The 144,179-nt window shown below is 41.5% G+C and overlaps 4 protein-coding genes across 6 annotated transcripts in view; all 4 read left to right on the forward strand.

Annotated features, from left to right (window-relative positions):
• Positions 1-19,701: 19,701 nt before the first annotated feature.
• gabrr2a (gamma-aminobutyric acid type A receptor subunit rho2a) lies at positions 19,702-53,677 on the forward strand. Of its 2 annotated transcripts, none has more exons than XM_041060285.1 (9): positions 19,702-19,843; positions 22,454-22,560; positions 35,891-35,958; positions 38,901-39,124; positions 42,878-42,960; positions 46,808-46,948; positions 48,315-48,467; positions 49,888-50,096; positions 53,342-53,677. In XM_041060285.1, the coding sequence occupies exons 1-9, from the start codon at positions 19,722-19,724 to the stop codon at positions 53,675-53,677; spliced, it is 1,443 nt and encodes a 480-aa protein (XP_040916219.1). In that variant the 5' UTR covers positions 19,702-19,721. The 2 variants fall into 2 exon arrangements, with proteins under 2 accessions (XP_040916219.1, XP_040916218.1); XM_041060284.1 differs by having other exon boundaries at positions 19,722-19,836; positions 22,450-22,560.
• Positions 53,678-63,164: 9,487 nt separating this feature from the next.
• On the forward strand, positions 63,165-91,513 carry syne3 (spectrin repeat containing, nuclear envelope family member 3). 2 transcript variants are annotated; one of them, XM_041060281.1, is made up of 18 exons: positions 63,165-63,283; positions 64,885-65,042; positions 66,239-66,411; positions 66,669-66,978; positions 68,405-68,560; positions 68,748-69,128; positions 71,900-72,036; positions 73,707-73,881; positions 75,369-75,551; positions 76,271-76,414; positions 76,916-77,050; positions 77,226-77,387; positions 79,504-79,676; positions 80,215-80,878; positions 82,057-82,200; positions 85,770-85,955; positions 86,465-86,515; positions 89,983-91,513. In XM_041060281.1, exons 2-18 carry the CDS (start codon positions 64,899-64,901, stop codon positions 90,163-90,165), a joined length of 3,501 nt encoding a protein of 1,166 aa, XP_040916215.1. In that variant the 5' UTR covers positions 63,165-63,283; positions 64,885-64,898; the 3' UTR covers positions 90,166-91,513. The 2 variants fall into 2 exon arrangements, with proteins under 2 accessions (XP_040916215.1, XP_040916216.1); XM_041060282.1 differs by having other exon boundaries at positions 86,465-86,506.
• A 12,389-nt stretch (positions 91,514-103,902) lies between these two features.
• clmna (calmin a) lies at positions 103,903-139,862 on the forward strand. Its single transcript, XM_041060280.1, has 13 exons — positions 103,903-104,301; positions 125,826-125,887; positions 128,231-128,326; positions 128,493-128,576; positions 128,659-128,751; positions 130,072-130,268; positions 130,593-130,786; positions 131,559-131,641; positions 131,763-133,934; positions 135,502-135,680; positions 137,241-137,331; positions 137,445-137,500; positions 138,366-139,862. The coding sequence occupies exons 1-13, from the start codon at positions 104,217-104,219 to the stop codon at positions 138,487-138,489; spliced, it is 3,516 nt and encodes a 1,171-aa protein (XP_040916214.1). The 5' UTR covers positions 103,903-104,216; the 3' UTR covers positions 138,490-139,862.
• A 3,788-nt stretch (positions 139,863-143,650) lies between these two features.
• The window catches only part of dicer1 (dicer 1, ribonuclease type III), a 20,552-nt gene continuing 20,023 nt past the window's right edge, over positions 143,651-144,179 (forward strand). The window contains exon 1 of the mRNA XM_041060279.1: positions 143,651-143,775. The gene's annotated coding sequence lies outside the window, so the exon portion shown is untranslated. The remainder of the gene's footprint in view (positions 143,776-144,179) is intronic.

Consider the following 144,179-nt stretch of genomic DNA (forward strand, 5'->3'; position numbering starts at 1 on the left):
ATATATGTATACACACACACATATATGTGTGTATGTGTGTGTGTGTGTGTGTGTGTGTGTGTGTGTGTGTGTGTGTGTGTGTGTGTGTAACCAAAAGATGACTTTAACCAGGGGCCTTCAAAGTGAATCTGCTAGTCAACCAGAGCCCAAAATATTTGCCTCATTTGTCATCATTTTAATTTAATAATATAGTCAGAGTTATAAAATATTATCAAATCATAAAAGAAATTATAGTCACAGATGTCGTGTCGTAGCGAAGCCTGGAGAAACTTTCTGATTTCACGTGCAGATGATGCTGATGGACGCATGCTGCTGCTGCTGCAATGATTCAGCCACTCTGTCCCTCTCTCATTGTGCTGGTGTGAGGGTTACCATCTGAGTCTGCACGGCGTCCATTACTGCAGCTCTGCTAAAGGTAAAAAGGGAATGAGGAAGCAGGGGCAGAGGAGGCTTTGATAGCTGGTACAAAAAAAAAAAAAAAAAAAAAAATAAGGCTGATGAATAACAAGAGTATGAAAGAAATCTAAAAGTCTGCGGTCAAACTGATCAAATCAGGCTTTTTTCAAGTGTATATATATTTGTAGGGGTGTGAGGCTTGTGTCAGTGTCAATGACACTTTTGCTTTATAGGTTTTTGAAAGGGAGAAAATGCAAAGGCCATCAGGTTTTACATTGGAAAAATGGGATTCGGTGTTTGAATATTTAAACACAGCAGCCAGTGGCTCAGTGGTTTAGTAGCTTTGTAGACTGCAGGGTGCAGGCTCTTCCTGTGTGCTTTCAGTTTACCTAATGGGACTCCTCACCCCCCCCCCCCCCCCCCTCACTCACAACTTCACATCCTCGCATCTTCACTCATCCCAGTGGGGGACGTGAGAGAGATGCAAGGAAGAGACACGAGGACGAAGGAACGGTAGCAAAACGACACTGTCGAAGGGGACATCCTCCAGTTGGTTCATCAGTAGACACATTATTTCAATCATTTGTGTTTTGCAGCACCTGTTAAGTGGGATAGTCTGAAACCACGGACAGGACTGTGTATCAAGTCCTTGTCCATGTACATGGTCGAGACAAAGAAAGAACTGCTCCAGCAGCCGACTAGTACTCGTAGAGATCGATAACTCCACAGGGGGCCGTCATTTAAACCTGCTTTACTGCTGAAGTCTTCACATTTACACAGCCTCCTCAGGGACTCACCTCACGTTTGTTGGCTGTCTGCCTACCTGTTGGTTACTGACCCACCTGCCTGCCAGCCGTCATACGTTTCCATGCATCTTTTATCCGTCTCAACTTTGTGAATTTGCACTTGCAAAAAGATTCAGAATTGGATTAGTGGAAGAAAATTCATCTTTTCAGCTCGTCAACCTCATGTCTCTGATATCTTTTTGTCTCATTCTGCCCATTTACAGTTTCATTTCTGAAGTTAGCTCCAGTGGTTTCAAAGACAGAGCTGCCGTGGTATCTTTCAAAAAAAAGGTCTTCAAAAGGAATATAGTTTTCTAAAAGATGAAGCTACAAGGACAGGGCTTCCAAGGTTGTTGCTCTACTTCTTGTCCCACTTTTTGACTAGAAAAAAAAAAAACACACTGCACTGTCACAAATCCCGCTGCAGAACCAAATAGGGATCTGTATAGGTCCATCACTGATGGGATGGGGTGTATTCCTTCAAAGGCTCTGTTCAGACCTTGACCTTAACATTCGGCTCAGGTGATCATCCGATCACAGACGGACACCTATAAGTACGTCAGTTCACACCTGGTATTAGAATGTGTCTCCACATGCGTCTCCAGTGTCCACTTAGGGTCAGATCTGCCTAATCTAGCAATAAGTAGGTACATTTACTAACATAGAGAACATCAGTTCAGTAGGTGATCCTCCAGTTTGGTCCAGGACACATTTGTGTTCATACTCCTAAAAAGAAAGTTTGGCCATTCTGTGGTCTGCTCCAGAAATGATTGGATCTCAAAGACATTCACACCTGTACTTGCAGCTGTCCACTTCACCTGAGACGCATGTTAACACCAGGTCTTAACAGGGGCCAAAGAGACAGCGCAGCCTCCTCTAATCTTGAAGAATATGCACCTTGTTAGTGTATTTGCTTTGAGTGCAAGCAAATGCAATACACAGAGGACACAAGCTCGGAGACATTTTAAAAATTAATGAAGCATCATGTTTGCATCCTGTGTACAGACACATCTTCATATTTCCCTGAAATGAAGCTTGATTGTTAATGACCCAATTTTATCCACAGTGAAGGGGGTGACAAACAAAAAGGGAGGACAATGAGAAAGAAACGACAGTGCAGGAAATGTAAGCTTTAAACATACCAGTGAAAGGTGATATCCAACGGGTAACCATTTCAGTATAGCTTCCATGTGGAAGAGTGTGAAATTAGGGAAAGACTTCACATGACTGACCTTGTCCTTCTTACTGTTGTTATTGAATTACTGGGGCAGGGAGGGGGGCTGAGTCCTGTCTTTCACTTTATGAAATAGACATACCCTTCCCAGAGTTATAAATATTTCCTTTGGTCCCTCAACACCTTCCTCCCATATAATGCAAAGTGCACTGAACTAGTACAATTAGTGTCTCCATTAATTACTACTAATGTACATAAAGAAATGAGTAGCATGTAACTCCTAATAAATCTACTCTTACTAAATCACAGCTAACCAAATTCTACCGACCGGTACTGCTAACAAAACTTGCCTGTAGCAGAGCAGCAGTTATCTTCAGTCCAGTGCATTAATAATGTCTTACTATAAGCAACAACCTTATCACGCTCATGATTTATGGCTAAAGCTGTCTAACTGTGAACTTTATAACAGACAGCATTAATAATTCCGTCTGTGGAGGATCAATAAGGTATATCTCATCATCTTATCTCACCTTATCCATTAGGCTACAGGGGAGCTCCGCGCAGGTGTTCTTGATTTGAGGTATGGTGAAATGAGAGGGATTTTTTTTATTATTAGTTTTTTTTTTTATACTTTGATTTTTTTAATGTATAAATGTAAATGTGTCACTTTCCTGTACATCCATTTATTTCCTATAGTAGATTTGTGATATACAGCACGTCATCACCTGAATTTGAATGAGTGAATGAAACTAAACTTTAAAAAAATGTCATTTTTTTCTTTAAACTGTGCTTTTCTTTATGCTGCTGTTCATCTATAAAGCAATTCAATTCAATTCAATTCAATTCAATTTTATTTATATAGCGCCTTCCACAATCAAAATTGTCTGGAAGAAACCTTGAGCAGAACCTGGCTCAGATGGGGGACCCTCCTGCCGGTTTCACAGTCAGATGCACGACACCTCATGATGCTGGTGCAAAAATCATACAGAGAGAAATTCAATGCAGAAGACCTGGAAGAAGCACTGCTTTCTGCAGTAAACCATTATAAATGAGAATGTAATACAGATGCAGATTATATTTTTGGCACACGTGTCGGGGGTGGTGTGCAAATTCCCACTGCAGGCAGCAGGTCATTACCCTCACATTCTCACATTCTCGCATTGCTTTCACTGGAGAGCACAAAGAAATATTTTAACGGGGAATACAAGAAATTTCTAGCTGAAGTCAAGAAGTAAGTAAAGAAGGGTTTGAGGGACAATGGGTAAAAATAAAATGAAAAAAAAATAATAATAAAGAAATTGCAGCACTTAATCACAGCTCTTGGACCACATCAAACCTCACAGGCCAATGATGTCTACCAGAGACCTTTTAAACTTCCACAGGACTCCAAATACTTGGAAGAGCAGAGCCTGAGAGCTGACCTCCAGCTGTGATATGTGGAGAGGTTTTAGTCATAGCTCTCTGCTTTGGAAATAAATATAGCCACACGGCTGGGGTTCATGTTCGGCTGGGTAGTGTTCGGCTGCCTCATGTACTCTGCTACAGAGCTCCAGGCCTGAACAAAGCTCTCAGAGCAGGAGCACTCATCCAGACTACTGAGTAGGGTTATTGTCAATACGGGAAACACTAATATGAAATGTATAACAACACACAACCCAAGTTTAGCTGATAACATCTGAGCACAGGGAGCAGAATGTATAAACAATAAGCTAGCACCAGCACCTCCTCACACTGATTGTACATACAGTGTGTGACAAACTGAGCTCAGGATTAAAGGTTACTCTGAGCACGAGCGTCATCCCCAGCAGGAGTTAAGCAGCACTCTGAAATTTGCATATTTGCCAGCCAATCAGGACCGAAAAAAAAAAATAAGAAACTACTTTATTCAGACTTGGTAAGTAAGGCGCTTTGCAGAAATTTATTTTCAGCAGCTATGTTGGAGAAGCATCAAATCAATCACTAAGGACTTTTATAAAGGGGTCAGGTCAAGCTCAGATTTGATTTGTAGATTATTCCAGTCAACAGGTCGTTTCTGCAAGTCAGACTTTATGAATGTAAATTTTTTTATTTTCATTTTTCTGATTAATTTAGTCTATCTGCCCTGGAAATCCCCCCATGAACCCCCCAATGTGTCACCAAAGCGGACAAACTCTCATCTTTCATAGATTAAAGCAACCATTTCCTGCCAACCGCAGCCCCCAGCAGTCACAGCAGCCTGCACGCTATATGAAAGTGTGATGGTGACCGATAGCTATTTACTGCAACAGAGAAACGTCGTTCAAGCAATGGCACACCGTGGAGGGGCGGGGGGGGGGGGGGGGGGGGGTAGTTGCAGGAAGGAAGTGCTGCCATGAGGTGAACATGGGAAGACATGGTGTGGCTACCTGTGTGGTCACTTGTCCATCTTCATCTCTCACCAAAATAAAAACCCTTCCTAGTTTCATTAAACACTGTAATGTGCAATAAAGTTGCTGGTCTGAATTATTTAATAGCTCAGCATGGGGGGCCCACTGGTTATAGCAGTCATCTAAAAGAAACGAGTTCAGCATGAAAAAATAATGAATTATTCTTAATCATAAATGGAAAAGAAAGAGGCATTAATCTCTTTTAAGGTAAAATAGTTGCATAATGTTGCTATGAGACTAGACACTAGACTAAAACGTGTTTCACCATCAACCAGGGAGTCTCAACAAGTCCACAGAAGCAGAACAATAAGTCCGGAGTTCTACTGAGACTCAAGTACATTAAGGAATCTGGCAAGCCCTGAACCTGCAAAGTGGTCTCTTCAGTATTCCTCTGTGTACAGGGCTCAGCATGTATGGGATGTGTGGAGGGCACACATCCCATACATGTGTACAAGAGGTGGCATCAGCAGCAGCAGCTGAGTCGAGTCGAGCGTAAGGGTTTGTAGCACTGAATGATCTCAGCCGCCGGGCTTGGCCACAGTTAGCCCAGAGGGGCGAAACATTTATCCGTCAGTCACCATCTGCGCTGCTTAGAGCTAACACTGTTTTAGGTTGTCATGCTTCCATTCCATTTAGTTGCTAGGCAGGAGAGGGCAAGAGCTTTTGCCACGTCGGACTTTGGAGGCTGTTTCCTGGAGGCAGGACATGCATAGCGTGGAGTGCATACAGACCATGACTCATGGCTGTGAGAGCCAACCAAAAGTGGTCTGTACAGCTTTGGGGGCAGCCGTGGCGCAGCAAGTTAAGAGTGCGGCTTTGGACTTTGGACCGGCCTGAGATCGGAGGGTCATGGGTTCGATCCCTCGACCAAGTGCGGTGAAGGAGACGCGCCTCCCCTACCTCTTCGAACCATGGCTGTGGTGTCCCTAAGCAAGGCACCGATCCACCCTGGGCACCCCAGCGTCTCTAGTGCATGTGCATGCTTGTGTGTGTGTTTCGTTCACTTGGTGTGGGTAAAATGCAGAGAGTAGTTTCCCGAGGAGGGATCAATAAAGTAATAAAAAAAAAAAAAAAAAAACAATGAGCTGAAGCTCAGCTGTAGATTCAGCTGATTATTCTCTACATTCAGTACATTCCTCACTACGTTCACAGTCATTTGATTCGTTATTATATAATATGAATTAAAGCCATTAACTTTACTGTACTTTCACCTTTTTAAGAGACTAACTTTAATGATGAAACAGAGTGGGCATGTACACTACTGCCACTGTGGCTGGACATTAAAAACACAAGATCCAAGACTTTCATCACCTCTTTACCAGAGAATTTCACTGAAAAATGGAAGTCATTTATTCCAACAGAGTTACAAAATGGTCATAAACTCTCATACACTCATATTATACAAATAAAGAGCAGACTGCACAGTAACTTAAAGCCTGCTATTATAGTGTTGAAATAAAACTGATCTATGAAGTCATGAATCCAAAGATAATGAACCAGGTCTTATTTTATCAAATCTCTGGAGATAAACTTTTGCAACAAATGTATTTTACAGGCAGAACTGAAAATAAAACAGGAGTGTACTAAGTGAAAGACTAACACCTCTCTAAGGATGATGCTGAGCAGGAAGTTACTGACAACTCAGACTCTGAACTACATTTAATGCTGGTTTTCAGTGTACTTTATAGATCAAAAACATTTGGTGTTTCCTTTATGCTTTGCTTGTTAATATTTGGTTGTAATTCCTTAATTCAATATCAATTCTAAAACACACAAATAGAAGGAACATATGAGCTCGAAAAGTATCACTCTCTAAGGCTTGAAGGGTTTCTCCCCTTTTTCATAATTAATAATATGAGTTCTTTTACGCGACAGGAGATAAGTAGCTCCATTACGGCAAAGATAAACTTAAACTAATTAACTCTCTCAAGAAACTCCATCCAAGTGAAGCTGCGGTCGACTGCAGTTTCAGAACATGGGGGAGATTATGCGCATACTAAATCAGCTTTGTTTTTCAGCTTAGTGACTTTTTTTTTTTTTTACTGAAAATGGAGCATAATGAAAAGAATTTAGCTCTCAACGGAGGCAGCCTGCGGACAGTAATTTCCTGCTCATTGCTACTCGTGAAATACAGTTGCTACAGTAAATCGCTATGGCAACTAAAGGCTGCCAATCCAGAGGTGATATAGTGTTTTTATTTACTTGATCCCCTGTTTTCTTTCTTCTTTCCCCTATTCTGTACAACGCAGACAAAAACCCAAATCAGTTAATGTGCATATTATTAGCTGGGTAATGGAAAACTTTAACAGCATTTATATGTTTAAGCTTCAGTGCCTGTGTGTAGGATGATTTGCATTTTGTATGGAGGAGTTTAACCCTCTTAACCTTCTTATGGCTGAACTTTGCCTGCACTCTGCTATCTGCATGTTTTGCTGCAAAAGTGACACTCATCCATGCATCCATTATCCATACTGCTTATCCTATTAAGGGTCGCAGTGGGGGGGCTGGAGCCAATCCCTGCTGCCATTGGGCAAGAGGCAGGGTACACCCTGAACAGGTCTCCATCATCATATAGAGACAAACAACCACTCACACTCAATGTGGACAATTTAGAGTTGCCAGTCAACCTAATCTGCATGACTTTGGACTGTGGGAGGAAGCTGGAGAACCCAGAGGGAACCCACACAAGCACAGAGAGAACATGCAAACTCCAAATCCAGCAGATTCAAACCCAGAACCTTCTTGCTGTGAGGAAACAGTGCTAACCACTGCACCATCGTGCTACTGGGGCTTCACAACCAGTTATTGTTATTGCTTGACAGTGATCAAGGACACTCCATCTCACAGCGGAAGCTTACCTGGAGTGCCTCGAAAAAGGCATGGTCTGAATGATAATAACTGTATCCTTTGTTTAGGGTTTGGTTTGTCCTGTAAGGGTGAATCCACCTGTGTGTCCAGCAGTAATCCACCAAATGTCCAGTATGTGTTGATAAATCATGGTGCAGACAGCTGCAACCGCTTTGAAATTTGGGTCAAAGCGTTGGGATTTCCTGAAGGAGGCAGTTTCAGCCCGAGACAAAGAGATGCATTGAAAAAAGCAATTTGGAAAAGAAGGAAAGAGAGGATAGTAAAAAGTAAAAGACTATGACACAGAAAGGAGAAAAAGAAATTTAGCACATTTAAAGTGGATTGGAAAAAGCCTTTATGTTCTGGCAGAAGAATTTGGACAAAAAAAAAAAAGACAGCAGGGAGACGAGGCGGGGTCTGTTGATACTGTTCATTGTGTTGAGCCTCTTTCAGAACTCGATGTGGATTTGGCCCCCGCCCTATCCATCACAACCACCAGCCTGTGAAGCAGTTGCTGAATCACCAAGACCACACCGTCAGGGCAACAGTGGGACGACCAGACCCACTGACAGAACGCAGAACAGTGCATGGGAGGCCCATCTGAAAGAGCACATCCTCAAAGGCCTGCTCCCAGACATCCAGAAAAACACCAAAACAAACACTGGACTGACTGGGAAACAGGTGGACTGGAGCCAACGGACAGACGTGCAAACTCACCATGAGAGACAGAGGCAAGAAGCAGAGAAAAAGGAAGAAAGAAAGGAAAAAGGGCTGATCCTGCTGAGAAACTCCACATGGCTCAACTCCAAGCATACAGTGTCCAAAAAAGCGAGGAGGAGGAGGAGGACAGAGAGACAACACAGGGCACCCATGAGGACTGATGGTGCGTGGGGTCGGAGACAAATCAGGGGACGTAAGAGAACAGTAAGAACACCTACACACACACAGTGACACACATCAATTAGTTCAGGATGTAATTCAGGCACTGGAGCATAAAGGAGAGAAATTAGACTTGAAATTAGACTCACAGAAAATGGTGTACACTTTGGGTACTCACAAATGTGTGCACGTAGAACGCCTGGTAAACACTGACCAGGTTATGCTTACATCTGGAGTTTTGACACCCTCTTTATTTCATCTTTGTTTGGATTTGAATGATAGAAATGTGTCTCAAACAGCACATAAATGTAACACTATAATTATGTTAGGTTTATGTTGTTGTTAAATTCAGCCTATAGGTTCCACTGTAATTACCAAAGAACATATCTCAGTGGTAATTACTGTCATTGTTTGAATGTGTTCAGCTCAGTCAGTTTATGTTTATGAACATCACAGAACAGCACAGGAACAATACAGTACTGCTGATCCTATCCCGGGCACAGTGGGCAGAACCTGCTCTTCCTCTTGTCCCGTGTCTCTTGACTTCCCAAAGCTGAGATCTAATTGATGCAGTCACGTGGGAACAAAGTAAACACAGGATCAATTAATATTTCTATGCAAATGTTACCGGTCTCTGCGAGGATAATCCTGCAAAGCCATTCACGCAGACTGAAGATGCAAAGAATGGTCACATGACCAATCTGTCTCAGAGCTGTAGCAGCCACTGAGAAAGCAGTGCTGGCCCTCATGTGACCTTACAGGCTTCCCCATGCTGTCTCAGTGTGCTTCTGCACATTTGTCAGAAGCACAGTGATCAAGATCCATTGCAGTCCTGCTTGAAATGCCTAACATCACAGTTCTTAATCCTGAAACCCTTTTTCCTATGCCCGATGTTGGAGAACCTCATGACTGTATAGCAGCCATTAACCATGTTTCCAGTCCCAGACCAGATCTCAGGGAAACACTGTTTCCTAGTCCTGAGGATTCTGCCACAGGTTTGCATAAATTAGGTGATGCTGTTGGTACATATTATGGACCTCTCCCATCACATTTCTTTCCTCAAGCTGCAGAACTAACAGCCTTAACTGAGGCCTGAAACTTGGCAGAGGGCAAAAAAAAAAAGTGACTATTTACACTGACAGTCTCTATGCCTTTCGGGACGGTCCATGATTTTGGCACACTGTAGAAACAGAAATTCTTTCTGACATCTACAAGGGAACCTGTTGTCCATCACAAATTAGTGGCGATACTCCTTGAGGCAGAGCTGCTTCCCAAACAGCTAGCTGTCTGTAAGTGTCAGGCCCACACTAGCAACAAAGACTTTGTCTCACTAGGGAATGCCAGGGCAGATGCAGCTGCCAAGAGCGCAGCAAAACCAACCCCTCCTCTCCCCACAGAGCTGTTTTTAGACTCCACACAGCACACTGCACCTACAGCTGATATCAGAGAGCTGCAGCAGCACGCCACCCCTGATGAGAAACAGCTGAGGAGCAACTGCAGAGCTGTGCTCCCTGATGTGTGTGTTTGGTATGGTCCTAATAACAATCCATGTATCCCTTAATACCTGTTTCCCTTGTATGCAAAGTAATAGAAATCAACAGGTGCATTCACATGAACTAACACCAAGTGAGAGTAGGAAATACTGTTCGGTGATGGTTGACATGTTTTCCAAATGTAGTTAAGCTTTCCTCACAGCAAACGCAGGTGCCAGCACAGTGGTAAGAGAGTCCCAAACCCCTTTTTTTTTTTCATTAAAAACTTTACATTTCTTGTTTGATGTGTTTGGATTTGCTTAGGACATGTATGTACAGGACTACTTTGACTGGTTTCATTTTGACAGATACTTTTAATATATAAACAGCTGTACATTAAAAACTTCCCTTCTTATTTTAGTTAGCATGGAAGCCTAAAAAAGTGGGAGTATAATGGGAAAAACTTTAAAACAAAGCATTTGTGTTTAAGATTCAGTGCTCATGTGTAGAACAATTTGCATTTTGTATGAAATTAACCCCGTTAACCTTGTTCAGTTTGAGAGTGAGGAACAACAAGTGCACTTGTTCACTTGGTGTTCCTCATTCTCAATGAGCTCTGCACTGCCTATTCCAGCCCTTTGTCCACAGGCTTTGTCAGATCATCTGTTTTTGTTCCTGGTTGTGTTCCTTAGTCTTGCTCATGCAAAGTATCCTTTTGCCTGATCCTGTTTGTTTGTTTGCCTGCCTGTTCTTCAATTCATTCACCTTCTTTAATGTTTAGGCTTTCACTCATGTCAAAGTGCTTTCCATACATGCTAATGCTATAAATATAAAAACCATAATGAGTGCAGCAGTGCTTTTAACTTCCAGGCAAACAGCATGGCAGCATTACTTTTTTTCCATGATAACTCTATGCTTTTAATCTCAACCCACAAAGTTAGTTGATGTTTTTGGACACGCACAGGTCATTTGGAGTTAACTTTAGTGTATAGCTTTGTTTAGCATCATTACTGTGACAAGCTGCCAGATCTAATGTGTCTATCAAAGGTAGTATATGATTTAAAAAAAAAAGATAGTCAATGCAAGGATGTGTGTCACACACAGAGTCACCTCTAAACAGTAGTTTCAGGTTTTTCCAGCAAACATCTAAATACTAAACATGTCCATATATAAACTGTTGCAGTCTGAACCTGCTTAGGGTAGTTACTTGGGTCTCTGATCTCTCCAAAGCTCATGTCGTAGGACTGTAAATCAACAGTTTCTCCTTTGAGATGGTCCTCATTCTTTCTCCGGCATTGTGTGACAACACCTGCCTGACTCCAGATACAATTCCAGTTTACCTGTTGAAACTACGCACCAACCTACTCTCATGATCCCTGAAATACTTAAACTGTCTTTGTTGGAATAGTAACTTGCTTCCTACTGGAGGCCTCATTAGGCCAGTTTCTCAATGAGCACCATGGCCTCACACTTGGAAGGGCTTCCTTTCATACCAGTAACTTCAAACACTGCAAACTGCTCCAGTGCATGTTGGCAGAAAGCAGACATGTAACTCCAAGATCATTGCATTCCTCACTTTCGTAGAAGTTGTGTTCATGGAAATCACAAACAGAATTCATAAAAAGGCATAACCTTCACATTCCCAGTCCACATCCAGAATGTTCTGGGTTAGTTCCTGAAAATACGAACACAGCTTTGATTGTGGATGTACATGAACTCTATCAACAGACAAACTTGGCCACCTTTTGGGGATCTGGGAATCGGGTAGAATCTGAGCAAACGCTGGTGGACCTGGACCTCCATAATGTTTTCTTTTCTTTAACGGTCTTGTGTTGCGCTCCACAGTGGACTGACAGCGGGGTGATGCAAGAGAACAATGTCTCTACCAAGGCTCCTACCAAGAGAACATGGATAGAATCAGGATGTGATGTTGCGTGGTGTCGTTTGTTGTCATTTGTCAGGCATCTATTGTTTCTGTGCAGTTTGGACACAGTGCCAGACTTTCACCTCGATCAAGTAAGGATACTTTATGGCTCCAGCTCATGCCTGTCATGTGCTTTCATGCTTTTGATGTATTTAGCTCTTAACGTTTAATGTGCTTAATCTGTCTCCCTGTTTTGCAATACTACTCCATAATGCAGAACACTTAGACGCTGGCTTTGCGTTCCTTATAGAGCACCATACCATCTGACTGATGTGTTACATTACAGAGATAAATGGAACAGATGAGCCATTCGGCTTGATCACGCTTAATGTGTAGTGTAAGACATGTACCGCAGCAGCTGAATCCGTGCAAGTGTTTCAGGGTGGGATGGAAGCATGAGGAACAGCTGCTTATGCAGCCTCTCTGTTCCATTATATGTTATATAATTCTAATGCAGCACTGTTTGTAACACCTATTTACAGTAACATCTGTTGTGATAAGGGAACTTTATACATTTGGCTTTGAACAGAACTGCAGCTGAAAAACGCGGGTTGCATAAGTGGATGTGAATACAGAGATTACTTCTGCAAACTGCAGGTGGTGGAGGAGAACTTTATTCTGGGTGTCTTATCTGGTCATTCGAGGTCAGAGCTACCTTTGTAGATTCTACTTGTTAGTGGCAAACTAATCAAGTAGTAAAGTTGAGATGAAGTGGAGCTTATTTAGTTTCTTTAGCTCATCATTTTTGTTTTCACAGCCCAGAAATTTAAGCTCTGTCTCGCTGCTCTGATCAACTTCGTGTCCAGCAGCAATTAATATGGAGCCTTGTGATAGTCTACAGGGGATGGGTGCAGATGAAGAGGGCGACACATGATCGGAAATTAGCAGGGACCACTCAGACAAGCTGTTGTTGTGCTTTTGGTGCAGTTGTGCTAATTTTCTACTAGAGATTTTCTGTGTGCTGTCCACCATCTTTGTTCAAACTGAAATATTAAACTGCTGAATGGGCGGCCACAGAATCTCATACAATCTCCAGAGGATGAAGCTTACTGACTGTTGTTATCCCATGTCTTCTTCTGCAACACCACCGTACAGTTGACATTTTTGTGTTTTAGTGAAACGTCTCTACAACAATGGATTGTCGTAACATTTGCACAAACATTCATGGCTCCCAGAGGATGGATTGTATTGACTTTGTTGAGCTTCTGACTTTTTTTTTTTTTTAAACATAGCTCATACATGAAAGTGTATATAGCAAGCTATCTATAACACAAATGAACCCCAATAGATTGAATGAAGAACCCAGCAATCAGGCGACTGTATATCCAGTATTTCACCTTCTTATATATAAGCTATTTTCCATCATTACACACACAATAATAATGTAAATGATGGTTTGCAAGCTGAGGTGCTTCGTGAGCTTCTCTCAGAGATGAATCCCACAGAACTGTTTATAGTATGAGTATAAGATTCTGTTATTCAAATCTAACACCTCACTGATCTTTCAATATGCAATTAGCATTGATACAGACACAACATTCTGAATGGAGCGTCATTCAGCAGACACACTGTGGCCTGCCACGCAGATAATTGTGAGTCGAGTTTGTCATCACGAAGGCTTTCAGGTTTTGGGTAAGTGCAGACTTCTGTGGATAGTACTGAAAGCACTTGACAGAGGTAAATAAAAGTGAGCTGGCAGCCTTCTCTGAGAGAGAACACAGCTCTGCTGGTAAGCAAAGAGTTTGAAAAGGCTCCAAGTGCTCATTAATGCAACTTAAAGATAATAGAGCTTAAGTGTTGAGAATACTGAACGAACTAAATCTTTCATCTGGAAGTTCTGCGTGTCAAAAATGTTTATAAACCTAAATGCAAAATCAGACTGCGTTGGTTTTTAGTAGCTGCTCGTGGCTCATCGGTAACCCAAATTAATAAAAGGGTTGAATTTTAGTGAAAGTGAAGGTGACAGGAAATGATATCATTTCCATCTCAGTGATCCTTTCAAGCTTCTTTCGTACCACAAGTTGCAACCAGTGACTTTTACTTTACTAAGCTAATGGTGTAGCAGATGCAGTTATACAGGTCTGCCAGTTACAGTTGCGAATATTACTAACTCACACTTCTGTGTACTCAGTTTGCTTTTTCAAAACTCTTCACACAGTCAGCAACAGCAGTCAGTGGGTTCTAAACTGTGGATGACTTTTCGTTGCTTTGATAGGAAATACATCAAATCCCCCATCTTTCAAAATTCATGAACTGTTTTCTGACTCTGATTCATCCACCACCAAAAAACTCTGATATTTACAGGCCATTTCTGCAAAAAAAAAAAAAAAAAAAAAGAAATGAAATGAAGTTGCATAAACCCCTAATTGGAACTGACGACCTCTACGAAAGACTTCTGCCCAGTGAGGAAAAAGGGGGTCAAGTGAGACTGAATCCAGAGGGGAAATTTAAATTTGTGCGGGATGATTTGGCATTTTCACCATTCTCTCCCAATCTCACAGAGAGATTTCCACTTTTCCTTCCAACTTACTCTTCATTCCTCAGCCCCGCTGAGGAATTCTTCTTCTCCTGGAGGTAAAAAATAAATAAATAAATAAATTGTGATCAGGTCCCCCTCTCTGACACAATGGCAAGAATCAACATGATGTGATGAGGCATGAATTTGAGGACAAATGCAGAAGACAGGGTTGACTAGCAGTGATGTGTTTCTATATCTGGAGCTATTTTATACATGAATGTATAGTGAATATGTGAATATGTATTTGTATAGGTTCGGATTGCATTTCTGGAATGACTTTAGTTTCATTGTGTGCACTCCTGAAGCATATTTCTCTGACGCGTAATGTAAGGCAGCACAATAAATAATAAACAAATGGCTTTTTTCAAACAGAATTTTGGTTTATACCAAATAACCACAGTAAATAAGTAAATAAAAGCTACCTCAAAGTCAACAGTGGTACATGCTGTAACTTTACCTGTTGCGAGTATGATTTTTTTTTAGGTCAGTGTGTTCGGGAAGTTTTCTCGTTGGAGGACAGCTGTTAGTGTCAGTGTTCTGCTACAGGATGTGATTTTGAAATATGGATGAAGTGTTTTGGTTGTATTAGTGTACATTTTGGATGAGAGATTAAGTGTTGTGTTGTGAGCTGTGTGGCAATAAAGAGAACTCTGTGAGGAGTTTTACAAAAGTGACTCACATAGAGAAATGTGAGTCAGCAATTGTTAGTAATAAGAAAAAAAAAGTGTGACAGTCTATATTTAAACTCTCTTCAGCGGGTCTGAAACAATGAATTTATGTATAAGGGGTGAGTGATAAGTTTATGTGCTAAGGAGCAATGACGTCATCGTCACTGTGACAATGCCCAACCACTGAGCTCCTTCTTCATCTTGTGGAAGAGGTCGTAGTCTGAGGGGTCAAATCAGCAGGTTCCGATCACCCGAAACAAAAATACCACAAAAGTTATTCACTTCAAACTTTCTACAGAATCACTCAAAGAGCTGTAGAACTTGCACATGATTGTACCAGGAGCTGTATAACTCATCTCCTTCTACCTCAGGCCACGACTCACAACTGACTCAGTGCTGCTGTGAACCCTGAAACCTGAATGGAATTTCTCTGAAATTTGTATTGATCTAAAAAGGGGACAAGAAGCTATGCTACAAGACAACTTCTATCAAGGCCTTAGATAGAAAAAAATCATTTTTGATAAACTGTATTGTGCATGCTCAGATCATTTTTTTTTTAGCTATCCTTTTTTTTATTAAAGATAAAAGAGGGTATGTAATTGTATTTGTATGTCAAAGGCTTTTGCATATCCTATCTGAATTATACTATTATTCATATTTGAATGTGAATCTTACATTGCCAAGCAACATGTGCAGTGCTCCTTGTACAGAGCCTTTGTTCAGCCCAGCAGTTAGCCATGACAAACCCTATTAAACAGCAATAGAGCGGCTGCAGTAGGCACTGGGAGTTTTGCAGCTAAATTAACCTAAATGGTTCATCCCATTTTAATATGGAGATGCCAGTCCAAAATTATTATTAATTTTTTTTTTTTTTTTTTTTTTTTTTTACATAATTGACTCCATCCCATGGCAGCCTTGGCAACAAGCCCGATCATGCAGTGGCTGATTGAGAGGGAGCTGCCTGGCATTTGGCAGGGGAAAGCCAGGATAAGCTGCGTTTCCCGGAAGCTTCACAGTGGGTGCTGGGCGAGTGGGTGATGAAGGGAATCGGATGTTGAGTCAGTGATTGTTAGGTGAGTCATTAACACTGGGAAGCATGTGCATCCCTGGCTGCGTGTGGAGCTTCTGCTGCACTGCCATCTGGGCGGTGTGAGCGTGTGTTGTGTACATGGGAAATTAAACGATTAAATATGTGCTGAGTGTTCAAATGAAAGGTGAATATAAAATAAATTAATATTTGCTAAAATATATTAAAAAAAATAACAGAAAGCTTTAATACTAGAAATTTTTCACTGGCTGAATCTTTTATGAATTAAATAAAGTTTTCAACATTAATGTCCATATAGATAAAGAAACTGATTTTGAGGGAATGGTAGAGGAATTACTGCCGTTGGCTGATTGCTGAATAGTAGAATATCAATAGGATATTACAACATTTATCCTATAAATTTTGTATCTTCAGCATGAGTTAAGCAGTTAAACGATTCTTGTGTATAATTTATATAAAGTGTACGGCAACGTGTCAGTGTGTATGTAACCCAGCAGAAACAGAGTTTCCTTATTTTGTTAAATGTGTAATTCAATCATAATTTTATTTCCTTGCTACTTTCATGTTCACAAAACTGTGGTATTTGGACTTATTTGGTTGATTTAATATTTATTTATTTTTTGGTTCATGACGTAAGAACAAGCGTCTAAAAATGTATGCTTAAGATCTGTAACCGTAGTTGATGGCTAAAAAGAGCTAGTCGTCATAATTTCATGGTTAGGAGATAAAAACAAATCAGAATTCATTTAGCATGGATTAAAAATATTCCATAAAACGATGTGGGTTGAAGCTGCTGCTGTCACAGAGCTATGTCATAAATATAGTATCTACTGTGTTTTCTGAGAGTAGAGATTTAATCCAAGAAATGGCCATAAGTGATGGAATTTTCTGTCTTTAGGCAATCAGGGGTTTATGTTGTTATGTAGGTTTGGTTTTTAGATATCACTGGAAACTCCTTGGAAACTGGTTTCTAGTGTCTCTTCCTCTAACACACCGAGGTTCAGTCACAATCCTGTCCATGTAAGTCCATGCTAAACTTTTTTCAGCTGAAACCTCTCATCACACCATCCTCTCATCTATTATTCAACCATCTTTGAAACTAATGTCCAAACCCTGGTTTTGTTCCCATCTCACTGCAGTGCTTAAAAGATGCAAACCTCCATACTCTGGCCACCACACTAGCAATGGGGCAAATATCTCAGCAGCAGTGCAAGGCATGCGCTCAGCCTCCTTGCAGCAGCTGGGCCGCTGGTCCTCTGAAGCACTTTCTTCATATATTATCTCTTACATATCCTCGCTGCCCTATGACGCAACAAACTTATTTCTGGTGAGTCTGATGACGGTAATTCATGCTTACTGTCACTCACAATCACTTCTTTCACACCCAGTTATTTCCTTGCCTTTATTTTCTTTAATTGCTTTTATATATAACTATTCAGTGGCTTTTATCTCCCATTATGGGAAAGGAAAGACATTCATCTCCCATGAAAACCATGTCCCCAGTCATTGTTATTTTGGATTTTTTTTTTTCTGTTTATTTTTTAATTTGATCCTTTTATAATTTTTCATTCATAAGATAATTAAAGGTCTAGCTCAACCCAGAATAATTCCTTTGGTTCAATTTAATTATGTTAAGTAAAAACCTGAGTCAAGGGCCCTGCCTGGACGTCACAGCTTAGCTCACCTGTGTGTAACAGCTACCTCGCTGAACTGCTACGGCTTAACGGACATCAGTAACAGATAACATGTTTGATTTCTTTTTATTTATATTTAGTTTAGACAGACACAGCCTGCACTGGGTTTCTGCTACGACAGCATATTGCACAAATAGCCTCCAATTTCTTCTTTAATAACATTAAAGTTATTGTTGTAATATTGTTGTATAGTAATGTTGCTAGCATGATGTCAGTATGACTGTCAACATATGTTTTCCCTGTCTGTTTTTGCGGGGAGCTGTGTTCACACGCTTGAGTCGTACCTCAGATGCACATTTCACGTACGTTGTGTGGCTGCAGTGGTGAGCAGTGTGGCCCAGGAGGCCTCCCTCAGGGGGATCTCAGACTGGCTGCTATTCATGGAGCTCTATCTCTGTTCATCTCTTTAATCAACAGGGTCACTGCCAAATTTTTTTATTAAATAAAGTTTCTGCCTTCATATTTATTTGTGTCCTTCCTGACGAACTGAACTGTATCAAGGCTAACTGTGCATAAAGACTAAGTTAAAGAAGGTTTGAAACATTTTAAACTTTATTTAAACTTCTCCAGCACAACAAGGGGAGCCTTGCAAAGTGTGTGTGTTTTGCCGACCCATGAACAAAGTCAATCACCCACGCAAGCCAATGGTTTTTCACAGTTACTGATGTGCAAATGCTGCGCTGAAGGCTGTCATGAAGGAGAGCAGTGCTGCAACACTAGCAGGCAGAAGGTGGAGAAAATATGGGATCAGATTTTGATAGGTGATACTGATGCCTGGATCAGCATCTGTGCTCGCCAGATCCTCAGTGTTTCCTCCTGTTAGCATCACATTTGTTAGAAGCTTAAGTGGCCAGCTGTTTAAGGAAATCACTGTTTTTTCTTTTCTTTTTTTTAACTAAACCTTATATTTGTGAGGTGTTTTAAAGACTTACAGCCATCAATGTTCTGTAGGAACTGATGGGTTTGTGACTCAGAGCCACAAACAGTATAGGGGAGTTTTAAAGTATTGAGAGACAGACCCATACCTTGAATTTACCTTGAACATGAAAAATACAAACTACTGTCAGCTTTTCAATGATTCCTAAGAAATGTATTAATTTTTAAAGAAAAAAATGAATGTCCTGCAGAAACACTCGAAAATATTTCATTGCTTTTCAGATGATACATACTGACTTCATCGTGAGTGGAATCTTTGCGGAGCCATTCATCCACAGATCCTTATGCTTTTTTCACAATCGCGTTGGTGGAGCTGCCATGTAAGGCGTTATAAGTTGGACTTCAGCGTATACTGCTCAAGGACGCTTTGACATTCTGTCAAGAGGGAACTGGGACTCAAACCAAAAGCAGCCACCATAAAGCATCAGTTGCGTGTGGCGACTGAGGATTTTGCCCGTGACCCCCGAAATGCTGGCTCTGGCCCTGCATGAAGTGAAAATGGGGGGGGGTTGCATTTAAACTGCTCCTCCATGTCCCTGAGTTGAGTGAAACGTGATTCCTATGATGGGGGTTTTATTTACAAGAGGGAGGAATAATCTGCCTCTCTTGTTGTGTCATGCCAGGCTGCAAATAATCCCTGTGTGTGCGTATGTGTATATGTGTGTGTGTGTGTGTATTTTCCCTTGGAGCAGGCTACAGATGTTCAGCCTCTCTCTCTCTCTCTCTCTCTCTCTCTCACACACACACACACACACACACACACTCCCTCGTGAGGGGGATAAGTGCAGACAGTGTATAGGATCGCATACACACAAGTTCCTCTCCTGCAGCCTCGCGTGGCGGAGAGTCTGATGCCATGACCGAGGACGCGTCCATCCTCTGCTGAGAAACCATGCGCTGCCGGCTGAGCCCTGCTGGAATGAACCGACGGAAAGGGGCTTTCAAGGGACTCACCTGTGGATTTGCGCCTTCAAGATGCCTTATTTGACCAAGCCTCTGATTTTACTTCTATGTCTGGTCGTTACCGGTGAATGCCGTAAGCACGGCCACCGGGTACGGAGATGGACTGGTACCGTGGAGACCCAAAAGCATGGCACGTAAGTGGAGTGTATGTGTATGTATGTATGTATGTGTGTGCGCACACACCCAGTAGAAAACAGATGAAAATGACATTTTTAATTGAAATGTCATGGTCACAAAATTTTCCGGGCAGGTACTGTGTAAGTCCTGATAAATGACATTCTCAACAGGGGTCTGTGAAAGGATGGGTTTAAGGCGCGCGAGGGGAGTGGAGCATTTGTCATATTATTTTTAGATTATTTAGAAATTTCCCTAATAAAAATATAATAATTACCAAAAGATAGCGAAGTGAAAAAGAGTTGACTGAAATGTATGTTTATATGAAAATGGTGTAAATCCTTTGGGTCAATTTTGAAATATAACTACTTTTTTATGGACAAATTTTTCTCTAAATCAAAATCTATTTAAATTTTTTTTATGAAAAAAAAATCTAACTGTAAAATGATGCTTTTTGCAAACTGGCTCTATTCAAGTCTGAACTTTGTGCACTGCATAAATGAGGTGTGGTCGAGGGGAGATGGTTGGGTTTGTGGGGTCTTGCAACAGTTGTGTATGGTAATACATAACAACAACATTATTAACATATGTACTGAATCAGTTTGCACAGAGTTCAAATCATTAAAAAAAAATCTATGAAAGGTTAAATTGAAACAAATTAAAACAGCATGTACCCGTGTTTTAAATGGGCTGCAGCTCAATCAGTGAAAAGTGCTCTGCCAAAATGTTCACCCACAAATATTTACATGCTGATGGTGGTGAATCTGCCTGCGAGTCTCCAACCTCCTCTTCAGGTGGAGTTGTGGGGCCAGAGAGACTCTTTGACTTACTGTTGGAGAGCGCGGTCTCCAACAGCAGGATCACTCATTTGTTCAAATGCCCTAAAACAACCAGCGTTCATACTTACCAGACAAAGACCTCTAGTGGCTGTGTGAATTATGACTGGTGTCTGTCAGGAGCAAACGTGGAAGCAGCATGATGTTGATATAGAGCCTCGACACTGTTTAGGGCGGAGGCCAGGGTGGAGGACTTTTACCTATGGCCACAATCCTTTTTTTTCTTCTTTTATTTCTACACAGTCGTGTGCTTAGGAAGCACAGACCAGAAAGCAGATCAGAAAAGGCTGATGTGTTTGGAAGGCAGTGACTACTTAACCTCTTTGGTTGTTTAGTTTGGAGGATTTGAACCATTATTCCCCCCCCCCCCCCCCCGCCAAAGGGGCAAAGCCATCTAGTGGTCATGTGAATTTAGATTTTGACATGAGCAAAGGAGGACGTAGTGTTTGCTGTTTTTTTTTTCCTCCTAATGACATTGTGCTGACAAAAGAGGCCCCACCACACCAGAGTCTCAAGGGGGAGGGTACGAGTGTACGAAATGCACAACTTGACACTGGAGTCAAGGGACACGGTGTCTCCAGTCACTGTAAACTGTGCGAACAATGATGCTGGGAGTGTTTAAAATAAGACCATCGAAAAGGTTGGGATGATGCCTCCTGGAGGCATTATGGTTCCTACCATAGTATTTGCTGGTGCAGATTAGTTGCATGGACTTTTACACAAGACATCACTATGTGTGTCCTTTTTTCTGCCGATACTGATTTGTTTGTGAACCTAAGCAAACCTTAACCTCAGCTCTGTCCGATCAGACGCAGTTATCACTCGCACGTTTTGCAAGCTTTATAATAACACACACAAGAAGGGTCTCATGAGTCGAATCCCGTCATTAGCCAAGAGAAAAAAGTCTTTTGCAAACTAATCACAACAAAACAAGTCTTACAGAGAGCAGCTTGGAGACTGGTAAACATGAATCAAAATGATAATTCAGTTTCAGATGAAACACCAACTGTAATCCATAATGTATGGCAGATGAAAAGATTAAGATGCAAATCAAGACCTCCACACTTTGGTGCTCGGGCTGAGAGTGCAACAGTGACTCACTCAGACTAATTTGGGAAAAAAAAAAAAAAAAAAACCCTAATCCCAAACATATAAACGTAAGTCATTCTCACAAGATGAGTCTGATGCACAACATATAGAAAACCCCGAATCAAGAGGATAGCAGGAGGGTGGGGGCCAGGGAGGGCAACACATCTACCTCTTCATATATATATCTGTACGGTATAGTTTTGCCGGGGGCCTCACCATGTCATGTCCATCTGTCCTCAGAGGTGATTTAAACCAGCATGTGGTCTAAACAGCCTCACTGTTACACACACACAAACACACACTATACCTCTAACAGTTATCACAGCATGGCATTCTCTTCAACCAAGGACACAAGTACAGTTTTAGAAGTGGCATGTCTGCAGTGGAGGGGTGGAGGGGGGGGGGGGGGGGGGTTTGATCGCAACGTTTCTAAAATACATTTTACACTTTCTCTACGATGATCTGGTGTGGTCTTTTTGGAAATTTGGAAGGCAGATGTTATGAGAATCGCTGATGCGCTTGAACACAGAACATGAGAAAAGGGGAAGGTTGTATACAAATGATCAGCTTCTGCAGTTCTTGTTCTCAGTTGTCTCAGCGGATAGAATCAGTACTCTCCAGTGTCAGTTCATTGCTTTTTTTTTTTCTTTTATCAATTTAAATCCAAAGTCTTTCAGTCAACTCTCCTCTGTTATCTTCCTCTAGCTCTATGGCAAAGAAGCCTCCGGATGTGACCAAGTCTCGCAAAATGAAGACAGAGCACCTGCTCAAAGTAGATGATCATGACTTCACCATGAGGCCGGCGTTTGGAGGTAGGTGTGGAGCGCTCTCCGGACATTTTAAATGCATTATTTAACTTTTCTACACATGGAGGCATTTATTACGGATCACAGACATACACGGATGAAAGATGTGTAGCTCCAAAAAAAAAAGATAGCAAGCAGACTTTGAATTACTGCCTGCAGTAGGGATATACAAATAACACTGATTTGATTTTGGTGAGCTTTGTTGTTCTTGTTCTGGTGTATGTCTACTGTATGTATGCGTAACTGCAGATTCTGATAGAACTCAAAGTTGTAGCTGTGACCGTAGACAGTGCTTCCAGTGTGGATGTTTCTGCAAAGAAACTGTATTATCACCCCAGTTTTAAGGTGGGCACCCAAGGTCAGCATCACCAATTCAGTATTTCACCGAATACAAAATATGGTGTTTTTGCAGAACATTACGAATTCACAGTGAAGCTGACCTTTGACCTTTTGAATATAAAATGTCACAATTTATTATTTTAGACATTTGTGTGGAAACGGTTCTAAACGGTTCTACCAAATTTAGAGAAATACCCTCAATGGCATTCATGAGAAAGGGATAGACCGACGCACAGACAACTGGATGGGCATAATGTCTTTGGCCAAGGCTGGGGTGTGATTAATACAGCAGTCCTCTGCTCGCCGATGTAGAAATTTACCGATCTTCTGAATCTCTTCACAGTCCCTTTTTGCATTGCAGTGGATATAACCAGTGCATGTATTGGTTTTTAATGTATTAACCCATATTAACTTGTGGATATGTTGGCCAATAAATAACAGGAAGGGTCAGTACAGAAATGCCTCTGATTTATTTGAGGTGTTTCTTTACACGGTTTGTGCACCAGAGAACAGTGACCTTTTTTTTTTAACATTGTAAAATAACATAAACACAACAAAAATTAAAATGACACCATTGATATTCCGCATGACCGCCCTTTGCCTTTAAAACAGCACCAATTCACTTAGGTATGCTTGCGCATACAACCCTGCCTCCTAGATATCACTTTTATATAAACTGCAGCAGAAAATATGTTTTGTAATTTGCCAGATGTTGCCTCCAGTGATTACATTTCCTACAGAATATATTTGCTGTCGGGTTTTGTTGTAAATAAATGTAATTTCTAGGAGACAGGATTGCTGCACAGCTTTTCAAGTTACCTAGCAGGTAGGTTGTTCTGAGCCTCTTAGAGAACTTGCCACAGCTGTTCTGTGGATTTAGGTTGTCTCAGTGTCTTCTGTGTCCATGATGATGTGGAGATCAGGAGCCTGTGGGGGTCAGACCACCTGATGCAGGACTCCTTGTTCTTCTAACCCTAACTGGAGATAATCCTTTATGACTCTGGCTGGAAGGTTGGGCTTGTTGTCCTTCGGCAGAATGAATTTTGGGGTAATCAGCTAATCAGCCTCCCTGAAGGTTTAGGGATCTAATCATCCAAAGTGCCTAAGACTTTTGCACAGAACTTCATGCATAATAATATGGCATTATTATGACATTGTTATTTTCTCATACTGGACAAAGTATACTAGACATTATACTCACAGGCTACATTGTAGTCCTTGTGACCAGTAAACCGACCTTCATATTTAAAATTGGTTGCACTTTTAACCTTGTGTTGGATGATGTGGACCTAAAAGCAACCTGCATGAAGACGGGGATGATGGAGAGGAGGAAGTATTTGGTGGAGCTGACTGCATGTCACCTGTCCTCCCTCAAGCTTGAAAAACCAATTGCGTGTCAGCACTTGCTTCTGCCCTCATGTCTCATAATTGATTGGTCTTTGGTGCCCAGAACTCCTGATATGTAAGGCTCTTTGATGTTATACCAATTTAAAGTATCCATCACTCTTCCTGGAATCGTCTCAAAGCATGAAGCGTCTCTAGCCTACACCCGCCACATTAGTCCTGCTCCATCACCAAGTTGGGTCTGCATTGGAACAGACATGTTGTTGTTTTTTTTGTTGTTGTTCTACTCAATCACAAGAAAAGCTAGATCTAAAGCTTTTGTTCAAGCTGACAATGTCACTAATCTCCTATTCTGGGTTTTTAAGATGAATTTCTCAGTGCAGCAGATGCTCAAGTATTAAGAAGTTGTTCCCCAAGTTATAAAGCTTTTAAAACATCCCACTGGTGTCGTTCCGTGTGTGTGATCTAAAGACCACAGTTCACAGGATGTTTTATACACTCACATTCAAACAGCATGTCTTGATATCTTTTCAAGGCATGGATTAAATTTTAAATATGGTAGTATTTTATCACTGGAATACTTCAGAAAGTCGCTCAAGGCTAGGTCTTTGTTTATGTGCTTAGAAGTGTGTGCCTCCTATGTCTCTTTTGAGCAATCAAAAGAAACTTGTAGGATCGGCTCAAAACTCAACTGAGTTTTCACGCAGATATGTGGAAACCTAAGATACACCTACATCCTACGGTGGCCCAGAGAGCTCAATGCACTGCAGCTTAAAAAAAATGCATGCAAATAGATAAAACACAATCAAATTAAGAAAACATCTTCATCCATTGGACAACACATGCGCTGCAAAAACCCACAACGCAAACATGCCAGGCCAGGCCAGCCAATTCCAGTAATCTGACAAAATGTACACAATTGTGAAATGTTGTGGTAACGTCATGTTAGTTGGCTAGCTTACTTTCAGAACTGTCACCAAATAAAATTCAAGAACGAAAAGAAATTCCAAATTGCTTAATTAATGAGATTGATGCACGGGTCGGATGGTGTGGTTGTCCCAGAGTTAAGTTCTTTCTGCAAGACCCACCTAGAAGACACACTAGAAGGCACTTGTGCTTATGGCTGCCTTTGAAAAGGTGCCTCTCTCCCAGGTCACTGAAGATATCAATGCAGACCCTGAAGGACAGGTTTATGACTTTTTAAGCCTGTCTTAAAAAAAATACTCAGGTACCTACAAGAACATTGAAACAGGTCTGAAAATCCACAGTCCTAATTTCATTCCAAATTCATTCAGTCCAAAGTTTATCTGGTGATAATAATGCAGTTTGATTTAGAGAAATCAATTGGACATGGTCCAAAGTTTTTTAGTCTGAAATTGTCTTTTTGCGTTACTCTACGCAGCTCAGCAGTGAAACACTGTCCAGGGAGATTCAATTCAGTTCAATTTTATTTATATAGCGCCTTCCACAATCAAAATTGTCTCAAGGTGCTTTACAGAGACCTACAGCCCGACCCCAGAGCAAGAACTTAAGGCGACTCCCTTTTAACAGGAAGAAACCTCGAATGCGAAAAGAGGGAAGTTTGTTACAAAAAAGAATAACTTTGGAACATGAACATGACTTGATTCATTCAAACTGCTGAAACCTCAGATTAGCCTTAGATAAACTTTGGAATGTTTTTGTACAGAGCAAGTTGCCTGTAACTGTGTGGGACTGTGGGCGAAGGCAAAGTTCTGATCTTAATGCACAGTGAATTGCAACCTGTTCCACAGCCTGTGCAAGGGTGCGCTGGAAGTTGTCTCCAATACACATTGCATATATGAGCCCTGGCTTGTTATTAGATATGCCACTGCCAACTTTCCTCAAAAAGAGGAAACCAATGGGGTATGAGCTTATCATATTCATCAACAGGCCAAACATGGATTGGTCCCGCTGTAAAGTATCGTCCATAGACAAATCTGTGTCCATAGTGAAGCTGAACTCAGATGGATCCAGAGTCTATGAATTCTATTCATTACATCCTCTCTTTTAACTGTCAGGAAATACATTTGTCATAATGTCTGCCACATAGCTCTGTAACCTAAAAGGTGACCTGAGACTCTCAGTTCATGATAACAGCTGCATGCACAGAAGCAATGAGAGTATAGTCTGTTGTCCTGGTAAAGGCCTGCATTCTTCAGCCAAAGTGAAAAATGTTACACTTTGTTCCAAGGAAATCAAGAATGGCTTTATATGTGTGGCCTTTTGAGAAATATTCATGGATAAGGCCTGTCTCTGTGAGTTCATCTGACAGTAGTCCTGGTCCTGAGGGGAGAAGAGAAGTGCTCAAATCCAGACACTAAAAGGCATGAAGATCAAAAAGAAAAAACTGGCATTTAAGTTCACCACCCTGACAGTCAGGCAGCATCAAGAGGTCTATGTTTATGTGTCTCTAAAAAAAAAAAAAAAAGCCAAAGGGAGGAATCGACATGCCCCTAACCCCTAACCCATGTCACAACCAAGAAGTGAATACAAAACAATTGTGGGATGCTTTACATCAAGATTTACATCAAGAGACAGCCAACTTAGGTTCTTAGTTATCATGTATTTGCTCATACCTCAAATGGCATGACACCTTTTTCTTTGTGTCATTTGGAACACAGCGACCTTCATGCATGCTTTTGTTCTGGATTTGTTTCAATTTGTGTATGCGCACTAATAAGAATGACTAAGGCGTGATTAGTCTGCCCCCCAGGTAAACACAGTCTGTACACAGCTCAAAGTCCTAAGAAGAGCTTTAATCTGCCAAAGTAATTACAGTCACCTGTGTGTATTTACCATAGCGTGTAGAGCCTTTAGCAATTTAAATAGGAAAAAATAACCCACCATTCTCCCAGTGGATGCTGAGTTTGAAAGAATGCCATACCTACTGCACACGATTAGCAGGGCTTGCAGCATGAAGTGACATGCAACCAGGCATTTCACCAGATTTTTACTTGTTAGCATGTTTTGTTTTTTTTTGTTTTGTTTTGTTTTTTTGTTTTTTTGAACATCAGTAGTTATCTAGAAAAAAATGTTCCCCAAAAATTGAATGTAATGGCCACAGGAGCAACATAACAGCCAATATGTCAGTTTGATTCCATAACAGGGATAGTTTGTAACATGGGGAAGAGGAACGATGTGAATGCTATGTCTGGCTAAAAGATATCAACATGTGGACTAAGCATACGAATGTGAATGATGTGCTACTTGCGGCGTACAAATATCTGTTCTGAAATATAATATCATATCATATCATATCATATATAATTAAATATAATATGATGGTAAAAGAGAAAATCTTCTTTAGGCTCAGCGTCTTCCTCTGAAGTTATACCTTGTTGGGAGCAGAGGATGAAACCATAATTAAGTGAGGTTGCTTTCCCTCCATTAGAGTGATTGGTGTTTTGGAGAAAGGAGGTCACAGTGGATCTCCCTTGGAAATGGAACTTTAGCAGGAGCTCACAGTGGAAATGGGCCAAAAATAGCCCAGGTACTGGCACAGAGTCCCAAAAGAAAATGCATGACTCTATTTACATCAGTATAAAGAGTCTCATACTCCACCCTGCTTCCCGACACAGGACTGCTTAATTAATTATTACAGCTTATGTTTTACTGTGGCATCAGGAAATCATTGTATTCACCAAAGTTATTACTGAGACCTTTGAATCCAGCAACATCGCTAAGAAAAGTCCAGTGGGGCAAGAAAAATTAGCATTTAGATGATCAGAGAGGTTTTAAACAAACAGTTCATCCAGATTATCTGACCCACTTTATTTGAAGGTCTAACTGAAAACTGATTGCTCTCATAATGTTGCTAATAATCCCTGACTGTAACAGAACGCTATGCGGGACACAACTCTGACATTGAGGCTGCATGTTGTGATGGATGGGTGTTTACAATGTGGGTGATACTTGTAAATGCTTGCTTTAATCCAAATAGATTTAATTGGGGGGGAGGGTGGGTTATTTGTTTGATGGCTCATGTTTTTTTTTTTCTTCTGTTGGATTTATTTTTAACAAAGTCGCTGTATTCTGAGCTTTCAGCCATTACTTTCCGTCAATACAAAGTCATTGCAACCAATAAAAACAATCCCTTGACCTACAAAGTCAACACAACCAATAGAAATGATGATACTGCACAATCAGCGTGCTGTATGTTTTCTGTAGGTATAAGACACATCACCCTTGTGATAGTAGATCTTCGCTGCCTTGAATATCGAAAGGGTTTATCCTCTCGGAAACATGAATATGCTTAGAAAGTTTCATGGCAATCTTTCAAATAGATTGTTCGATTTCTTGAGCCTAAGTGGAAAATGTGAACAATGAAAGGAGCACAGTGTGCATATACTGCACAACCCCAGTGGGTACAGGTCCAAGTTGTCTGAATAGTAGATATAGCAAGTTCCCAATTTGTTGACCATCATGGTTTGCCTAACAACGACCTTGATGGTTGAAACAGTGCCTCATTAAACCCCAAGGGCGTGTACAACTTATAGTAAGCAAACTACTTGTTTTTTAAGCTGAAACTGGGGTCTAGTGGTGATGCTAAAGAATAGACAATGAAGTTATCCAAAACTAGGCCTTATCCTCCTGTGACCATGAAAAATTGAGATGTTCGTCCATGGAAATCTCAGCATTACCTTCTAAGATAGCTTGCCATAGTCCAAATTGTTGGTCATGGGTAAATTAGTGGGAATTGTGAAATCTCAGGATCTCAAAATGTTCTGATGATTTGGCGAGTGGTTGTGAAGGCATCTTGCTCAGGATTAACTGTCAACCAGGGGATGATGCATAAAGTTAAGATTCAAGGCTTTAACACCACTTGAAATTCCTTTTTTTGTTTTTCATTTGAATGCAACCTGATATCAAAGAGAATTTCAATTAGAGGAGCTTTCTGGCAATTTATTATTAGTATTCCACTGTAACTCACTGTGGAACTCACAAGATATATGCACCAGAGGCTAAGTCATCTAGATTTTAATTCCCTTGTATGGGCCAAGCCCCTACAACATTTGATCCAACCTTTAACATTAAAAAAATCAATAACTTCATTTCAGTGGCCCCTTTCCTGCCACAGTAAACACCCATGTCTTTCAAATCAAGATGGGATAACCTCTGATCAGTAGTAATGACAAGTACATACTGTATCCACTGTAAGATTACGACATATCTATTTGGTTATACAAATACAACATTTAAATGATCAGGATCAGTCAGATGCTACATGTCTTTGAGTGAATTGAGCGGGGAGGGGGGTGATTGTGGCCAGTGTGTGGGGTGTATTATTGCTCTTAATCCTCGGTAAGATAACACATTAAGCTTGTTGTTAATCCATGCAGAAGGGAAAGAGAGAGAAAGCCCGTCAGCCAAATCATTTGATGTATGGGCTCTGAGCGAGTCATGTTATGATCTGTTAACTGTATACCAAAGCCACTGTGTGCTTTTCAGAAAATGTCGTGGCTTAGTAGTGTTGTGGATTTACTAGAGGTCACAGAGAGTCAGCGATGGGGTTGTTTCATGTGGCCTATTACTTTGATATATCCTCGAGCCAGCATTTTAAAGGCACAATGACAAGTGCAAAGCAGCAGGTCTTGGGGTAGAATATAAATATACTGTCAGCCAATCATATCACTGGTCACTGGTCTCATCACTCTGAAACAGCTGAGCCAATCGCAGTGACGCTTGGTCAAAGTGATGCCGTAACTCAGCCAATGTAAAGACACTTCTTCAGAAAATCATATGATTGCATCAATCTGATGCTAGTTCCACTGTGCCTCCACTTCAGTGTCCATGTCATATTATAAATGAAGTGTCAGCAGCGTTTGCACCCTAATCATTTGAGGGAAAAAAAAAAAAAAAAACATGAAATGTTTTTTAGAATGAGTACCTGTCCAATGTATGTAGAGGTGCCTGGGATTATTCTGTAGGAGCCTGGTGTCAAATAAGTGTGATTTAATGTGAGGGTTTAGGCTTCAGAATGTGTTTACAGCTTGTTCTGCTGCCTCCAAGTGTCCCAAAAAAATCTGTTAATGCTGTTTTAACTGTTAGTGTATGAATGAAGGCCAAAGGACAGTGGAGCTTATCATGATAATAACTGGCAGATTTGACTGTGAGGAATACCTGCTACAAGAGAAGGCCACTGAAAAGTACTATTTTTAGGTCTTTATTTAGCCAGGGGTGTAAATGACTCTTAAGAAGGTCTGTTTTTAATTTCAGCCACTTTCTGTATGTTTTTATTCTTTTAAATGCCATTTTGTTACAAGGCTTTTATTTTGAAGGTACTTCCGGTTTGACCGCTTTACCGACCTAAGGAAGTTTAACGGTGTAAAACCCGCTTTCGTTAAAAATTTAAGCACCTGGCTGGAATGGGAACAAGGTATTTTTCTTTTTGTAACGTTGTGTTCATTTCTATGTGTTTTGTGAATGTAACGGTCAGAGAACATTTAAATAAAATTATTTCTGTTGTAAAAGTTACGCCGAAAGTTAGCTGCTTCTCTCTCTCGCTAGCTTTAGCATTTTCAACGCGTCTCTGCTGTTTAGATTGGCGGTTCTGTCATTAATGCTGATTTATATAATGAATGCAGTGTACGGATTCTTTTTGTGTTTGTGTATTTGTAAGAGCTTATTTTTTTTTGTTATTTTTCTGTCCTTCGGCTCTTACAGTGTTTACAGAAGGAAGGAGTTTAAGAAAGGAGAGATATATTTGTGTTTAAAGAAAGGCTAAAGGCTGAACATAAATAAAAACTTGTGGAAACATCAGTATGCTTCACCATTGTCTGGCCAGGGTTTGCCACTGAGCAGTTTCTAAACTTTTAGCCTTGGTGAAGATGTTAAAGGGCCATCGATGCATCACTGAAATGTACTGAAAGCTATCACAACAATATTCAGAAGCTCTTAAATGAAGCAGTCGAATATCACCCCCCCATGAGTCCTAAAATAACATGGCATGATATCCATCAAACATCAGAGCTGTGACTGCTGCTGCCATAGCTTGATATCAGAACTGCGGAGATTCAATTAGAAGATTGTATCAGTCTTGCTACATCAAAGGACATTATGTAATAATCCATTGATTTTAGGCTCACTGCTGTGTTATTATTTCGAACCAAAGTGATTGCCATCCCTTCTCAATGTGTGCATAGTTAAGTGATTTTTGTATTGGCACGAGATAAAGTTCAGATCATGAAATGACATGAACAGCAGAAACTTTGTCATTTGCTTTATCCTCGAGCACCAAAATGACATGCTATCCCTGTGTGTCATCCGTGAGGGGGACATGAGCTCAGGGGAACATCACAGTAATCACCACAGTTTTGGTTTTCTTTCTTTTTTTTCCCCTTTTTTTTTTGTGGCTTTAGAGCTTTAAGCAGTGCTCACTGATGGATGGATGGGTCAGTAGCACCCAGATACCATCTGGAGATGTCAGCTTAATTTGAGGTGACTGGAGTATAGTTTTAGCCACTAGCTTTGCTCAGTGTAATTCAGCCTTGCCCGCGGTGTTAGCTTAGCCTAGCCCCGCCTGGGAGCACGGGGCAGGCCCCGCTCCAGCAGTGAAGAGCAGATTAAGCTGGCAGCAGTTCCTCCCGCTTACAGCATAGATTAGCACAGGCACCAATCTGTTACGCCATCAGACAGCTGTTACGCCGCAAATGACACTTTGTTCCAGCTGATACAGAAAAGAGAAGAAGTACATCGGCACTGGCTGTAAAAGTACATCCATTGTTTGTGAAGGAATTAAAGAGAGATTTGGATTCTGTCGTATTTTTATCTGTTATGACAGTTGGCTATGATAACATTTTACTCTTATTATTCACCGTGTCTCCCCTTGGATTTTATTGAGCATACGGCACACAAGGATTTCCCTGGGACTACTTCCTGTGTTTCCATGTCTGTTCTATTAATAACATCTTTCACTCTTCATTGTTTGCTACCATTTGCTGTAGGTCTTTGTCTTCATTCTAATGCTTTCCCCTGGCAGTATATATGTGTTCATTCCAGGACCCCCCCCCCCCCCACCCTGATCTTTGGATCTATGCCAGATTAGCACATCCTGATGTTGGTGATTCACAAGCCCCAGACAGATGTGCAGGTTGTTGGCTATCGATATGGGACAATAAAACACACTGATGTCAAGAAACTTCCAGAGTGTTCAGGTCCTGTGGCTGAAATACACTCACAGACACTAATACTGGGTAGTCCCTCCCTTTGCACGCATAACCGCCTCACCTTCCATGAGATGTTGGAAACATTCCTTTGAGATTCTGCTCCACGTTGACGTGATTGTATCACATCATTTAAGCTGCCAATCGATTTTTAAAACGTTGCACTGCTGATTGGATGACAGGTGGATCTTTTACTACACCCGTTGTCAAAAGGTCTGTTTATGGGCCTTTGAGTAAAGATTATTTTGTCACGGTTTATGAGGCACAGTGTTGAAATGCAATTACCAGGCACCATCTGTGCTGCTGATGTCAACAAGAACTGCAAGTCCCAACTGCAAATAGTCCTCAACAGACATTCGTTTTATATGGCCTGGTAATAATTACACTTTCTCTGCTGTGCTGTCAGGGTAGTTTATGGAGGCACGCGCACACAATAAACCTCACAATCACTCAACACCTTTTTTGTGTGTTGAGTTTTAGTATGTCTTAGTGAGGTGTTGAGCCACCAAATGCCTCCAGAACAGCTTCAGTGGCACTGATTCTCCGGGCCTCTGAACTCTACTGGAGGGATGAACCATCCACATCATATGGATGGGGGCATTGGCTTCCCTCTGAAGCGGACCCAAACCCCCACCAGCATATCAGAGCTCTACTATAACATCCTGCTATGTGTGATTGTCGACAGACTGTTCTTGTTGCCACAGTTTACGTCCTGCATTGACATTCTCAGTCACCTGAGGAAGAGCTGCTCTTCTGTCGATTACAATGTCCAACTGACATCTTTCCCATTGATCTAAATGCAGATGTCACTTTAGTCCCTGTTCCTATTAAAACACCAGACAGGATCAGTCTTTGTGGCTGAAGCTCCTGCCATCAGTGCCCCAACAATGAACCCTCCATCATAGTCATGTAGATCTTTGCCTCTTGATACAAAATCAGAATCAGCTGGACCTACTCAGCAGTATTATACATGTGCCACGGAGCAGGACTGGATGTTAAATGCTCAGTTGTACCATGTCGTGCAGCTGTGTGGAAGCATCTGCATACATTTTGTTTCTCCACTCATTTCTTCAGGTGTTTCCTTTGTCAACCATCTGTGTATTACAAATTGAAATGTCCATAAAATTACACTTTTCACACAAATTACAACTTTTAATTGGATGAAGTGAATTGAGGCTGGCTTGTGCCAAGGAATGTAAGTAGCAAGGAATGTAAATGCCAAGATTTGCCAAAAAAAAAATGAACAGAAGATCAAGCTTTGTTTGTTGCTTACAGCTGTCTGTAGTCATCCTTCCCCTGAGTTTATTAAACACCTGTCACTGTCAAACAGCAGAAAGATCCATATGTGTCTTCTAAAGTTAGAGAGTTACTGTTCACATTTACACAAGTGGCACAATGGCTGTAACTGCTCGGTCCACAGTGTAATGGCAAATGTCACTCTGTACGTTTGTAATCTTCAGATAATAAGCTGTTGTACACAGATTCAGATTTACACAGATTTGACAGTTAAAATTTCAGGATTTTTAGTGTTAAGAAAATTAGAAACTGAAATTTAAAAAAAGGCTTCCTCAACAACATAGACACCAATTTTGGGATGATGTGTATAATCTGAGGTATTATTGCATCATTGTTGGTCTACATACTTCAAACTATAGGTTTGTAGATGTATGACATTTCATTTACTTGAAAATTCAAGATCTTTTTTTCTGGAGTCAGTGTGCAATAGAGTGGAGTGAAATAGACAATCCACTGTCTACCTGGCTGACTGAATAACTTTATATTGAATTAGCTGAAAATTGGTTGATGTTAGAACCGAAGTCCATTTAAGCCTCATGTAACAAGAAATGCAAAACACTTGATGCCATTGTTCCAGTAAGTGAAGAATAATCCCTAACACAGAGATCCCTCCACAGCCCCTCATCTGGAGGGCTTTGGTGACTCTAATCTAGAATTTAGCGTCTCTATTAATCTCTTTGGATTACAGACCGTATAGACGGAAAAGTGGTTCAAATTGCCTGTAAATCTTCCCTCCACTTTTTCTACTCAGCATGTGTACGCTAAATAGTAATATGTGAGAGGGTCACGTGTAATGCTCTTATGCTTATGTAGAGGTCAGAGGTCAAGAAAGAAAAGGAAATGAGAAAATATTTACAAGAATCCATGTACTGTAAAGCAGGACTAGATGAAGTAAAAAGAACACTGGAACCTCCTGTAGGTACATTTCCTGTACTGATAAGGCATGAGGTGGTTAAATTAACCAATTATGAAAAATAACCATTATAACAATACAACAAAAGCACCTGCAGTATAGACATAAACATTGCTTAAAAAAAAAAAAACAAAGCTGAAAGCTCTTGGTTCTCATAAGAAATCTTTGCGAGAAATGTTGCTTTAATTTCCATTAAAATTGCCCATAAACAGAATTCAGATTTTCTTTTGTATCACTTGTGGACTTGCGTAATGTGTTGTGACGCCTCATTCACACACGCTGCTTAAGTGATACAGCTGCCAATTCCTGGATTCCACACAAGTGAAATCACGCTGAGAAAGTGGGCCAAATGTCACTGTGAGTTCACATGGAGCTAAATAAAAAAATTGGTGCCACCAATGTTTTTTTTTATTTTATTTATTTATTTTATTTTAAATCCCATTCCCTGAGTTTGGGTCCACAAAACAACTCACATTAATATATGAGAGACATTCACCTAGGACAGGCTTACTAGTTACTCACTCTTAAGAGTATTGGGAAACGAATCAGATTCTTTGCTTTATTTAATTTACTGTAGGCATCAGTGGTATAACACAAAGCTACTTTCTATATGTGTTCCTCTCTAAGTAAGTAAAATTGAAAAGGGTCTAAACTGAATGTAAGTAAAGGCTCTAGATGGAATGTAGGTGGAAATGAATAATGGACACTAGCACTGATAAGATCAGGTCATGAAATCAAAGAGCAATGCTTTCATATCTTGTGAAAACTGATGATAGCTGGAGTTTAACCATGCAAATGCCTTTCATTTGGTGTTACAAGAAAGGTCGTGGAGTTAATAATCTGGGGAGCATCAATGTGATTAATGAACTCCATGGAAATCTAGCCATCAAACTGGGCATTTCCTATGAACAAGTGGAAATATTGGCATGAAGGTATGACCAGAGGAAAGGTTGCAGGGTCACCAATGACGTGAGGGATAAGCCTAAGCAAACCATTAATATCCAGAAAAAACATTTCCATCCATAGGATCTACTGCTAGCAGGGCATCAAAACCAAAAAGCGACTCACAACCTGGAAACATTCAGGATGTTCCCCTGTGTGGACTGATAGTTTAGGGGAACTGATGGTTGTTGGATATAGGATGAATCTGTAATGTTTAAACAAATCAAAAATTCAGAAAACCAGCTCGGCAGCACCACTTTCTGTTGCACAACAGTGTGCTTTCACATGCTTGAGCTCATGGTATGCTTTTGATTGGCAGGTCCTGCCATTCCTGTCGGAGTGGACGTTCAGGTGGAGAGCTTGGACAGCATCTCTGAAGTTGATATGGTAAGAAAGCCGGTATTTATCCACACCTCTACACAATGTGAGAGATTGTTACAGGTGATGCACATCACAGTACCAGATAAAGATGAGGCAGAACATGATTTACCTAAAACCTATAAAATGTATTTAAAAAATTTTTTCAGAATAAATGTATGTAGTTTATCCCACAGCCGAGGTGCCTTAACAGCAAAAACTGGTCCCCCTTGTGCCATGTCTACACAGAAAGCAGTTGAGGCACATATCTGTAGTCGTTCATCTCGGGTATGTCTGGCCAAACAGATACGTTCCTGTTTTGATCAGTCAGTATTTTCACGCCTGTAACTACAGTGATTGCATATTTGGCTCTGAGCAGTTACAAAATGCAGGGGACTCACGACTTAATACCATGCCTGAACTCCTCCTGTGTAAACAGATATGGAGCACTGAAGCTACTGCTGCTGCTGCTCTGCTAACATGCTGCTAACGCCATGCCTGCCTTCTGTGAACACATGGGTTTACTCTTAAGATGTGTCTACACAGGAGGCATTTCAGCAGAACTCTTCAGTTATCCACATCATATGTGTCTAAAAGAATAGATCTACCTCTACTGTAACCAATACAGCTGCCTGCATAGACCGCATAATACCTTGCATTTAAGTAACAGTAAAATGTGAGCCGTTACTGCACTGTATTTTCACGCTTCGCACTTCATTTTATACAGTTCTGGGTTCTGAGCTCTGCTAGAACGCGGGTGACATACACTCAGTATTGTACCCGAATGCATCTTGTGTGACAGAGGACTGAAACTGCTTCTGCTCTGCTAACGTGCTGTGTAGACTTTGTATTAAACCAGGCCATGGGGAAAACCAACAGGTTCCTGCTTGAGGATCTCTGGGCAGATTGGGGCTTTTGGAATTTGTGATTTTTTTTTTTTTTTTTTGATTCATGCCTTTACAGTTGTTCAGACATGAGCAAATGGAAGCATGTATGATTTAACCATGGATTTAGTATCTCTGAAGTTCAAAATTAAAGGGATTCTGGCAATATCCCTTAGATGTCAGAGCAAGATTGGATAACCCTTGCTAAAATCTAATTTGAGTTGAGCTTGCAGTCAAATTTCATGCCTAGGTTTCTGACAGGATGAGAAATACGTTGGACAGTAGTAGTGTTTGCAAATAAGAATTTGTGGTTAATCCTTTGGAATGGGTGAAAATTGAAAAGTCAGTGTAACACCATCATATGTAAACAGTCATCTATACAATCCCATACAATTTCTTCCAGTGCAGTGAAGGGTGAGATGATCTGGGGATACAAAGGCCGAAAAATATCAGTAAATTCCATTTTCTAGCTTGAAGGAAGTTCAGCTCCATGAGAACAACAGGTTTTTTTCTTAAAAAGATTTTTTTTTCCCCTTAAATTTTGAATGCTTTGCTGTAGTCTTTCAGTTTAAAGATGTACAGAGCTGAGAAGCTTTGAATGGCTGAAATCAATTTTCGTCTGTTTGGCGGCTGCCAGGCAGAGTAACTGCTCATGACACAAAGTCAGTAGAAAGGGAAATAGGAAAACGAGGAAATCTGGTTAAACGCTGACAACTGAGCAACAAAACCAGTTCAACAGTGGCCAGTTTTCCTAACTGATGGGCTGTTTTTTGGGTTTTTTTTTTTTTGGTGGTTTGCACAGTACTCAGATTTCCCTCAGAACTTTCTCAGCTGTCAGTCACGTCTCTCACTGAATGCAGGGTTACTTTTTGTTTTAAAACAACTTAACTGTAAGTTCAGTTTCCACTCACATACTCTTTCTTGTCCTATTGTGTCTTTGTGAAGACATTTCTTGGCAAAATTCTTACCCGAACCTTAACCATGAGTATATCCCGAACCCCAACCTTACTAATCCTGAACCTAACCCTTCGACACCGAACCTAGACCAACATAACAAAAGACACCCCTAACCTCAACCCAAAGAAAAGGAACAGGGACTAAGATAACTACGGCAACTCTTATCTTGTCCCCTAACCCCACTTTGAACCAAATCTTTAATAACTCTAACCCTAACCCATGCTGCTAAAGCAATCATAAAGAACCAAACCTGATTCTGACTGTAACCCTAATTTTAAATAAAAACAAAGTCAAACAGTGTACCTTAAACTAAATCTGATCGTGACCCTGACCCTAAGTGACCCAAGGGTATGGGTAATATGGGAAAGGATAACATGTGTTAGCCAGTGCATTACCTTTGGCTCCCCATTTCAACTGCCCAGTCATCGGATGAGGCAGAGGGGACTCATCGAGATAACTCTCACTTCCTAACCCTAAAACCGGGTCTTAGCCCACAAAGAGCACTTTAAAGTTGTGTGGACAAGCTGAAATGTCTTCACAACCTCAAAGTGTCCTCAGAATGTCAAAATGTCCTCAAAATGATGCTTTCGAAACAAAATTTGTGCACACAACCATAGAAAGACAGGTAAAAATGGTGACAGTTTCCTGCTTTTTGTCCTTTTCCATTCCCTCTTTGTCAGGTTGCCTAATGATGACATATTTTAAGCAACTGACTCTCAAAATTGTAAGAAAATGATGGCAAATTCAGTGCACCATTATCCTCTAACAGTAGCCAAAGTGGCCGCTGCTGAGTAAAGGTTAAAACGCAGAGTGAAAAGGTAGTTAGAGCCTTCCCTTAAACTCCCATCCCTTAAACTCGGATGGGAAGAATTTCTAAAACTGAAAACTGAATAGGTGGATGGTTTTATCTGCAGACAATAAAGGAACCTACACAGGCAATGCAGTATTAGAAGTTTGAAATTTTTGATTTCTCTGGTTCTTTAAGGTCTTTGTTTTTGACAAAATGATTTGTTACAGACCAAAAACTCAGTGTTTTAAAAGTGTGGATTAGTGGGCATCATGATCATTTCACTATCAAACATGGATCTGTATCATTTGATACATAAATCAGTCTTATACATTCCCCACCAGGACTTCACCATGACCCTGTACCTGAGGCACTACTGGAAAGACGAGCGTCTGTCGTTCACCAGCAGCACCAACAAGAGCATGACGTTCGATGGTCGTCTGGTGAAGAAGATCTGGGTCCCTGATGTCTTCTTTGTCCATTCCAAGAGGTCCTTCATCCATGACACCACTACTGACAACATCATGCTGCGTGTCTTCCCCGACGGACACGTCCTCTACAGTCTGAGGTCTGTAGCATTTCAGTACCTGAGTTTCTGATATATTTATAGTTCTCAAATTTATTCAAAATTTGCAAATTCACCATCAAATTTCATTCCTTTACTCGCCAAGCGTTGTGTCCAGTGGTGGAAAGCAAGTTAACTCTTGTTTTATTTCTATTTCTATCACTTTTCTGTTTCTTTGCCACCAAACATGGTTTCTTGCTGGTAGCAGGTGGTGCTGGTGAGGGTGGTGATGATGGCTGCTTGTTAAGAGCTTGAGCCATCATTGTGTTCACTGTTCCCTTCAGTGACTTAGCGGTTAGAATACGCCCTCTGGGCAGCACGTCTCCTTCATTCTCCCATGCTGGACTGAGGGTAGACTGGACGCTGCAGTGGCTCACTGTTGCCTCTTGAGGTACAAAGTGGGACGAGATGTGGCTAGCTGTTTAGCATGCTAACTTCAGCATATACCTACAGCATAATACCTAGACACCTTTAACATGTCAGAACTGTCATTTCTTCACACTCTGTTGATGATCTTGGTTAATTTTTTGAGTGTTTTAAACTAAAATACATACATATAGCACCATTAAGCTGTTTTTACATTGCGCTTGTTTCACTGTCCTCCAAATGACTTGTTGATGTCACCATGTTCCACAACATGGAGCTGACCTGGTACTTAGTGGGTGGTCACAGATTCAGTTCCATTTATAGCTTTGTGGTCACTGTTATTGGTAAAAGTGCCCTGTCCTGGTTTCACAGTGTCACTACTGAATTTGGACTGAGCTCAAAAGCCAATACTGAGGCCTCGCAGAATTCATCAGATGGGCTAACGATCAATTAGGTGCCCAACTCGCTAGATTTATTTCTGTATAGACCTTTTATCTGGGGCTCTGAATAATTCTGTTATTTTATTAACTGACAAAAAAAATATTTCCTTCATGAATATTCTCAAATATCTGATCAACATGATCACCAGTCGGTTCTGCAACAGCACCTACAGAGGATATTAAGGTACCCGATTGCCTCAATAACTCCCTCTTGGCTTCATGACTCAAATCTGAACACAGACACGAGACACATAGTTTTATATTCAGTGTGATATTTTTAGTTCTGATATCCATTGTGAGGAAAAAAAAAACATAGTTTATAACCCCAGAAATTGCTAAGCTCACAGTGTGAGCCCCTGTTAAAGAGGTTAAAGCAATGTTTGCCTCTCTGAAGTAAAATTGGTTTTAAGTTTAGTATTTTTTTTTTATCCAGGTTTTACTGAATCTGCTTTGAAGAATAATTGAGGGCCTTTTCACCCTGGACCTCGTTTTGACTTAAAGTTAAAGCCATCATAAAAGTTGAAAATATGAGCAATAGTTCTCTGTGGACATGGAGTTCACAGGGGTCAGTCTAACACTTTTAGTTTGTCATGTACTGTACAGTTAAGTTAAGACGTGGTGGGGGCCTGAAACACTGAATCAGTTATATCATCGCATTATCTCGTCCCAAGGCTACAGTGCCTTTCTTGAAGAACCTTTATCTGCACCCTCTTCACTCTTTATCCTGCTGTTCTTCTTGTTCTTTTTATGCTGATATTCTCAGGGTAATCAATGGATTCACTGTAAAACGCTGCAGCAATGTCAGGTGGCAGCAGAAACTGCAGAGATAATAACACATGAAAAGAACTCTTGTGTCTTCAGGGACAAGTGCGCCCGAGAAGACAAGACAGACAAGATGCTGCGCGCACTCCCTAAAACCTTTCATCCAGTAACACATCTTAATCTAGCCTTGGTTTCTTGTCATCTTAAAGTCTGCTCACAGCTTTATATTTATGGATTCAACTGTCAAATCACTATGAAAATACATAAAATACAAGATACAATGCAACAAATGAAGCTTGCTAATGTTTTTTTATGCATATAAAGCCATTACTAATGCCCTGCAGAATTCATTACACCAGTTAACAAATCAGTGCACATCTGATTCTGTGTGTTTGGCTGCTGTTCAGTCTGCAGCCAGAGGACACAGCATGCGTCTAGACTTTTCTGCGCAAAGTCATCTACTTATTTACTCACGTACTTGTTTTGCTCCGATTTTTAGTTTAATTACTTTCGTATTCATCATCTTGTCAAACAATTTACTTTTTGTGCGATGCAGCTGGGGATACGAGGAGAGCAGAGAAGTCTTCTGGCAATGTTTGAAGTTCTGTTTGTAGTTTGGCTCAAACTCCACATCCCCCCAAATCTTTGACATGGAAACTCATGAATTATTTTTAGACGTTTCTCCTGAGTCACATTTCAGTCTGACAGCTCACTTTAATGAACATTTCCACGCAGCACATACCGACCTGCAAGCTCATTTAGATGAGGAATGTTTGCCGTTTAGAGCTTAACTGATCTTATTATAATCCAGAAAAAAAAAATGTTTTTAAAAAACTGCGTACGGTTCCATTAATTCACCGTCAACATCACAAGCAGCCGGTTGAGTTTATGGGCTCAAATTGTGGCCCTAATTTTATCCTATGAAAGATCCTGAGGGGGGGGGAGAAAAAAAAATGAGGTAGATGGATTAAAATGTAACTAGTTTATCGTCCACGGATAAAAGTCTTTCTCACATTCTGTGTCAAGACTTTTATGAGGACTGCAGATTGAAGAACAGCGAAGGAGAACGTGGGAGAAAAAAAGAACGATGAGAAAGAAGAGGATTTTTAAGGGGAGATGATGACACTGTCGGAAAGCCGGCAGAAGAAGATTCATTTCGACATTGTGAATTAAAAACTTGGTTTTTGGATGTATCTCAGATACAGTCACCAACGCTGCATCTTAAAGAGCATCATCACTTGCATGAAGTCATATATCCAGAATAAGACCTGTACAAACAGGTCAGCAATGAGTCAACCTTAAGGCTATGTTTGTCATGGGGAGAAGGGTGGTGCAGTTTTATACGTTATGCATAAAGGTGGGATGATGTGATGGTGATGTAGAGAGCTAGGCTTTTGACTCCAAGGGACACAACAAACTGAAGCTTCTACTTCAACAGGGTGTTTTAAAACATGTTTCAGACGAGAGCACCAGAGCAACAACACACTGTTTTGATGCTCACATCTGAAGGGTTGTGAAGAACATTTTCCTCCTCTAGGTCTTTACTTATTTTCAGGCTTATAAGTCTTATAGGTAGTCCCCTAAAAACAACAGCTCACCGCCTCTAGGACAGCTGTCTGATAGCATTCAGTGGGCTCAGTCCCATCAGCAGCAGTGGCCATAGCAACCAAGGTTGTAGTGGAGGCCCTCGGAAGATAAGACGGACAGGATGACCGATGAGGGAGTAAATAGCCATAACAAACAGCCTGTGTCTCATGGTCAGTAAGCTATACAAGGTCTCTCTTAGTGGAACGGAGGTAATTGGAAAATACAATGTGAGTTAGGTAAAACATGAGGTAGTGTTTAGGATTAGATGGATGACTCCTCAATCACCCCCCGTACGGAAATAATACTGAAGTTGTAATAAAGTAGCATCATCCTTTAAGGCGTCACTTTCAGGCTTCATCCATGGTGCCAACTGATTGGTTTGGCTGATTGTATCATTCGCCATGGGAAGCCACCAAAAACCCCCACAGTCCTGATTAGTTTGTAATCCTGAGTCTAAATAAACGAAATACAAAATGGCACAAAGTAAATCTTTGTATTTAGATTCAAGCCTCAGGAAAAAAAAAAAAAGATTTCAGTGAATGTGTGCAGCACCGTGTCTGTTCTCACCATGTGTCTGCCTTGTTTGTCTGTTCTTGAACAGAGTGACAGTGACGGCAGCCTGTAACATGGACTTCAGCCGATTTCCTCTGGATTCTCAGACCTGCTCACTGGAGCTGGAGAGCTGTGAGTACATGTCTTCAATGAAGGTTCTATAAAGATCACGAAGCAGTCACACTCTAGGCCAGTCGAGAAGAAAATCAGAAGCTATGTCAAACATTGCCTTAATTCAAGGGAATACTCAGAATTAACTTTCTTTTTTAACTATATGTTGAACCCTCAGAAATCAAGATGCTATAATCTTCTTCTGTCATGAACAGAAACTAAGGTTTACAGAAATGAGCTCAAATTGTCATTGCAACCGACTGAACCCTTAGATTCTTAGTTTCAGGTGATTACTCTCTAATGAAAACAGTAGATCCCTATAAGTTCTACGCACTGCTTCTTTAAATTATCAAGCAGTATCTTGACATATAAAAATGGGGAGAGACTGCAAACCTCAAAAAGGACACGCAAAAATCAAGGAGAGGGAACACAGGCACAAACCCACTTATCTTCCAAAACCTAAATCCACTTTCTCACACAAACACACACACACACACAAGCCAAGCAAAAGACAGTTAACCAGCCCTGAATCACCACCGCGTGTGATGGAGGGAACACCACACTCACAAGCAGACACACAGTGAGGCCAGAAAGCAAATGTCCATAAATGCTTTTTTTTAGTGGGAAGAAAAAAAAAAAAAAAAAAAAAAACGCAGTAAAAGTTTAACCGTTAATCCAGATAAAATGCTCCCAAAAATAGCAACTGCATTAAAACCTGGAGGCAGCAGTACTCTCTCAATTACCACCCACACACTGAGCACAGAAGCACAGAAGGCAACAGAGAAAACAATGCAAAGAAACACTGAAACAAACAGGGAAATGCAATGAAAGTAGCCTGAACTGAGAATAGCAGCAGTGGGGTTATCAGACTGAGGTCAAATGCAATGCAATGCAGGTTCAGTGCAGTAAAAACTGAAGTTAGCGTTATTTATTTAAGTATAAATAAATAAATAACTAGGTCCATCTAAAATGAGTTACATAGAAGTAAATCCCTGAAATACTTGAAATCACTTGCACAAGCTTTTCTGATATCAGCTCTATAGAAAAGCAGCAGTTGGCACAATAATAACCAAATGAATGACAGAATGAACTGATGCCATCTTCATGTTTGTACAGTCAATATGAAGCTAGAGCCAGCAGCTAGTTTAGCTGGTGTAGCTTCATAGCATAAAGAATAGAATAAGCATATTCCCTAAAATTGTGTCCTCGTGTGGGGCGTAATCCCAAATAAAGTTGTGTTCAATCAAATTACTACAAGATAACAGAAATGTAATAGAGGAGAAAAATAAGTTCAAAATATCCAGGATATCTTTTGAAACAGCGGCACCTGCAGGTAAATTCAGTCATAGCGACATGCAAAGGTGATATTCAACAAAGTGAAATGTAAACAACATGACTAGACTTGAAAAATGAGGCTGAGGATTTACTGTGCATGAGTACAAGCATTTCTTTCTGACATGGGAACAAATTATCATGAACATGTGAAACAGGGGAAAAAAGTTAACAAAATGTTTCAGCAGCCAAAGCACAGGAGGAGAGAAGTTAGTTCATGTCTGACTGAAATGTTCATTTATAATGATGGAAATATTTAATATTGTGTGGATCATTGTTGTAAAAGACATCAGAGGGTTTAGTTTGAATGGACAGTGATGGTCACAGTCTCTGCAGTGTCAGAGTCAAAGCATCAACACTGTCAGAGATTCTGTCACATTAAAGAATCTTTGTGCAATTAAAATGAAGCTGTAATATTTATGATGTAGTTATTTAGTGATAAACTCTCAGTTTGTTTTAAAGCCAGACTGGAGAAAGGGAAAGACTCTAACAGAAAAAACATTTCTAAAAATATCTGATGCTCTTTCTTATTGGTCACTTTATTGTAAACTCTTTTGTCCCTGTCGAGATCCTGTAGGAATGATGATGAGTTTTGATCTGATCCTCTGTATTTAACATGCTCCGGAGCTGGTTAGCTGTGCAGCTTAATTTACCATGGCAGTGTAACCCAGTAAGAAGTGAACCACCGTCGTAACCCTGAGACCCCAGAGTTCCAGGGTTCCACAGATCCTGCTTCACAGTACAGGACTGTGGTCTACTGCTTTAAAGTGGTTGAGTACATCAAAAAGATGCGGTTCCCTTTTATCACCTCGGTTCTCTTCCCAGTGAGGAGCTAACGTGTTTTCAGGTGAAAATACCTGAGCCATCAGAGGGAGGAGGGGTGGGCTGTACCTAAAAAGAGACTGAGCGAGAGGGACTATACTTTCCTTTTTTTTCTTTTTTGATTTATTTATTTATTTTTCAATTCTTTTATTTTTGAAACATCAAAGATATTCAGAGGAAGGGCCCGGCACACACCAGGGGCCATTTCACAAAGCGTCCCCATACATTTAAGATGAAAGGTACACCCTCTGCTGTGTTAAAACTCAACTGTTGAACTGTTTACAGCTTCAAAAACATCAACAGTTAGCTGGAAAGACATTTGGTAACTCGGGGTTGCTATCAGGCACTCTTCGGAAATTACAGGGTGTAAAGATAAAAGCTATTCACAAAGCCTCTTCCAGCTCCTAAGGTAAAGAACTGCTCACAGTAGGGGGCTAGACTTTCAGAAAGTTTAATGGGATTCTTTAGCAGAGAAGAAGATGGCTCCAGGAAGTGCAGAGACGAGTTTATCAGATTGTTTGTTTGTGATATTAATCATGTTTTTCCTCTAAAAAGACACACAGTTATGCCATTAAACCCATCTCACAGCCTCAGTTTATTCCATTTCCACTGGATGAGCTCACCTCACATTGTGCACAAAGCTGCATTAGCGGTGGGCAACCTGATTTACTTGCCACTGGATCAGTCAGTCTTAAACCTTTCTTGTGTCGGTCTGACTGATGGAAATATCAACTACATTTAATTACTAATTAAAAGGTAAAGCTGGCGCATTTCTATGTTGCTGTTCCTGCTGATGTATCTCATGAAAAGAACCGAACCAACAAAGTCCTAGTCCATCTCTCAATGCTCTCAGTCCGACGCTGGCAAATCTCTATTGGAAGCTTTTCCCTCGCCGCCTTGTTTTTCCTAATTATCAAAGACCAGTGTTGAAAACCTACAGGTGATGTTCGTCTTCTCATTCACAGCCAGCTCTTGGTTTTGTTGGTTAAAATGGCCGACGCCACCAGCAATAGATCATATCAGCTGGAGCTAATTAACGGACTCTGCCAAAGACTGTTTGTAACATCACTGCGATTGCGAGCGAGTTGGGTTTTTGTGGTTCCACAGAGTGAAGATTCTTCTCTAGAGAACTGATCAGCACCCCTTCCCCTCGGGACCCTTTAGAGGATAAGTGGTATAGATAATGGAGGGATTTGATACTGGATTCAGATTTGATGAAATTCTACCGAACCCAAACCATAACCCTGCCTGCGGCTCTCAGCTCCAAGTCCATTCCCACTGAAACTGTGTATCTTTATCAACAGTACACAAATACAGTGTATAGTTTCATTTTTGAAGAAAAGAAAAGTGCAGATTGTTTATTTCTGCCTCAGGCTGCTGTTCCACTTCCTGTCCATCAAAAGCTGTTTCTCAGTAGGAAGAAGCGCCTGGTCATCAGCTCTCATTAGCACATGTTCGCATTCACACCTCAATAAATAGCAACTGTGGAAAACGTGTGAGCAATTGGTTATGAAAAGAAAAAATCTTCTTCTCATTTTGAAAGTCAGTTTCACCAAGACTTTCATTTCAGTTTTGCCCCAAGGTTATAGTCTTCATTTACTCTTATGTTGGAGCGTGATGCTAATCAGCGATGAGACATCGATTTATCCATCGATGCCGGACATGAGCGAGTCTGAGCGATTCGATTTGATTGGGCTGTGTGATGTTGGTGCAGATGCCTACACGGATGAAGACCTGATGCTGTACTGGAAGAGCGGCGATGAGTCCCTCAGCACCGATGATCGCATCTCCTTATCGCAGTTCCTCATCCAGAAGTTCCACACCACATCTCGCTTGGCCTTCTACAGCAGCACAGGTACAGCATCATGATATGAATGGCAATTATTTTGTCCAGATGAATCATGTGTGCTGTCATTTCTGCCCACAAGGGTCCGCCTACAGTCAACAAACATAAATATAGGGTTATGTTTCCTGCTGGAAACAGGGAGAGGCCACAAACTTTTTAGATTTTAATGCCCCCAGTGACCTTACCTCTGGCACAACCATCAGGACAAACTTGATATTTTTAGCTCCACTGCAGGCAGGGCTGCAACAGGGCCCTCTTTAAGTACAACAACAACAAAGGGAGTCTGAGTTTTTGTGCCAGTTAAATGGAAGACAAGCGGCGCTGGTACTGGTATTGCATATGCTGGATCATCGTCATGGTTTACTGGGATATTTGATAGAATGTGGCGAGTACGTAGGCTCAAGAGTGCCTAACAGTAGTTACGTTTTATTTGCTTTAAGTTTGATGGGAGCAAAGTCTGTGTTAGGAGGAGGTCGGTCAGTGGATGAGGGGTCGATAAAACACAGGAGACCATTATTCGAAGTTTAGAAACAAACAGAAAACACATCAGATCTCATCATGCAACTTTTTACTCCAATCAGATGAAGTGTGATCATGCAGATTTACATCTTCCTAAATATCTGGCTATAAAGAAAAATGCAAAACTTGCTGCAGGATCAGTAAATATTCTGTCAAATCAGATGTCAGATTTTTTTACAGTGATGAAAAGATGCCTGGAATAGTTGAATTACTGTATTATAAGAACAGTCCAATGTAGATATATGATTATGAACTGATTAGATCAACTTTCTTATTTGGCAGATTTGTAGATAAAGACATTGTATTCACTTTAGTTTCATTATCAGCTACTACACAGAAATACAGTGATTTTCTGGCTGATGTAATTCAGTAATGTATTGAAGATGATGTTACCAGGGATTCACAGGGAACTGACACATGCAATTGATGACATTAGAGGTTTTTGTACAAAGCATGTTTCAAAACAAATCGTACACAGTGCTTCACAATAAAAGCATTTAATATATATGAAATATGGAAGTGGCAAGGTAGCAATAAAATAAAATGAAAAGAAACATTTCATCATCATTTTATCAGTACACAACAATTAAAAAAAATATTCTTAGGGGCTTCACCACATAGTGCCTGATGGGCAAAAACTGCAAATTTATATATAGTTGTCCAGCGTCCTCAAAGGACTTAAGGGCTTATCTGTTTTTCATTGTTACCTCAAAGGCTCATTCTGTGAAACCAGTTCCTAAACTGTTGAATCCTCGAGTGTTCCTCCACACCTGATCTGCTCTCTCTCTCTCTCTCTCTCTCTCTCTCTCTCTCTCTCTCTCTCTCTCTCTCTCCCATTCTCTTGCTGTATTCACAGGCTGGTACAATCGCCTCTACATTAACTTCACGTTGCGACGCCACATCTTCTTCTTCTTGCTGCAGACGTACTTTCCTGCCACGCTCATGGTGATGCTTTCATGGGTGTCTTTCTGGATCGACCGCCGGGCTGTGCCGGCCAGAGTTTCCCTGGGTAAAAAAAAAAAAAAAAAAACAACACACACACACACATAAAAAAAAACAACTCATGTCAAATGTCCTTTGAAGAGATTGTGTGTGCGCCTGAGGAAAATCTGTCTGTGTGAAATGATGAAAACTGGCTGTGACATGGCTCTACCAATAGGGAACACACACAGGCATGTGTGAACACACAAACCTCCCACGCTCTACCACTCTTAACTTTCCCTCTGAATTATTTTCTGTATGGAGGCTGTTGCAGTACTTGTCATACAGGCGTCTGCTTTCCCCCTCGCTGAGATCCTCTCATGGCTCATATCGCTGCTCTTATTCAATTCAGCTGTTAGGATGGGATGTTTTTACATAACCCTTTGAGGGGTTTTTTTTTTATGCCTTAACTACAGATTGTTTGGGTTTTCTCTTTCTCTTTCTTTTGTGTTTTATAATACATATACATATACATATATATTTAATTAATTCAATTCAATAGCTTAAAGCTGCAGTTTGAATTTGAAAGCACACAGCAAATAAAAAGGTTTGCACTTTACTTAATCCCTGAGTCTTCAGATGAGTTCAGACTGTAAGGACAGTCTGAACCAAATTGACCTTGACCTTGAGTTTGGCCCTTCTGTGACTAACTTAACTGTTCAACATGCAGCAGATTTATTATCGAACCAGTTATTGAAACTGTGGTTATACTGTATGTCAGTGTGAATCTAGACACCTTCCAGTGGTGGAAAGTAACCACACATACATAAATACAACTTTCAGATACTTTGCTTGAGTATTTCCATTTTCTCCTTTATCCTTCTTTTCACTACACAACATGTGTTTTATTATTTAAGTGGCATTTCAGGTTTAGATTATTAAAACCAAATAGAATAAACACATCAATTCTAATTCATATTAAAGATCAAAGTACCCCATTGTGTATAAAGCAGTTAGAATTACCCTCACCTTTACCAGCTGCAACATCAAAGCGATAAATGCATCTGTAATTATAATTCAATGTAATTATTATTCTGAAATACTGAAGTACTTTTTGTATATTTGTTTACTTGAAGTATATTTTGATGCTCATACTGTTGCACTGAATGACCTTTTGCTTGAGTAAAGCCCTGAGTGCTTCTTCCAGGGCTGACTCCCTCTAACCTGCAAAATCTCTGTAACCGTGCTGACTGGGAGTTTTCCAGGATCGTATTTATTGCAGGGCTGTTGGAGCACATTGCATCATGTTGTATAAGTGGTCATGTTATTGCTTTCGCCCCCTGCTGCTTTAGTTACCCAACACGGGGTCAGCTCCCTGACTCAGTGCAGCAAGGCCATTGTACCGTGTCGACACTATGAGAGTAAAAATGGCCGAACTCAGAGTCAGACACAGTTTCAAGCTTCAGTTTATCGTAGTTTAATTACAATGTGGCCTTTCTCGTGTCCAGGCATCACCACCGTGCTGACCATGTCCACCATCATCACTGGTGTCAATGCGTCCATGCCCCGGGTGTCCTACATCAAGGCCGTGGACATTTACCTCTGGGTCAGCTTTGTCTTTGTCTTCTTGTCTGTGTTGGAGTACGCCGCCGTCAACTACCTGTCCACCGTCCAGGACCGCCGAGAGCGCAAGATGAGAGAGAGGGCACGATCACAGGTTTGTTTCGGCTGCGTGCTGTTTGGTGCCGGGAGAAAAACAGCAAACTGCCACGCAATGTAAAAATCAGAGGCGTTGTTTTCCCTGCTCATGAGCCAGACCCAGTCCCTTTAGCTGCTCAGAGACTCCAGACTGTCTCACTGACTCTCTGCAAATTACACACAGGCTGTGTAGATACTATCACGTAAACAAGAGCAGCAGTAAAACAAAGATAGAAACAAAGACACAAAGAACAAAGATATAAAATATATAAAAGAAAAAAAAAACACCTGTACCAATAAGTTCTCCATTACTGCTGTGTACTGCTCTGATAAACCCACTGTACTGACTAAGTCTTTCTCAGGACTTGGTGGAGACCAAACCTGACAGAAGAGTAAAAATTGGACTTACATTCAGCAGGTGGACACAAGCATGGTAAATGAATGCAGATGACTGCTGGGTGTGGAAATAGGCATGTTAGCGGCTTCCTCCCATTTTAGCCTTGCCAACTTTCTGAGATGATCATATGTCAGTGTTGTTCTGCTGCCCCCATGTGGCCAAAATTGGCAAACAATGCTGTTACGCAGCAGTAAAACACTGTATGGCAGAACAAAAGGGACATAAAGTCATATTACAAATTAAGAACATAAACTCATATATATATATATATATATATATATATATATATATATATATATATATATATATATATATATATATATATAGTTGCTAAACCCAAACACCAGTTCTGAAACTGAAAAGACTTTCCAGCTGTTAAGCAAAAGAAAGACAAATGTTCATGAAACGGAAAAATAGAAACCATTTATTCAGTCTGCCTACGGTGTAACTTACAACTTTTGGCGCCATTCCTTTTCAGAGTGCTACAATACGGCATGTCTTCCTCTTTGTATGTTTCATATCACCTTTAAAACTCAAAGGAACTTCTACAAATGGTTACATACAGTAGCTATATTTGGCGGGACAGGTCTCACACCGGGGTGCTCTCAAACCAGCAATGCCATTCTGAGTGTGTTTAATAAGATCACAGGAGGAGGCTGACGTGGTGGAGGCAGAAAGCAGTCATCCCCCGGGCAGGGATCGGCAGCATGTGGCAGCCAAATGGGGAGGCAGTGTGCTCGGTGGGGGCCAGCAGTGTTCGGTGCGTAGATAGAGCGGTCAGGTTAAAATAGGATAGCTTTTCTTCATGAATTTGAATCCATTGCTCTACAGTTGTAATTTTGCAGTACAATTTCTGCTCCTGGGGGGGAACTTTAAGAATCCCATATTTGCTCTCTCCAGAGCCAAAGTAGCGGGACTGTCCTCCTGTATATATATATACATTACTGCAAGACATATATATATATATATATAAATAGATAGATAGATAGATAGATATAGATATAGATATAGATGTCTTGTCTGTAGATGTCTGTCTTGCAGTGGTTCCCAACCCAGGGGTCAAGACGCCCCTCAAAGTCCCGAGGTTGAATCTGAGGAATCATTAGCGGATTACAGGGATAAAGAAAATGTCTTTCACAGTATATTGTTTTTCTTATTTTATATATCTAGTGAAATACTGGATTCTTTCACTTCCTCAGGCCTCTAAAGGTTTTATCTTAATTGAAATAAAATACCTTATACTGTCACCTCGTCCACTACAACCCCCACCACGCCCCTGCAACATCTCAGGCGAGCTCAGCTTTCCTGCCGGCACCTGTGGGGGGGGGGGGGGGCCCCATCAGACTATTGGGGGCCCCCATCAGATTTCTCTGTCCTTGACGAGCCTCTCGCCCCAACCTGAGCTGGCATACTGTCATTTCCCACAGCTGTCATCTCAGGAAAATCCTGTTGCTTTTCCAGATGGTTAGTTCAAGTGAATAGAGTACAGTACAAAAAAAAAAGACTGGATTTAGAAACTGGAAATTGACATGCATATCCTGCTCCACACGTGAAAAAAAAAAAAGCAATCAACATGCAACTGCTCTCTCTAAAAAATTGGAAGCTTAAAAGTTAAAAAAAGCCATGGGCCACGGTGTCATGGTGCTGTATTAAACCAAAATTATGACGCAAGGAAATATAGATTTTTGTAGGGAGAAACCGTCAGCATGTTAAAGTGGTTATTGAATATTGTTATGCTGTGTGTCAAACAAGACATTCCACTCGGGGCACGCAGGCAGACAGATGAGACTCTGAACAGAGGGACGTGCAAAGTCCGGCATCAAGAGCCACAGTAATATACGTATGTGTGCATGTAAAATACTGACAATTACTCAAGTTGTGATGTTTTTATTTACAAAATTGTTTTAATTTTTGTTTGGTATTTGTTGAGATTGGACAATTCATTTGTGACCTTCGCAAATTACCCTTCAAATTTGTCGTACACATTTGTAAGTCTAGTTTTTATTTGTAGATCCTGTACATTGCCATTATTGAGACTAATTTCCCTCCATTATTAGTCCAGTGTCCAGTAACACTGGACTCCATCCTCTGGGAGCAAATAGAAATGTTGTCCTGATGGTGGTGATGGACGTTACTGTGACATGACTGTATTTGATAAGAATCCTCAATCTGGGCCAAAGAGTTGGAGCAACCAAAACATTGTCCCACCATTCATCCCATTGTGTATCCTTCATAGCAGGTTTCATAGAAACCCAGCTATCATTGTTTGAGATACGTTAGTCAAGAGGAAATCTTGACCTTAGGGTCATTCTAAACGAAACCCAGATCTCGACAGTTATATGGGATTATCCTTCAGGGACAATCAATATTCATGCCAGATATCATAGTATTGTTGCGTATAGTTGGTGAGATTTCTTGCTCTGGAATAAAGTATTGGAGCAACCAACAAATTAACAATCACTGCTAAAATTAGGCATGGGCATTAGCATGGAATACAAAAGTCAACCATCTGCTAAGGATACTAATGGGTACTAATGACTCAGTCTAACACTTCAAGCACAGGATGCCTGATAATCTCCCTGAACATTGGTTTAGTTCTTTAAAATTCCACTCATCATCATCATCATCATCATGATCTGCCACTTATCTGGGTCTGGGCCCAGGTTGCAGGGGCGACTACCGCCCAGTCCACAATGAACCAAAGTCCATCTACAGCACCTCCCATGGGTGGTGGACCCCTGGGAGGCGGTGCCTGGGGGGGGCTCAAACCCACAACCCCAAGAGATTGAGTTTCTACCAACCGAGCTAACCGGGCGGCTAATTCCATACATAATAATGATTATTTTGTATGTTGTCTTCCCTGCCAGTCACTGCCCTGCACCTGTGGCATCTCCCAGACACGAACCATGACCATGTTAGACGGTACCTACAGCGAGGCGGACACCAACAGCCTGGCTGGCTACACTGAGGAGCCCATGGTCCCAGAGGAAGAACAGGAAGAGATGCACGAGGTTCCAGAGAAACCTGAACACATGGTGGTCCACCTGTCAGTGAGCAGCGAGTCCACCACCACCAAGAAGAAGAAGAGCTTGCGCGCCCTCAACATCATCCAGAACACACACGCCATTGACAAATACTCCCGGATGATTTTCCCTGGTTCGTACATCTTCTTCAACCTTATCTACTGGTCCGTCTACTGCTGAAAGATCCTCCCGAGGCAGTAACACAAATACAGTACCAATGCTGCATCAAAATGGGATATTCCTGGACAAATTATAAGAGTGGTGTTGTACTGTGTATTTCTGACACTGGTAGAGAACTGTTAGGTGTAAGGCCTTGGACAGTAAGAGTCTGAAAAGATCAGTCCAGCAAAAGTTTGGGATCAAGACTTAAGGATTGATCGGAGAACTCCTTTTTGATTTTTTTTTTTTTTTTTTTTCCCCTCATGCAGCAATTTGAATGTTCAGTACAGCTCTAAACTAAAACATGGAAAATAATCATTTAAATAGAGTTTTTAAACTCCAATGCTAATTCTCTGTCTTTTTTCAGCTTTGTCTACCGCTGTTTAAAAGTTCTTTTGTCCTCATTACTGCTGTTCCTGAGATGATGCCCCAGGCTCAGTTTTGGCATTTGACACATAACACTGATAGATGAGGATAAGGTACACTTTGAGTGGGTTCATGCTGTGAGACACTCATTTAACAGGGTTCTGTATTTATACTTGTTTAAAGTGATTGTCACAAAGAAAAAACTTTACTGTGAATATCAAGTTTTTAGATCCATTATCTGTCTATTATAACTTAATGTTGAGAAATCAACAAGACTAAGAGTTGAACACTAATTCTGTTTGTTTGATGTATTACTTTGAGCAACATTACTCCTCAGTCTCCTCATTGCTCCATACAGACCTGATGTTAAATGTGTGTCATGATTCATTCACCAAGTCTGTTTGTCCATTGCGGGTTTGTCACATTTTGTTTTTCATTGATCCGTCAGCTTTCCCACCTCAGCCAAACATACATTTTTTGCAATATTACAACTGTTTTTCCTACATTTTTGTTTCCGCTCAGGATTTTTTTTTTTTTTTGGCTCTCAAACCGAAAACATGCACAAGCAGTTCGATAACAAAAGATATCTTAAGATGAAGAAGTCTCAGGATAATTGTCTTCAACACAACAACACCGGTTGATCTTTTGAGTAAATATGTAAATTAATAATCTTGAGTTAACAAACCTAAAAAAACACTAACAGCCATGTCCAGTCTCAACTTCTGAAGCATTTAACATGCAAATCATACTTTTTACCTGATTTGTTTGTCACGTTCTTGTGCTGTTCTGTATTAAGGCTACAATGACTTACACTGAGAAAGTGGCCTCTTGGTCATTTTTTTTTCTGGTAAGGTAATTTGCACAACACAACACTGGATGACTTAAAGGACCATTTCATTTCTTTGTCCTAGTTGCCTTAGCATGTGACATAGGTATGTACCGGAGACAAGACGCAGTAGAAACGACCGTGGTGATGCTTGTATATAAAATATCTAAAAGGTTTATTGGCCAGCGGGACATTTTCTCCTAAGGTCGCTGTAGTGATTTATTCTAAATTAAAATGAACAAAAAGTAGCTTAATATGGTGATAGAGCAGCAGCCCCACTGATGAATGCAGCCATTCATTCAGTGTCATTTCAGAGGGACGGATTTAGCTTCTCCTGTCCACATTGCACTTAGCAAACAGAATGTTGGGGTTTTTCCTGAACGTCTTTAGAGAATTCTCAAAGTGAGAAAACATGCTTGTAATGTTTCATTTAATGTAATGAGTATTTTTTTTTTTTTACTCATTTAATCTAATGAAAAGACAAACTTCTGAAAGCCCTCTGAAAACTATGACCGAAAAGTGACTGGAACAACGTGACCCATGCCTCAATAAGAGCGTTTGCATACAACTTATTGAGTCTTAAGTGGTAATGAGAACAGTTCACCAGGCCACCACCAAAACTGCGATAGTTTGTCATTTATGAATTCACCTGTGTGCATTCAAAAGTTAAAATGTTCCATAGAAAACCGTTTTTTTTTTTGTTTGTTTGTTTGTTTTGTTTTGCATGGCTTCTTGCGTCATTATTTCTGAAAAGCTGAAACACGTCACTGGGGTTTTCTGTGCATGAGTATCTGCTACTGAACATCTCATCATTTACAAAAGGCCGATAATTTAATTAACCTTCAAGTGCTGTCTCCTCTGGGTTTCTATGGCTACGCTTACACTTCTATGGCTAAGACTCGTGAAATATATGAAGGCTAACGCAGAAATCATCGTTCTAATGAATCAAGAATGAGGCGCTCGAGTTTTACTAACCAGTACATACAGTATGTGTGCTAATTTGTCAAACAGTACGGACAGAAAACCAGTAGTACTTTTCAACTTTTTAGAAAGACCGATGACAGAAACAGAAAGTATCCATACACTGTCCTGTTAAAACAGCAGAGGCTAGCTTCAAATGGTGATGCCATATGTGGTGGCCCAGAGGTGCAAAACTCAAGATTTCAGAAAAAGAAAAAAAAGACTTTCAGAAAACAGGACTTTTAAAGAAAGGACATTCTAAACAAGGGGCTCACTCTGGTCATGTGTATCCAATGGGAAATATGTTTTCTGCATCCTCTTTCAGTTTCTAATGAACTGTCATTGTTTAATGTGTAGCCAGGATGTTGTGTTTTTGTTTTATTCACTGCCATACTTATTTTGTTTGTTGACTTATTCCCTTCAGTACTGCATTGTCATTGATCCTGAGTATTTGATGAAGACGAACCAGTGTTCAATAGTGAACCAGTTCAGTCGGCATGCGGGATGAAAAAGATAGCAGCTACACACCACTTCTTGTTTTTCTGAAATGATTTTTTTTTTTTTTTTTTTTAGTGTGTTTTCTGTAATGGTTTCAATGGTATGTTAAATGTTTAATCAATCTATCCATTTTCCATAACCGCTTACCCCCCCAACTGGCTGTGGATTCAGACAGAGTCAACATTGCGACTGAGCCACTGTACCAGCCCGGCTGTCTTGACATGTTTTCTGACATTTTGTTTTGCACCGCAGGGCCACTGTACTTCTACCAAAGTGAAATGTCCAAAAAATATCAGTTAAAACCAGGAAAGTAGCTGACATGTACATCTTAACATTTTCACAAGGTGGTAAAAAAAAATTCCTGTAAATTGTACACAGAGTCTGAAGTCATACATGTTTTAAGTTTAAGCAGCTGAGGTCATGTACACAGTTCTTTTGGGCCCAAAAAAAATCCCTTTGGAAAGTCATTTATTTAATTTATTCTTATTAAATATTAAAGTCATTTCATATTAAAGTGACATTTCAAACGTTGTTGTTATAAAGAATGTATTATAACAATGTATATACAAGCTTGAAAAAAAAAAGAAATACTGAATGATTTGTAATATTAGTGTAGCCATTTATAGATCAACCAAACTGCACTATGTCTAATTTAGACAAATCAATGCACCCATTGGATAGCTTCTATCGCATGACATCATCTGATGATACAGCTATTGACAGTTGGGGTATCACTGAAAATCTGACAACATTTGATGTCTGCGGTGAAAGCTTTATTCATACATACTGTTACAGAACATCAATTTATAAAACCTTTTTTTTTGGAAGCTGTTTCTATTCTCATTAAACATAAAAGCCTGTGGTTGAAATGGACTGAAGGCCTATCACTGTTATACACATTCATGAGTTGCTATTGACACTAAAGAATGTTGCAATGTATTTATTGGGGGATATTAAACATGATTATGATGAGCTAAGTCTGCATTTAATTAGTACACACAAAGCCACTGTCTGCAGTTCTGCAGTGCTCGGTTTGAAGTTCTAATAGTGGGATTGTGAAAGGATAAAAGGTGATATATCATAAAATGTTTGTTTACTCCTGCAGAACTGAGAGATGTTTTTTTTTTTTTCTTTCTGTAGAGCGCTGGCAAATGGCTGTTTCAAAGCTCCCAGTCTCGCCACACACCCAGGTTGATGTGGAGAATGCATTTCAGATCCGGCTTTTTCAGGTTTTGCTCGTCACACTGCCAGGCGGCTTGTGACAGCTGCATGAAAAATCTTTCATCTCATGTACCAAATCATTCACACAGCCAGCAGTCGGCAATGTGGTGAGGCTTGAAGCTTTTGGGGACAATTAAGCCGCACTAATCAGGATTCTGTCAATAACAATGGGTCAAATGACGATGTGTGTGATGTGAAAGGAATTTGCTCGCAGTAATGAGCCCGCAATTATCGCCAACTCTGCAGCTCCCCTTAGCTTTACAGAGCTTTTTGGTGTCCTTCAGTTCATTGTTTTGACTTGACGGTCAGAACTTTACTGTTTTGGTTGAGTCTCGCTGTTCTCAACAACCGTGTTTCCAGCGGAAAAGCTAATAAACCTACTGTACACTACAGACTATCTGGTGAACATTGCATTTAGCAGTTAAACAACCAAATATTTTTCTCAGGAGCTGGTGGAGACCAAACCAGTGCTGACCACTGGCCTTCCATTCATCGAACGCAAAAGTATGCTGGTGGAAAGTAACTAAAATCTATGAACAAAACTAAATCTTTGTGCATTGACAAGTGAAGACAGCTGTCAGGTAAATGTAGTGCAGTGAAAAGTAAATTTCCCTGTGAACCTCCAGCACTGGAGATCAAACTGACCAAATTAATTGCAAAGATCTGGGAAGGTGGTGAAATACAGCTCCTGTAAGTCCTACAAGGCAAGAAACAAAGGCAGTCATAGAATTTGACAGGTTATCTGAGTGGCAGGAAATGGAAATACTGAAGTATAAGTACTTGAATAGTCCTGAGACTTGGTCCCTTGTTGGATCCATTGTGTCTTATAGAGGACCCACAAAGCCACTGATCTGAGCTGCTGTAGGACACAGGACAAAACAGAACACAGCAAACAGACACAGCTTCCGTCCCTTCTTTACACAGCCATATATTGATAACTAGCAGCGAGTAAAAATGCTTCTTGGATCATTTCATGTTTATGTTATTGAAAATGGAGTCCTGATGGTGAAGGCAGACAATTTTCAGAGCGATGAGAGGCTTAATATTTGTATGAAGAGCATGAGGAAACGCGTCACTAACTTGGCAGGAGAAAAAGAGCTGCAAAATTGTCCAATGTGTGAAGAAGTCACCACTTTCAGGAGCCAGCAAGCTCCAACCATTCAGCCCCGTGATGAAAGCTGACAAAGTGTGATGTTGCTTTACATTATGACACAGCGGAGCCTCTGACAGCATCTCAGTGCCCTGAATGTGGAACAGCAAAAAGACACAAAACAGGTGCTCATGAATATGTATCACCTGAATACACACGTCTTGGAAATAGAACTGCTCGTGGGCGAGCTGAATGCCAAAAAAAAAAAAAAAAAGAAGAAGAAGAAGAAGAAGAAAAAAAAGAAAAACTGCTCACTTTCTGACTTCTAAGTCAGCAGCAACACTCATCACACCTACTCTACATGCTGGGATTCACTGGTAAATCGAATGCACCGACATTTCAGCAGACCTTGTTATCATGAGCCTCAGACACTCGGTTTGTGACTTTTTGAGAATGTATTCATAGGTGATGTGGGAAGAAGTGACGAGAGTCTAGCCGAATCTTTTAAAGTGGTAATTAGTTTGTGCTCATTTCAGTAATTGTAATTGTTTGATAAGCCTAATGTTAGCTTTCTTCGTCTTTCTTAACAAAGCAAAAAAAGTGGAACACAGTTTGTAGGTCATAAATTGCTAATCATTTTGAGATCCATATTTGTATGATGAAGACCGTAGTTTTGATTTATGAGCAACTTGTTTCTCGTGTAAACAGGCAAGATAAAGATGCATCAAACACCAGCAGGCACTGCAGACAGTCAGGCTAGACGTAGAGGACAAAAAGCATTGATCATAAAGGTGCCACAGGACAATTCAGAGTGTCATCACAGTCATTGGGATTGTCGTGACAATACGGTCTCTTGCTGAGATACTGTTCGGTCACTTATCAACTGATGTTTTCACATTTTGTATTCATCCTAACAGATATCAGTCCTGTGTGTTTATGCTTCCCTATCTGATATATTTACCTGCCACGCATTCAATTCAATTCAATTCAATTTTATTTACATAGCTCCTTCTACAACCAAAATTGTCTTTACAGAGACCCAGAGCCTGACCCCAGAGCAAGCACTTAATGCAACAGTGGCAAGAAAAATGGGGGACCCTCCTGCTGATGGCCGGGCTGGGTGAAAAGAGGAAAAGGAGGAAGGTAGGACAGCTGGGAATGGAGGAAAGGAGGAGAAGGACATGCAGCATATAAAACAACATACATTCATCAGTCAGTAACTCATTCTCTGTAAGTACTGTCTTGCTTCGTCTGTGGAGAGTCAGTGTCCTTAGCCTGGATACTCCAACATGCCACACACTGGAATAGCCATTTGGAGCACAGGCACTGTTTTCATTACTGACACAGGATGTGCTCACTGCATGTTCATGTCTTGTGTTATTGCATTTGATTTCGTATGAGCTCCCAGGGGGAGGAAAACAAAATCAAATGGAGATCCTTTCTTGTGATATAATGTTGTATCCTTTAATTTGGACAAATTATATATGTATGTATCTACATGTCAAAAAAAAAACTTTAAAAAGTCATCAAGTTATCATTTTACAAAATGTCTCTATGTTTGTGTTCTTGGGTTGAGCGTGATGCCAAATCCTAAGTGAACCAAGACTTACAAGTAGTTTCTCTCCAGAATGCAATCTGTCATGCTGCCAGCTTGGATAAAAGAATTTATTTTCCATTTTGGCAGCAGGATCCGTCCAAATCAATTTAATTTCAGTGTCTGTACCTTCAGTGAAAAGCCTGTTGTTTTTCCATAGTTTACTTGCTGCCAACAGATTACATAGAAAGACCAAAAACAACAACAACATGTCAGTCCATCTCTCAACACTTTTGCCTTCCCTAACCTGTATGTGGCTCGCAGCTCACTGCTTCCTGCTAAAGATCTACATTTTTAAAAACACCTCACAAATATGCAGTGTCGTTTTTTAAAGGACCAGTATGTAGAATTTAGGAGGCTCTAGTGGCAGAAATGGAATATAATAGTCATATTATTATTATTATTATTATTATTATTATTATTATTATTATTATTATTATTATTATTATTATTATTATTTCATTGCAGTCTGCAACCTCACTGATAGATGCAATTAAATCAGACACACTGGTCCCTTTCAAGAAACGGGCCACTGTAGTTTTTAGCAAATGTTACACAAACAGGAGGAAGTAGTGCATCTGTCGTGGACTATTTTTAGTGGTGGATTAATCCACATTTGGTGCTCTAGTGTGTACCTTTAGCAGTAGGATAGCTTATGTGGGATTGAGTAAAAATAAACTACACTGTGTGTTCGTGGTAATGAAGGAACATGTCACACAGTGCTCAGAGGAATAAGATCATCCAGCTTTGACACACACACACAATACTTGTAATGGGACACATTCATTGTAGGTTTTGGGTCTTTCATTTGATTTGTTGACAACAAGTAAACAAACATTGAAAAAAAAAAAAAAAACATGCAGAGGATTGAAAGAACAGCGGAAACAGGCATCACTTGCTGTCTATGAACACCAGACCAGAAACCACTGACAGTACTGACTGAGAAGAGGTTAAAGGTCCTTGACATGGAGTCAGTGAATGGCCAGAGTAAAGTCAAGCAGGACATTCACATCTAAAGTCAGAACAGAGATAGGAAGGAGAAGCAGAGAACCCCTGTGTTCTCTGTAGCACTGCAGGGCTTACTGAGCCTCCTGCTGATTCTCTCACTGCTGCTTAGATTCATTAAGGAGTACCCTCAGGAGCGGAGCCTGTTCCAATACATACAAAGTAAGCATAAATTCAATATGTGGTCCTACAGTTTAGGGATATGAAAGCTCGTTGAAACTTTAAGTGGATTCAAATAAGCTTTTGAGTGACACATGGTCTAACTTCTAGGTACCACCACATTTCAAAAATGTCTGTTATCCTTCTCACTTTTATAGTCACAGAATAATTCACTCACAAAAACCTTGGATGAAAGAACCATCTCACTCAAGCTACCAAAGGGCCCGAAATAGGGATGGCCCTCAAGAGGCCTGAAATTATGTCCAATTTCACTTCCCTTTTTTTTAAATGCCTATCACCTGTTTTACAGTAGTTTAGTATTAGTTTAGTAGATGGCATGAACACAGATAGCATTACAATAGTCGGCCTAGTGGCACGGTTAGTTTGAAAGCCTAAATGCATGAACAAGGCTTCATCAATCTATCGGCCTAATGGCCTTCACAGTCTCTAGATCTCAACCCAACTGAACACCTATGGGAGATCCAAGCAAACTACCATTGTTAAGCAAAAAAAAAAAAAAAAGTTAGTTTCTGTATCTGTGTACTGCGTTTGCGTAATAAGTCCTCCAAACTAAATGAATATATAGGCCATTTGTCCCTAGGCTCTGTGGGTGTATTGTAGTTCAGACTGTAACCGACAGTTCATTTTTGGTTTGCAGCCAAATATTTGTATGTGTGATGCAATTTGCAGCTACTGTAGGTTTAATATAATTTAATACAATGCTGCCAGGTACTACTACTTGATATGTCATCCAACATTATCCATTGTAGTAGCACGTTTTCTACGGTGATTCAATTGTTTAAAGTTTCTTGGTATGAAGTGAAGTGCTTACTGTACTGAAGGTCTGAATGGAAACTGGGTGGGAATTCATTCTACCAATAGGAACAAACTTCTGGGACGCGTCCAGCAGTTTGAATTAGAGACATGTGAGGCTCTGGTTCAGCAGCTGCTCTAGATTTGTTCCTTCTTCTGGTTCAATCTGGTCTCCTGATGAGTTCAGGTGCTGTCAGAAAAACTGAAATTCAGTCTCAGAGCAAGAGGCACTCTCTTGTTTGAGGTTTGCATTTTTTCCTTATGTATGTTTTGGGAGCTCTTTCCTGCCATCTCATGAGTAAATGTGTTCACATATAACTGAAACATCTTTATTTTCCTTTATTTTCACTTTATAGCAAAAATCTACACAGTAAAGTAAGAAAATTTCTGTTTCAAGCCCATGGAATGCTGGGAATCTTTTTTTTTTCATGTTGAAAAACAAAATCTGTTTTTACACATTCTTATTACTGTTGTTTGGCAGTTTATTTTTGGGAGGAAGCTTTAGTAAAACATTTTGCCTTTAAGGGAAGTTATTTTAGGGCAGTAAATCCCTTAATCCAGAGTAAATGATGTGACTGACATGAAAAATATGAATCGCTTCTACTGAGTTATGGATCATCAATGAAATAGTTTGTAGTAAAATATATAAAATCAGTAGTGGAAAATACCACTAATGCCAGTGAAGGCCAGAAGTCTTCTCCTTTTTTCAAATTTGATCATTTTTAGCACATTTTGTTTATTCTAAAAATGTATGCAAATATACTTTTTTGTAAAATTCTACAACTACACTAGCCTGAGCACCTTGGTTTCATCAATTAAGGAAGTCATGAAATGCATCACTTCTAAGTTTATTATTATTATTATAGTTATATATAAACGCGCTATATTGTACTTAGTCTCTAACTTGCAGTTTCCCCGTAAACTGGCCGTGTTGTAGTTTACAAAGCGTCCTTGAAGGCAGCATGACAGGCTGTGTGTTGACTCCATCCCCTGGCGGCCTCGGCTCTACTTCCTGCCTGCCATAACTTTACTGTACACAACACAGCAGGACAGCGTTCGTACGAGCGGCTCATCTCACCTGATGAACACAAAGCTGTAAGTAGTTTTATTCATATAAAGCCGAACTTGAGCAGTAAATCTGCACCGTTGCTCAGCTAGCTTAATGATAATAGGCCTACGTCTACCTACAAACAAGGATAACTCCCTGTGGGCTCCTGTGCTTACACCAGCTCTACATTAGATTACTGTACTATAATGAGCTGCGTAGGTCTGTTTGGGTTTTCTGTCTTTTGTGGTCAGGCATATTACCGTAAACCTGTGGGGTCCTAACGCTGAATTCTCACATCTAAATTAGCTTAGCGTATAGCTCGAAAATACCAGACTAAACTCTTACCTACAAGTTAGACTGTCAATATTTATAAGCGTCTTTGAATCAAAAACGAGCAAGATTACCGCAGTTTGCATGGCAGGCAAGGAAAAAGACCCCGTGTTACCGCCGTAAAGTGGCACGTGTGAGTGAAATGGATTAAAGTTAACGTTAATTCGAGTTTACAGCACGAGCTGTCAAACTGAAGAAGGAGGGGCTTCACTGTCTCCATACAGCGCACGCTCTACGGCGGTTACTACACTATCACCAAAAAACAGACAAAGAATAATAATTAAAAACATAACGCGTGCGTTGTGAGTTTGTTACTGCTAAAGTGGTATAATGTCAGGAAAGGAAATACAAGTTTTGAAGATACACGAGCAGATTAGCTGCTGAGTTAACCCTGGTATATTTATATGGTCCTAAGCTTGTTCAGTGTTGGTAAGTGTGCATTGTGTACTGGGAATGAACCTGGTAGTGAACACACACACACACACACACACACACACACACCAGTTTGAGACACATCAATCTGAGTCATAAGTTTGAAGGAAAGATTTCTTGCTAGTCTGCTAGTACATTTAATTGTCGAATGAAAAAATTCTATTAACTATGGAAACAAATTTGTTAAAGGGGGCAAAAAAAGTGCAGCAAACTCTATTTACCCAAAGTGCCAGCATGAGAATTAGAATTTTTTACATGCAAAGAAAGGTTTCAGATTTTTTTTTGTCAACTTTCACTGAGGGCAGGGCGTTCTAAATGTTTCCAAGTTTCAAGAGTCTGAGGCAAAACAAGCAGATTTTGGGTCGAAGGAATGTTGTGGTGGGGAGAAATGAGTCACTCAGGAAAATGGCCCATGCCGCCTGAGTTTTTATTTTCCCTCTAAGATATGATGTGGTTCCTCTTTGTGCTCCTGCAGTGCCAGGACTCCTCCCTCCCATGCGTTTTATTGCAGACGCTCTTCTACCTCTGTCAAATTGTGCTCGCTCAAGGTTTTTTCCTCCCCAGCTGCATCTCCCGAGGGCACCCTGAGTTTCTGCACAATGCAGGCCTTCATGCAGTTGACAGAATTCCTGGAATTTTGGCATTTCCAAGTACTTGAAAATGCACATAACAAGGCAAGGGGCGAATTATTTAAGTTTGAAATATATACTATACAGGAGGTGCACACAAATGCAAAAGAAAAGAACAGCACAGTCCCTGGTATATGGGGCAAGCTCCAAAAACACTGAATCCTACATTTCCCACGATGCAACCAATATAATCTCTTTCTTAAACCATTGCTAGCCTATTTCCTCATGCTCCCAGTTTGTGCTGTTCTTCTTCACAGGCCTGGGGCTGATCATGACACAGCAGGAGCAGCAGGAGTTCATGGAGAGCCTGGAGGCTGCCCTCTCCTGGATGCAGGCCATCCAGGAGAGGCTGAAAGCCAACGACAACACCCAGGGGCCCCGTGATGCCCTGGAGGCCCGACTCAGGGAGACAGAGGTGAGATACTTTAGTTACTGTTTGACCCTTCACCTTCGACCCCCTGCTACTACTTTAGTACTCTGTCACCAGAGTACTGCTGGAGACAGCTGCAGCTTGTGGTCTTTGAGCAGGGTCCAGTATCTGAGGATCCTTGTTTGTGAGCAGTTCTTAGTGACATTCTAACCAGTAAATCAAGAAATCACAGTGGACACATCGTCTTTACATTAAATAATGTTATGCCCTTATATTCACGGTGGCTTGAGAAAGGATTCAGGCTCCTTCACCTTTTGCACACTTTAGTGAGTTGTTGATCTAATTTTAAACTGATCAAACTGCTATTTTTGCTCATCAATCTAATTTTGCAATTTTTAATAAAATTTTGCATAAGGTTCCACAGTTCCACACACTGCATCTCGGGACAAAACCCAAGTTGAGAAGTACGAAGAGCTCTCTATAGACTTCCATAGTAAAACTGTGTCAAGACATAGATCAGGGGAAGAGTATAAAACCATTTCTAAAGCTCTGGTTGTTCCCAGGAGCACAGTGGCCTCAATAACTGTGAAATGGAAGATGTTTGTAACCATCAGGAGTCTTTTTAGAGTTGGATGGCCAGACAAACTGACCTGAGACTGGTCACCAACGGTCACCTTTTGGCACAACAATGACACTGAAGCTAACAGCTAAGACAGCTCTGGAGTGGCTTCAGGACGAGTTGTCTGAGTCTGCAGAGCCCAGAGACTCACCCAAGACTGGAAGTTATAAATGCTACTGAAGGGGTTTCTACAAAATATGTCATATAGGTTACTGAATGTAGATTGATGGACAAAAATTAAATCAACACAATAAAGCGTGCATAAACATAACTTCTCTTTATTGACACTTTGTATTGATCTCCTGTAGGGAAACTGGGTCATTGATTCAACAAACAATACAGACATAACGATTGAAACTTAGGAGAATTTAGAATAAAATAGCTCTGATTGTCGAAAAAAGAAAAAGGAAAAAGGACAGAGAATGAAAGGAGTTAATGGGAAATACCCATTTATTTATTTTGTTAGCACTAATGATACTGCATCAATCATCTTTTAGTTTACAGTAATTTTACCCTGTAATGTTATCATTTATTTTTTTCTGAATGCTTAATTGTACAGGTACACAACATACATACATATATGGACTAAAGTGATTCTTCCTGTGCCCCTCTGAATGCGCAGAAAATCCACCAGTCGGAGCACGAAGGCCGTGTGAAGATGGACATGGCGCTGGTGGCAGCGGAGAACCTTTTGCAGAGTGGAGATGAGGAGCTGAGGAACCACACCCACGCTAAGCTCAAAGATCTGAAAAGCCAGTGGGAGGAGACCTGCACCTACATCATCCACTGCCACAGGTGCTGCTCCCACTCCCTTCACATGCATTGTTTGACTCATCTGGTTTGCATGACGTCTGAGTTCTCAATACAAATAGCTGGAGGTTTGTAATTGCATTTAAATTATATATGCTTTGCTCCGGAAGAAGATAACTAAATAAGTAGGTAGGGAAACAAGACCCAGTTTTTATTTACAACTGTGCATGTGAACAGGCGTGAAACATAGACATAAATTGCTGATACAAAATGTTCGTTGCATTGTATCACCTCACACGCAGTCGAATCGAGTGGGTGTGGCTTCACTGGAGCGAGTACCTGAAGGCTTACGAAGAGTTTGAGCTGTGGCTGACGAGGCAGCAGCGCAGCCTGGATGTTGGCGTGGAGCTGCAGCTCGGGGTGAAGGAGAAGCTGTGGCAGGTGGACCAGCAGCGGGTGGTGGTGAGCGACATCCACGGCCAAGCTGCGCTGCTGGAGAGGCTGCTGGACGAGGCAGCAGCGCTGCACAACAGAACCCAGGACCCCAGTGTGGAACCTCAGGCCCAGGAGAGGCTGCAGGAGGCCTACAACGATGTCAGGGACAGAGCTGAGGTGAGGTCTGACTCTCCTGTACTCGTCACGACAGCCTGTAGTCGAACATATTCTCATTTACTTGTATGCAAACTGTCCCAAGGAGTGTGTGAGAGGCACAACAGCACAACTGGTTGCACAACCTGGTTGACGAAAACAAAAACTGAATCGTAAAAAAAAAAAAAAAAAAATGTTACACACATCAGTGCCTCGGGACATAAATGTGCATTGACCAGACCCTTGACCATTAGAGCTGTGATTATTTATTTAACTGATAAATTATTTCATTTCTAACATGTGAGAATATTGTGAAAAATGTCCATCACAGCATCATAGAGGCATCAACAACATTGAAATGACTTGTTTTATTGAAAACAACAGTCTTGAACCCAGAGATACTTTAAATCCACACACAGAGAACAAATGTCATTTTTCTTGAGAAATGATTTAAACAATTAGTTGATTGATCAGCATATCCATTAATAAAATGATGTGTCTGTATACTGTGTACTGTACCATGCAACTTGAACTAGAGTCGTTAGGAGCCATGTACAGTTCTGTAGTTTGTGCACAGGCATGTCAGTGATCAGGGTCTCGCACAGGTTTGGACAGAAGTGAGTTCCTTTGTTTGAGTGAGGAACAGCTTCATTGAAACAGGAAGCGCAGGCCTTGAGAAACACTTTCCTTTGCAACAGCTGTGGCTTGAAAAATAGACAAGAAGTTGATATTGAATGACACTTTTCTTCCAGCAAGCCCCTCAGCCTCGCATCTGTATATAAATGGGATTTGAAAAGAAAACACGATGATATTTATTCTGTGCATCTCTAATCTGACAGACATTGCACGGGGGGGGGAAGACAGGAGTTTACTGCTCATTGAATTTCAGACAGGGAATCATTTACATTTAGAGCAGAGATGGTGTTGGATTAGTCAACATTAACAAATACGCGTTGGCTGCTTTTCTCCTCCGTGAGCCACACAATGAGGCTGCTCTTCCTCTTTCTTTTCAGACAGCTCTTTCAAACGTCAGTCAGATTTAACCACGCGCCCGTCAGTCTTTACCTACATCACCCATTCACGCGAAAACAAACCGGCCCGCCGGCAAAGCTGCGCTTCAGATTCCAAACCGAAAAGTTTGTGATTTAAATAATTTTGTGTTTTAAGGTATAATGTTCCCTGGAAGCAGCTCCTACCTGTGAACCCGGGGCTTTTTAGTAGTCTCTGTGTTCATGTTGTCGAAAATTTCAACGTGTCATTGAAGTAACAGACGGCGAAAGTCTCACAGGAGAATACAAATTCACATCCACGTTCAAGCTCCTCGCTCAGATACCCAAATATGAACTCTGTGATGTGTGCTGGGAAGGAAAAAAAAATAATAATAATGTATTCATTGTGAACAGTGTGATGCTAAAAATTACCACAAGGTGTGTGTCTCTTCCCGCGCTAGGAGCGCCTGTCGCTGCTTCAGAAAATCGCTGAGGAGCACCAGACGTACCAAGTCTGCGTTCAGAAGTTCCAGTCCTGGCTGCTGTCAAAAACCAAGGAGCTAACTGATCTGATGGAGAGGGAGGACACAGCCGAGAACAAGCTCAAAGCCTTACAAGTGAGACTCACTGAAACCGAATTAAAAAAGCCACTGCTGTCGCCGCATTCACCGTCTCGAAACCTGTCTGTTATTTTCAGCGGTGGAGAAGGTAGAATAAGGCGGAGGGAGAGTTTGAATGAATATTTTCAGCTGTGTAACATGCCTTGACTCAGATGATGTTTCTTCTTCCGCCCCCCTGCGCCAGGCTCTGGACGACAACGTGGCCGGCGAGGAGAAGACCCTCCAGGACATCGAGGGTTTGGCCGAGGCCGTGAGGGGCAGCACCTCGCCCGCGGGGGCGGAGGTGGTGGTGGATGAGGCCGAGGAGCTGAGGCTGGGCTGGCAGAGGCTGAGGCAGGGCCTGTGTGAGGCCGAGGAAGGCCTGCACTCCAGCCTGGACTCCCACAGTCAGTACGTTGCCAGGTGCCAGCGGCTGGGAGAGGACATTGGTCGCCTCAGGGTGCTGCTGCAGGGGCTGGGCCAGGAGCTAGGCCAGGAGCTAGAGCCCGGAGCCAGGCCCCGAGAGCCTGGAGACTGCACTGACCACACTGAGGAGCAGATGGTGGGCCAATGGAGGAAATACACGGTAGGTTCCTCTAAACTTATCAGCAGTATTAGAAGTCAGGATGTGGGAAAATCAGTTTATTAGGAATACCAGCTGAAACTAACGCAGTCTCATTTGTTGAAACTTGATTTAAAAAGGTGAATGAACATTTTGGAGGCTGCAGTCTGTGCTGCTGCTTTTGTTGTTGTGTTATCCAAACAGGTGTGTCTGTTGTTTAGCCTACTCTCACTACTCACTACTTCAAGTGGGCTGGACAAAATAATTGGAATACCTGTCACCATAATGCAATGCAGTTCAGCAGCACCACAGACTACATTCTCCAAAACCATTATATAAATGAACCAACACCTTTTTGACCACAGTTATATCCACATACACAGGCAGCAGGCCGGTGATCAGGGGTCTGACTTTAACTCTATCAGTGGTAGAATATGCTGCTTCAGTGGGTCCTGACTTGCATTTACATGATACTTGATTTACATGATTTGAAGTGTTTTACCGCTACACCCAAAACTGTCATTAAAGCCCCTAAAACCTTGGTTTTAGATCTTTAGTAATGTCTCTGAAACATAAAATATTCATCTCTAAAGAAGCAATAATCAGAAATTTTGAAAAAGAAAATATTACAAGTTATTATTTATTCAACTGTGATTGGTGTGCAAAGATAGGTGATATCACGTCATTCCAACTGATTCGAAACCAGCGAGAAGAACACGGAAAAAAAAAAAAAAAAAAGTTATTTTCAGGTGACAACTTTGTAAACTTTGCCTGTATAAAGTATAGATTAAGATTATACGTCTGGCCAGACGAATTTCTAGTATTAAATGCTCAAATTTAATCAGAGCACATACAATATTTTCTTTGAGGTTAGGGCTGTTAGTGGAGCACGTTCTATAATTGTTTGGTATCTCTTTCCATTTCCTGCAAAGTGAATTCTGAGTCGTAAAATATTTCAGCTGCGGCGACACATTTGCCGTGTAGATAAAGCTGAGTTGTTTACTGTCCGTCCTTCAGTTGAAACTAAAAAGTGAAAACAGATTGTTTGGCAGCCTGACGGCCTGTGACAGCCTGTATAGGTTGCAGCGGATGACAGACAGATGAGTACACCGGATCATTCAGCAATTCCAGTCACACCCAGCAGAAGCAGCTCCACAGGTCCAACGGGAGCAGAACTCGTCTCTGTGAACAGTCTCCTGCTGATTCTGCCTTTGACCTGTCACACGCTGCAAATGTGTCCATAAAACATATGAAGGTGAAATTCCATAGTGGCCCAGTGTCACATTGATTCCCACTTTTCTGCTACAAAAAGTGTGTGACTGGACTGCTCATCAGTCCAGAGACTTGCCAGATAAAGAAGTGGATGAACCCGGTGTGTGTGCCACAGTGTGAGGCACCCAGGTAGACCTAATAATCTGACTATACACCTCACCAAGGTATTCACTGGATCCACTGAAGTGAGAAAGCAGATTCACCAACAGGGCTGCAGGATCCGGTTTCCAGTGTGTTTTGCATGTGAGCCACATTGTGAAATAGCTAAAAAGAACCCAAGTCAAGACTCATCTTGCACAGAAAATGAACATAAATGAAGACATTCAGATACGACAACACTTTTTACAGTTACACCGTTGCAGCATCTGCTTTTCAGTGGACTCTTTTAACAGATGTGTCAGAGCAGGGGTAATCACAGCTGCAGACGATAAATATGAATATTTATGGCTCCATTTCATTTAGTCGCTCCAATTGGTAGTATCCCACACTACTGCTAATAATAACAGTGTTGCAGTGCTTTTTCCTTGACACACCTAAAGCAAACTTTCTTTGTTGTTTATTATCTGTCGCTGTGTCATTTTCTCCGTTGTCGAATTAGTAACGGCGGCCGTCTACTTGCGTGTGCCAGATGCAGGGCTTTGGTTTGGTGCATGCTCATTAACAGGCGCTTTGAAATGGCAGACAGAGCCATCATTAACGTTATTGTGCTTGCATTTGTTCTTTCCATGACTGGTCATTGTGTCTACCACCGGAAAGGTCTACTGTTGCATGTCAAAAAAAACAAAACAAAACACAGAGATGAAGGGCTGTGGCATCTCCGTGTAGTTCAGACAACATGGAGCTTATAGTAACAAAGTCTCAAAAAGCCTTTTTTTAAAACTTTTTTTTTTGAGCTCTTGTAATATTTTAGGTATTTTCTGAAAAACGAAAGCGTCTGGCATCACTCTTCATTCATGCGATGTTGGCTGAACGGGATAAACAGAAAGAGCTCCTGTTATGGAGTCAGGCATTACTCCACGATGGTTACACCCACTGCTAGCATGGTACTCCAGAGGAGCGGAGAGAGACGACAGCACCCCAGCCAAACCATCCTCACCAGGCTGACTGATATCCGAATTTTTACTGGATAAAAATAGGTTTCGAGTGGGTTGCGTGAGGATTATACAAGAAGAAAAACCACCAACTGCCAACAGATGAAAATGGCAAGCTCATAGTGACACTGGGAGCCTTGAATAAACATTACAAACACCATTAATCATAAGCTCAAAACATATAGACAGCAGGAGATGTGTGTGTCTGGAGATTATTCTTTCCTAAGCACTATGTTCACCAGACACGTCTGTAGTTCTTTCAGCCCATTGTGAGATATTATAGGTGTCAGAAATTCCCCATATCTCCAATTCAGAATCACAAATAATGAGGCGGAGTAAGTGTTTAACTCAGGTCTCTAAAGGAGGTTAAAAAAAAAAAAAAAGTCTGCTATTGTGGCTTGAGTTCAATCTCTTTGTATTTGTGTGTTACAGGGTGTGAGGAATACTCTGGCAGGGGAGGAGTCCCAAGTGGAACTTCTCAAGGCTCAGCTCAAGGAGCTCTTTAGGTTCTCGGTGGACTCCCGGCACCTTTCTGACGATGTCCTGGCTGTTGTCAAAGAGCATCAGAGGTATGTGTGACTGGAACCCTACCACTGTTCAATAAACCAGAAAGGTCAAGCTTTTGTGGAGCCTCATTAGCACTCTAGCAGGCCCCCGGGGCCATCAAACAGCTGTGTATTAAAGTCCTGTATACAGGATATATACTTGGTATCGGTATCATCTTAAAACTGGATTATGACCCCCAGGACGCTCCGGACAGTCAGGTAAAGCAAGACCCATCTTAAGTCCATATCCTCTCATTTAGTTCTGTGTTGCATATTAAACAAACTGCCACAGATGAACCTGGGGCTTTGCCCCCCCCCCCCCCCCCCCCCCCCCGTTGGTCTTTGCCCTGTTGGTAATCCAACCTGCTCCTTAATACTTATATAGCAGGATTTTCCCCAATATTCTACCTGTTAGCAATAATAAGAAGAGAATCAGGTCATCGTTAAATGTGCTCATCTTTGTCTTTTAACAACATGAACTACTCCGAATGAATAAATATTCCCCATGTCGTCCTTCTGAGCTTTTAGTGCTACTTTGAGAGAGAGAGAGAGATTTGCGGGGGCTTAATGGAGTGCTCCAGTTTGGGATGTTTTTTTAAAACCCAGACATGAGTTTGTTGTTTTGAGCCATGTGTTCCCTTAAGCTGGGAGGTAACGATAATATAAGTGGGATTTTGGCTGAAAAAGCCTAAAATAAAGTTGCGTGAAGACAAGTGAAGAGACGGCTTCGTGTTTTGCTCTGCTACAACAAACCATTAGGCATGCCACCAATGTGAATTTTGTGGATTTGACGCCCTAATCGTGCGCTCCAACCCTATTTGCCCTTTGTACTAACAAATGGCACTAACACTTTATTAAATGGGTCCATTATTTGATAATAGTTTCCTAATAATTTGTTGAGATTCCTGGAAAGGGCAGAATTTATTTAGACAGTGCTAAATAAATAGCAGACATCTCCTGATTGAGCTGCACATTTTAATGTTTGAATGATGGTTATAGTGTAGAGTTTAGATAGCAAAGAAACAAGATGGCCGAACTGAAGAACAGTAGCATGAGCTCTGCATTTCCTTGCCGTTTGAAACACAACCTAACCACTCATGCTGTTTTTCCTTCCTTCTCCTCCTTCCTTCCTTGTGAATCTTTTGATCTGAAAGTTCCTGCCAACTTAACCACACCAAAGGTGTGACAGATCCCCACAGCACATAAAAAACAGATCATTGCATCATATTCACGTGCACAACAGCGCTCTAAACACAATAAAAACCAAAAATATACAGAGAACCAGATTAATAAACATAACCAGCCTAACAAAGCCACTACAGTCTGTGTGCTGGATTATGTGTTTCCATCTAGAAACACTGTAACCTAGATTTCTATATATGAACTTCTGAACATGGACATGAGAGCAGAATGCTAGGTGCTTGTATTTTGCTTTGCACAGGTCAGCTGCCCAAAACTTCAACCTGAAGTTGTACAAGATTAAAGATACTTCAGAGATACTGTATCTGAGAGTATGAGTCTGTGTGTGTGTGTGTAAAGTTTTTCTTGACATTTTTGAAAACTTCCGGATGTTTTTTCTGCAGTTTGATTTCAGTTTTTCAAGGACACCGTCAGTGATATGAACCAGGGGTTCTGGAAAATCTCCACTATAAAGTTCCCTATTGTAAATCTCTTGTTTTTTGCTCATGTTGCAGTGTCAAATCCAGAGCGACCAGACTGTGTTCAGAGTCAGAGTCAGGGCTGAGAAACATCCTCCAGGACCCGCTGCTGGTCTACGCTCAGTGGAGCCACATGGTCTCTCAGGTGCTGGAGGCTTCTGCTGAGGTCACAGACTTCTCCCACATCGCCATGTTGGTCCAGAACATAGAGGTAAACACACAGAAGTCCTCAGGAACTTGAGCTAAGCCAAACGACCAGCTGATCTCAGGCACACTCATCACTTCCTCTTTGATACGAGAACAGTTTTAACACTCACATCCTGACATGTACACGTGTTACCACGGTTACCAAACAATCCTGTATAAATAAAAGGATTGCTTCTTTAATGGTTCATAAGGAACAGATTATTTAACAGTAGTGTAGCCTTTAAGTTCCAAGAACAAGAATACAGAACTGCCTAACAGACAATACGTAAGACATAAAAAAAACAACAAAATAAAATAAGAGAAGAAGTAAAATTGTACAGATGAGTTAAAGACAGATTAAAAATGTTTTTTGTCATTGTTCTGCTTCGCTTTCACAACACAAACTGGACCAAGCCCCACTTCTCAAGTGTTGTGTGTCCATCTTTTATACCAGCCTAAATGAAAGGAAATTTTTTTTTTTTTCCCTTTGGAATCAATCCAAGCATCCTGATGAAAGAGAACCTTTTAGAAAACCTTCAGAAACATTCTATAGCAAATAATAGCCCTGGAGTCTGTTCAAGCTGTGATCCTAAATACAAATCAAATATCTTTCCACTGCACTCCAGTGCCTTCTAAATTACAGGGAATACCGAATGCCAGTGGTTCACCTTGGATTCTCTGTCAGATCCATATTTCATGAAACTGTGGGAGTTATCCACCAGACAGAGAAAACAAGTGCGATAAACAGCGTGATAATATCGCTAACGTCAGGGAATTTTACAAATGTGTCACCGTCACAGATATAATAGAATGTGTTTTATTCCCCCCGTGCAAAGCTGTTGTTTTAATTTGTTTTCACCCCGGTGTTCGTGGAAACCTCAACGCACTCTTCCTTTTGTCGCATCAGAGCCACAGTGGGAACTCTTTAACAAGTGCATTCAGAAACCCGTTTCGTAGGCACCTTTGCTGCATGTCAGCCTCAGTTTTCTTCCCATCCAGTTTCCTGTCTCCAACTGTTAAACTATCACATAAAATAACAAGAATTGAAAACATTGCCTGGCTGTGGATAAGTGTCGCTAAGGAAAAGGGGGGGGGGGGAAGAAAAAGCAGGAGGGTGGCAGATCAGTAAAATCACTCACCTGCCATCCTCTTTGCTGCCCAGAAATTTATGTCCTGTTTGAAAAAAAAAAAAAAAAAAATCAGATTTATAACTCTCTAATTTCAAGTCTACAGTAAAAGAATTTTCAAAGTCAAAGCTTGTGTAAGAGTTGCATCACTGTTGCAGCACTGTAGTAGAGTAATACAAATTCTTTATGAAGTTCTGTATGGAAAGATTTTCTGAAGTTGAACTTAAAATTGTGTGTGGGGGGGAGTATGTGGATTTTATCATGAAGTTGCATTAGCAATTATATAATATTTGCGTAGGCCCTTTACTCTAGTGTGCAACGTTTCAGACAATAGGTAGTGCTTATCTATCTATCTGTGTCCTCCATTTCTGTCCTCTTTGTTTAGCGTCTGCTGAAGGACAGTGTCCAGCTGCAGGAGCGTTTCGGTCAGCTGCAGGTGAAAGGAGACCTGCTGGACTCTGTGTTCGGTCCTGAGAGGTCAGACGGTCTGCAGGGCGAGCTGAGCGCTGCCATCAAGAACAGAGAGCTGCTGCACACTCAGCTGCTGCAGAGGAAGAGCAGGCTACAGGTACCAGCATGTGGTTGGCTGGATTGCGACGGCGGGGGCCAGCCCCATAAACGCTAACATCTGGAAGTGGAAGTGACATGTTGTTTTAATGGGCCGCAGTTCAGACACTGTTCATACTTCATACTCAAGTCACAGCAAGAATGAATGACTCACTGTCGCCTGATGCAGTAACCATCTCCAAAAACCAAAATATCATGAGATGTTGTGAAATCTGATCCCCACGCAAGAGATGTGAAGAATTGCTGTAGATATGAAAATGTTTGCCTCTGAGACATCTTTTTTTTTTTAAACAATGAAATCAGACTTCAGACTGTGATTATCAGTTTCCTAACCTGTTTTTGTTGCTGGCGTACAGCGTGAAGTCAGTTTTGTGCAAATGAACGACAGCATAATTTTAGGCCATCAGACTAGATGCAGGTAGGGCTCTAAAAATAATACCACAACCCCCTGTAGTTTTACCGACATATTCAATTTGTCTTTGTCATATTAAGTGAGAGCGAGAAGGAAAACACAGACACGAGTTCGTAATTTCACCCTGAAAGCCAGAGCAATCAAATGAAATCGAAAGTTTGAAATAGAGTGGGGAAAAAAAAAATGTGACAAAGTGGCTTTACTTTAGAAAGCCAGTGGCTCAAACTCCTTGTGCATGCTCTGGTTTCAACATGCAGTCCACTACGCTGGCTGTATAAAGGCACGCTTTTATTTTTCCTTCCTCTCAGGGCTTAATCTCAAGGACCAAGGACTTCGGAGACACCTACGACTTGATCCGCTCTAAGCTGGCCCACCTCCGAGACCGACTGGTGGCAGCGGACGGCCTCCAGCCTGACATCCTGGCCAAGAAAAGTCAGTCAGACCAGTTCAGGGTGAGTTAAATCCCAGACCAGACCGCTGCCAAAGCCAGTGTTGGCCACAATGATGATATCATAATATCATAATGCCTCAATATAGTGTGTTTAGTTTTTTTTTTTTTTTTTTTTCATTTACAAGTACATTGCAAATTACAGTCATTTCTCAAAGCATGCCATAGTGTTATGTGTTTCCTTAACCTCAGGCAGCCGGTGGTTTCAGTTCATTTCAGGTTGCACAGCCTTAAAACTTGAGTTAGGTTATCAGTCACTGTGAACACTCTGGCTGCTTTTATTGTTGTCAAAGTGATTGATGTGTTCATTATAAAGGACTGCACTGCATTACCACGCTGAACATGGTAGGATCCAGCATCAAAAGATTAGATGTTTTTTTAAACGGTGTTCCTCATCAGATTTTACTCAACAAACAAATAATATGTGAACGTCTGCACCAAAACCACAGTTGTGTGTTGTTTCGCTGTTTCCCTTAGCCTGCACTGTTGCACTGTGTGTCTTCAGGTGATCCGGAAGGACCTGGAGGACTGTGAGGCCCACATCACAGCGCTGGAGACTCTGGTCTCCTCCAGTCGGAGCAACAGGACTCAGTTTGAGAGGCTCTGTGCTGACTGGAAACATCTACACAGTGCAGTCACGGTAAGACAGGGGGGGAGTTGTTTCAGCCAAAAGTGACTGAGCACATTTATCTGTTGCTCTTTATTACATAAGTACACAAGCAAAAAGAAACACCAAGGATTTCAACTGATGTCTCAGGAAAAAGGAGTTTTGATTTGAGCCGTCATTGACTGTCTCTGCTGATCCTCGTTCGCAGGTGAAGGTGCGCGAGAGTGAGGAGAGCATTGCAGATCACGAGAGCTTCCACGACAGCCTGCTGAACATAGAGAAGTGGCTGATGATCATGAGGCAGAAGCTGGATTCCTTTCACGCCCCCTCGGGAGAGTGGAGCATCGAGGGGCGCCAGCACGAAGCACAGGTCTGTTTGTGTCAGTCCTTAATGTAATGTAAGGGTTTGCTTTAACATTAGTTTAGGAAATATGACAGAAAGGTTGCCAGTTCTTTAAAAAAAAAAACTTTCCGAATGACCCTTGATTAGCATCCTTTAAATGTTTTTTTACAGTTTTAATATCACCTCTTCCAAACAGCCTTAATGAGATGGAGATATAGTCTTTTACATCTGAGGTGGATCAGGTTTTCAGAGGGGGATTTCCTCATCCTCCATCTCCCTGACCCAAAACCCTACATCCTCCTCATCAGCTCGTACATTGCACCGCCAAGTAGGATTCACAGATCACTCCACAGTTTTAACACACATCTAAGTAACTTGAATGCGGACTGGATGTCTGTTTCACCATGATGCGTTTGCCATGTTGAGAAAATTTCAGGGCTCTGCGAGTTGATTTTGAAAACGTACCGTGGAAGGACGCCTGAAACTCGACTGGGAAATAGCTGTCGAAAGTTGTAACCGCATCGAATTTAGCGAGCTGATGCAAGCGCAAGACCACTGGTATGGTGCATTAATCATCTTCCTGTAAGTCATCCAAACATGTCTCCAAATGTAATTTCATCATGATAGAGAGGTGCCATCTTTCCAGTTCTCTCTCTGAAGTCACCCATGGATAATTAGGAGCCTTGGGAACGTTCTTGTCTTGCTTGTAAGTGCGGAGGTCCCGACCTGCAGGTGTCAGGGTGTTCATTGTGGACTCATCAAACTCATCAGCTCATTCCCCTCTCCCCCCCCCCAGCTCTTGATTTAATGTCACTGACATTGTTTTGTTCTGTCGCCCAGCTCTGTAAAAGAACTGATGGCAGCTCGCAGCGACCCTGAGCAATGGCCCCCCCCCGGTCATGAATTTTAATGGAAATCCCAAGGAGAGTCTTTATAATTACGTTGTTCATTACTACACTGACCTACCTGCCAATCTAATCACCGGCATGAGCCGAGATGCTTCACCTCCGCATTTCATTAACTGTATGACTGACCAGAGGCTCTGCTCTTTTAAACTATACATTGGATACCAAGTACACCTGGTACCAAGTTCAGAGTTTTATGAAATGACTAAAGCTTGACAGAAAACGTCCCCGTCCATCAGCAAGTGAACAGTTTGCAAAGCTGCAGTCAATAACCTGAGACCCTTTCAGTCCTCTTGTTTCTTTGGTCTAAAGCACCACGGCTGAGCCGTAATGACAAACAGGAATGTGTAATTCACTGGCAGCATGTTACCTAAAATATGAGATTTTTAGCCCAACTTGCTCATGAATGTCTCCAGTGTCCATCAGAAACCGTTAAATTACAAAGTCCACACAACCTCAGATGTTGTCTCACAATCGTAATGTAGTCCTAGACCTTGTCCTAGAACATGGACTTGACTGCAGTTATATAGCACTTTTATCCAAAGCCTTTCAACAGTGTGCCTTTCATTCACCCATTCTCTCTCTCTCTCACACACACACACTCATGGTAACAAGGTGCTGGCCTAACCAGAGAGAGCAATTTGATGTGCAGTGTCTTGCCCAAGGACACTTTGAACCAGCCTTGTGATTAATGGCCGACCGCTCTACCTCCTCAACCACAGCCACCCTGTGTACAGTACCACTGACCTGCCAAATGATGGCACAGCTCAGTAGCTTTGCTTATTCTGAAAACAAAAATCTATTCACACCTACCTGAGACGTGTAAATGATGTGTGTAAATGACAGGGAAGAATCGTCATTAATCCCAGCTTGGCTCTCATTTTCATAGTTTCGGTATTGAATAATAAAATTGTGAAGCCATCTACTTGTGAAAATCAGGTACTGACCTTGTCTGCTAGTGGCTAGTCTTTGGAAACAGATTATCAGTGGACAAAAGTGTGTACTTCACAGAGGAAGAGCTGTTATCCACAGCGGATGACGTACAGTACACTGTCGGCGTGCTGTGACTTATTATTGAAAATGAGTCATCATGTTTCACTTTTGAAAAACTACTTGTATAGTGATGCACAGTGACACGTTGTATGGAAATCTGAAAGTCACTAAAACACGTGGAAGAAAACTTTGTGGGGACTTGTTGACACAAATAAGAAATCATGACTCTTTGTCCCTGTCCACAGAGAGCACTGGGAGAGTTTCCCGAGAAGGAGCTTCAGCTGCAGCAGATGGAGGTCCAGGGTCAGGGAGTTTTGGAGCGGACGTCAGAGGAGGGGCAGGTCCACATTCTGCGAGACATGAAGCGGCTACGAGAGTCCTGGTTGGCCCTTTACAACATGAGTCTCAATCTCCAAAGGTACTTGAAAAATCTGTTTTTTTGGTGAACAGACCCCCGTCATGACATCGTAATTTAAAGGAGCAGTCATTTCATGAGCTGTACAGGAAAGTCACAAGTTACTGTTGCTGTTGTAGCCGCCATAAACAAAGCGAATTGTCACAGACCTGACAATAAACTGTCATGACAGGATGAGGTGACTTGGTGTTAACAAAGCTTTCAAACACTTCTCAAACTTGAGTGTCTCTTGTCAAAACTGCTGCTTCTGAGGTCAATAATGAACGTTTGAGCTCAGGCACTGGAGTCTTTAGATAAGTGGTTGTGGTACAGAATATTAATGCATGCATAGAAACAAACAACCTCGACTTTAACCCTGCTCAAGGCTTTATGTCAGGTGAAAAAACTGGATGGAGGAAAGAAAAAAATAGAGGAATGATTCTCCTGTGTTGTTCAGCAGTCTCTTCATGTGGTTGGGATGGGTTAGACATACAGTACAGCTGATGAAGTGGTGAGTTATGAAAACGCTTAACCTCTCTCTGTCTTTCTCTCTCTCTCTCAGCCTGCTGTACAGCTCCACAGAGCAGACGGAGCCTGCCTTATGCAGGGTTGGAGGCCTGTCTTCTGACAGCACATCCTTAACAACAGAGCTCAGTCTGGGGGAGGAGGACAGCGAGGTCAGGGCAAGAGGCTCCAGGAGCCAGAGAGGCCAACAACAACAACAGCAAGACCAGCCAGTAGAGGTGTATGGAGCCTTGGGTAGCTCTGGACCCGGACAAGGAGGAGGCCTGGAGGGAGAGGCAATGGAGGGCATGATGATGGGGCAGGGTAGATGGATCCAGGGCCGTGCTGAAGGTCACTCCATACTGGCTGGACAAGACGATGAACATTTGAGTCCATCAAGGACAGACGAGGACTACTCCTTCAAAGGAGACGAAGTAGATTCCTCTTCTTGGAGCATTCGCAGCAGAACAAGCCAGGGTGTTTCCAAAGATACCGTCGGGAATCCTGACAGCTACAAATCAACAGGGGGCGAGAGCATCATCTTGGTCGGAGACAGAGGGGGAGCAGCATTAACCACAAAGGTCAGCTCTGGTGAGGGGGCAAGAAGCATTTCTGGAGAGGGCAGTGTGGAGGCAGGGGAAGGTCTGAGCCCAGGAGGAGGAGGAGGAGGAGGAGCGTTCATGCTGTTCAGGAGGGATCCAGCCAAGCAACCATCACCAACGGTATCTTGCTATGTTTACTCTAAAGAAATGTTCCTACTTCCCACAGGAACATAGGAGTCTCCTGGATAATATAACCATGCTGTAGGGTTAAGTTGTGTTAAGTTATGTTATTTTTTAAACTAGATGCTATTCACCCATTCACACCACACATTAACTCACACTGAGTTAATATGGGGTTCAGTATCTTGCCTGAGGACGCTGCTAAATCAACAACCGTTACAAGGCGAGCGCCTGCACAAGGGTCCCAGACTTGTAGGGTCCCCAAAATCCACGGCTTCATTTTTTTTTTTTTGCTTTAAGTAATCGTTGCATTCATTCTCACTATACATCACCTTTCTATATGACCCGGGGGCAATGCAACAGATCTACGCTGGCATTGAACATGAAGGCAGCATCACTCCACGCACTCCTACTATGAACAGAAAGCAAGATTATAAAGGAAAAATTGGGACTCTGTTGTCTGCCTGTCTGTGTGCAGCCGAGGTCAGCTTTTTATCTGTCCCCAGCACCGTCTCAGTCCAGAATACACAGTGAGACCACAACGCCGGAAAATACTGCTCCAGTAATATTAAAACAAGTTCACTCCAGTTTATAGATCTTTTGACAGCAGCCATAGAAGAATCATCAAACTGCCAGGCAAAATTTCTGATGATCCAGCAGCCAGATAGGTGATCACTCATCTTATCCACATAGTATCTGCCCAGCTTGAAGTTTATCCCTTGTTCTCCATTGCCTCCTAGTTAAAAATAGTTCTGAGCTTCCCCTTCTTTCCCCCGATGGATGCAACTGTCTAGGCATCAGTCTTGAGGTTTTTATTCTGTCGACTTTCCAATTTTAGCTGTAGAGCACTGGTGAGCTTTGAATGGCTGTAATCACCTTCTCACCCATTTTGCACTTGTCGGGCAGAACAATTGGTCTTGAAATGAAACAGCATTGACAGGAAGGCAAAAGAAGCACAGAACTCTGGTGACAAATGATTGCTGTGGTTAACATCTCCCGCTGATGGATCTGTTAACAGTCCACACATCAGCCAGAAATCCCCCAGATATCCAGACTCAAAAAGAATATGAAACGACGGCTGACTGGTTGGCAGTGTCGGCACGTGCTGTGCTGCTGGAGTCTTCCTTCGTATGAGTTGTCAAAGTGTTGATTTTTTTTTGTTTGTTGTTTTTTTTCAGGGGAGCGCGGGACACTACTCATCCAGGTGGAGGGAGTTTGAGGCCTGGCTTTGCAAAGAGAGCGAACTCCTCTCAGGCATCCTCAGCAAACAGGGAGCACCACTCAGTGCCAAAGAACTCAAGATCCGACAGAACACGCTCAAAGTGAGTTTGTGTTAACATTTCAACATGCAGGATGTTTTTTTGTGCGGCTGAGTCTATAGTTGTATCACGACATTGAGGAAGATGTCAACATGGTGCTGCCTTCACCAGCTTTTTGTTAAGTGCTAACTATGTCTAAAATTCCGAAAGGCTTGTGGATGTTAGCTCGGTAAACCAGCAGATGGATCACAGGTTAAATGGACTTAAGGACCCGACTGAAGTGTTCTCTCCTATAAAGGAGACATGGGTGTCCAGTCATTTCATTGCACCAGTACAATTGACCTGAGGGTTATTGGAGTTTCATTTACTTATGCCTGGCTGCTAGCATAGGTAGCATACATAAATCCATTCAGTTTATATTGGGAAAGGAGTTTTTTTTTTTTTTTGTTTGTTTTTTTTTTAAAAGCAAATCTCCAGACTCCATTTCTGACTTTCAGGGCTTGTACCTATACCAGGAATCATTCTGAAAGGGAACCTAGGGCTAAAAACACTATTATGTCAGAGTATGCTGAGTTATTTATGAAGCAGCCCGTGCTTAATTACAACAAGGAGAAGGACAACTCCTAGGAGAAAGTGTGGCTTATTTTACAAGCTCTTTTTTTTCCCTGATGATGCAGGGGGGAAAAAAAGAGCATTGCTTTGTATATGTAGGTTTCCTGTGTATATACGCAACACAAACACACACACACTCAGTGGTGGAAAAAATTTTCGGACACCCCATGCATTTGTGATATATTGCATTAACAATCACGCTTAAGTTTCCAGGTGCAATTTGTTTTTGTACAGTCACAGCCACAATACTAAACCACTGACCCACTAATGAAGATCATCCTTTTAATTGAAGAATTTTTGTTAGGGGGCTTTGTGTCTGTATAAAGCCACATTTGAAAGTTCTTCAGATCAAAAATGGCTAAAACAAGGAACTTAACACAAGAAACAGGCCTAAAGATAAAGATTCTCAGCCAGGAAGGGCACAGCTGCTGCCAGATAGCCAGAAAGTGCAGATGCAGTCCTTCAGCAGTTGGATACACACTGCAGAAATATAAACAGCTTGGAAGACAAACCAAGATCGGGGCGTCCAAGAGTGTCTTCAGCGAGAAATGACCGCATCCTGATCCGCATGTGCAGGGAAAACCACCGAATGACATCACATGAGCTTCAGTAACAGTGGTCAAACCAAACTGGTGTCCAGTGTTCCACCCACACTGTGCGTGGCCGACTCCTACATCATGGCTTAAGGTCCTGCAAGGCTGTTAAGAAGCCCCTGATCAACGAGAGGCAGAGGTTAGCTCTGCGCCACTGGGCCCAAGCACACAAGGACTGGACAGCCAGGAACTGGAAGAAGATTCTGTGGTCGGATGAGTCCAGTTTCCAGCTTAATGCTCCTCATGCTAATGTGAGGGTACACAGAAGGCCAGGTGAGGCATTATCTCCAGCATGTACAGTACCTACTGTCAAGCATGGTGGAGGCAGTATCATGGTTTGGGGATGTATGGAGATTGAACTCTCTAAGTATTGTGCCATTCTCCAAACCCACACGCTCCCTTCTGCACATGCACTGTTCCGTCGAGGTCGAAACTGGATGTTTCAGCAAGATAATGCCCCTTGCCACACATCCAGGTCAAGTAGACCTTGGCTGCAGGAGCACAATATCCAGGTCTTAGAGTGGCCAGCTCAATCCCCGGACATGAGTCCCAATGAAAATCTTTGGTGGATTATCAAAAGGTCTGTTTCAATGCGGGAAGCAAAGAATTTGGAAGAATTAAAAACAGTAATTCAAGAAGAATGGGAGAAGATTACCCCTCAACAGTGTGAAAGGCTCGTGGAGAACATGCCAGCCAGGATTAAAGCGTTACTGTGTGCTATTGGCAGGAATACTAAATATTCATTTTGTTATGTGATGGGTTTTTTTTTTTCAAACACAATCTTTGCTATTTGTTAACTTTGATACCGACAATGTTGAGAACTGACATGTTGACACCATCAAGAATTTAGGTTTGCTAATTTTTTTCTTGATAACAAAAGACAAAAAAACCCAAAAGAAATCATTTGTTTTGTTAGCGTCTGCGTCTGTCTGATGCAGCCACACTTTGTGAAATACAAAAAAGATTTTTCTGCAAATATTTTACGATATTTGAGATTGTGTAAAATTTTAAGGGTGTCCGAATATATATATATATATATACACACACACACACACACACACACACACACACACAGACATACAGACATACATAAATACATACATACATACATATATACATACACAAATATGCCATTTACATAGCAGACTGTATGCAAATATCAGCAAGCCTCTCTTATGGCTTCAAACATAAATATAAATTGTCTATATGTAAATTAAAATAGGAACTGTGGTTCCTCAGTGCCTATAAAGCCTGTAATAGTGCCACATCTTCCACATGCCCAGGCACACACTGATAAAGGTGAAAATCCACTGCTCTGAATCACTCTATTCCCTGAGGAACATATAATCTTCTCCTCCGCTGTCCTTTCAACTGCACCCCCTTGTTAACTTGTTTGCCCTACATGTGGCAGGAAAATCTTTATTCCTATAATGTCACCCAGTCTTGGGGAATGCATTTTAACAGTACAAAAAAATGATACATACATTAGATTTTACTTGTTTTAAAATAGTTGAAATGATTTGGTTTTAGTAAAACAGTTTAATAAGCTCTGCAGCTAGAAATCCTCAAACATCAGCACAGACGATGATTAATTGTCTTGAGTTAGGAATCACAATTTTACTCCTAGTCCTGAAAGTATAGGACCAAGTATGTGTCACTCTGGGCTGCCACCTAGACAGTGTTTGTTATCACTGCATGGTTAAGCAGTGAAAAGAGACTCGTGACCATGTACATGTACTCATGTCCACACAGGAAATTGAAAATTAAATGAGGAGACAAGATTAGAGAGAAATTAAGCATCACTACAGGCACTGGAGAACAAACTGGTGCAATGCATGAACTACACTTCTGACTGAGCGGCATCTGTTGTCTGTCCACACATCTGCTTATTCACATCCATAAAACGGTTGGGTTCTACCGTCGCCTTTTTTTTTTTTTAATGCCATTTATTCAAAGTGTCCCTAGTCTTTCCTGCAGTGAACGTCTGGGACAGATTAACTTTAACAGTGATTGAAGTGAATGTCTCTGGGCATAAATCTGGCTGAAGCTACGTAAACTGCTGGGGAGTTGAGCAGATTTGTGATTGTTTGTTCAGGGACTAACGCTGTTTAAACAGTGCATGCCTTTGACAAACATTAAGCATTTGAGGTTATTAATATTCTGTCTTTTGTCTATGATGTAGTCAGCAAACATGTAACTCTGTAGTGTGAATATACAGCAGCATGTTGCTTAACCTTTCCCTAACGTGATCTGTCAATACTCATTCTTGTTATTATCTCTGTTATTAAACTGCTGTGACACTGACCTCTTGTGGTTAAAAGTTTCAGTTTTTGTTGCTAATGTTTCTTGTCAAAAAAAAAAAAAGATGAACAAACACCAGGATTTACCTTTCCTTCACCTGAAACACTCTGCTCTGTCCTGGTGCAGGCTCTGAGGGCAGGTGTGGCTGGGGGTCAAGCGCAGTTCCAGCTACTGCTCCAGGAAAGTGAGAGCAGGGAAGCTGGTTCTGGGTCGGCAGAGGATGCGAGTCTGGAGGAACTCCGCTACCGCTGGATGCTCTTCAAGTCCAAACTGAAGGACGCGGGAAACATCAGGGCCTGGACCAATGCTAAGGTGAGAGGAGAGCTCGTCGTCAGCCACTGTAGAGTCAGAACTGGCTGCGTTTCAATTCAGAATTCAAAGGCTGTTGCTTTTTTTCTCCACAAGGTGGCAGTGTAACATCATTTTCGCTCACTGCTTGCACAGTGACAGTTAAGTTACCCTGTCACACATTTAGTGGTTGAAGTGGGTTGGAATGATCCAGAACTGCATTCCAGCACCTTTGGTTAATAAGTGAATAAATAATAATTTAAAAAAAAATGTTGTCCTGTGGACCATTCAAAATTCCATTAAGTTTTTACCAATTTTAAGAGCATAACTCACTAGACTCTGCAACATGGCAGATGCGGAAAAGTCACCTGTCAGTTCAACAGTGTGAACCTGCAGTAATAAATCGCTAGAATTCCAATGTGGTTTGGTTTGTTTAGTATGATTATCCAGTGCACAGGGTTAGTGTGTGTAACACTCGCTGAGAACAATGTCAACATTCGTGAATTGATCGAAATATTTTTGCCCCTCTGCAGAGAATCCCAACCAAACAGGAGGAGCCGGCCACTGCATCAAAGGTACAAAAAGTAAACACCAAACTATTTAGGATAGAGATTAAGATTACCGTTATTGTTCCCTCTTTGTTTGGGGTTAAAACGTGTAAGGATATGAACTGTTTTCGTTGTTTTTAGCGTGGTTCTACAGATTAAAGGAATATTACAGGTTGAAGTTTTCTGCAGAATAAACAAATGTTCAGGTCTGTCTTTAAACCTCTGAACCAAGCGCTCCTCAGGACTCCATTTGACACACCGAATTGGAATTTCCCAGAGGTCTTTGTGGCTTGTGAAGAGCACAAACACCTGACCTAATCACCCAGGACTCGCATCAAGTCAAGCATTTCAAACCAGCCCCCAAGCCCACCATTCATTTAGTAGGCAGTGTGTGTGTGTGTGTGTGTGTGGGGAGCAGATTAAAGCATGCCATTCCCACCCTGCTGACCCCTCAGACGCCCCATCTGAAACAGCCCCCCCCCCCCTCAGTCATTCCTCATTCTTTACACACGGTCTTTTCAGGCTGATTGTTCTCCTCCTGCCTGGGTTTATCAGCTTTTATCTTCAGGAGAAGGGACGGCTGATTGTTTTATTCACCAAATGGTTTGTTGAGCCACGGCAGTCTGTTAATGTCACTCCTAGATCAGAATATTCATCCGTAATAATGACTTCAATTTTTAATTAGTTAGTCTTATTTTGACAAGAACCAAAATAATAAACATAGACATAACACATTTATTTAAAACAAAAAAAAAAGAATTGTGCTGGTGAAAGCGAACGAGTCTGCAGCCATGCTCTGTACAGCACACAAGAGATCTGATGCTGATGTTTACCTTGATGTGTAATGTTTGCCATGTTCATCATCTAAGTGTAGCATTTTTACAATGCTAACATTTGCTAAGCTGAAGCTGATGGGAATTAGAGATGGTTCGATTTCCAGTTTTGCTTGTCTGGACCGGTGTAGTGAGCTGAAACCAGTTTGATTTCTCAAGTTCCACCAGGCCAGAGTATTTTTCCTGGCCCTAACTTTTATTTATGATTTTGATGTTTAGACAAATAAAAATTAATGTGAAAAGGAATTTGGTCCTATTCCATGGTCCATGGGCCATGTCCGTGGTGAACAGACTAACACTGTCAGAGCACTGCTGCTAAAAAAAAAATCCAAAGGGGTCATAAAGGCATGTCCCAAAAATAAATAATATAAAGACAGTGACTTCCAAACAGTGAAGTAAAAAAAATCTAATTATGCACCACACTGGGTCATGCCTTTTTAATAAGTGGGAAACCTCACCAATTAGTAACAAGACTCCACCAGGACTCACCAGTCCTCGTGTCACCATTTAAAGCATGTGATGAGTCTAAACACACTAATCCTATACATTTCATTAGCGTTACACTAAGTATACATTACACATGCTTACACAAGTTATTGGATCTTTAACTTCTTTAAGTTTAGGTTCTCCTTGAGCAACCTAGCAACCACTGGTTGGTACAGATGAGAAATGAACTAGTTAGCAAATGCTGACATCTGTGTAGAATGTTAATAGTACTGAACAGATATTCCACATGTGCTGCTGGTGGTGGTGGTGGTTTACTGGTCTAGGGAATATTTTCCAAGCATAATTTAGGCCCATCCTTTATGGCCACAGTTTACCATCTAATGCATCAAAGCAAAAGTTGTCTTAAACTGGTTTCATGAACATGACAGTGAACTTCAGCGGCCTCCCCCAGTCTGCCCAGTATCCAGTAGAACACCTTTGGGACGTGGTAGAACAGGAGATTGGCAGCTCGTAAATCTGCAGAAATGATGTAATGGATCATGTCAACATGAAGCAGAATGTCAAAGGAAGGTGTATGTGTCTATCACGTGTATTCACTCGTTCACAGCATGTTGAGGTAGAGCATGCGGATCCAGAGAAACACATGCATACCTTTGCCCTGTGGGTGTTTGTCTCATGTGGAGGTATGATTAGCTAGTTTCACTTCCTCTACCATCAGTCATTAACCTTTGTTTACACACTACAAGTCTATCTCCCTCCCTTTCTGTGTGTGTGTGTGTGTGTGTGTGTGTCTACATTATAGCTGACAGACTAGACCAGAAGTCGATTTGGATTTAAGTTGTGTTCATGTTTCCTTCCTGCTGTTACTGTTTTCCCACCCGCTCAGAGGTACAGCCATCGACTGCAATGATCATTAAAAACTAAAGGAACATGTCTTATCACAGTAGCATCTTACGTAACTCGGTAGCAGCTTTCTATCTGTGTTCCTCTGTCGCTGCCATGTGCAGCTCAAAATGCCAAAAAGCCAGATTATTACTTAATTAAGCCTCTACTTATATTGTAGGAGCCTTCCTGTTCCAGCACAGAAGTTAAACTAATTATAGTAATGTACTCATAAATCCATTATCAGAGCAGGACGAGGTGGTTTTTGGACAACTAGTACTCTAAAAGTAAGAGTATATCAAACACAGTTCATCGTACAGTTTTCCTGTATTTCCCGAGAGATGGTGATTAGTGCTGCGGAGGGTTTTTTTTTTTTTTTTTTTTTTTTTTAGATGATCTGGATGAACTGTTGGTTTGTTTACAGCCTGTCTGATTGTCTGGCAGCTCCTGTTTCTTGCCATGTTGCCAACATTTCATAGCGACATTGCTATTTTTGGGGTACAATGTTGTCTATCATAGTCAACTACAATTCTCAACAAGTATTTTAGTAAGAAACATCCAACCACAGAGCTTGGGACTTATCGTAATGAGCCATTTCCCACTTGCACATACCGTTCGTCAGTACTACAGTGTGTTGACATGATGAATTTTAGCAAATTCACAACAGTCCTACTCAGAAACTGCTTTACGTTTTCCCAGTCGCTGTTGCCTGATGGACCAGTGTTTGATGCTCAGGGCCTCGGTGAATTTTACCTTTGCAGGCAACTGTTTTTTGTTTTACTTTAAATCATTTCCAGTGAGGGCTTGGTGCCACAGCGCTCAGAGGGTAAAAAAAAAGAAAAAAAGAAAGAAAAAGAACGTAGGCGGCAAAATCATGATTCACAGAATAACAAGTCTGAGAGAAATGGGAGAGTGTAGAGGCCTGAGCTGAACAGTGAGCAGTTTACTGTGGTACACGATGTTTCTGAGTGCGTGGGTGAGCTGCTTCTGCTTTCATCTTGTTACTGCTCAAATGTCCTACACTTGCCAGGCTCTCTCTCACTGACAAGAAAACATTTTTCCCTGCGTTTTTTCAGAGGAAATTAACTGTCGCCAAATCATCCCGATTGTTTTCATTCATTCTGAATCTCACAGATATCAAGATTCCAAAAAAAAACTTATTTATAACTGTCCATAACCTGTCACTGTCCTGTCAAGAGGGATCCATCTCTTTTCTTAGCCTCTTGTGATCAGGCCAAAGAATTGAAATGTTATTGCTCTATTACTGAATCTGCACTACATGGCTTAATATGATCATTTCCATTTTTATGAGTGTGTGTTTTTCTGTGTGTTCCATTGCAGAAGCCCGGGCTGATGCAGCGGGTGTGTCGGCTGGCTCTTCCCCTTTGGCTCCTCCTCCTGGCGCTGCTGTTCCTGGCCTTCCTGCTGCCCCTCATGGACGAAGGCAACAGCTGCTCGCTCTCCAACAACTTCGCCCGATCCTTCAACATCATGCTCCGCTACGACGGACCTCCGCCCACATGAGATGCCTCCTCACGACGGCTGAGTGATGGACCACGGCTAATGTAGGAAATTGTTAACGGTACTACTTGAGATCCCACATTCCCCCATGCCCTTTGATCGCCATGCATGACCACAACAGACCACACAACCTTCCGTTCAACCTAAAGGCTGTGCAGCTTCAAACCACGTATCCATCCATGCAACAAATCTAATACTCATTTTAAATACTACGAGTCTACAACTACTCATATCACTGTCTAACAGTTTTGCTAACACCGGCAAATCAGTGACATAGATTGGAACTGGACTACAAAACCCATGATCATTTTAAGAATTTCCAAAAACTGTATCTGTTTCAGTACCATTTCATCCCCAACAGTCTAAACATGGTCGTCAGCTTAAGTTCTGTTCATCAAAAAACTTCACTAGTAGACTCCAAATCCCATCAGCGTTTATAAAAATGAATTTCATGTTATGACAAGATATTTTTTTCATGTTTTAATTCCATCTTCTTTGGAATTATTCAGTTTTAATAAGAAGCTTTTTTTTTTGCTGACAACAACATGTCACTTTAATGAGACATCATCACCTCCATTATGACACAGAATTAACAAACCACATTAATAAATAACTTAATCTCATTAAACTAGAAACCTTCCTTCATTCTAATATGATGAGCTGGTGTTTTGTTATAGCTTGAAACATAGACACGGATCCAGTGAGTGGCTGGTTTGCAATGATTTGATTTAGTTTTATCTCATGTTTGGGAAGAGATGCAGAAAAACTATCATTCATTCATTCATCCGAGTTTCTTTTTATAACAGCAGACCAGCTTTTCATCATGTGATGATGAGAAACCTGCCTTGTTTTCAGTTTTGTAAGAGGTTTCCCGATGAAGTGATACGACGTCATGACAAGAAATGTTATGTAACATAACCTATAATATTATTTAAATAATGCTGATCATTTGGTATGGCTCATTATAGCACAAAAATATCTCGTTACAACATGAAATCATGATCATGGGAGACTTAGCAGACATCTTGAATACGGCCACAATCAGGCCTAAAATTCCATTTGGCAGGGACTAAACATGAAAGCCATCATCGTCCTTTCACTCATAGAAAAGTTGACGAGACACAAATCAAAACTTATTCAGTACCACTGGCTCAGAAGGAGAGAAATCCCTGCTTACAAACCTACTATTAATCCTCATCAGTTGACTGGAGTTTATTCTCGCCCTGGTGGTCACGTGTGATTTAGATCTATATTTATATACCATACATGACGCTGGGACAGACTCAGTCAACAGAGTCAATCAGACCATGGATATAAACATAGAACATACACCAGAGGATCCACATCCAAACAGAATCAGCCATGGTACTGAAGCTAATGCTGCATTTCCCTTAAACTCAGACTCAGCCTCTGAGCAACTTATGATAGTTGGAATTTCCTGTTCCTGTCCTCCCGTCCCTGCTTTAAGTAGGTAATACACCTCCTCAGCTAGTATTGTACTAATGATATGTAGCAGTATTTGTTGAATATTTGCAGAATGTACTCCAAAGAACCAACCACCCCCCCCCCCCCCCTAAAAAAAAAACCCCACCTCCAAGATCGTTTGATGGTTTTCATAGAATGTTTGAGAGCACAGACTCGAAAGCTGTTTTGTGTTCTTGTGTTTAAACCTAAGATTTTCAAGCCTTTACCTTTTATAAGGAGGTGTCTGTTATCTTCATACTTTAGGTCTGTTCATGTTTCAGTACGGTTAAAGCTACTTTCCTTAGTTCCTTCTGTGTACGTCTTTTTAACTGTACAACCATCTCATGAGAGCGGATACTCTTCTTTACTGAAGGTGCTATTTTGGTTTGAACATAATGATCTAGTCTAAAGCACCAGTGAAAACAGTTACAAAGCAACCTTACCATCACCTCTGGCATTTTCTTGGACCACATTGTGCTCTTGTTGCCAACGCCTGAGCTGTAAAACTTGTCTTTTTTGTGCAAACCCAAAATAACTTACAAACTTTTTTTTTTTTTTTTTTGGGTCCCACATTCTCCCTCTCTTTTCACACCACGCACACCCCCCTAAAAATACCCCCCCCCCCCCGAAAGCCTCCACACACCACAGTTAGTCTTCCTTTTTTGGGCTCAGGTTTTATATCTATCATTGATTTATCGTGGTTGCTGTGGAAACCGTGGCCAGATCTGGTTAATCTGTTATGTACTCTTATACAACAACAGGCTGTGTTTGCTGCAGCGTGTACTGTGTTAAATCTGAGGCTTTTGATGGGGACTGAAAGACACAGGTGAGGGTTTGAAAGGTGTAACATTTCAGAGTCACAAACCCTTTGCCAAGACATTATAGTAAAACTCCCATTAAAGAAAGGAGACCCCGCCTCCAAGATGACAAGATGGCAGCTACGAGACTGTAAATTATTTTTTATTTTTTTGCTTTTGCGGGGCAGTGCAGTCAATCACCCTTTAGATTCAGCTGCCGTCTCTACTTTAGAGATGTAAAACATCATTTATGCATACTCATTCAGATTCAGCTCAGTGGTAAACTATGAAACAAAGTGACTTGCTCACTGGTGATATCAGATTTGTTATTTGTTGTCATGGTAACCTCCAAACACGCCTTCTCACGGCTCCTGAGACTCCTGAGTCTTTTACTTTCTGTTCAGCGGGGCTCGTTAGGTTTTGACAGCCTGGATCCATCAGTGTGCTGCCGTGAATCTGCTGAAGCCCTCTGACAGGTGTGACAGCATTCTCCAGCCCTGACCTAACTGACAGCCCAAAGCCAAGCGCACGTACACATCAGCTTGATCTGGGCCCCGCATCGATGTGCTAACCCTGCATTAGCTGGCCCCTGTTAGCCTGGTAGAAAGCTCATGAAGACAATCACGTTTACACATTCACACACATTATTACACCAACAGCCCCACTGGTGGGTGTGTGTGTGTGTGTGGCAAAGCGTTACTTATTTCGATGATGTGTAAATATGCTACATTCAGCACCTTTAAAGAAAAGTATACACAACATGTACCACTTATTACTGAAGGCAGTTAGACAGTTATCATGGCCTTAAAGCTTTACGTATACCCTCCAGTTAATCAGCCGGACTCGGTGCCGTAACCACATGTATTTATTCAGTATGTAGCTTCATAAACCGCTTCCAGCAACTGTACCGTATAACAGTTAAATAACATGTTAAATACAAGGTTTAGGCCCGTCATGCGTGTTGGCGTTACGTCGTGTACTGAATGTAATCAGGCGCCATGACAGTCCTGCTTATCGCACTGCTCTACTCTGTCTTGTATTACGCATGCGTCCCTTTAGAGAAGCCTATGCAATGCCTGGCCAAATCCCACACAATCACTGTATGCGTCCGTTGATACCTTATGCAACATACTGTAGACTAACAAAAAAAATCAAATAAAATGACTTGAATCTCCTGAGCACAACTGGTCCTTTAGTACAGAAGAGGATCAGGGCCACGTACGAAAAAAAAAAAAAATTGTAGCCAGAATTTTGCCTTTTTTCTCTGTTTTTTTTTTTTTTTTTTTTTTTTTTTTTACCATGTGGACCTAATCCTCTTCTGTATTTTAGAAAAAGTCCGTGTGGCAAACAAAAAGAAGTAGAGCTGTCAGGATTGTTGGATTGTTGATGTACTCTTGTTATGCAAAAAAAATGTCACACATGCCAGTGTCTGCTCTCAGACTGAGGTATTGATTATGGAAAAAATGCGAAAAAGTGAGAGGTTTTGGTTGTTTTTTTTTTTATAAAACAATACAGTTCTATTTTATTATTAAGTTTTAAAACAGAGTAGAAATGCTTCATATTATTTGAGAGCTTGTATTTAACCAATGTCTTTTTTTTTTTTATTCTGATGAAATAAAAATACAATTCAGATCCTTAAATATTATATTATATTATATTGTGTTTTGTTTTCTTTCTTTCTTTCGGTCTGTCTGTCTGTCTGTCGGTTTATTATTGCCTCCCATTGACCAGTTAAATCAAACTGTGGTTCCTCTGATTGATGTTATGCTGGTGGAACAGCATTTAGACCATCCTGGGACCAAACATCTCCACTGAAGAGCAGGTTAAAGACAGTTATCACCAGCCGGAGCCACATGGCCAATATTTCCTGCCGCAATATAATGTCATGCAGCTAATATATCAGTCTAATCCCAGTTTACTGAACAAAGCCCCGACTTCCTCTTTGTGTTCTTTGATTTATCCTGTTACTACCTCCTGCTACTACAGTCTACTTTCTCCGGAAACAGCGTTATATTATCAAACTAATCTACATGTTCTGCGTCTGTTTGCGTGAGTGTTCTCGTCGAGTGTGTCGCTGAGTGTTTGTGCTTCCACTCCATATGCGTGTGCAGCCTCCTACGCCGTTCTCACCTTGGCCTTCTCAGCCAGGCCCACCGAGCTGTGCCGCAATCTGGAGCTTCCGCTCTGCCAAATACATGGAGCACGGAGCCTCTTTCTCCCAAAGAAGCTTCCAGTCCCTCATCCATCTGCAGTGTTTTCACAGAAAAAGCTCAAACCAAGCCACAGAGGGATTCGCTTTACACCCAGCTCATGAAAGCTTTTTTTTAAATTTGTGCTCTAAAACAGCTTTAAACAGTGTCCTCATTGTTACTGAACATGGAAACTTTCCCAGATGATTCCAGCAATGTATGTCCTAATGCAACCTCTGATGTGTCATCTGTTGTGTACCTGCCTTGATGAAACTATATCAAGAACCCAAAAGCACAACACAGTCAGTGATGGCAGGTAAAGAGTCTTAATTGGCTGATACAGAACCCTGTTCCCAGTCTTTGAACACGTTCTAAGAGGACGTCACAGTAGTCCCTGCTGCCCTGCACTGGTTACCTGTGAGCTTTAGAACTGATTTTAAGATTTTACTGCTTGTTTTTAATCTGTGAGCTGATAACTCCCTATGAGCCTGAAAAATCCTCTGGCAGGTTCCTAAATAAGGGATCCAAAGTCTAAACTTGTCAGATGACCGGGCCTTTCCTGTCGGGGCCCCTCGGGCTGTGGAACTCGCTGCTCGTGGATCTAAAACAGGTGGTAACTGATGGTATTCGTTGTAATCATTGTTGAAGGATTTGAAAGGAGCTTCTGTTCCCTGTAAATTCTTAAAAGACCTCAGTGGTCCCTGGCAAATATAGGACCCCAAAGATCCACTGTAAAGAACTTTTTGAAGGATCCACACGCTCTTCTGCGAGAACCCTGAGACTTCCTCAAAGATCTTTTTGAAAACCTTTTCGAGGACAGCGTCTTTATTCTGAGTCCATTCATCTGCACACAGACATACTGTGTCACGTGCCACATTTTATATTAAACTGTTGCATTGCAGTTACTTCTCAGTATAATAACAGTTGTGTAATATGTCGGCACTGATTCTATTACAACTCAACACAGTGATATGCACAGGCCAAACAAGTGCAGGCTCCACGAAAAACAACAACAACAAAAAAAAGGCAGCCGTCAGTGTCAGGGGCAACATTCAGTGTTTGAAACAGGCATTCAGGGACAGCAGTGATTATCTGAGCGGATGATAGCGCCGGGCGAGGAGGTGTGATGAGGCTTAGCTCTCGCATTGATTTGTATTGGACAGAAGCCGAGTGAGTGACATTGATTCGTCAGAAAGCTTTCAAAGCCTCGCTGCTGCGGAACAATGCTAGACAGATCTCACAGTGCCGTTATGAAGGATTACAAGAACACTACTGTTGACTCAGTATTTAAAAAAAAAAAAAAAATCCTACAGGAAGACAACACTCAAAAAGACACTTCTGGTCCATTTTGAAACCCTCCAATCCTCCCAGCGAGTCCTCCAAATCAAATCAATCATTTGTCCATTGGCCGCTCCAGAGCAACAAATACAAGTGTTTCTGTAAGACCTTGTTGATCTAACACTCATGTGTAGTGTTTGGTGTGTAGCCCTCTGGGCCAAAAGCAGCTCAGGCCGCACACACTGTGGGTACGAGCTGAGCTGATGCTGATTTGAAAGTGAAATGCTTGGAGAAATAAGGTCGTCAACAGTATGCAAAAAAATTACACAATGCTTCCGAGTTCAGATGTGGACGCTCACTGAAGACACTGAAATGCCTATTGAGACATCACTGTGGTTGGCTGCGCGATAACACAAAGCTGAATCAACTTTGTGTTTGTGCGGTCAAGTGTTGACTTGCCCTTCCTCTAACTGCATGGAGTCTCAGCACATGGGAAACGGGTGACAATGATGATGACTGTAGTGTGTGTGTGTGTGTGTGTGTGTGTGTGTTCGAGTTCTCTGGCTTCAGCTTTCTGTATCCAGGCAGACACACAACAGATGGACAGGGAGGACACTGTGGTCGCGATAGGGAGGAGAGGAATTTGTATTTGTTATAGTGTGTTGATGTGCATGTGTGAGTGTGTATGTGTGTGTGGAGGGGATGAGGAAGTGTTTGTGACTGGATGAACCTGTTTCTGTGATTTGGCTGTTTGTTATGGTTTCATTTGTCCTTACTAGAACTTATATTTGAAATGTGCTGGAAAGAATGTATTTTATTGGCTATAATACATAACACAGCTCCACCTACACTGTGTGCAGGTCCTAAAAATATATATATATACAATCAGTGTTTTACACAGTCAGTGTCAACAGAGTCTGTGTCAGAGGGAAGCTTTACAGTGGCTTCAGAAAGTTTTCAGACCTTTTACTTTTTGCAAACTTTATTTGGTTGTAGATTTAATTGTAAATGGAGAAAATTACAATTTTTTTTCCCTCAGGTTTCTGTTAGGCAGCTGAGGAAAGGCGGAGTAAACTTACTAAATCTAATCCAGGAAAACAGAAGCCTCATTTAGACTTACATTAATATGTGCAATAACACTAATTACTTTAGCTAATGGTATGTCATGTGGTTTGTTCGTTTTGGACAGGGATGGGAAATTTCTTCTTTAAAAAAAAAAACAAAAATAAAAACATTACAAACACCATTTCCAACAACCCATGACTGTCATGGGTCAAATATCACCAGCCACACACACACTTGGGCCGGTTGATTTGTGACAGGGAGGGTCAAAAATTACATAGATACGTTTTTGGACAGCAGATACTAAAATTAAAAAAAAAAAGAAAAAGGACTTTAAATATGAGGCCTCCTGTGGCTTTTTAAGAATTAGAATGCTGTTGTTGTTTATTTATCTAAGATCACAAAGGTTCATATTCTAATGACAGGTGGTGCTGTAGATATCCGAAAAGTCAATGAAATAATATTGAGTTACAGAAGGTATCAAACTTGCAGCTAGTGTTCTGTGCAACATAAGCATTCATTTGGGATCTGATGAGTCCAATATTCACTTTCCTTTTAGCTCTGCTTTGGTCTCCACCAATTCCTGAGAAAACTATCTGGCTCTTTAGCTGCTAAATGCTCCACTATGCATCGGCTGTGTGCTGTTTGGTGCTGAGAGGACCAAAACAATGAGCCAAAAGAGGCTGAAAAGCTGTGTAGAGTTGAGGGAAACTCCAGAGTTGAGGATAATTATCTGTACGTTTGTTACTATGAGCAAGCTATTTCATGTTACATATAATTTTAGCCATTGTTAATATGAGAAATATTTAGTGCAGTGCAATATTTAGTGAATTGTATGGGGGAAATAGGGGCTCCACATTTCCAGTATGCCTGGACTCAGACCCAGATATGGTTAAATATAGCCGACCCTGCCACGATGCCTCGCTCCTGATTGGCTGAGTGCCCCTTCAGGCAGCATCTGTGCCCTATTAGCCTGTTTCTCAACCAGAGGAAGGACTGTCTCTGGCTTCTGATGGAAATGTTCCCTCTGAAGATGACACCTGTGGAAAAACTGCATCAACGCCTACACGCTGTTAGACATTAATGCAGTTAGGAGACTGAGTCACTGAGCTGAGGGGCAAACAGCACCTCCGCTCTGCTTGACCCCCTCAGATAGAAATAGATATATGCCTGATTACGGTTATAGATGCATAATATGCAGTCCTCTATGTCTAAATTGTCTGTATGGGACAGAGGGCATCAAGCAGAATAAATCAAACACAGGTCCATGATGACTTGTCTACACACTGAGCAGATCCGAACCCTGAGAGAAAGAATTTCACAGTTATGGTGCATTTCCTGTTTTTGTCTCCACTGCCAGCACTGCCAAATGCTCTGTCATAAATGACATGATGTTCCCGAGAAAAGGGCAGAAATGTTAAACTGCTCACTCAGTCCTAGAAGAACGTGATAAGTTGATAAGTTTATACAGAACTGTGATTCATAAAACCAGCAAGTTACTGTAAACAGCATGTGTGCTCATTAATCAGAGAGTTAACTGGTATCATCGGGGGGGAAGTTGCTGGTGTGACAGTCTTATGTCGGTTACCTTTGAGCCACAGGAGTAACATATCAGTTTTATAACACTAACAAGGGAGAGGGATCAGTCGTCCCTCTGTTCACAGAGCTGCCATGTCATGGTCTCTCAAAGGTTTCAGCTCGACTAGGAACTGATGTAGTAAAGAATCAGTCCAACCCATCCAATTTTTTCTGGCTTTTCTGCAATACCTTCTACTATTCAAGTGGTTTCTACCCAGGTAGATTAAAGGCCCATATTCCTGCCACAAGTATTAACAAATGTCTTTAGTTACGACATCACTGTGGATAACCTGTTTCTGTTGCTACAGTTACAGTGTCCGCCACTGGAAACACAGTCGCACATTGAATATTCATTATCTCGTTTCTGTCAAGCTTTCTGCTTCACCTCTGGCTCACTTGGTTTTATGATAAATGGCAAGGTCCCTCCAATTTGTATTTTAGCAGGATGTCAAATAATGTTTCCTTTCGAGTCGTCAATACCAACTCTGCTGACAGCTTTCATAAGGCCCGGGTAGCACTATGTAGCCTCAACAATACATGCAAAGTTGTTTTTACTCTGTAGTGCCTGGAAAAACTAGGATCCATCAAACCAACTTGTAGCACATCTTGGCTAAATAAAGAGGACAAGCAGAATTTAAATGGAAAAAGCACATTTTGGTGGTGTCGTATGTACATTTTGAAAGGACTAATGTCCACTGCTCAAAAAATCAGTAAAAGAAAGCAGCCAGAAACCTGGGTGTAATATTTGAGACCTTTTGTTTGAAAAGAAAGATACGAAAGATGTTGAAGTCTTTTTTTCTCTTGACCTGACCTTGAGAAGGTGGTTCATGCTTTTATGTAATCTCAGTTAGATTAGTATAATTCATTGTGTTCAGGATTAAACCAAGAAACTAGTACAAAACACAGCTGCTGGGATTAAGGGGTTTTTTTTTTTTTTGTCCAGAGGTCCTCTGAGGACTTGTGGAGCAGTCCCGATCATGATAGGAGCAATTGGTGATACAGCCTTTCATTCATTTGAATGTCACAGCCAAACAGGATGAGAGATTCAAATTCTTTAGCTAGGCTGTAAAGTTATCCTGAAGATGTCTCCTTTCAGGACTGGAATCATTTCCCAAATGTGTCACTGAAGTTTATTTTGATTGTGAGAACCGTGAGAATCCACATTCAGGATGAGAACTTCCTGGTTCCTGCCCAATGTTTTGCAGCTCTGGTTCTTCCTTGTTGTTGTGCAGTCTTCCCTCCTTCTGACACACGTAATGAGACTGAGGTCTCTGTACGCGGCTTCCTCTCATCTGTGACGACATTCTCCGAATTCTCCACTGGCAATTAGAAGATGCACTTTGAGATAAAAGGAACACACACCGACAGGGGCGAGACTAACACAAAGTTATGCGATTACGCACGACACTGAACCACATAAAAATCCACATCTACAACAGCAGTTCGGTAACATGCAGGAACCATTTTTTTTAGCCCTGTCACCGCATGAGATAGATATGTGGTGTGCTTATTGTGTGACACTAATTGTGAGAAATAGATTGTTGTTGTTGGTGGAAGTACTGCTGCGTGATTTGATTATTTGTCGAGGACAGCCGGGTGCAGTGCAACATGCCAGATGGCTTTTAAAACAGATTTACTCCAGATGATATCAGCTGGGGCTGTTGGCTGATTTTAGCTCGCCAAAGATTAGGAATCAACTTTCAGGTTTACGATACGTTCACTTCAGAAAGATGATGGTTCTGTCAGCAGGAAGCGGGGAAATCACTCCGCTCTCTGAAATGCGTTTGCCTCTGCTTCTGTATTGTGTGAGCTGGGGTACACTGACTCCTGCACTGTTGCACCGGGTTAATGTGGGTCAGCACTCAGATGTACTCTGCTCAGAGAATCTCACTCTCTCTCTCGTCGGTATTTATTTATAGAAATCTCACTTTGTGTGTGTGTTTGCTTGTGTGGGTTTCTACAAATGCCGACTTGAAATAAATGATCTAGTCAATAATACAACGCACATTATCTGCTGTTGGACATGTAACTGGACTTTGTGGAACTTAATATTTAACCATTTTTTCTTAACTTTTCATCAAAAGAATAAATTGTTCTTTGGGAAATACATGCATTTTCCTTCCAGGGGTGAGAAGAAAATCATATTGGAGTTGGTTCTGTTTACATACAGATTAAACAAATAAGATACATGTTAATGAGTGAGCTTAGCAGGTGTAACTCTTTGCATAGAGCCAGACAAGACGTCTCCTCCTGTGTCCAGTCTTTATGCTTTATGCTAAGCTAACCACATCCTGACTCCAGCTCAGCATGTACCTATAAATCAGAATATTATTCTATAAATCAGAAATCCTAATTATCATCTCATTACTGTATGCATCACTTTAATGTAGGAACTGGTAGAGGTTGCTTGATTGATATTTTCAGAGAAAGAGGGGCTGAAACAAAATAATGAATAAAAGTGTAAAGCCTGCTTAATTCAATGAACATCATGCTGATTATCTGAAGGCGTGATGCCCATATTGCCTTCATTAGGTAAATCTGATCTCAGCAATTGGATGTTTTACACCTCTGACATATTATATTTAATATATCAAATGACTGTTCCATCCTGGCCTACACTGCTTGTATGGGAGAAGCCTTTAACTTGGACTGGATTCTTTATCATCCCTCCAAATAGCTCAAAGCAAAAAAAAAAAAAAAGGAAAAACTGAAAGTTTTTTAGTTCCCTGCCAATCTGCCTACACCCACACCTCTGAAGCCTTGTAGCATGGCTGTAAACTGAAATATGACTGCCTGTCTGAAGTGTAAGCTGTAAACATGCTGCACTAATATGATCCTCATTTCCTGTGTGGAAACAGTGTACAGAGACCAGACACAGTCTTCAGTCTGGATTTAATGACTGCAGCACAGACAGCATCGCAGTTATTCCGCTGCACATTCGCTTTGAAGCCTTGTTCAGCTGCTGTATAAGCAGAAATTAAATAACAAGAAGTACTAAACCAGTGTTCTATAGAAAATAATGACTTGTTTTCACATAATCCAATGTGCATGTGATTAGTAGCTCTTGTTAAACCAGCAAAACACAGAGTACATTTTTTTAAAAATCTTGTATAACAAAAAAACTTCCTTTGTAATGAAGTCTCTGGAGTTCTTTGATGACCAAAACTATTTTTGGACATGTAGAACCTGACAGCTTATATCTTGAGTAGCATCTAAGACACAGAGACCTGGTGGAACTAGTATCTTATGGGAGAACTTGCCCGAGTACCAGCACCGCACCTGGCTACAACAAGGTGCAGCGAGCATCAGTTGAGGACGAGGGATGGTTGGAATGTGGCAGCAGGGAGCTGCTGGACAAGAAGGGAACAAGTGGTGCAGAGGACAAACGGAGAAGACCGGGAGCGGAAAGTCAACCTGAGAATGCAACTGAAGTTCTTAGAAACTGCTGCCACAGCTACGCTGAGGACCAGACAAGGTGCTGATCTTGGAACTCACCATTCCCTGGGAGGACCGCATTAGGCAGGCTAACAAGAAGAAGAGGGCAAATTATGCTGAGTCAGCGGAAGAATGCTGAAGCAACAGGGGATGACAAGGTGCGAGCTCACTGGGGTGGGATGTAAAGGGTTTCGCAGGTCAGTCCCTCTGCAGAGCCTACAACATGCTCAGCATCACAGGGGTCTATAGGTCAAAGGTCATCAAGATGGCCACCAGGCAGTTGAAGTCCCCCCCCGCGGATTTCACATCACACCATGCAGCAGAGGTTCACTAAGCATGAACCTCCCACCTGTTGGTGCCTCTTCTCCCACCTGTGCACCGTGCGCACCTCTGCACCGCGGCAGCAAATTTTTCACAAAGGCAGGCAAAGGGAATTTCAAGGTCAGGAAAATACCAAAACTGTCAGAGTGCGGCTTGTGCTGGTTGTTCTGCCTCTACAGAAATAGGGCCCCTTGATGCTCTGCTGAGTATTTGGGGCAGTGAGAAGGTGCATGAGGGATTGAATCAAAATAAACCACAGCGTGTGTGTGTGTGTGTGTGTGTCTGTGTTCATGGCTTTGAAGGAACATGTCACCCAGTGAGCCATCTCCATGACAACTGAGTAGACCCCCATCCACATTCAACTCAAGTTACACATGGGTGTAAGCAGAAGACGACCTGGGTTGGCAGCATGGATGGAGCTCGTACCTCGGTACATCACCTACCAGTGATGTGCCAAGGACAAGACCCCATGACCACCAGGGGCCCCATATGAGCACACTACAAGGTCATTTTCAGCCACTGAAATATATATTTATCTATCTTACTCTCCACTGAACATGTTTACAGGTTCATTCATTTTCTTTGAGAGATTTTGACCTAATTATGATCAAGTTTATTTTTAGATCTGTGGTTGAAAAAGGAAAAAGCCCCATACGCTGTGCATGGGGAGTGACATGAAGGGGATCCAGCTGATTTTTTTTGTATTGTTCAGCTGTAAGTACCAACAGTTGGCACTGACTGTCTGATCAGATCTGGAATGTGGTTTAGGCTGCTTATTCTTTGATTAGATAGTTAATGATCTAAATCACATTTTGACAGCTTTAGATTGTATTTTATTTATACAACCTAAACAACAATATGCTGTAGGTCGCTTGTCCCTACCCTTCCCTCTATAGGAGCGTACCAGCAGCAGGTGTACAGGACCCTTGTTGACTGTAAAGTCACGATTTGTTCAGGTTTAGGGCCCAAAAAGTACTGGGTTAGATTTAGGAAAAGATCATGGTGTGGGTTAAAATAAGACCTTCCTTAAGGTTAAACAGCCTTCATAGACTTCCTCCCAGCGCAGTGTTTGGGGTAGTTGGATATACTACATCACCTGACTTTGACGTCTTTAGCTAAGGGCAAAAAAAGTGGGGTTTTTTTGTTTGTTTTTTTTTGTTTTTGCAGAAAAAAATAGCTGCAATTACTTATTTCATTGTCAGTTAATCTTATTTTCTCAGATAATTAAAACACAATATTCCAGAAACCCCATTTTACATCAAATTTTATATCATGTTTATTTTTTCGCAGAGTAAGATACTGGGAAAAAAATGGGAAAGATCCAACTAATAAAGGTTTCAGAAAACGGGGTAATTCTGTCTTTGACTTGGTGGTGTGTGTTACCATTTCTTTTCTGATGTTTACTGGTGTTGTCAGTAGTGTGTGTGTGTGTGAGAGAGAGAGAGAGAGAGAGAGAGAGAGAGAGAGAGAGAGAGAGAGAGAGAGAGAGAGAGGGGGGGGGGGGGGGGGGGGAAGAGAAGTGGGCGGGCACTGGAATCAGCTCCATCCCACCTCGGAAATACCAAGCAGGTACTGCAGCTCCTTCCTCCCCAGCTCTCCTTCTACTCTCTCCGGGGTTGTGTGTGTGCGTGTGTGTGAGTCACGGAGCTCCATCGCTGCTGCCGTTCCGCTCTGACGGGAGGAAGAAAAATAAACCCGCAGCAGTAAACACCAGCGATGTCCGTCCAGTAACTGAAGCTCCCCCGCCTCCTCCCCCAGTTCTCATCCTGAGTGTCCCGGCTTGCATGGCCCCCGGCTCGGCCGCCCGGACAATAGACCAGCCCGCCTGCCCGCTGCAGCAGCAGCTTCTCCTCGTCCTCTCGCAGCCAGGGGATCTCTCTCTCTGAGTGTCCCTGTCCAGGATCCCTGCAGCATTCTCCCGCGGCTCCAGATGGCCGGACACGAGTGGGAAGACTGGTTCGAGCGGGAGGAATTTATCGGACAGATCAGCGACATCCGAGTGCAGAACCTGCAAGGTGGGTGCATCCCGCGACTACTTGTAGTGCCATTACCACTGTTTAATAACACGGCTTGCCGTGGGAGCTCGCCGTGGCCTGGCCACGCATGCACAACTTCACTGCAAACTGTTGTGTTGTTTCTACGAGTGATTTTCCACACTCTCTCCTCTCTTTTTCCGGATTTCTCGGGAACTTTTTGCTAAAGAGTTTTGCAGCTCACAGAGTTCTCAAACATTTCAAAGCAAAGCTCCGCATTTTTTTTTTTTTTTTTTTTTTTTTTTTTTACCACAGAGCTCCACATCAGGGTCTGTGCTCGGGGAGTCATTCTTGAAGTGCACATTGTTTGTGAGGAGCAGTAAACAGTGTCTTTGGCCCCTGGAAGGAGCTCTGCGCTGCAGTGCTGCTTAAAAACAGGAGCCCAAAGTTAAACTGGAAGCACCGCTACAAGATGACAAACTTTGTGCACAACGCATTCTTTGTAGAGCTAAAAAAAAAAAAAAAAAGAAATGAATCAGTTAATTGATATAGAGGACTGACAGAAAATAATTGGAGAGTAAACATTTAGGTTTGATTTAAGACACTCTCTGGTCTCACCTTCTGCAGTTTTTGTTGTGGCAGCATGCTGAATATCTTCAGACTCAGCTGAAGCTTATACAGTTGCTGTCAGTCATGCAGCTCTTCGGTTAGATTCAGGGATAATCCAGGGAATCATAAAGCTCTTCAGTGATTGTATTGGATGGTGTATCACTATGAGTCAGGGTTAAGCTTTTAGAGGCATGATTCAGAATCAGTTTTTTTTTTTTTTTTTTAAACTCAGGATATGTTATCAGGTGCCTGTCTGATGGTCAGGTGGTGTCTGAAGGTCTGAGGTCTGCGTCCAACAAATTCTGTGACTTTATGAAATCAACAGTACAACTTTCATGCACACTTTATGCAGTGACAGGCGGGTTAGCTGAAGTTAGGAATTAAATCCTTCTCTTTCAAACTCTCTTTTTTTTCTCTAATATTGTAAATTTCCTATTTCTGTGGGTGGCGTAGTGGTGTAGTGGGTAGCAGTGTTAGCACTGTCGCCTCACAGCAAGAGGGTTCAGTGTTTGAATCCACTGGTTGCTGCTTTTCTGTCCCCCATGTGTTCCCCGCTGTGTGGGTTCTCTCCAGGTTCTCTGGCTTCCTTCCACAGTCCAAGGATTAATTGGTGACTCTAAATTGTCCATATTGTGAATGTGAGTAGTTGTTTGTCTCTATACGTCAGCCCTGTGAAAGACTGGTGGATGGACTATTTCTATCACTTTTCATGTGAACAGATGCAAGTGCAGCATAATGGATGTATTCCAAGAGAGACTGTCTGGACATGTGAGGGGTTATCCCTGTGTTTAAAGTATTATGTGGTATCCCATCTTTGTATAATGGCTGACTTTTCATCTTTCTTTTTGGAGCTAGAACGATAAATCAGGCACCGCTATATCATTTGTCCACCAGAGGGCACTGACATTTGATTTTTTTTTTTTCGTAACATGGCTACGAGTGAAAAAAGACAAATAAATCTCAGGGTTCCATATCAAGATTGTTGTTTATGTTATGTGTTTATGTTTAAAAAAACTACTATTGGTTGGTTTATCATTTTCAGATTATTTTAACTGCTGAGTATACCGGCCTTTAGTGCGTATAACCTCCATAGTTACTGGAGCTAGATGTATTTGCTAAAAGCTCATAATGGAATACTTTAGTAATTTTACATCCCTCTTCCATAAAGTTGAGGGCTCACAAGAGACAGTTAGCATATGAAGGTCAAAATCTAAGCAGCAGAGGCTGAGATGTTCTGACTGTTAGTCCCTCGTGTTGGTCAGACTCTCTACATAATGCATGCATCTTTTGTTCCCTTCAACATAAATACTGTGTTGGTGAATATTTAATATGGATGGCAGAACACAAACACTGGGTCAGACATCAGTATTGACTTTAAAATATCAATGGTTGTGAACCTCGTTTAAATGGATTCTTTCCAAAAGGGAACCCAGGGTTAGGGTTGGGGGGGGGGGGGGGGGGGGGGGGGGGTTAACTAGCTTGTAGGTGGTGATCGGTGTTGTGGCTGTGTTACATTCAGATACAGCTTCTGCTCCTGTGGGTGTTGAAATTGTTCTTTGTTGAGTTGGACGTGTCTGGAAAACCTCCAATGGAAGGTGCCCAGGAGGTGTCACATCAGATGCCCGAACCACCTGGACTGGCTCCTTTTGTCGCACATTTGCAGACTATGCTTGAACACAACCACATTAGCCAGCATTTAACTAATTAGCAACAAGTTGAAGCTATAACCCAGAATATCCCAATGCACCAATAACAGGGCCTTTAATTGGTTTGGTGTTATTGCATATTGACAACTCTCCGCTCCTGCTTTTTGAACTGGAGTGAACCTGTAAATCATGTGGGAATATCTAATATAGCGTAAGTGCTGCCAGTTTGCCAAACAGGACTTTACGAAGATTAGAGGAGCGGGACGAACAATAATTGCTCTTTAAAGTGGAAGTAATTGATTTAATGAGTGTGGTGAGAAAGAAAGCTTTGTTCAGCTCTAAGCCACTTCATCCCAAGGCCCAGAACAGGCAAGAATAGACATAACGTGATGTATTCAGTCCATCACTTCATATTATGTGCTGTTGCCAAAGAATACAAGAAGAATGGTGTAATAACATTCGAAGATTACCTACTAAATACAAGGCCTGCTTGACGGAGACCAAGATAATACTCACCCCTGTCCATGGAAACCAAACATAGTTATTTATGATGGTCCTGTCTTTGCGGACTGCAAAGGCAGGCATGTTTGTTTTTTTTGTGTCTTGAGCAACTCTATTTTATCTCTATCTTAGACTCCAGAATCTAAGATTGCACTCATTGTGAGTCACATTGTGAGTTGCCTTGGAAAAACAACAATCGAGACGAGACAAAAAAGATAAAAATGGATTGTCATACCCGACTGATGAAGAGCTTTATCTAAAGGTTTGATCCATTCAACAGCCAAAAACACTCTCTTGGTTGTTGAATTGTTCTTTCTACAATTCAGATCAAAGGTTGTTCTGAAAGTTTGTTCCCACGAATGTCTTGCACTTGCAGGTTGCTTTGCTTTCCCCTTCTGTCCCTGGTTTGTCCCAAACCAGCTCCATGTAGTTTTAAGTCTGGACCTGGTGCTGGTTTTCAACATCATGTGAAGTCAAGGTCTAGTTTCTTTACGTAGGATGAACCCCTGACCAACCAGTCTGCCTTCCTGTTTTACTTGTTTTGTCAAAAAAAAGGCAATGTGAGCTACAGTGTGTCAAGCACCTAAGAATGCGCTAATCATACAAGAGCAGCCCCGAAACCTGTGCTGCCTCTCGCTGTGGAGTATGTGCAACCTAATGAGTAGGTTGCAGGTTCTCTGTACACGCTAGCTGCGTGAGGGTTTTCAGCTCTGCACATTCCTCCTTGGCACTAACCTGAGCTTTTCCTGTGAACTTGCGCTTCATCCAGCCTCTTGAAAAGATTCAGAAGTTCAGTGCTTTTGTTCGTATTCTCTGCAACGCTCAGTAGATGAGCCCGAGCCATCTGATGATTGGATGCGATTCTCTGCATGAAAGCTGGAAGAGCAGCTAGTGCTTTAAAACAATGGCCTGGAGGGCTGTTACATAACACACGATGAGAAAAGGAAAGAGGGAGAGCGGTTCCCTCTGCATTACAGCGCTGGAGTCCCTGAACATTCCCACATCCCACATCCCACACAGCTCTCTCTCTCTCTCTCTCTCTGTCACACACACACACACACACACTCATACCCACACATATACACAACCACACGCGTCCGCCCACCTCTTCGGGATGCAGGTTTCTCTCTGAGTGCAGTTAACATAACTGGTGTGAGCTCAAGCACTGCCCTAGTACATTCTGCTTGTTCAAATAGCAGAAGATCAGTTTGAGAGATGTGGATGTTTACCAGGCAGAAGTATTCAGTTCAGAGAAGAAAGATGCTATCACGTTGCATTATGGGAAACGTAGGGTCCTGTTTTTTTTTTTCTTTTTAAACCTTGCTCCAAACGATTTAGTAAAAGTCAAAATTGATTTTGATCCTTTTTTTTTATCTGCCCCCCCTCCCCCCAAAAAAAAAAAAAACTTTATGGAAGTGGGAAGTGCTCTACCAACACTTGCGTGTCTCTTTAAATTGGACAAACCTGGAAACAAAGGAAGAAAAAATGGGGGGAAAAAAATGAAAATTTGGAAAGAAGTGAAACTGACCAAAATAGAACTTGAAAGATTACAGGACTAGATTGTGTTTTGGCCAGTTACTAAGCTACAGCTTCTCCCACTTGTTTGAGGAGTAAAGTAATGTTTGTCTCAAGGCTGACGAAGACAGCGCCAACACAAAGTTTCTATTCAAAGAACACTCTGCCCCCAACATGAGGCAAAGCTCCTTTAATCTTTGGAAAACAGTGTCAGGTGTTCATTTTTGATAACAGAATGGACTCATAGAGTACTGTCCTGCACTTGACCCTTTTGCTTCAGATGGCTCTAGTGAACATAGTGCACATTAATCCATAATTATATGCAGTTAAAATTTCTGTAAATTATACTAGAGAGTCCTTTGGCTTCATTTCACAAAGAAAGACAACAGCATTGCTCATTGTGATGTCTGTAAAATGGTCATTTCAAAGTAGTTTGGAAACACCTGCATTATTTATCCATTTAAAATTAGATCTTCAATGCAATGTGTGCGAAACGTGAAAGGGTGTGTGCATCGTGACCCAACCCACCCATCGAGATTCGTTATTGTCCATTCTAGAATTGCAAGTTCACGCTTTCGCAACAGAAACCATCAAACTCCTCTGCTGTTTCTGAACACAGCCCGATAAATTTTGTTCACTGAATCATTGTTGCAGTATTCAGGTCAGGTGACGCAACATGGCTGCGACTGTGTTCAGCCGGAGATGTGCTTGTCTGAAAGGGAATTTCATCATAACATTGGATCAGAGTCATCGTTAAAAGATGGACACGTGAGGTTATCTCTTTCAGGACGTAAAAAAGAAGAGTTACCTGAGATAAACCAAGTCTTTATTCCTCAAAGGATAAAGTTAAACAGGATGCCACCCTGTTGTCTTACATGTATGGCATGGGAAGAAGTAAAGTGGATCATCAGTAAAACACAAAACAAGGGATTACCCGCCCCACAATGTCATTGTCATATGCAAACCCGGTAGACGTCCAACCCAACCCTGGTGTGCAGTCACCATCTGTTAGTGTGTACGTGTCCAGTCCTGCGCAGTAGTTATATCTGTATCTATTCTGTGAGGCAGGAACATGTGTAAAGGATTCCCCCTTAAACCACCGAGCTGAACAGCAAACTACAGGGTGTCAAGAAGAGTTCAGACAAATCCAAACACTGAGGCTTCTCCCACGGGCGCTCTGTTGACTCTCCGCTGTCTGAGACTGTCTGCAAACAGCAGCGACAGCACAGTCTCCGCTGCTCACTACGGTCTTGAATGCGCGCCCAGTCCCCCTACATCCAGGAGCAGGGTGGATAGCACAGAGCCTCAGTCTTCACAAACTTGCTGCTGTGAGTTTTCTGGAGGTCAGAGAGGGTGGTGACAACAAAGGTCCCTTCTCTTTCGTTTTTATCCCCTCATTCTTTCTGATTTTCCTCTTCCACGCTGAGAGTTGTTTTGTGCAGCAAAGCTTTTATAATCTGTTTCAGACTAAAAGCTTATTTACTGCGAAACAAACAAACAAACCATCAGGCTGATCTTCACCGAGTGACAGCAGAATGAGGCAGCAAACTGCAAATAAGTCATCACTGCTAACCGCATATGAATGACTGAATAAAGCGGATTTCATGGCAATTTATGGATTTCCGCGTAAAACCGTCAAAGGATGAAGTCAACCGCAGAGCTCCAGACTAACCTTTTTCCACCGGTGCTTCCCTTTACCTCTTAAATCGACATCCAATGCAACACATTCATATTTTTTTCCATCTTAACTACATTACTGATGAATGCTTTGGGAATAAATGAACAGAAATGAAGTAGTGCTTTACTTCATTAGTGCATCTGTCTCCCGCATGATTTTCTACTTCATGCCATCGTTGTGCATTACAAGTATTTCATGTTTAAGGCTTGTGGTGGAGTCAGCAAATTTAGTTTTCCCCCTGTAAATGTTGGTCCACACGAGATCGCCTGCTGAGTCCTCATTGGAAATTTGGGACTGTAGAGGCACAGGAGGGTCTGAAGGATGTTTAAAAAATGAATCCATGGTTTGTTTCAAAGCAGTCCACCGGGGCCTCTGGCATCATTTTCCTGATGATATAATGGTCATATTGGGCACTGATGATGATCTGTTTGTTATGAATTATGATTAGGTAACATACCCGTTACATCATCACTTAGAAATAATGCTACCACCCTCACCTGTTAAAACTAAACCAGTTAAAGAAAAAGAGTGGTCATTTCTAAACAGGTTTCATGGCTACAGAGTTGTACAGAACAGGCTACCTTCACAGATGGTTTTATGCAAAGAAGTGCTGCAGCAGTGAGCACAGAGGGTTTTTTTTTTTTTCAGTTTCAGACTTTGCATGTAATATTCATTTGCTTAGACAAAGTAGCTGTAGCTCCTCTGTGGGGCTTGTTTTTGTGAGACAGACGTCGTGTCAGCCTCAGCTCCAGCTCACTAACCAGCAGAGGATTGTCATAAGTCAAATACAGTTTTTAATTCAATATTCATTTTTGATTGTCAGATTTCTCACCTTCTGTTCCATAGAACTTAAATTCGTACAGTCCTTTTGCTTTATGATCAAATATCTGCCAAACATGACATTCCCATGCTGTGCTCTGGTCACTTCAAATTCAGCAATCGGCAGCTCCGTTGTATACTTTAGAAAACATTCAGACTGTATTCTGATTTTACAACAGCCTCACTCCACTTGCTGTGAGTGATGCACTGGAAATGAAGCGTGAGATATAAACTGTTTCTCCGCGTAGGTGTGTTAAAGTGTGGGCTGATAGGCCACATGATGAACAAGTAGATGATGAATAAGCACCTGGTTTCTGCGGAGGAGGTGATGAGAGCTCGGTGGTGTCACCCGACTGGGGGGAGGGGGCGGGGGGGCTATGCTACAGAGACTCTGTTGAAAGGTATCATCCTCATCCAGAAACTCGCTCTTACAAAGGATCTTCACTTCAAGACACTAAGATATCGGTTCAGCCTCAGTCTCACAGTGACTGGATGGTTGAATGACTGATTTTAATGCGAACGCTGACACATTCATGAGATCACTGCGTTGCTCAAATGTACACAAAGGAGACAGAGGCCAGTATTCTGCTGGTAAACTGCCTCTATAATAATCCAAAGCAGGGAGCACATCTGTCAAATGACATAACTGTGACAAACGACCCTCATCTGCTTTCATCTGAGTTCCACGGCGGCTGTGTTTCATTTATGTCATAGTGGGTAATTGACTGCAGAGGACAGCAATGTAGGACACTGTATATTATGGAACATACGCGGACTGCACACCTAAGTTATCTTTCAGCGTCAGGGAGAGCTGAGCAGAGCTGGAGAAGACCCAAATCAAATACTGTGCAACACCTGAACTGACAGGAACGCTCACAATGCTAATCCTGCTGTTAACAGCAGCTAGCTACAGAACACACACACACACACACACACACACACACACACACAAACATATATATATATATATATATATATATATATATATATATATATATATATATATATATTATATATATATATATATACAGTGCTGTGCAAAAGTTTTTGCCCCCTTACTGATTTTTCACCTTTTTGCACCTTTGTCCCACTTAACCTTCTCAAATCATCAAACAAATTTAAACATTACACAATGATAACCCAGGTATTTAAAAAATGCAGTTGTCCTGTTGTGATTTTATTTGTTGAGAGAAAAATCCTCTCCAAACCTACATGATCCTCTGTGAAAAAGTATTTGCCCCCTTGTTAAAAGGTGAGGTAATTGTGATTAATCCTACTACTGGGGAAAGCTGAGTTCAATTTCATGGCCACACCCAGGCCTGATTGCTGCCAGACATTCCCAATCAGGAGACCACTAGTATAAAACCTGTCTGACAAGGTGAGGTAGGCCATACTGAACACACATCATCATGCCACGTTCCAGTGAGCTTCAAGAGCAAACAAGAAAGAAAATTATAGAGATGTCTCAGTCTGGAAAAGGATACAAAGCCATTGGTAAGTCTTTGGGACTCCAGCGGAGCACTGTCAGAGCCATCATCCATAAATGGAGAAGACATGGCACAGTGGTGACCCTTCCCAGGAGTGGCCGACCTACCAAAATTACTCCAAGAGCATGGCGCAGACTAGCTGCAGAAGTCAACAAGGATCCAAGAACCACATCTAAACAACTGCAAGACTCACTAGCTACAGTTAATGTCAATGTTCATGACTCCACCATCAGAAAGACACTAGGCAAAAATGGCATCCATGGAAGAGTTCCAAGGCGAAAGCCACTGTTGACCAAAAAGAACATCAAGGCCCGACTCACTTTTGCCAAGAATCATCTTGATCATCCCCAAAGCTTTTGGGAAAATGTCCTCTGGACTGACGAAACAAAAGTTGAACTTTTTGGGAGACATGCATCCCGTTACATCTGGCGCAAAAAGAACACTGAATTTGATAAAAAGAACATTGTGCCAACAGTGAAACATGGTGGAGGAACGGTGATGATCTGGGCTTGCTTTGCTGCTTCAGGACCTGGTCGACTTGCTATTATTGATGGAACCATGAATTCTGCTCACTACCAAGAAATCCTGGCAAAGAATGTTCGGCCGTCAGTTCGAGACCTCAAGCTAAAGCGCACCTGGGTTCTGCAGCAAGACAACGATCCAAAGCACACCAGCAAGTCCACTTCTGAATGGCTGAAAAAGAACAAAATGAGGGTTTTGGAGTGGCCTAGTCAAAGTCCCGACCTGAACCCTATTGAAATGCTATGGCATGACCTTAAAAAGGCTGTTCATGCCCGAAAACCATCCAATTTGGTTGATCTTAAACAATTTTGCACAGAAGAGTGGGCCAAAATCCCATCACAGCGATGTGAAAGACTCATCACCTCTTATCGCAAACGCTTGACTGCAGTTATAGCAAAAGGCGGTTCAACCAGCTATTAGGTTTAGGGGGGCAATTACTTATTCACATGGCCCTATGTAGGTTCAGATATTGTTTTTTCCCTTAATAAATGACATTGGCACTGAAAACTGCATTTTGTGTTTACTTGTGTTTTATCTTTGTATAATATTCAGGTTTGCCTGATCTGAATTGGATGAGTCTGACAAATGTTCAAGAAATGTCAGAAAATGGTCAGGGGGCAAAAACTTTTGCACAGCACTGTATGTTGCAACAGGTTGGAGCAGATTCCTGATGCCAGTGCCAAACTTCCTGTTTTATCCAAGATAAAATAAAATTAAAATAAGTTTTTCAAAGCACTGTGTGCAAAGAGTCAAGTCTTATGAATGGATTGGGTTTTTTTTGTCTGTTGTTGCCCCAATTGTTTTAGTGGAGTCAGACATAAATTCCTCAGTGCGGCTTTAACTCACTCCTGCTGTTCTTTACCAAGCAATTACCTGTAAACCCATTGCAGGGTAAGTGCTCAGAAAGAAAAGTACTCCCTTTATAAAAACCCCCCTCTAAAAATACCTCTGGCTCTTTTTAAAAGGTCACTGGTTATATTGTGAGGTAAACCTCCACCGGTGGGTGACGTAAGCCTGGGTTAGCTCACTCTTTGTCTTCGGTGTGTGATTGGTCTGGAAAAGCTGTTTTTTTATGAGCTGCACTGCTGGACCAGAGAAATAACCCAGCATTTAACACACCCTGAAGGAGCTGCTTTCAAAGGGTTAACGTCAGTGATGACAGAGAGCCGCGTGCTTCGCCGCACACAGTGTCTCTAAGAGACAAGCTCTCAGGTGGACCTGTGGCCCCCCGGGGGGGGGGGGGGGGGGGTGTTCACTGAGCAGGTATACGTGCTCAGTGAACACACACACACACCCACCAGGGATTGCTTTTCAATTTTCCAGTGATTCAACTTGAGCTGCTGGAGCTCTATCTCCTGATGTTTCACTCTGTTTTCCCTTTGCAGTCAAAACTGGTTTTAGGCCCTTATTTCCTATGTGAGCAGAAAAAGCTCAGTTTACCTTTAAGCACTTGGAGCAAAAAAAAACATTTATACATTTATTTATTTATTTTTTGCTCTTTGGTCACTATCTAAAGTATCTTCAGGGTGCTGTGTGAGCTTATCAGTTAAATCGTATCCAGGAGTCTTCTTCTAGAAGCTGCTGGTTTGTCTAATCTGCTGGAATGCGGAAGATGTTTGACATGATACCAGCCAGTGGATCTCATTTCAGTCAGTTAAACTGTTCAGACAGGAGCTTTCTCAAGGGCAGTCTCTCTGATGTGATCTGGGGGATCAGAAACCCATTATAACTCTGTGTTGTCTGTTAAGTATGCCGTGTCTTCAGTCAGGCAGGAGGAGCTCAAGAGAGAGAAATCTGTCAAGGTTACGTCAACCTTCTGAGGATACAGTCACACCTCAGGTACAGCTATTGATTGTAGCACCTGTAGATCGCTTGATTACCTTATAGCCTCATGTGGATTAACCACTGACAGATCTTGGAGTCAGAAACCCAAATATTGGCAAAACTGGTGGTGTCCTGGAACAGAGGAGAGACCCAATGACTAATATGTTCTCAGACACTAATTGGAATTAGTACATTTTCAGTCAGTCTGAGTTCTCCTTACTGTTAGTGTAATAGAACCTGTAATGGTTTATACCATTTTTATTGGACACACTGGACACAAACAGCATCTAGAGCTTGAACGTCTGAGTGGGTGTTTCCAATGGCGTCCGGTGAGTCACAGCTGAGAGCTGGTGTTGCTAGGAGACGTGCTGTCAGCTTACGTGGTGCACTGACTAGAGAACATCCTACTGTTCATCATACGAACAAGGCGTTTTTGTCCCCTTCATCAGCCATTATAGATTAAAGGCGCCTGTACCTTGACGACACTCAACATTTTGGATGGCCCATCATGCGGTTCAGATTGTGTTCCACTCAGAAAGTGAACATTAGTTATCCTAGCTTGCTAATGTTAGCAGCGATTGCTAGACATTTCTTTTCCTTTCGTGTTATTTCGACTTGCTGCTGAGTCACTGGCAGCTGCTGTACACTCAGTACTTGGTTTGTCCTGAGAGTGTTTGGAGTCATGGTGTACCAATCCAACCTCAGTACTGATGCTGTCAGTTGCTACCCAAAATGTTGCCATCTCAGCAAACACTAATGTTATCACTGCAGAAACATAAATACAATGAAATACTGTTACTTTATTGCAGTATTTCATGTGTTTAGGAATATTAGCATCAGCCCATAAATCACCACATTTTTGGGGTAGGCATGACCGTCCTTCCACCCTGATCTTCTGGGTTCTACATGGACATCCTTGCTCTATACAATCTGACTTCCTCCTTTGCTCCCATCATAATTAGTCCAGTTGTTATGGGTTGCCCTTCAAGAAAACGTAACTATGGGTGGTAAGTGTCACCCAGTCGCTCAGCTCTGTACATGCTTTGTGTAAAACAAAACTGAAGCATTATGTATTCTGATGAAGTGTCAGGACACCCACACTAATGGACTGCAATGAAGCGCTACAGTATTGTCTCATCAACCCTACTCTGAGATTGCTCTGCTGTAACAGAAGCTTCTACCTAATGTTGAACTCTTAGCTTATTTGTATAAAACTCATTTGCCCTTGTGGTGGTGGGTTCGAATCCACTGGCCAGGACTTTTCTGTGTGGAGTTTGCCTGTTCCCCCGGGCCTTCCCCCGCACCCTCCTCCAAAGACATGCAGATTAGGGGTTCACTGGTGACTCTAAATGGTCCATAGGTGTGAATGTGAGTGTGAATGGTTGTTTGTTTCTATATGTCAAACCTGTGATAGACTGGTGACCTGTTGAGAGTGTACCCTACCTCTTGCCCAAAGTCGGATTGGCTCAGACGCCCCCATCCCTGTGACCGTTAAGAGGATAGGCGGTATAGATAATGGATGAATCATTCATCCTTTAGTCAAAGTCTTGTTTGTGGATCTTCTGAACAATGAAGAGGCAACATTGTTGCTCAAAGAAGCACTTAGTCTTTACATTTCTAATTTACGTATTTGTTGTCCTGCTCGAGGACACTTGAACAGATTTTGTTGTGCTGCCTCTCATCCCTTTGAACACTTTTAAAATGGTGATGGAGAAAACAAGACCCATTCTGCATTTCAGTGGTGACAGTGGGCTAAAGGAGGCAGCGTGTACTCCAGGGGCAATGACACAAGGACAAGCACTTGCCTCCGGCCATTGACCGGTGATTACACAAACATGCTGAACAGATCACAGGGAGAGATCATGTTTCTGTTGTGCAACTATAAAGATGATGATTCAGGGGAAGAAAGATTGTGATTACTCTGCAGTATCCTGTCTTAGCTGAAGAATCATCTTTCTTTCTCTGAGGCTGATATGGACTGGTCCAGCTCCATCCCCCCTCCAGAGCATTCTTACAGCACGCTTCTCAAGTGTCCAGACTGAAAGAGTCCAAAGTTGTGCAAGAAACACAAGGGGCTCTGTTGATCCTGCAGCGTTGTCTAAGGTGTCATAAGACGATGAAGTAAGATCCGGAAAGTCCAGTCTGACTAATGGGTTATTTAAGATAAGTCCCAACTCACCCAGAATTCAGAACTTTGTTCATGTCATGGATATTCCTGAGAAAAAAATCACACAAAAACGTCTAGTAAATTCATGGAACCTTGCAAAAATTCTATTGCTCTACTCTATACTATCATCTCATGATACCCTTAAACAACACGCTCACAACAATGCAGACGTGTGTTGCTTTATGTTTCTGGGACAAGGTTCCATGGAATTACTAGAAGTTTTAACTTGAACTGGGAGGTCCTAGGTGAGTTTGTATAGAATGGCGCTAACAGATCCATGACTTTGAGAAGTCCCCAGAATTATAACAGGATTTTACAGCTCTGCAACTTATCACAGTGCCAAACATTTGATTCTCTTTTGTGACAGTTAAAAATGAGATCTAAATGAGATCTAGATCTAAAAAATGACATTTTTACCACATTGTAATCCAGGAGAGTGGATTAGCAGAAACCCTGTCTCCTTAAAAAAAAACAACAGCCCAGATGATCAGCTGGGACACTTTGGAAGTGATACCTGTTTGTGATTTAAGCACAAAAATAACACTCAAAGCAGCTTGTGTGGATATGAAAGGCAAAGCTTTCTAAAACCTCCTCATGCTGGTGTTTCAAACTGTCCTTTTTTTGTTTCATTTTCCCCCCTTGTTCTGTGACTTATTAACCCTTTCAACTGATAAACTTGATGCGTGACCTCAGCTGCGCGGGCGGTGATTGGTCCACATCTTGTCTTTCAGTTTTCAATCCACGCAGTGGTTTGTAGGCTTTACCACTAAAATGCTTTCTTTACAAACTTTATTAGTTTATAGACATCTTTAACAGGTGAACATGGTGTTTGTCATGTGACAACATCCCTTCAATGGTCACACACACAAAAAAAAGTGTGTGGCCATGTGTTCGTTCCTGTAGCTGTGAATGAACATCAGTGAGAAAGACATGAGGAAACACACTCAGTCACTGCAAATGATTGATCTATCCGAACCATCCGGACCCACTGGAGCCTTTTATTGTTTGTCAAGACCTTTTTGTCTCATCACAGCTCTGTTATTCTTATAAAGTGATAAAGTGGAGGCCTTATGGAGCCTGGTTATGCTATGGTCAGACTATCTGCTCTTGAAACGTACAGAGTTTCTTTATTCCAGAGTGCGGTCTTTCATTTTTAGAGCATTATGTCTTCATTTCAGATTTTTGTAATGCTTACCATAAAAAAACCCCTGCCTTCTTGCCTCAGTCCTCTGCGTGAGTGCTGCCAGCTTGCTCCTGCTCGCTGCTCCGAACTGTTTGTCTGCACTCTGCAGATGTTGTGTTTCTCAGTTTGAGACCTTCTCCTTAAACTCGAGCTGCTTCCATTCGCTCCCTTCTTTTGTAACAGTACTACAGTAATGAGGCTTACCTAATCCTTTCTTATAATTTGAATGATTATGTGTAATAATAATTTAATAATTATAATAATCATGTTGTCATCATGTTGATAATCATAAACTGGAAATAGGCCCGTATTTACTCTTACATAACTGTGGCTCAGGAGATGGAGCAGGTTGTCCACTAATCAGAGGGTCGGTGGTTTGATCCTGGGCTCCTCTGGTCTACATGTCGAAGTGTCCTTGGGCCGTTGGTATGTGTGAACATGTGGGTGTAATAAAAAAGCCGTGTGTAGTGTAAAAGAGCTTTGAGTGATCAATAAGACTAAGAAAAGTGCTATATAAGAGTCCATCTCATTTACATAATTTTACATAACCTAAATAACCTACTGTGTGTCATAACCTCTACATGGTCAAGTCTTGTTGGGGTTAAATGCTTTTGACCTGTGATGTAGTTCTTTAAATAAAGTGTTGCACGATGATCAGCGCCGGCGACCAGCAATCATTTCTACTGCCACGATGGATGGATTTAATCAATCCATCCATCCATCCTCTATACCCCTTAGAGACACACAATCATTTACACGCACAGTCACACCTATGGACAATTTAGTCACCAGTTAACCTAACCGGCACGTCTTCGGACTGTGGGAGGAAGCTGGAGGGGAACCTATGCAGGCACAGGGAGAACATGCAAACTCCAAATCCAGCAGATTCAAACCAGGAACCTTCTTGCTGTGAGGTGACAGTGCTAACCACTGCACCATCGTGCTGTCCTTATAATAAATTTATACCATTAGAAATTTTCCTTTCCCATCAATAGAGGAACACTTCATTGCAAAACGTCGTGTTCAGTGCTATGTGTATGAAATTAAAAGAGAGGGTAATGGACACGTTCTTATTGGCGAGAATTTTTCATGTTCAGTTAATGGTAGTCATACTGGAGCTTTGGCTGAATAATTTAGCATCAACGTATAAACCAGTCAAGACAGCAGTGGATCATGTGATACATGATCAACCAGGCCTATTTGAAATACAAAAATATTGAGTATTAATAAAAAATAAGTGTATGATATTATAAGCATCAATAATATATAACCTATGATCTAATAAATATAGATTATTGAATCGAATGTTTGTAATAATTAATACCCACTTTTTTATTATTTTAGATTTATTGTGATGTTTTTTTAGGTTTGATGAAATGCATTTTTTTTTTTTTTTTTTTTTTTTTTTTTTTTGTTTTACACAAACATGAAATACACTGATCTGAAGCAGTGACACCAAACAGGTAAGATGATGATTTTAGTCCCAAGAGGTAGAAGGAGGAAGAGCCTCTCTGTGAACTCTGCAGTTATGTAATAGCTCTGGATGATGCAGCACTGCAGTCTAAAGGGATGTCCCCGTGGGATGAATATTTCAATGAAAGAGCCATCCTGTTTATTTTTTCATGTTCTTAGCTCTTACCTGGGCCTGGGTTCAGGCACACACACACACACTCAGTCATTTTCCCTGCTCTGATTACCATGTGCAGTGGCAGGTAGAACCTTAAATTTAAAACTATCACAATCACTAATAAAAAAAAGTTGTTTTTTTTCAGGCGACATCTTTCTCTCGGTGTCTTTTATCTCTCACGCCGACTCAGTTCAAAGTGAATTTGGAGGATTTGCGTAGGCGGTTCCAGAGCGCCTGCAGGCAGAGGGTGGGAGGGAAGTCATCTACAAGGCTTGAACTGACAGCCAGGACGACAGAACTCAGATCAGTCTAAACACTGCAGTATAAGAAGGGTGTCCTGTACTTACCCATGTCATTTTATTCAAACACTGGACTAAAAGCAGAAAAAAAAAATACATTTAATAAAACAGCTCATTTTAAGAAGTTTAATTGGTTAATTTGGTTACTAGATGATGGTCTGAGCAGTCTGCTCACGTATTAAATACGTTTGAGTTGATGCTAGCACCACAGTGCTACTGAAGATGCCTTAAGCACAACAGCTACTTACATACATACAAGCAACAGCTTTTCATTTTAGTTCAGTTTCAGTAACAGCTAAAATAAAAAAATAGTGTTCTCCGTTTTATTTTAGATTCTTTGTGAGTACAGCCAATGGTGTGTTTTTATAATTCATCAGGGACCAACAGAGCGACTGTTGACTCCTTTCTAGAGAATTTAGCAGCTAATCCTCTCAGCGTGATTCACATCAGATCAGCGTTTGAGTCTGATCGGCTTCACAGTTCTGAATCAGCAGCTGGAGGTGAAGCGCAGGAGGCTACAGCTGTTCCACTGGCTGTCAGATGCATTTAATGAACCTTTTTAAATGTTGCTGCTGCTCGCCTGGGTTTTTTTTTTAGGCTGGAGCCACAGGTCGTGAACATTAAGCAACTGTAGTGTTTTCTGTCTTCTCAGCCAAGAAAAGCTGATCAGACATCCTCCGAGTTTGGAGGCATGGACTGACTGCGGCTGGGTTACAGAGACTGTGCTGAACAATGACATATAAGTCATCATTACTTGCTTCAAAACAAAAACTCTTTTGCGTCTGTGTGTTTTATGGTTTATGCCACTAAAATGTTCTTTCTTAATGTTTCATAAAAATCACTGTCCTAAAGTCTTTGAACAGTAGGTGGTAACTGATAGACCACTGTACTGGTGTAACATTTACTTGGTGTGTAGTGGTTACCATAGCTGCTGTTGTGTTTGCCCTGCGTTTGTCTGTCTTTGTTGCGTACTATGCTGAGAGGAAGCTCAGGTAGCCAGGCCACACACATACAGTTGTATAATTAAGATAGTTTTAAAGAGCTATAGTGAATAAAACGCATGCTGTATAATCACCACTGTTTCTGTCAGAGTAGTTGACACTGTTGTAGACAGACATGAGTTTTCTTTGATATCCACTAATCCTCCTTCTGATGGAATACAAGGCAATAAAGTCGCATGCTTTGGTTGGGAAACACAAAGCAAAGAGACACTGACGCCGCCAAACCCTACAAAAAAATCCCTCAATGCTTGTCAAGTTTTTTTTTTTTAATAGATCATTTACAGGCTCCATAAAGCTAATTGCCACTTAATTATATTTGCTTGCTCCCTCTGTTGCCTCCCCTCCACGTCTGACTGATGACAGGGCTGCAGTTAAAGAGCTGTCATTCTAAACATATCGTTCATGTCCCAGTCAAAAGGCTGCTGAACTCAGTGTGGTATCAGCTGTGCCTCCACTGTTTGCATGGCAAGCAAATGAAACCGACCACAGAGCCTGAAGTCAGAGAAGTCCTACCTTAGACAAACGCACCTCAAGTCACCAGTGGAAAACAAGAAAAGAATAACATCCCATGTTCAGTAACGAAGCAGGAATCACTTTTTACTCAGTTATGATTTTGCTGATTAGTCCCAAAACACTGACATTTGATTTGGAACAACAGGAATGTTGCAACGTGTTGCATGTTGGGAGCCACTTCAGGCTTCAAGATGAATTTCCTCTTTACCACAAGAGCAAACATGGTGCTGCTGGTCTGGATGCACCTGTATCTCAGGAGGCTGCATGAGTGTGGAAACTGAGAAACCATAATGCTCACTGTGTTCACACACCGTATTCCAAAGTAAAGCGAGACGGCCTCCATCATACTGTCATTGCCATTCATCGGTGACGACATGTACAGACAAGTTTATTATTTTCGATTCCACTTCTTCATCAACCTTCCTATATATGGATTGAGTCAGGTTTTTTTTTTTCTTTTTTTGCAGTGTAAACGAGACAGCGTTGTCCCTTCCTAAATCAGACGAAAGGGCCCTGTTCACATTGGATTTTGAATTTAATTAAAAACGGTTGTCAGCTGCCATGAGAGGGTGAGAAGCACCATAAATAAAATTCCTCTCATACTCCGGGCAGCCCTGCACACTGACACAATATCATTAATGGAGCAGAACTCCTGATTCCTGAAAGAATTGTGGGATTTAATGAGACATTGGTTTCATTAGTTTCTCTGAGGATGATTCCCAAAGGTCAAAAGGAACAAAATTTGCAATTTACCACTACTTTGACGCTTTTGGGATCTAAAAATCTGATGAATGTTTGAATTTTACTCCGGCAAGCATAAGACTTCACACAGCTTTATACCAAACTAGCCAGGCAGACATACAGAGGTATCATTAGGACTCTTCCCATCGTGTTGCTATGTGCCTCAGAATAAATGATCAAACAGTCATGCTAACGCCTCCTTTTCCAGGCTTTCTGTTTCACTATTTCTCCAACTTAAACCATGATGATCTCAGATTCACTGCCGCTCAGACTGTACAAGCTTTTCATTTGTGTTTTTTTCCACAGCTGTCATATTCCACATCACATTAACAACGTCCAGTTTGTAAGCAATTGCGTAATTAGTCGCCACAGAGAAATACGCAGCGGTCAGACTCGTAAAATAAAACCGGCCATAACTTTAAAAGACGCCCATTATGTGCAGTAAAAGTAATTGTCGTCAGCTGATGTCATTTTTCCAGGTTATATTATCCACTGCAGAGCTCTGGTTTCTGTTACGGAAGGACTGCTGAGGGCACGCTGTCTTTGGCAAGTGGCGGGTGTTTGACACTTTTCTGAAAGATTAAGTCACAGTATCCGGACTTGCTCACATACTTCAGAGTGTAGACTTATAAATGTACTGCATTGTAAGCTCCGGTGATTTATTTTTTTGAGCAAAGTCCTTTTTATATAGTCACTTATCGGCTGCCTGTTCTGGTCTGTCAGGGAGTATTCTGTTGGTGCTCGTCATCCTTCGATTTCTTTCGCTCTCTGCTGTTGGTCTGTTGCTTTACATAGAAAAAACAAGATTCTTCCCAGCCCCAAAACACATCAGACTGGAAACTGAGGTGTCTCGTCAGTACTAGCATTAAGAAAATGGCCCATTTCGACTGGACCCACAGAGGATGGCTTCCAATGTTTTGGATGACCCCTCTCTTTTGAGGAGCACTCCCTTGACCAGTACTATGGTAAATGACACGGTTGCTTACTTATTGACCGACATAAACACACCAATATACACCAATGTACCTAAGCTTATATCAGTGGATATATTGTTTTATTGGTGTAGCTTTAATCTAAATCTACTACAGGTCCTAATTCAGAATACGATATGCATTTAAGTTCACTGGGGCATTGTCCTGAAACTGACCAGAGTCTAGAGTCACCACTCATTTTTTTTTTTCAAAACTGTTCTCTCAGCTCCCACATCTCTGAGTTTGTGCCGAATGATACGGAAAAGTCTGAAAACCAAACGGTAGAACGAATACCTGTTAGGTCAGCAAAATGAATTATTACCAGTTTGACCAGGGGTGGAGGACTTCTTTAAACCTCTCAGATGGTTCCATTTAAATGACTGTTTGGGGCCTAAAGGCATAAAATTATCTAATATTTCACTGAAAGAGCAACAAGTACTTTTACTTTTGATACGTTGACGTACAGTTTGTTGATGATACTGACAGCTGACAGAGACTAAAACGAAGAAGCCTGCCATCTGTTGTTCTTTGCTGTAAAAAAGAGCAGGCAGAGATGAAAGTTTTGATAATATGTTTGGTAGCTGTCAGAGTTCACTGAACCGAGTATTTTACCAAACAGGAACTGGATCTGGAATGGAAGGGCGGCTATCAGAACCAAACCTTTTTGGGATGTGATGGAGAGGGACATTTTTATTGTTGTTTCTGTGATAGTGAAATATTGTAATTCCGTTTTACTTGCCATTAAGAGGAGTGATGGATTATTGCTCTCTGTTGATTGATGGTTTCAGCCATGCCTTTGGCTGTTTTGTGCTCTGGTCTGTTGAAGCTTGCATTGATGGATAACTAATGTCAAAAATGTGTCAGGATTGTTCCTTTAGTTTGTTGCAGTGTTTGTTTCATCAGTGTTCTTGAGCATGCCTTTCCTCTCCCCTCAGGCTCTCGCATCTTGCCCATCGTCTCCTCTTCTCATCTCATCTTCTTTCCGTTTTGTCTCCCACCCTGCCCCTTCCTTCCCCACCACCCCCACCTCCCCACGTCCGCCCTGACAAAGATTCACGCGTTAAAGCCTCAGCTACGCCTCCTGAATACCAACTCCAGCGCTCTGTGAGAACAGGAGGGGTGAAGTCTCTGTGTTTTGAGGTGTTTTCCTGTGAGGAAAGCCTAGTCAGGATGTACTGCTGTGCAGTTGATGGGGCACCTTGACAAACACCCCCCACCCCTGCTTTTTTTTTTTGCTGTAATGCAGAGCTATCTTTCCCCATCAGGCCCTGGTGTAACTGTCATGATTCCATCAGAGGAGGAAACAATCAACATCATTACAGCAGCCGAAGCTCCCATTACCCTCAGTGTGTTCAAATCAGTTAGCCCCATTGCCTCCAGTGAACCATACTGGACATAAAGAATGAAAAACAGCTGACTTTGCTACCATGGTAACCCCTCCAGAGCTCCTCCCACTCCTCTCTGTAGTTGCCATTCCCCCCATATGTCTGCTTTGTGTACTGCGGTGCAGCAGAGTCAGACTGGAGTGAGCAGAGTACAGCTCCTTCAGGGCTCCAAAGAAGAAAGACAGCAGTACATATGCTGCAGTCCCCTTCCCAATCCATAATAACATGCCATCGTATGTTGTAATCATAACACCTGAAGAAAAAGACATGATAGAAAGTTTGTACTAATCTGTTAGTATGTTAGGAGTCTGCTAAACTCTCTTTTCAACTCATTTAAACTGTCACATTAACTCACAGATACATAATATGCCGTCACGCTTTGGTTAAAAGCACAGAACTTTACTTGAAATGTTATAATGGAGAATTTATCAAAGTTTCCAAGGTGACAAATGCAATTTGAAGAAGTGTATGAACACACACATATTATATTATATTTATACGCTAAGAAAATTAAATTAGTGATGTGTTATGCGCCGTTAGAATAGACAATGTAAATCAGTATCAAAATATTAATAATAAATTAAGAATATGTTTCCAGAAAATGCAGTATGTGTTTTAGTTTTTAATTATAGTCATGGAGTCATTAATACGTAAATTAAATAGACCTACAGAGGTGTTTCTAGTTATTGTGCCTGATCAGAGATCTTCTCAGGCGTGTATGTGGGCGTGTACACACTGTGCTTGATGGACACTGACACATTTCGGCGTTGACCTGCCTCTTTCCCTTCACACTGACTTCAACCTGATCAGACTCTGACACATGAAATCGGTCCCAGTTCTTTCTGAATCTGGGACCGACCTCTCGTTCAAGAGGTCAGAAGACATGGTGTGTGTCCATGTGTGTGCGCTCGCTGTTGCCATGCTGTTTCTTTGCTATGCTGAAAAACCTTTTGGCAAAAGCTGGTTTATGTTTGTTTGTTTCTACTGACTCTCTGATCTGATCAGTTCTGTGGCCCTCGTTCATATTGCCGATGACTGAAATCTCTTTTTTTTTCTTGTCTGTCTCTCTGTGTTGCAGTTGAAAGAGAAGTGGTTCAGAAGCGGACCTTCACTCGATGGATGAACCTACATTTAGAAAAGGTTTGTTGATAGCTTCGTGAAACGGGAGACACCGAAGAGAAACAGTAATCATTGTTTCCACACTCGGTTATTACAGAGCTGTTTACTGAGCTTTCATTTACTACCTGGGTGGAACGAGACAATTTCTTTTATTGCCACTCCACCCCAAAACACAGGGCAGCTCCATCCTCTCTACAGACTGCATCATGAAATTTGATTACCCCACCACGCTCACTGTAAGGGTTTTTACTCTGCAGCTGAGACACGATGTACATAACAACAGTTGCAATCTCTCTGAATTATTCATGTGGTTGTGTGGAACTGCCTCTGTGCTGCATTAAAGTTTCATACACTGTAAAGAGTTCATCTGAGACACGAGTGGTGATGTTACAGGTCTGGTTAGTGGAAGTGGTCGTTGCCACACCACACCACACCACCCAGGGCGCTGCTGTAGAATCCTGACACTGGAACTAGAAACTAGCGATTATATGGTGGCCCAAAGTGGACACATAACTAGATAAATAAATAAATACATAAATGTGATTTATAAATTTAAAAATAAAGACATATTATTTTACAAAAAGAATAAAAAGTGACCACTGAATTTTTATTCATTTATATATATATACATATTTAATTTCCCTATGTATTGATTTCTACACATATTTATTTTTTAAAAAAATTACAGAAATAAATGAATGTGTAAATAAATTAATTTGGGAAAATATAGCCCATCCTATGTACTGACCAATATTAGTTAACAATAGATTATGAACATAGATCCTGGCTGATTAATGACATGGAAGTATAGTTCAGGAATGGTGGCGACAGCACAGATTATGGAATGATTAAGGTACTTCTTTAAACTCTTTGTGCCCAGTTGCTGCAATTTGCATCAGAAATGGCTCTCCCTCTTCTTCTGAGTCACAACTTCATCGTCAGATCTGAACACACGGATGTTCATATTTTTAGGCTCATTGTGACTCATCATGATGTGACATCAGAATAAATGTTCATAAATCCAGTGAAAAATCACAGGAAAAAAAAGACACTTAAGAACTTGCCTGAGAACGTTTCCCCACACCTGTGATCCTGTGATTAAAAGTCTTCAGATGCTGCTTCCTGGCCAGCTTTACATGATTAGTAGAAAACAGAAAGTCAGCAAAAAGCTAATCATATTTTTTTTTTTTTTAGTATTGCATAAAGACTGCAGAAAATAGAAAAAAAAAAAAATACCATTACGTCTATGTCCAGCCAACAGTCCAGAGGCAGAGAAGCTGGAACCAGAAAATATTTGGTGTTAAATAAATCAATCTATTATCAATAAAGTTGCTAATTAACTTTCAGTATGAGTCACCTGGATTGATTAATAGTTTTGGTTTACTTTCCTACCTACCTTGTTGCTCTGTCAAGCTTTATGTCAGACACACCTGTGTCACTATGGGCCACTCATATCAAATCACTGCATGAAGTACTATTGTGACTGTGGGCCATAGTTACCACACACCTGTGCTTTCGGAGCCAGTACGATCTCCGTGCATCACCGTCTCTCCGCTGACACGCTGTGTTTCTGTGGATTCCCAAGCTTTGTTTTGTTTCAGTTTTCCCTCCTTAACCAGGGGTGAGTCAGGGTGAGTTCAGAGTCTGATCCAGTCTTCTGTTTTCTCTCGCACAATGAGCCTCTCTTCTCTTACTCACTGTTTGGCCCTGCATCAAATCTCTGACCCACTAAGAGACAATCATACATTTTGTCTTCTGTCATGTTCAGGCAAGTTCAGTTTTTTTCTCAGGCAGTGCAAACTGACTGATAAGCATAAATAAAAATAGTTTACACTTGTGTCAACAGTTGGGCATTCAGTTTCACTCTCCATATCTTTGATAGATACTGAAAGTGTATGGCAGTTAGCGTCTGATCTTTCTGCAACAGTTATTTGAAAATGAACAAGTGCTGACGGGATAACCGATCAGTGCCTATTTTACTGTGTCAAAGTAAGGCCCAAGGGTGTGTTTGACAGAGGTTTTGTTTTGGCTGATTACGCTGCTGGTCCGCTGTTGAACAGATTACAGGAAATGTTAAATAACCTCCACCTTTTCCCAGTTTGTGACACCTGAAGGCCTATCTGCTAATCACGGGGGTTTCTGCAGGAATGATTAATGACAGTCTTGAAGGAAAATTGGCTCTCAGCTGCTTAGCATGGAGCGTGGAAACCTGTTACACTTTAGTTTTGATTGTATTCATAAATCTATTGCTAATTTTTATGATTAGTTAATCATTTTTGATGTAATGTTTGATCAGTACAACTGGAACTGGGAACTGAAATATCCTATATTCTCCTCCACTCTTGCTTCCCTCTTTATTCTCAGTGTGACCCGCCCATTGAAGTCCACGACCTTTTCCAGGACATCCAGGATGGGCGCATCCTCATGGCCCTGCTGGAGGAGCTCTCCGGCTGCAAGCTGGTCAGATTCTTACACTTTGTTTCTCGTGCCAGATATTTTCACACTTGTAACCGTGCGGTGCTGGGTATAATAATTATAATCGCAGCTTTCATTACACTACTCATAACAGCAATAGTTGTATTTATATCATTTAATTATATTTTTCTTCTTCTAAATCATTTTCCAGCTTCATGGATTCAAGAAATCGTCCCATCGTATTTTCAGACTCAATAACATCGCAAAGGTCCTGTCTTTCCTCGAAGAGAGAAACGTGAGTACCACAGCCAATCCGCTGCTGTGCTGCTTGATGACTGGCTGAACTGTCATTGCATATGTAACGCGTGTGTCCGCAGGTAAAGCTGGTCAGCATCGATGCCGCTGACGTTGCTGATGGGAACTCCTCCATCATCCTGGGTCTTATCTGGAACATCATCCTCTTCTTCCAGGTAATTTTCTCCACCGCTTCGTCCAAAAACACTTCATCCCCTCTCATCTGTACTTAGAGTTTCCCCCTCCCCTCCTTCCCTCTGCCTCTCTTTCTGCTCAAGATGAGGTCAGCTGTAAGAATAAAAGTGTCTACTTCACAGCCTGTGCACTTTCCATTCATAAAAGGCCATCAGAGTGCAGCTTGCTGGGTAGTTTATGTAACCCACACTGTGGGTTCAGTGCCTTGGACAGACACCATGAGGAAACAGTTATCTCCACAGTTCACACTGTTCTCTCATTCGGCAGCCATTCCACAGTATGACACTGAGAACACTGCCAGGTCTCCGCTGGGATGAACAAGATATACAGAGTTTCTTTAATGGCCTTTTCACAGAGCTTTTGGTCTTTTAAGCTGTTCAGAGGAGCTGACGAGTAACTTTAGAGATATGAAAAATGAAATCATCCCCGTTAGAAAAAGCCCACAACCAGCAGCTAATGTAAGCTTTGCCTTTATCAGTTAACCCCGACAAATCAGCCGTTCTCCTAACTTTCACTTCCATTTACTCTCATTTTCAAAAGCTTGTTTTGCCCATTTATAGCAAGGAATGAGATCATATTCACAAAATAACTGTGGACTTGCTAATGATGTCATGCACTGACCATGAAAGCTGATTCTTGGCTGGGGCAACAGTAGTTTGACAAAACAGCAAATGCCCACTTCCTGCCTTTCATTTGCGGTGCGTTCATTTTTTGTTCATCATACGTTCTTTTTCCATTATGTTCTTCCATGACGCATGTATGGACTGACCCTTACTAAAGCAGCAGTCAAAAAGACATCTGCTCGTCAATATGAGATTTCACTGAAAGCCTGGTGAAAAGTTATTGATTATTAGGGGAAAATAAAGTTTTCTGAGCTGACAGGATTGTTAGCTCAGTAGCGTAGTGCAGTTGCTAGTGGGACAAGAGTTCACACAGTATTGAGAAGACGTACCGTTGACTCCTGTCTCATAACAGGGTGTAAACCATCTCTCTTGGTGTCAAGTGGATCAAAAGTCCACTATTTTATATCCTACTGTGTCCAGGCCTTAAAACTGAAGATTGGACTATTGGACTATTTATTCAGCACCTTAAAACAAAATCAAATTTTTCAGTATCAGGATTCTGTATGTAGTGCAGAGTGGAAACCACTCCCTGCTCTCACAAAGTTGGAAGAGATAAGATAAATAGGTAACTTTATTAATACCCAGAAAGGAAGCTTGTTTGTTGTAGGACACTACATCATTTGAAAATGTTTGCTCATGGATGAACTTGATGCCCCACATCTGACCGTCTCTCTTCAGATTAAGGAGCTGACCGGGAACATCAGGAGCCAGTTCCCCTCCTCCTCCAGCCTGTCGTCCATCCCCACCAGCTCTGACTCGGACGCGTCCTACTGCAGCACGCCGTCGGACGAGAGGCAGTCGGCATCCACGGCCATGCGAGAACACAGCAAGGCCATCAAGAAACTGTTACAGTGGGTCCAGAAGCGAACGCGCAAGTGAGTGTCTGAAAAAAAAAATGGGACAATTTTAATTAATATTCTGCTTTTGTTTCTTCTTGTGAATATATAGTATATAGGGATTAACCTCTCTCCAGTATTACAGTGTTGCCAACTTTCCCACAATTCTTGAAACATCTGCTTTCAGACACTTTCTCTTTGATTTCTATAATACAGTTGTGATTATCACACAGCAGCAGGATTCATGTTTGTGCCTCTAAACTGAGAGGGGGCTGTTTGCAGTTTATGCCCTTGGCACAGCAGCAATAACAATATAAAAATAATGCAAGCACAACATACTGTGCTACTGTACTGTTGTTGTAGGTATGGTGTAGCAGTTCAGGACTTTGGGAAGAGCTGGACAAGTGGTTTGGCCTTCCTGGCTGTCATTAAGTCCATCGACCCCAGCCTGGTAGACATGAGGAAGGCCCTGCTGAGGAGTGCCAGAGAGAATCTGGAGGATGCCTTCAGAATAGCCCATTACAGCCTCGGTATCCCACGCCTCCTGGAGCCTGAGGGTAACAAGAACATTTATCTATTTTTACATATTAACCTAATTTGGTTACTTGAACATTAAACTAATATCATGACTAACCCAGTTGCATTTTTATTGCAATAATAACTTATTTTCTGATAAATGGTAAACCAGGAACAATCCAGACTCTAATACAATGGTGCCCCTGTATTTTTATCATGCAAGAGGACCCTCAAATATCTTGCAACTGTAGGAATTTAGCACATGGAAAAGTGGTTAGAAATTTCATCAAGCTGATCTTAGAGACTGTTGGACAAACACCTACCTAGAACACCTAGAAGTTATTTCAGCTAGAGGGCGTAGTACTAACTTTTGAGGCTAACGTTGTACTTTTTCCACAGAAGACTATTGCATCTGTTGATATTTTTGTTGAAGAAATGAACTTAAAATAAAAATCACCTTTGTGGTATTTGCCAGCCACGTCTGAACAATGCCATATTTGAATCTGCTACACAAAAGGCAGTGAAAGCCTCCCTTTCTCTTCCCACCTGTAACTTTGCCCCAAAAATATTTTGCTTCAATTTCATATTTTTTTAGGTGTGACATGTAGAATTCTGCTGCCTGTTTTATGTACTCCTGTATTGCCCTAGCATAGGTAAGAAAATTACTAGACACTAGGTTTTGACTCTCATGTAATCACTGTGTAAGTGTAAAGTGCAAGTCTGAACAGGGCTTATGACTGTTACAAGAAAGCCTAATTGTCATGGGAACCTTTATGTAAAATGCCAGTGTGGTAATTGTTCTTTTTTGTCCAGATGTGACTATCAACGCACCAGATGAACAATCCATCATGACATATGTGTCACAGTTCTTGGAGCACTTCCCTGGCATAGAGGAGGTGAGAATACCTGCATGCAGTGCACGGATGATTTGTGTCTGACACCATATTTTGATGAAACACTAATTTTCTGAATGTGAGTGCTGATAGATTTCTGTCAACTTCTCTGTTACTAACTCAGCCGGAAGAGCCCTGCCAGCTGATCGAACGCAGCATCTCTATGGGCCGACTCAACTTCCGGGACAGCGACTCGGTCCACATAAGGAATGGTGCTTACCGAAGCAGAGTGAAGGAGAGGTCCTACATGTTCCAGAGGGATCATGGCCAACCCCCACCCAAAATCTTAATTTCCTCAGTGTCAGAGGACAGGAGTGCCACGTCGCCCCCATTTAGGCTGGCTGCAGCTCGCTCGTGGTCCACTGAAGACTACTTAGCAGATTCCCCCCACATGGAAGACATTTCCAGAAGTGTGGTTAAAGACTCCAAAGAATCTGTCAGTGAGGTCTTAACTAACTCAACCTCTAACTCCCCACAGCTGTCTTACACTCACTCGCCCACTGGCCAGAGCGATTCAGTTATTGGGGACTCTGCAATCAGCTCACCAGACTCCTGGGTGGACAGTGAGTTTGGGGTGATGCCAGAGAAGTTTTGTGAGAGCCAAAGTGACAGTTCTTTGTGTGACAGTGGAACAGCCTGGGATGTGTACCGTGCTACCCCTGTGGAGGTCACTACTCTTGATGAAGGTTTTGTCCCATCGATAGAGGATAGAGCCCCCGAGGAGCAGCTGATTATTGACTCAAATAGCAATGAAGGGATTTACTCACTGGAGAAAACACAGGAACAAATCCAAGGGCATTCTGAGAAAAAGCAAGTGGAAGTACTGAATGAGAGAGAGACGAACCTTGAGAACCACAAACAGGACATGGCACTAGATCAGGTACTGGATCAGAACAAAGATGAGATCACAAAAGAAGCAGACTCAAAAGAGATGGATACCAGTGTACTTCAAAAAGATGAAGTACCCAGAGAGCAAGAGCCTTCTTTTGAACCATGTGATGCAGAAGCACAGGCCAACTCTGGTTTTGATGATCTCCTTGAAACTGGTAAATCTAACCAGTCCCATCTCAGCTCTAACACTGAACTACCACTCCCTGGCCATTTTGAAGAACTTGTGAAGCAAACCAGTGTTGAAGAAAGCACTAATGGAGAACCATTCACTGGGGATACACAGGACCATGAAGCACAAATTAATGGTCAAAGTGAAAGTCTGAATGAAAGGAATCATTCTGAGCAGGCTGCAGTGGAAACACAGTGTCAGAAAACAGATTCTCCTTTAGAGGAGAAAAGAGAGGACCCAAAAGAGAAATCATGGATTTTAAGGGAAAGGGATGAAGGGGTGGTAGAAACACAAGATGGAGCAAGTAAAGGAGTTGTAAGAGACAACTCAGATCCTCAAGAAAGCATTAGCACAGAGAGTGGTGGAACTTTAGCAAGCACACATCCAACCAACCAAGAGGGAGCACCAATCATTCCTCTGATCTCCATTTCCAGTGAGCCAGAAGAGCAGAATGAAGAGGAAATATGTGACCCAGAAAGACAAGCTCACGCTGGGGATGAAGTGGCACACCAGCCAGAGGCAACTGGAATTAATGGAAATGACACAGATGTTAACAGCCCTCAAAATCCAGATGAACTGAGTGGTGACCCCAGTGCCAATGATGACAAAAAACCTGTTGAGACTTCTTCCTGCTTGATGACAGAAAATGTCAAACCAACGGCTTCAGAACAAATAAGGGACAAAGAAAATGGGCATTTGGATGATACAGATGAACATGACTTGTGGAATTCTTCAAATGCAGACACAAGTGTGCCATGCACAAAAGATAACATGGAAATAAGTGAAGCCAAACACAAAAACTCTCAGATAGAAAACACTGACAGGGACTTCATTGCTCAGACTTCCTCTACAGATGATAAACAACCAACTAACCAATCGCAGAGCACACTGGATCCAGTCAACTCAGAACCAAATGGTAAGATAGGGATTTCGTGTTGTGACCCAGCTAGTGTTTCCCGAAACATGGACTTCTTTAATGCCGACTTGGATCGCAGTTCTCCCACAGAGGATTTAGTTGGTGACCTTATAGAACCCATGGATCTGTTCTACCCAGACAAAGAGGAACCCATGTTTACTGAACCACCTGATACTGAGATGCAGAGCTGGCCTTCTGTTTTGAGTGTATCAGCTCTCCAGCCAGCTCCAGCTTCAGAGACTCTACCAGATGACCAACCATTCAACCTGCTTGGTGAAGACTTCAGGAATGGAGTGGATTTGGTACAAGAGAATGATAAGGTAAATGTGAGTTTATTCAGCAGTGCCTCAGTGTACTCCGACCATTTCAGGTTCAAATTAGCTTCAGGTATAACCAAATTGTGGCAATGAAATTTTAGACAGACATTTTTGATCCTCAGAGAATGAACGCTAGAATCCTATGAAGTTAAAATTTGTGCTTTGGAGCGAAGTATCTCAATAACTTTTGGACTGATTGCCTTGAAATTTGGTTGAATTGTACTAACTTCTGTGATCCCTTTACTTTCCATCCAGCACCATCATCAAAACTTCAATACTTTGAGCAAATGTGCACAAAACTAATGTTTTAATAAATCAGCAAACGTCTTAATCTGAAAGGTATTTTTTCTTACAATGCAAAGTGGTTGGCATCATAGAAAACACTGCCTTCACACTGCCTGTGTCTGATGGTCAAACTGCCAAAACAGGAACATGAAGCAATGTGACACTTCACACTTCCACAGTATCACACCTCACTACCAGATGACCTGCTGATATTCATTATCCACAGTCACACATTTCTGTTCCACTGATGCTCTGTGGAAGCTCAGGGGCCTATCAGTGTGAAGTGCTCAGGCTGTTGTTCTCTGTTATTATGAATTTATTAGAAGAACTGGATAGAGTCAGAGTTAAATCAACAGTGAATACTGTGTGACAACCTTAACTGCCTGTTATAAGCACTAGCAAGATGATGATGATAACGATGTTGCTTTATCACAATACATAAATTAGGAAGAGAGACAAAGATGTATACAATTAATTTTACATTAAAATCACAAAAGACCTATTCAAGTCGCTTCATATCTGAGGTGGGCTTAAATGCCATGTTTCATTTTAGGACTGACTGATGCATGAAAGATGGTTTTAGTCTAGCCTTATTATATCGTGGAAGGCTGTATCTCCAGTTTGATGGTAACACTTTGTATTCACTGTTGAAGACAATGTTGCTGGCCAGCCTTAATATGTTACTATAGTAGACTGATTCATAGAGTCTCTCAAGGGATTGGCCTATGGTCTTTGAGCAAATTTTTATTTGGTGGAACAGTTTTGACTTTAAAGTAGTGGACAAACAGGTGTTCCACATGGTACTACAATACTGTAGAACACTCGTGATCACAGAAGTTTAAAAAAAACGGAGGAATTTATCTACTCATGCTAAAAGACCTAAGGCAGCAGAGACCATTGGAGGCATTTGTGATGTTGTCCACATGAAAATAAACAGAAGTAGTTGTTTCCTCTAAGGAGCATGAATCTGTTCTGTAACATTCATGGCAATGAATGCCCATTAAATAGTTTTTCTTCTTTTTAACACTGAAGTTTGGGTCTGAAGGTGGTGCTGGAGAAAAGGTTGATCAAAACGTTGGAATATCAGGCAGTAAAATTCATCAACATCCTGGAATGTGTTTTAGAAATACATTGTTAGGGATCTCTTGTGGTAGTCACTGAAATGTGTGGCTAACTGATGAACTGTACTTAGACAACGTTGCAACCAGGGACAAAACAAATGCAAAGATGCTCTCGACATTAACTGCTTAAAGATTTCTCTCTCTTCATTTCTTGCTCTTGTCAGGTGATCACCGGGACCAACCAAGAGCGTGGCAAAGCATCTGAGTCCCAGGAGCAGAGCTTGTTGCCAGGGGAGAAGATAGCAGGACTCTGGGGTGATGGTGTCTCAGCAGATGGCAGTGATATCAGTGAGGCTGAGCGATGGAGCCCAGGCTCTGCCAGGGAAAACACAGAGCCTGTGAGGTAGGTTTTCTATTCTTAGTCAGCTCCCTGGTACGCTGAGAAACACACTTTACCCAGGGGGAAACCAGTGTTATGGCTGAGGATGGGACTGCTCTGACCCGGCCTCTCTCGCTTTGCTCAGATATTTCCTTAAATGTACTGAACAAAGTTATCTCTGTAGGTTGGCGATGGAAAGGAAGACAGGCCTTATGAGGGTTGAAAGACTGCGGCTTAAAGAAAAGGAGGAGGATTACAGACATTAATGTCGCTGATTTACTTAATGCAAGAGAGCTTGTTTCTGTTTGTGTTCAACAGTGGAATTAAAATTCTAATCCTTCAGACTTTCACATATAAGTCCTATTTTTGATGCTATTTACGCTCTGCATTTTTTTCAGCAACAGCTGTTCACATGTGTTTCCATTCTGTAAATGTTTCTTTATATAGCAGTTTTCATTGTTACTGGCAGAGTCTATGTGGGATTCAGACTGCTCACATACACACAAGGGATTTACTGCATACATTTCCTGTTGTGTTGAAGACAATACTCAATCATAAGTTCAGTATTTATTTTATATTTTATTGTCATCCGTTTGCTCATATAATTGATGAGTTCATGAAACCCATTTCCTCATATTTCTTTTTAAAAAAACCTCCTTGACACCAGGGTACACAGCTCAGCCCTTTAGCCCATCATGCTTGAAAACCTTCAACAATGCTTTGAGTTGTCTCTGCTGGTTTCTAATTTACTACACTGGTTTTTAATTTACTCCACACACAGTGTCTTCTGTAGCAGGACAATGTGATGTGTGTAATCAGCTCAGTTTGTGTGCTTTCCTGTTGTATTTCTGATAGAGTAGCTGCTCAAATTGTGTTTTGTAGCCCCTGATGGTTAATACACGTTATTTTGAATGAAAGTATTTGATATGTATAATTAAAACATGCTTGTCCATACCACCCATAATTTTATAATACTTTTGTAAAGCAATCGTCTCTAAAAAAAAGTGCTGTGCGAGTACATTTTACTTAATTACTTACAATATCGACAGGTATTGCCAAATCAACCAGGTGCTCTGAAAGCTCTGATAAACCCAGTACCATACCCACTAAGCAGCAAACAGCAGACAGAGGCAGTCAAAGACTACCTGGTGAACAGAGAGGAGCATTTAGCAGCTAAAGAGCTGGATATTTCCCACAGGAGCTGGTAGAGACCAAAAACAGAGCTAAAAGCCGAGTGGACCACAGTTGCCAGAAGCACCGTTCCAAGTCAATGTTACTTTGCGTCTGCTGGATGTGTAAATAGGCAATATCTTGCTAACATGGTTGTCATATCAACATCTTGGGGTGACAGTATGTCAAACGTGTGACTTTCAGAGTGTTGTGGAAAAAGGCGGGGTCTTTTGAACCTGCATCTGTTTTTTTGGGAAAGTAGTTTTAGTTTTTGGGAAAACTGAAAAAGTTTTGTATGATTTTAATGACTGAAGAGATCTGACGATTTCTAAACACTCACAATGACGTTTCCTGGGTCTGCTGTTTCCTGTTTAGACCCAAACTAATGGATGTTTTTTTTTCTTGCCTTTTCAGAAGTGACACTAAAAGCTCCGGCAGACAAGATGAAACTCAGATCCCTCCAGTTCTCCGTCACAGAAAGGGAGCTCACCTCGCGGAGTCTGTGGTGAGTTTCATACTCCATTTCCTTCTCTGTGGAGATATTACTATCCTTGGATAAACAATCTGTCTGATACTGTACACTAAGAGTGTGTGTCTGGTATTTTTCCCCACTCACAGGACAGTCAGAGAACTGTGACTGCAGCGGCCAGAACAGCTGACAACGGTGACTTTTGGTAAGAACGTAGATACATTATTTATCCTACACTATGGCTGTGTTGGTCTTAAAACAAGGTGCAGTCGGGTGCAGTGCATTGCTGTCTTGCTGCAGCGGAAATCGGTTTTCGTGATTGACCAACAAACACCTGGTCTGAAGTCAATGGCGCAGTACTTCACTGTCATTTTAAGGGCGCAGTAATGTGCGCCAGTGTAGGCGGGTGCACAGCGCACACAGGAAAGTACAGCACAAGCGTGCAAGAGATTCTTACTACCTGGCAAATCTACCGTTCTAATATCAATCCACCAAGGTAGCACTCTGATTGGTTTATTGCATGTTACACCACAAAAAGCACCTGCCATTAAATAACACACAGAGTTCAACCCTTTTGAAAGACATGCCTTTTTTTCTGCTGTTAACCCATAAAAGTTTTAAACCCTGCACTTAGATTGTAAAATAGTGTCTTTGGTCTGCTTTAAGATGGACAACAACACTACGTCAAAAAACAGTCACCGCTTTGCCCAGTCACATTTGATGACACAGTTCTGTGGTGTACCTGGCAAACAGTGCAACAGAAAATGATTGCCACAGTTTCCACTTGTATCTATACAGTATATTCCCTTCTGTGCGTTGCTTTTGTGTCTGATAAGCCTGAACATACTCGACTTCCTGGGTCATCCTGGGTACCAGCACCTGAAACAACACACCCACATCAACACAGGCTACCTAACCCTAACCCTAACAACCAGGTCTTTTTATTGTATTTACATCCTACAGGGGCTTTTTGAAGTTCACATATTTAGGAACTTTATAAGAAGATATTCAAATAAGTGATCGGTTCACAATAGACTTTTGTGTTTTCGTGTGTGTGTGTGTGTGTGTAGGTGCAGTGAGAGCTGGGAGCTCCATCTGCTGCTGCTACTGTGGCTGCTGCTTTACTGTTTCTGGATACTGCCACAGATGGACCTGAAGACACTGCCCAGCCTGCTGCTGAACCTCAACCACTGAACACACACTTATAGACACACACACCCACACACACACACACACTCATGTGCACTCACATAAACAGTTACAGAAAAAAGGAATTTTGTCAATTTTAAATATATAAACTTTGAAGAAACGTATACACAAACACATATAGCGCAACTGCCACTCATCTCTTCTCATTACAGTGACTGTGTTCCAGTTTAAGTCAAGGCATTTATAAGATGTATATTTCAAAACTACTACAGCTTTTCAGTAGGTTTTTTTGCTTTCTAGCTTTTATGTGGCTTGAAGCGATCTGTATGACCACCAGTGGGGGAAACATATGACATCTGAGAAAAGGTCTTAATGCTATAAAAGTCATCATATTTCGAAGATGAAGTTATTTTATTTTGAGAATAAAGTGACAGTGTTGTGAAAAGGAATCTGTAATCCAGAGGAAATGTTAAAATATTATAAGAAAAAAAAGACCTATTTCCTTACGACTTTATTTGTGCAACTGTTTCGCAAAATTACGACTTCCTCTGGTGACGTTATCGGAATATTGCAATGTTGCTGTCATGGCCCTGATAACTCTGTTGCAGATCCGCTCCTGTTTTAAAGACACTGTAGAAGTTGGTGGTTTATTGCTGTTAAAAGCAGAATGAGCTGACCCCTTCTAAGATTATATGACTGTACAGCACACTCTGATTTGTAGACAGAGATATATGCTATGGATGTATGTATGCACAGTTGCCTGAATCATCTGAATAGCCATTTAACCCAGAGGAATATATGTATATATATATATTCTGAATGAAATGAAGGGGGGTTTAGGGATCAGTTGCACTTTTGAGAGAATACAAACTGCCAAAGATAGTGTTGGAAGTGGTAATACCGAAAGTACACAACTCACCCATAATAATGAAAATGTTTCTAACACGTAGGAAGTCTAGTCTTAGTCTTCTACTAATGCATTACCCCGGCTCTCTGTTGTACAATAGTTGAGGCAGAACATGTATTTGTAATATTTTATGGCTCCTAAGATGTATGAATGGATTTTTAAAAAGTTTTATGATAAAGTTTTATGTGATATGAGCTATGCTTGAGCTTGTCCAAGCCTGTCAATGGAAAGAGAATGCTTTACAATGAAATATCTTTCTTATATGTTATTTTTGAACAATGTCTATAATGAAGGGTTATGACCAAGTGACGCTAAAATATTCTTCTTTTGATTATTATAGTCATCTGTCCATCAGTAAGCACAATTCTGCTTCCACACCAGCCGGCCGGTGGGTGAAGTCTGTTTACTCTGAGTATAAATACATCCCCTCCATCCACAGAGGGGGGGGGGGGGGCAGCCAGAAAAAAAAAAAAAAGCCATTCATTCAGTTCAGTACAAACTGGGTCGTCCCTACAGCACAGTGCATCATCATCATCGTATCTCAAGTGTGTGTTTGGATGTGTTGTTGTACTTTTATCCTTGTGAGAACTAGAGCTGTGTCCCAGTTCCACTGCATTTACTAACAGCACACAGTGTGGATTATATGCTAATCATCACGGTATGATGTTTTTAAGAAATCAGTGTACTTTATTTTCTTGTACCAACAGGAAATGGGCATCAGTCAACCTGCCACTCTGGAACACCACTGCCAAATAAACTTCACAAAAAACAGCAAACGTTTTTTTTTTCTAAAAAATGTAATACTTACTGTGTCTTTCAAGCAGAAAAGATCTTTTTTTTTTTTTTTTTAACTTTGGAAAAGTTTGTTTGACAAAGCAATCCTGACTAAAGGGCCTTCTAGCTGTTTCCGGTGCATATTTCCAAACCAATTTCCCTTGTGTGTGGTTCTGAACAGAACCAAAATCTTGAGATTTGGTGACTGCAAAGGCCATTTTCATCCTCATCAAACCATTCAGTGACCCCCCCTCCTCCCTCCGTGCCCTTATGGATGGGAGGCATTGTCATTGTGTTTTATGGAAATGGGACACAGCTCAGTTGAACAGAAGAACATTTTGTCAGTCCTCACTCCAACCAAGGGCTAGTTCAGATTTAGGACTTGCCTCTGTGGTTGTACAGAAGATGATTAAAGCCCCGAGAATTATTATCCTGTAACTGTTTTTGGATCTTTGGTCAAAAATAATTATTTCACGGTGATGATTTAAACAATAAAATAATGGCACCTGTGGCCTTTACATCCTGACTTAAGAGTTGAGATCACAATTCATTGATACAGGTTAGGGCAGGAGTTGAGATTAGATTTCTTAGAGTACTTGGTTTTAGAACATAATGACTGAGTATTTTGGAAGTTTGGAAGTGAGGACAGGCACCAAATTCAGCCTTGTGTCTTTAGTAGAAAGCTCTAATGCCTTTTTTCCCACTGACTGTTAATTCATTTTTGGCATTTAGCTTTATCATAAATGAGATGTAAAAGTGATTTAATGTTCATGGCATGTTTTTATTTTCATAGATGATTTTAAGCCCAGTTTTCCAAAAATTCACTGGGTAAGACCAGCAGCTGGCCACAGTCCATTCCAGAGTCTGGGACAGGAGTTTACAATCTTTACAAGGACTGTGTAAAGGTGTGTGTCTGTCCTAGGCTATTTTTAGGGGACATATTTCAGACTAAAGACCAGTTAATTGGGAGACGATTGAGTGACCTCAATCAACATGTGCGTGTGTACTTGTACTTCTATCTAAGTGAGAACCAATTTGGCCATAGACCTTAGGGAGTGAGGACATTTTGGGAAAGTGAGGACCGGCCAACATGTCCTTACTATTTGGCTGTTTGATGGTTAAGACCTGGTTTTAGAGTTCAGGTTAGAATCAGGTTTAGGTTAGGGTTAGGGTAAGGGGCTAGATAATGCATTATGTCAACAAGTCCTCACAAAGATAGAAGTACAAGTTTGTGTTTGTGTTTGTGCATCTTTATTTGTGTCCCACATGCCCATTATCACAGGACCATATCAGCCCCCCACCCTAAACACACCACCACCACCAACAACAACAAAACCACTGAAAGGACTGACCCAGTAACAGCATATTAGCTTTTGTATTGGAACCTCCATCGTTCTTCTTGTTTCAGCACCAGTCAAGTGCAATAAACCATTTGTTTTAAACCCTTTTGTCTGTGGTCGTGTTTTGTTTTCACCTCTTAAAGCACTGACAGATCCTCTCCCTGTCTGTGAACTGTTTGTAGTTATTTAAATATAAGGCCTAAAATGAACGAAATACAGTTTTATGAGTTCACCCTTATATTAAGGATTTTTTTTTTAATTTTCAGTCAAATGACCATGTACAAATAGCTAAATACAAAACAAAACAAGTAACTAAGCAATGCAGAGATTTGCAGTTAGTCAGATAAAATCATTGAATGGTAAACAGACAGCTTATACTGTATATAGAACTTTTCCAGTCTTATTGACTACTTTATCGAGAGCTTTTATACAAAATTCCGAAAAACATTCACACACCATTCGGGGACAACATCAACACAACATCATGTATGCAGCAATAGCACCTGCTGTTACATTAGTGTTGTTACAACACTGAACACCTCATTTCATGCCTTGATGACCTCTGTGAAAGACGTGTACTAGGTGAGGAAAGGGGGGCAAAGTTCTTTGATGTTGTCAGTGTTCTGCTACAGGGGTTGATCCTGAAATATGGATGAAGTGTTTTGGTTGTATTAGTGCATTTTGGATGTCAGATTAAGTGTTGTGTTGTGAGCTGCATGGCAGTAAAGGGAACTCCGTGAGGAGTTCTACAAAAGTGAACTCAGTATGTAGAAATGTGAGTGAGTAAGGAAATGCTGTGCCTTTGTGCGGCAATGCTGCCATCTAGAGGGCATTGTGTGACACAGTCAGCAGGTTCAAGAGGTGCTGAACAGGCTTGGGAGAAAAAGTAAATTGCACCCAAAGGCAGCCATTTGTTGTACATCCTGAGAATGTTGGATTAGGGAATATATTATTTGTGAGATATTTGTTGAATAATTGCTATTGTTACTGGAAAATTTGATCACAGATGAAAAATGTATTATTATTACTTTACTTTGGAGCTACAGTAGAAGCACTGCATTGTGCTCCTGTTAATAGTTGCGTATGCAGGAGTGAATGCCGGTATTTACAAAACAGAATGACATAGTAGATACCATTATTTACATTATCACGCAGCAACTGAATGGTACCTGAACAGATGTGAGGACAAGGTCTGGCTGGAACTGGAGAGCCGAGGCAGAAAATGAAGAACAGGGACAACATCAGTGCAAGACACTTGGATTTCTCCCTCCTCCAACATTTTTCTATCTCAGATATGAAAAAGTAGACTTCCCTGGTCTCCACTGGAGTTTCACTGAACTCACTGTCATATTCATGAAACCAGTTTCAGATCATATTTTTTTAGTGATAAGGTGCATTATCACACTGGAAGTAGGAAGTAGATAGGGTGCGGTATTCACACCATGATTGATTGGTATTAAGGCCCAAAATGAGCCAAGAAAGCATTCCCCACACCATCACGCCACCACCAGCAGCCTGGACTGTTGGCATAAGGCAGGTTGCCTCCATGGATTCATGCTGTCACCTCAAGGTTTGACATACGCATTCTTGTAAAGAGTGGTATGAGTTAGCGCAGCCTTTCTGTCAGCTCCAACCAGTCTGCCCATTTTCCCCGGCCTGTCTCATCAACAAGATATTTATGAGATATTTCTGTCTTTATGTTTTACACCAGTCTGAGTTAAATTCAACATGATTGGCTGATTGGATAATTGCATAATTATTATTATTATTATTATTGTTGTTGTTGTTGTTATTATTATTATTATTGTGTTAATTCATCTTTTTATTCCATTTATGCTATTGATATATTTTAAAGTATACTTGTTATTATCATCTTTGAGGCGCTACTACACCATAATGTTTCGTAACTGATGTCAGAAGAAATGAAAATGACAAATTTGCGCACTGTCACGTTCAGCAATTACAGCTTCCAACATTTGCGCACATTTAAGTGCGCAACTTTGTCAACTGTCTTTTCGCAGTCTTCTCCCCAAATGTGGCCAGTGACAGAGACCTCAGACTTCCAGCGCATTACGCGGGGGACAGGGATTCTCGTTCACTAAACTACAGTGGCGCACCGCAGTGGGACCAGTAGATACGTAGTTTACGTTAATATTTTGGCGTAGCAGAGGCCCAGGTGAAAGGAAGTGGTCCCACCGTGGACGAATAGCCACCACATCGGGACAAGCAAGGGTGAATGGCAGCGAGGATATCCAACGAATGATTTCAAGCCTTTTTAGCCAAGACGATCAATCGAAAAACACACATCGGGTGAGATTATATGCCGAATTGTACGATTCGTCTTTCTGGAATACTCTTTTTTTTGGCCTTGCTAGCTATTAGCTAGTTAGCTCTCTGGCTGGCTGACATGGTGATGGTGCATGGTGGCTGCAGTTGCTGCCCAGACGTTGTGTTGCATTACACGCTGAACATTTTAGGTGAAGCCATGTTTCAGTTTAGCTTTATAAATCACACACCTGGGTCCAGCCGAGCCCACTCAGACGTACATGCCGCTGGCACATTAAGATAACCAGGTCAATATCTGGTTCCGGACAGGCGCGATCCCTTCTGATTTAACGCTCGCTAGCCATGCTAGGTTAATGTACCCTGTTGAACACTGCAGGAGGGTTTCCATTGCAGTTTTAGCGAGTCTTTGCCCTGTCGGTAACGCTATG

Source organism: Toxotes jaculatrix, chromosome 17 (assembly GCF_017976425.1).
Source record: "Toxotes jaculatrix isolate fToxJac2 chromosome 17, fToxJac2.pri, whole genome shotgun sequence".
Taxonomy (NCBI): Eukaryota; Metazoa; Chordata; class Actinopteri; family Toxotidae; genus Toxotes; species Toxotes jaculatrix.

Excerpts from the sequence above, each read along its gene's own strand:
- gabrr2a (XM_041060285.1), top strand. The coding sequence starts at position 19,722 with ATGCCTTATTTGACCAAGCCTCTGATTTTACTTCTATGTCTGGTCGTT. Across the intron at positions 35,959-38,900 it reads GCATCTCTGAAGTTGATATG|GACTTCACCATGACCCTGTA; the intron begins GTAAGAAAGCCG and ends ATTCCCCACCAG. Across the intron at positions 39,125-42,877 it reads CACGTCCTCTACAGTCTGAG|AGTGACAGTGACGGCAGCCT; the intron begins GTCTGTAGCATT and ends GTTCTTGAACAG.
- clmna (XM_041060280.1), top strand. The coding sequence starts at position 104,217 with ATGGCCGGACACGAGTGGGAAGACTGGTTCGAGCGGGAGGAATTTATC. Across the intron at positions 104,302-125,825 it reads CCGAGTGCAGAACCTGCAAG|TTGAAAGAGAAGTGGTTCAG; the intron begins GTGGGTGCATCC and ends TCTGTGTTGCAG. Across the intron at positions 133,935-135,501 it reads TGGTACAAGAGAATGATAAG|GTGATCACCGGGACCAACCA; the intron begins GTAAATGTGAGT and ends TGCTCTTGTCAG.
- syne3 (XM_041060281.1), top strand. The coding sequence starts at position 64,899 with ATGACACAGCAGGAGCAGCAGGAGTTCATGGAGAGCCTGGAGGCTGCC. Across the intron at positions 66,412-66,668 it reads TACATCATCCACTGCCACAG|TCGAATCGAGTGGGTGTGGC; the intron begins GTGCTGCTCCCA and ends CCTCACACGCAG. Across the intron at positions 68,561-68,747 it reads ACAAGCTCAAAGCCTTACAA|GCTCTGGACGACAACGTGGC; the intron begins GTGAGACTCACT and ends CCCCTGCGCCAG.